This window comes from Sminthopsis crassicaudata, chromosome 4 (assembly GCF_048593235.1).
Source record: "Sminthopsis crassicaudata isolate SCR6 chromosome 4, ASM4859323v1, whole genome shotgun sequence".
Classification (NCBI taxonomy): domain Eukaryota; kingdom Metazoa; phylum Chordata; class Mammalia; order Dasyuromorphia; family Dasyuridae; genus Sminthopsis; species Sminthopsis crassicaudata.
The window spans coordinates 448,867,652-449,005,460 of record NC_133620.1 but is presented as its reverse complement, the minus strand read 5'-3'; the positions used below and the strand labels follow the sequence as shown (position 1 = coordinate 449,005,460).

Below are 137,809 nucleotides of genomic sequence, written 5' to 3'. Positions count from 1 at the left end.
AAAGATAAAATCAAAACAGTCCCTGTCCTCAAGGAACTTAGATTCTTATAGCGGATGCATGGATGGATGGATAGATGGATGCATGGATGCATGGATGGATGATAGATCTGCACAAGATATAAATAGATTAAACTCAAAAGTACGAAGGGGACTACCACTGAGAGGGTGATGGCAAGGAGTGCTGTGTAATATTTGAAAAGAGACAGGAAAGGTCTGGAACAGGCCTTGGGAGGGTGGGATGGGGAATCAGTTAGGAAAGGAAAAAAAGAATTGCCTTGGTGGAGTGGGGATCCCATGAGATTGGAGATCAAGTCAGCCCTGTGGTGTGTGATTTCTTCCATCTCCATTCAGAGACAAAGGGGAGGTGCCCAAATTTAGGAAGAGGTGAGCAGCAGCAGGACAACAAAGCAGGGTTCACAGAGGGACCAAAATTGTGAAGAGAGATTGACATAGCCAGTCGACAATTTATGGTCCATAGACTTGGATGCTCCCTCATATCTATCTTTCTAAATCTTTTAAGTCTGTCATTCAAAGAAAAGGTGACATTCATTTAAAAACAAAAGGACAAAGCTGTTGCATTTGGTAGCATAGAGGAAAATAATTCACAGCTGGTTTTCAAAAGTCTTTTATGTTTCCCCACAAGGAGCTTTTTCCCTCTAAGATTTTCTTGTTCTTTTAAGGGAACAGTTCAGAGAGATGACCCTTTCCTTGGACAGCCCAGTAGCTACACACGATGACTAGTTACCAGTTTTTATATAATGTGTACCATATTACTTCTACATTTTTTCTTGGCATAACAAAACAAAACAAAAAAACCTTTAAAGTTGGCCAAAAAATCCCCACAAAACTTCTTCACAACTGTCCTGTGGGATATAGGAAGTTCAGGTACCCTATTGACAGATGAATTGACAGAAGTTAAATGACTTGCCTAACTCTAAAATGGGAAAGAGGGAATATCATCTAAGCAATTGTTTGGCCTCCATCCATTGCAATCTTTGTAGGTTTTGAAATACTAATTCCCATTTACTAAAGAATGGTTATTTGGAGTTTCTGACAGCTGATTTAAAACTCAAATGATTTAATATGTACTTGTGCCAGGCACTATGTTAAGCTCTAAGACTTCATCTTAAAAATTTCTCTGTGCTAAGTAAGTAAGAGTAAAGATTGATATAAATGAAGATTCTGAGACAATTGATAATTGATTGAAAAGTATTTTATATTTAGACTCTCCTTTGAAGTTTTTGGTTTCTGACTTAAAAACACTTTTAACTCAGAAAGAAAAAATTAGTAAACTGTAGCAAGACTATTGCCATGTCCTCTTGGGTTAGAAGTACATTGGGAAAAGTGCAGCTGAAAGGAAATTCCATTTAAGAGGCAGCTGGGCAGGAGGTAAATATAGGACTACTTTGCTGCCTCTACTTCTAAACATAACACTTCTACAAAGTTGAAAAAATGGTCAACATTTATATTAATTTCTCTCTGCCTTCTACCCCACCTCATGCCAATTTTTTTTTTTAAGAGGGAAAAATGTAAGAGAACATGAAGGTTAAATGCAATAATAACAAAAAACAATTCTGGGTTTTATAATTTACTCAAAAAATAGAGTGTGCCAAAGAGAAAGGGAGAACACTCCTGGGAAACAGAAAATTGAGATTGAAAAAGAAGCCTCTTTCAGCTGAAATAAAAATAAATAGTACTAACTAGAAAATACAACAACACTCAAAAAGACCTTTGTTTATTGGAAAGCAAATGATTGTGCTTTCTACATGCATTTCTTAAGTTACTTTTATTATAAGCAGCCATTAATATATTGCAAGGCAATCTTAGAAAAGCATATGTTATTTTAGCCTTAGTGTTTTTGTACAACATCTAGAGAGTTCCTTTATTTTATAGCAGCCCAACATGTTGTTTTTCTGTTAAACATAAGACTAAACAACCAAGGAACAAAGTATTCTAATTTGTGAATGCTTTAAATGTTGCAGTGGAAACACTTAGAAAAGGTTGCAAGGAGAGCAGGAGAGAGTTGGGCTGGGTTCTGATTTGAGACTCTCAAAAGAGGAAGTTAAATGAGTGTTCTGTGCCCAGTACCTCCTATCACCTGCCAGAGGAAACTGGAAAAGAGGAAATGTCTCTTGTAAATCAGGAGTGAATGTCAAGGTGAAAACCTGGACAGGAAAAGGGAAATTGAAGTAATGGCTCCTGGAGATGATTTGGTTTTTGAAAGTTTCCTGAAGAAAAGAAAAGATAAAATGGTAAGTAGTCTAGCTAACTCTTTTATTAAATTGTTTTCTTTTTTATTGTTAACTTAGCAATCCTCAACAAACATTTCAGTATTCACAGAAAGAGAAAAAAGATCATAATTTTGTATTTATTTTTTAAATTTGATGTCTTCACCAAACTCCTAGCCAAAGAACCTTAATGTTATATTTTCCTTCAAAGCAATTTAATGATAACAGTAGTAAAAATGATAATGACAATATTTGTAGAGGGCTGAAACTCCAAAAAGGTATGCTTGAATCAGATAACTGAGCACTGAAGGCTAATTACCTATTTGATGTGAGACAATGGCTCTATATACATATTTAGATGAGATGGTGATGTGATGGCTCTCCTCACCATTGGTGCTTGCTGAATGTTTGGTGTTGAGATAATGGCAGACTAGGATTAGAAGGCAGGGGGTGGGGATGGGGGGGGGGAGGAGAAGCCAGAGTCACTTGGCAGGAGGAGAGAGGCTGGAGACTGCTGGACTCCAGAATCCAGGATAAGTCTTTGGCAAGCCGAGTAGCAGCTTACCTGCCTCCTTCACTTCTCCCCCTAAAGACTTTGATTTATCCTGGCTCTAGCTGACCCTGAAGCCCTCCAGGAGCTAGCCCGTACTTTACAAATATTAATAACTAGCATTTATGTAGTAATTTAAAGTTTGCAAACTGTACTACATATCTTTTTTTTTTAATCCTCACAACTAGTCTTGGGAGGTAGATGTTATTAACCCAATTTTACAGATGAGGAAACTGAGGCCAAGTCAAGTGTTTGACCAGGATCCAACAGCTAAGAAATGTCTGAGGCTGTAGTGAAACTCAAGTCTTTCTGACTTTGCTCACTGAACAACTGATAGAAAGGAAGAACAAGCTCTTTAACTTTTGTAACCCTAACATGTTCTGGCTCTTTAAAAGGGCATAAAATTTTACTAAAGAAGGCCTTTGGAATGTCACCAGCAATGTTGAATTGCTTCTTTGCCCACCACCCTATCAGTATTTGGTCTTAATCTATCTCTTTTATTTTTTCAAAATTTATGGAAATGATGTACTTTTTATTATTCTAATTTATTTCTTCAATGTACTCCTTTTTTAATATAACTGAGAATTATTTTGTGTTTTGGCTTTATTTGTCTTTGTTTTCATATACAAATGTTCATATATATTGATTTTTTAAAAATCATATCCATAGATGACTTTGGTCCATTCAGCACTTTATATATTGATTTTTACATATTAATATAGATATATAGATATATCGCTATATATACTCTATGTCAAGCTTTTATCTGACCTTTGTTTTCAAAATTTATTCTCATTCTGTGACTTTCCTTGTATTTCTATTGCTTTTCATGAAACAGATTTTAAAAACAAAATTATGTGTTTCATTAAATGTCCCCACTAGTTTCTTTGATTGCTTTGATCATCTCTCCATATAAGAGATGATAAGCATACTACATTTCAATCTAACTTTTTATTTTGTTTTGTTTTGTTTTTCATATTAACTCATTGATACTTGAGTTTTTTGGAAAAAATGAACTTTGAAATAAAATTAATTTTTTTAAAAATTGACTTTGTTAAAAGGGTTTAAGAGTTTGAAAAGTGCCAAAGGAGCAAAACATTGGAGTGAAAAGGGACTTACAGTGCTATTGAGACCAACTCCATCATTTTTCTGAGAAAATTGAGGTCCATGAAAGTAGTTAGCGTCAGAGGCCAGATATGAACCCAGATTCTCTGATTTCAGAGCCAGAACCCTTTATAATTCATCATGGTGGTGTTATGTCTAAACAGAATGTTTTAGTACTTTTTTTTTTTTTTTTCAAATTCCATATGTTTCGAAAGAGCATTTGATGTTACAATTTGTTAGTAACTCCGGATGAGGAAATTCCCTCTATAAAACAGATCAGAATCTTCTTAACACTTTAGTCAATAGATAATAAAACTAGAACTAGAAGGAACCTCATAGATCTTCTAGACCAGTCTCCTAATTTTTAAAAACATTTTATTCAAAAGCTATCCTCTAAAATAAAATATTTTTTTCTAAAATGAGAAAAAAGGAAGAAAACAAAAAACATTAAAACCAAGCAATTGCACTGAATATCCTGATGATATATGTAGTGTTTCATCCCTTAGGATTTCATCTACTATAAAGGAACAGGAAGAAATATCTTCTTATATCTTTTCTTTTGGAGCAAGTATGTTCTTGATAATAATGTCTTGCTGTTCAGGGTCAAAGAGAATGGACATTTTGGCCATGTTATTTGCATGATTCCACATGACTTTCCAGAATGGTTGTGCCAATTTACAGCCCCACGATGTCTTAGTATGCCTACATTTTCTTTTTTAATTAATTAATTAATTTAATTTTTACAAAAAATTTTATGCATAGGTAATTTTCCAGCATTGACAATTGCAAAACCTTCTGTTTCAACTTTTCCCCTCCTTCCCCCTACCCCTTCCCCCAGATGGCAGGTTGACCAATACATGTTAAATATATTAAAGTATAAGTTAAATACAATATATGTGTACATGTCCAAACAGTTATTTTGCTGTACAAAAAGAATCGGACTTTGAAATAGTGTACAATTAGCCTGTGAAGGAAATCCAAAATGCAGGCAGACAAAATTAGAGGGATTGGGAATTCTATGTAGTGGTTCATAGTCATCTCCCAGAGTTCTTTCACTGGGTGTAGCTGGTTCAGTTCATTACTGCTCTATTGGAACTGATTTGGTTCATCTCATTGTTGAAAATGGCCGCGTCCATCAGAATTGATCATCACATAGTATTGTTGAAATATACAACGATTCTCCTGGTCCTGCTCATTTCACTCAGCATCAGTTCATGTAAGTCTCTCCAAACCTCTCTGTATTCATCCTGTTGGTCATTTCTTAAAGAATAATAGTATTCCATAATATCCATATACCACAATTTATTCAGCCATTCTCCAATTGATGGACATCCACTCAGTTTCCAGATTCTGGCCACAACACAGAGGGCTGCCACAAACATTCCCTTTCCCTTCTTTAAGATCTCTTTGGGATATAAGCCCAGTAGTAGCACTGCTGAATCAAAGGGTATGCACAGTCTGATAACTTTTTGAGCATAGTTCCAAATCATTCTCAGAATGGCTGGATGTATTCACAATTCCACCAACAATGCATCAGTGTCCCAGTTTTCCCACATCCCCTCCAATATTCTGCATTATCTTTCCCTGTCATTCTAGCCAATCTGACAGGTGTGTAGTGGTATCTCAGAGTATGACTACATTTTCTTTTCTTTTTTTTTTTTTTTTAATTTTTATTTTATTTTATAATTATAACATTTTTTTGACAGTACATATGCATGGGTAATTTTTTACAACATTATCCCTTGCACTTACTTCTATTCAGATTTTTTTCCCTTCCTCCCCCAACATGACTACATTTTCAATATTGATTTTTAAGTTTTCCCCATCTTTTGTCATTGCCAGTTTGCTAAGTTTCAAGTAAAGCCTCAAATCCACCCCCCTCAGAAACTGAAGTCCAAAGAAGTTAACTTCAAGATCTCACAAATGAAGGGGCAGAAATTAGGTCAGAACCCAGGTCTTTCCACCCAGAGCCAATGACCTTTCTGTGGCACCATGCCATCTTAGAGAGTTGCCTGGGACAGTGAAAGAATAAGTCACTTAAGCCTGGGATCATACAGCCAGTATATGTCAGAGTAGGATCTTGAGGTGCTGGGGCTGGCTCTCTGTCAATATTACCCTGATACTTCTCAAGTAAATTCAACCAGTGATTGCTGAAATATTCCATATTATTTCAGTTTCCTATTATTTCCATATCTCTTAAGAGTCAGTTCTTTTTCCCAAAGAAGTTCTTTTGCTTTTAGACTATAACAAAATAAATGGGAAAAAAATTGAAATAAAAACTTGTGCCATACTAATGACCATGCTTGCCCCCAAAGAAGAGGTATGCTCTTTTGTAGAGTGGGGGACCTTGGAATATGTTTCATGTAATTTCAGACTTTTTATTGTGTTAATTTTTGTTGAACTGTTTCCTTCTGTTTTTAAATCTTCTGTTTCATGGGATGGCTTTCTCTCCCTCTTCCTTCTTCCTTTCTTACTCCTCCCCTTCTTTCTTCCTCTTTGTTACAAGGGATGAATCTCTGGAATGAGGAAGGATATATTTGGAAATTAAGGAAACTAAAAAGTTTTTTTTTTTTATTTTAAATAAGGTAAATAGGAGGAAGTAAAGAAAAATATTTTTTAAAAACAAGTTCTTCCTTTGAATTACCCTAGGCAATCATCTAAACCATGAAGCAATTTCTTACTCCAGAGAATCCTACAAAATCATGCAAGTTAAAGCATTTAGATTTCTGAGTCTATTTCAGGAACTTCAGTGAAACTACCCAGGCCATCAAGAGCACACACAATGTGCTCCTTTCCATTTATACAGTGGTGGAGTTGGCAAATATTCTCAGGCTAAGCAATGAGGCAAGACATAGAGTCCTTGGCCCCAAAAATACAGAGAACTAGAGAATTGAATGGGGTTTGAATGTGGATTTTCTGCTTGTTGAACTTTTCTAGATTAAGAAGGCTCCCCAAATACTTAAAGAACTTATGAGGGGCAGCTAGGTGGCGCAGTGGATAGAGCACCGGCCCTGAATTCAGGAGGACCAGAGTTCAAATGTGGGCTCAGACACTTAACACTTCCTGGCTGTGTGACCCTGGGCAAGTCACATAAGCCCAGCCTCAGGGAAAAAAAAAAGAACTTATGGCCAAATCAGCCCATACATGAATTCCCCTTGTCATATCAAAATGATACGTAATGAAAAGGAACAAATCATTCCTAAGTTCAAATGAAAAAAGTGTCCCAGAAGAAATGGAAGAAACAACTTATGATATAGACATTCACATGCAAATAAAAGTTAAATGAAGATGTTTCAGTTTTTTTAAAAATCAAGTAAAAAGATTTCTTTCTGAATATTAATTGACCCTTGTTTTCATGGGAATCCCCGACCAGCAGGAGAATGTTGCTGTTATCTGAAAAAAACTTCTGAAGCTTTCAAAGCTTCTTTGCAATTTTGGCTTCTAATTGCTCTTTTTAGATATGGTGCTTGGCAGCAGTGACCTGTTGTATCATGTAGGGGATTCTTTGCTTCCTTGTGGAGATGCAGTGAAATAGCAACCAACAAGTAGCTTGTGCAAATGGAGCAGTATTTTGGGTTCAGCATCCAAAGATAGTGTCCTGGTTCACAAAACAAAATGATAATAATAATGATATTTATATAATGCTTTAAGATTTACAGAATGCTCTTCTCCCAGTCATTCCATATGATAGAAAACTACAAGGGTTATTCTTTTCCACCTTATGAATGAAGAGTCTGAGGTCTTGAGAAGTTGCTATTTGCTGATTATCATAAGTATCAGACCCCAGGCCTCTCTTATAACCCCATTCCATTTTCACCAGGTGTTTTTAACCTGAAGTCCATGAACTTTTAATATTTTGACAAATATTTTAATATAACTGATTTCCTTTGTAATCCTCTCCATTTTATTTTATGCATTTAAAAAAAATTCCAGGAAGGGGCCTTTGGGCTTCATCTAGCGGGTCCATAGGGTTCAAAACACAAAAAAGGTGAAGAGAGAGCCACGCCGAAGAAGTTAAAGAGCCATATTCCCAGTCCCATAAGCATACTATTTCCTGAAAGGCACAAGGCCGTAATTGGATGGAACTTCTGTCTCAAATCAGAGGTCCATCATTGTATCAAAGAAATGCTTCTCTATTCATATATCACTTTATTCCCTTGGAAAGCCATATCTTGGATAAAAACCCTTACACATATATTTGCTTTTAATCTTTGTTATTATTAGACAAATCCCAGAAATGTCTTTGCCATTAAAATGTGGTATGTTGATAAACTGCCAAATAATGAAAGTATAATATTGAATACTTGGTGACCTATAATGATTTTTTAAATGATTTTTTAAAAAATACTTTTTCTTTTTTAGAAATTTTTGTGGGTGCAATATTGGTTCCGACTTCAGAATACTACCTTCTCTTTCTTTCTGAAGAAAGGTGGAGATCCAGTAGGTGTTTGCTTTATTTTTGCCCCCTACTCATTTTCTTCTCTGTTCATCAGAAAAGGTTGAGGACCTTTCTGAGCTGATGATATGTATTTTCAGGTTTACCTCCGAGGACAATACCACATGCATGCAGTAAGTAAATGGAACTTTATAAGAATGATAATCAACTGCCCCCAAAGCATGGGCTTGACTGATCTAAGAGAGGCCTTTCTTTGAGTACTACAAATTCTGGGTAGGTATCTGAAACATGGGTGTTGGTACCGACAGCACAAGTGACAGGTGAAGAGAATTCTAGGAAAATGGACCTTTCCATTCCTTCCATACTAGTTTATACAGTCATTCCCCTAGTTATTAGCTCTCAGAGTGGAAAAGATCATGCAGGTCACAAGACAGTAATGGAAGAAACAATTTTTCCCTATAGAATAGATTTGTGTATCTATATATTATCTTTCTATATCTATATCAATCAATTTTTCCAAAGGAGTGAGATCACTGTAAGCTGAAAACAGTCAAAGAAGCTTTGAAGCAGGTGGAAGTTAAGTTGGCTTTAGTAGCTAGGAAGAATGGTATTGACTCAGCCTTCTAGGATTCACATTTTTAAGCCCTCCTTTTGCTAAAAGTAAACTCTGAGTGTGAGTTAAAGGACTTGTTTTTTTAAGAATTGCCCTCCTAGGATGTTTTCATCATGCAGGTGACTCAGTGGTAGAGTTCTGGGCTGGAGTCAAAAAGACTTTTCTTCCTGAGTTTAAATCTGGCCCCAGATACCTACTAGCTGTATGATCCTGGGCAATTCACTTAATCCTATTGGCCTGTTTCCTCATCTGCCAAATAAGCTGGTCCTCTGGCCAATCATTCTAGTATCCTTACCAAGAAAACTCCAAATGGGCTCGTGAAGAGTCGGACATGACTGAATAACAACAGTGGTTATAAAAATACCATGCAATTGGGAATCTTATTAAAAGTAACAGAAAAGTTTCCTCAGTCAGTTCTTTACTTTATTCCCTAGATGCACAATCCTCTCTAATGCCTTTATATATTCTGCCTTCCAAGAGCAAAAAGGTAAAGGCAAGCTCATGAGGTGAAGTCTTGTTTTACAGAACAAGAGCATAATCGGTATCCATGGCACTTGGCAAGAAGGTCTCAGGTTTCTTTTCATTATCTGGTAAATGTATTTTTCTTACACTTGTTAAATCTAAACATATCCAAGAGGTTTTATAGAAATGAATTGACCTGAGTGTCAGAGAATAGAAGTCAACAGAACCAGCTTGGCTGTCGCCTATTTCTGATCTTGGATCAATCATTCAGTGCCCCAGTTTTCATACCTGTAAAGTTATAAGATATCATATAGAAGAGCATGCAAAACCAACTAGAAAATCATAATGGCATAATGGATAGAGCATTGGACCTAAAGTCAATCAATATGCATTTATTAAACGGCTACATGTACCAAGATTGTTCTAAAGACTGGGGATACAAAGAAAACCCCCCCCCAAAAAAATCCCTGATCTCAAGCTCACAGTCTAATGAGGGGGACAATGAACTGTTTACAAACAAGTTATAGAATAAATCAGAAAAATGTATGCACATATGCATATATATACACGTGAATTTATATAGCAATGTATGTATATGTGTGTATATGCATATATATATATACACCAGTGGTCGTCAAACTTTTTAAATAGGGGCCAGTTCCCTGTCCCGCAGACTGTGGGAGGGCCAGACTATAGTAAAAACAAAAGCTCACACTCTGTCTCCGCCCCTCAGCCCATTTGCCATAACCCGGCGGGCCGCATAAATGTCCTCAGCAGGCCGCATCTGGCCCACAGGCTGTAGTTTGAGAACCCTTGATGTACACACACAGAGGAAAGACTCCTTGTGAAGGATGGATTTTATCTGGTACTTGAAGAAAACTAGGTGAGAGTATTTCACAGAAAGGGGACAGTAAGTGAAAATGACTGGAGATGGAGTCTATTGTTCAAGGAATAGCAATAGCATCCTTGCATCATCAAGGATATGAGAAGGAATAAAGTGTAGGAAGACTGGAAAGGTAGGAGGGTGCCATGTTGCAAAAGGCTTTGAATGTTAAATGAAGTTTTATATTTGACACTGAAAGTATAGGGAGTCTTGGGAGTTTATTAACTAGAGGATATAATTGTCAGATCTGCCCCTTAGGAAGATTAATTTGACAGCTGAGTGGAGATAGACTTCAACAGGAAGGCCATCCTGGTCAGAGTTTTGATACTATCCCCAATGCTTCCTAACTGGGCAGGTTGCTTATTCTCTCTGTTTCAGTATCCTGATCTGTAAAATGAGAGGGTCATACTTCTAACATTCTCTTTAGCATTAAGTCCATGCTCATAGGCTCTAATGAGCCTATGAAAAGTAAAAAAGCATTCTGAAAACTGTGTGTACTAGTCATTATTTCCAGAATAAGATAAGCCTTTCCTTAGGTGCAAGCTGTGAGAGAATTTGGGACCCTGAGTGGTGATTACCTCTTTGAGATTACAATGAAAAATGGGAAGAAGAAAATTCTGGTAAGATGACTTCTATGAAGGCAATTCTAACCTGTGAGATTGGGGGGATTGGGATATTTTGTTTTAAATTCTGTCCTTCCTTCAGACACCTTTTTCTCAAGTGTCTAAATCCTTTTAAAAGGTTTGTAGTTGTCTGTAGATGCCAGGGGGGAACAGCCATGTATCAGACTGGAGTTACAGACTGCACTTTATTCAAGAGGGTAAAGGTCTCTAAATTGTGCTATCACTGATGAGCTCAAGCTCTTATACCCTAGAGAGAAAGGGAGAAGCCTCCACATTCAGTCTGCAGTCTAACATGATGGAGAGAGCCCAACATACCTAGTTTCTTGCCTAACCTGTGTGCTTGAAATTCAGCAAACATGTAGTAAGCATCTCCTGGCTATTACCCTTAAAGCCTTTTCAGGAACTTTATGGTAAAACTTTCTTGTTAATTATCAGTATCTTGAGATCAATTAGCAAAAACTTAAGTATTTTGCAAATACTTGTATTTCTAGTCACATAATGCAAAACTCAGGAAATGAAATGGCCTTTCCATTGGGAATCCACAAGATTATAGCAAGCCTAAAACACTTTCCAGCCCATTCTTATGCCCCTGATAAACTTTTTCTAAGCCTATATCTAGGGTTCCTTTAAGCCATGTCCCATGTTGGCTCTATTTGGGAGACTGGGAAAAACAAAGAGTGAAAAGATCAAGCAGGGATTAATTTTAACCTGCTTTGGAGTCAAACTCACTGAGATTTGGAAGCCAATCAGAAGTCCCTCATACTCACTGTTTTGGCAGGCTGCAGAGACCTCTAAACTCCGTACTATGTGGATTGAAACTTTATGGAAATCTATGCAGCTCATTGGGCCATACTGCAGAAGGTAAAGTAATGCAATATCATAAGGATAGAATAACTGGAAAAGAAGAGGGAGTATTGGGACCTACATTTGAAGGACAGAAAACATCAGTCTTTCTTTAGAAAAGTCTCTCCATTTATGCACTAAAGATCGCAATAATGGCCTTAGAGAAAGATCGGCCAAGGAGAATCTATAAGTCAAGGTTGCCAGGGTCTAGCCGGGAAATCTAAAATCTGTGCTTGCATCACCAGGGTATCCAGCTCAAATTAGCAGGATCCCTGGTCTTTGGGAGGAGCATGCAGGGCTAGAAATGTGAATCCCTTCTATAGACCTATGTTTAGCTTATCCTCCTAGTGGTGCTCTGGACAAGGTCCAAAATGATGATTAATGCTCTGGAGTTATTGAAACAGGCCCCTTGTAAACCTGAGAGTTTAAAGTCCTTGTCACAGGTTTGACTCTACTCTTTCTCCCCCAGAAGGTTTCGGTCTTGTCATTTCCCCACCTCCTCGAAGGAACAGTTTTTGTTTCTCCTGTTTCTGGGGCTTAAGAGCTAGAAGAAGGCGTATATTCACAGCTTTTCTTTGAGTTCTCAGGGAACACTCCCCCTCCTCCCACCATTCCCAGGTTGTTTCTCAGGTGAAGTAATTTTCATGAACTTGGTACATAGGAATGTGGGTATGTATACATTATCCAGCCCTTACCTCAGTCTGTGCCTGGCACAGCCTGAATGTTGAATAAGTGCTTTTTCATCCAAAAAAAAAAAAAAAAGTGCAATCAGAGTAAAGGCTGAGCTTATCTTCCAGGGCAGATTTTCATTTCAAGCAGAATGAAAGCTTCTATAATCAGCCATATATCAATGGTGACAGGCAAATGTGTGGATTTATAACTCAAGGCATACATGGACAGCCCCTTTGACTTTTTTTAAACTTCATTTTCTGATCCAGCATTCATTTTATTTGCTTTTATAGCATCTATTACATCCCCCATAATGCCTATTCTAAAATTTTTCCACTATTAAGTTTTCAATCCCTACTTTCCAGCTTTCCTGATAGAAGACAAAGTCAACTCCTACCCTAACAGTCCCAGATTGCCTCAACTTACATTGACTTACATTTCTACCTCAGAATTTCTTTGTATCTTTATCCAGCCCCTTTTCCATCCCTCTTATTTCAGAGAAAGACAATTTCCCTGCCTTTTTTTAAACTAACTCTTCCTACTTGGGTCTTGGGTCCATGCCTTCCTGATTCTTCTTCAGTCCCCTCAACTTTGTAGTAATAATCTTTAGACTCTGCTAACCTGTAAGAGTCATTGGGAAAGGGGAACTGTTTTCTGTAGGAGTGATCTTCCAAGGGCATCTAGAGAAGCATTACCTGAGACTGCACTTGGTGAGGAAGAGCTAAGCAAAAGCTTGTCATCTGCAGAGGAAGACTTGCCCTCCCCAGCAAGGACCATGAACAGCTTAATGCCAGAAGAGATCTTGGAAATGAGACCCTACCATGCTGTGCCAAGTAAGCTCTCTCCTTTGGGTATTCCCCAGTTTAAGTATCTGTGACAAGAGTCCAGGGAAGGGAATACTCCACTCCCAGCCCTCTCCAATAAGTCCTAGATATGAGTCATTTTTTATTTTAAATTTCCATCAGTGAATCATAAGGCTTAGAACAGTAGAGGATTGGGGAGGGGGGGAAGAGGCATGCAAATGTAGTACTCCCATGGGTCTTCTAGAGACTCATAGAGAGAAAAGCCTAAGCATCTTGGTGTGGTCTTGGGACCCAATTAAATGTTTCAAATTCCCATATTTGGACTTGTACCCCAGTGGCATTTAGGTGCTGTTAGCCGCCAGTTCTCACGGAGGGGCTTCTGATATAATTCTTGTTTGTTGGAGAATGAAGTAAAAAAAAATAAAAATGAAGAATCCACTGATCCTGAGATTCCCAAGCTAGAAGGCTGGGGAGATGCAAAAACAAAGTCGCAGAATTTGGAAATTGGAAGGGACCTTGATGCTTATTTTATCCAACCCATACACAAAAGGAATCCTTGTTATTCGAAGAGCTCCAAGGAGCGGCATCCCACTGTCTTTCATGGCAGCCCATTCCACTTGTGGACACTGTAACTGTTAGGAATGGCATGAGAGGCAATGTGGTTTAGTTATTGGGACCCTGATTTTAGAGCCAGAAAGATCTGCCTCAGACACTTACTAGGCCATTAGAGTATGAGCTTCCTGAGGGCAGGAACTGTCTTTTGCATCCCCAGAACTTAACACAGTGCCTGGCACATTGTAGATTCATAACATTTGGGCAGCTAGATGGTGATATAGTACATAGAGTGCCAAGGCTGGCATCAGGAAGAGCAGAGTTCAAGTTCAACCTCAAATACTCACTAGTTGTGTGATCTTGGACAAGTCACTTACCCCCTGCTTCAGTTTCCTTTTCTGTAAAATGAGGTAGAAAAGAAAATGATAAATTACTCCAGTACCTCTGCCAAGAAAACCCCAAATGGGGTTATGAAGAGTTGGACACAACTGAAAAACAACAAACCTCCCGATCTTTTTCAGAACAATGGTTATCTGACTATATCTTCCATCTAATTATGTTATTACATATGTTTTCCTTGACATATTATTATTTTATGGCATATTATAATCTAACCATATTACATTATATATTATCTTATGCTATTAGCATGTTACTTATATTAGAACAATTGATCTTTATTCATACATCTCTCATTTTGTTACATTATTACATATATTACTCATGACATTATTTTACTGTATATTATAATTAATTATATTATATCATTATTTTATGTTATTCTATGTATATTTTATATATTAGAACAACTGATCTTTATCCATACACCTCCCATTATAGTATATTACTATGTTACCTATATACATATTATTATGTTGTTACCTATCATTATTATTATCTTATACTTCTGAAACTGATTTTTTATGCCCAAGTATAAGATTTTGCATTTACTCCTATTGAATTTCATTTTATTGGGCTTAGCCCAATATTCTATTCTGTCCCAACTTCTCATTCATTGTATTAATTATTCATTCCATATTTCTGTCATTGGAACATTTGATGAGCATACCATCTATTTGTTTATTCAAGTCAAAGTAACCCAGAACCAGACACAGATGGCCAGAATGCCGCATAAGAACCTTGCTGCCATGTTGTTGTTAAACAATCATATGTGTCCCCAACATCCAACCAGTTCTGAATTCCTCTGATTGTATTTTCCTCTAACCCTTCTCTCTCCATCTTCTCAACATAATCTTTGCTGAAGTCCAGGCAAACTGTATCCACTGCATTTCCTTCATCTTCTAGTCAAGAAAACCCACCAGAAAAGTAAGAGTCTGATCTGAGCCAGACTGTTGTTGAGCCAGTCTAATTTTTTTGTAATTACTTCTCTCTCTAAATGTTTTCCATTTTTTAAACGTCCTATCGTAGAATTTCCCCAGGCATTCCCAAGCTTACTGGCCTATAGTCCTCTTCCCTTTTTTAAAAACCAGGGCTTTTGCCTTTTTCTAATACTGTGATCTCCTGCTTTCAAATAGCATTAACCATCCCATCTGCCAGATCTTCCTAGGATTGAAGAAAATGACTCATTGTGGCCAGAAGACTTGAATTCATCCAGAGAAGCTGGGTGCCTTTTACTAATTCCTTATTTATCTTGGCTATCAACTCCCTATTATTGATTTTTGTTCTGTCATTCCAGCTCAGAGGTCATTCTCCTTGACAGAATAAATGGAAGTAAAATAAAAATTCAACAGTTCTGCTTTCTCTCTTCTCTCTTTTGTCAGCTACTATCTTCCTACCCCTAACCCCAAGCAAAAGTCCCTCTTTGATTCTCCTTTTCTCCCAAGATTGCTAAACAAACAAAAACCATTTTTGTGTTTCTTAGCTTTCCTCACTGGCTTCAGTTCATCTGAATTTTAGCATTCCTGATACTGTATATGAAATACCATACATGCTCTTATTATTATTATCTTTTGTTAACTGGACTTTTACCTTCTGTACATTTTTTGGGAGATGAGGCAGTTGGGGGTAAGTGACTTTCCTAGGGTCATGCAGCTAGTAAGTGTCAAGTGTCTGGGGCCAGATTTGAAACTAGATTCTCCTGATTCCAGCTGCCCTTGTATCTTTACTTTTTTAAAAATCTGATTTCATTAAAATCCCATGTGTTTCTCCTCACTGGAATCATTCTCTTTTGTGTCTTCAGTATTTCATAAGCATCTCCCATCACTCTTGGACTGACTAGCATTTTAGTTCATTCTGTCTTATCTGTCTTTCCTCTGAATTCACTGAAATCTGCTTTCCTATAATCTAATGTGCATGTCAAACTCTGCTCCAATTTCCCACCTTTATGCTAAACTCTAGAAGTGAATGTTCACCTTCCTCCAGTGTTCTCACCATTTCTATTTTGGCAACAAGTTTCTCCCTGTTAGTGATAGTCAAATTCAAAATAGAATTTTCCCTTGCTGGTTCCTTCACCTTTGAAGGATGAAAATATCACTGAGGAGAGTCAAGGAGTTATTAGCTACTTTGCTGTGGGCAGAAAGAAAATTCCAGAAGATATCTAAATAATTAAAATCATTCATCATCCCTCTGTGTCAGGTTAGTGCCAAGTTTCAGCTTCTGAAACTTCTCATCTACTTCCTCTTTCTGTCTAGGTGGTCTGTAATATACTCCAACGGAAAAAAAATCACTTCTCCTTTTCTCTTTGTTGATCTTTGCCCCCATACTACTCTCTGTTATATCCAGGAACCACAGTCTGGTTCCTGAATATTCTCATTAACGACACTCTTCTCATATACAGTGTTCCCATCCATTTGATCTATCTTAAGTCATTTTAATAAGATATCCTCATCCAGAGTCTTGGGTTTTATGCCATCAACTCTCTGGGATGCCTGTGAAATCAAATTTATCTCCTTGCATTAGAAACTTTAGGTTCTTCCTGTTTGTACTCTAAGCTTTGGACATTGTGTATTGCCATTTTCAGGTACCAGTTTCTCAGCTTACTATATTAATTACCATATTATGTTTTTTCTCTTCTGCATTTCTTATGTTAATGAGTGATGGTAGCCAGCACACAGCTACTCAAATGCTTATTAATTGGACGAGAAAAACATAACCTGTGCTCCTGTGTTCTTCCGTTTCTTGTCCAAGACTTCATGATCATTGGCAGTGCTTTTTAGTGGAGTGTCATTTGTTTTCCATAGACACAAGAGTCACCAAAGTGCATAATTTTCATGTGTTCTGATAAGTCTTGAGAAGCTTATCTGTAATGTCTTGGATAGGCAACACAGAAAGAAAATAAACTTCTCTGTTGCTATTATCTGGCTGCCCAGTAGTTTGCAAGCCATTTCCTTCACTTTGAAATTAAACATCTGTTTAATTCCTGACTGAACTTTCTCTAGCCTGCCCTTTTCTGCTCCACCATCCATGGGTGAGAGGCTGGTTCTATCTAGTTGACGAATGCAAATCTCTGTCCCGTTTCCTCCATTCTCCATAATGGTTGAAATGATCAGATTTGGTTTGTGCTTAAAAAAAAAAAATTCCTTATGGGTAGGACCTCAACCCAAAAGAATGAGTTAAAACTTTTATAGCCAATTATCACTTCTTAATTACTTGATGGCTCCATTTCTTCTCAGTGTCAACAATTACATACACTTTCACATTCCCTCTGTTGTTGTTACTCAGTCTTTTTTTTTTTTTTTTTAAGCACTTAGCACAGTCTCTGGCACATTGTTATTGTTCTCCATGTCTGACCCTTCATAACCCCATTTGGGGTTTTCTTGGCAAAGATATTGGAGTGGTATGACATTTCCTTCTCCAGCTTATTTTACAGATGAGAAAACGGAAGCAAATTGGATAAGTATCTGAAGCCACATTTGTACTCAGAAAGATGAGTTTTCCTGAACTCAGGTCTATCACTTTATTTGCTGAGTCAGCTAGCTGCCTCTGTCCCCAGTACCAATTTATTTCCCTGTCGAGATAGAGTCCAAATAGTGCAATTACAGAATTTAGCCAGAATAACCAGTGTGGTACTGAGGAGTGGGATATCCCCTTCTCTCTCTGCAAGCTGGAAGGCAATGGACTCCTTGGGTTTTGAAATCCAGGTTCAGATCCTATCTCCTACATTTAGTTTATGTGACTTTGTCACTTAACTTCTCTGTGCCTCAGTTTCCTTATCTTAACCTTGGGGATAATAGCTGTAGTCTTTCCCTTAGAGAATTGCAAAGATCAAATGAAATAATGTAGGTAATGTTTAACCTATATTGGATTACTTGCTGTCTAAGAGAAGGGGAGAGAAGGGAGGGAGGGAGAAAAATTTGGAACACAAGATTTGGCAAGGGTGAATGTTGAAAAACAATATTATAAGAAAAGAAACTTTAAAAAGGAAAAATATATGTAAAACTCTTTGTAAAATGCTACCACATTTTTTCTCCAGCACCTAGGGACAGTGACTAGCACATGATAGGTGCTTGATAAATGTTTATTGAGTTAGAGAGGGGATGGGCTCATGAATGCTCTCATGCAGTTGAAAAGAAATATAATTTCTGCTCCACCAGATGCAGCCTTTGCTATTTATGATGTCCCAAGGTCCTGGAGGAACAACAGCCCAACTGAAAATAATCTGGGTAAATATCTGTATACTTAGGGGTTCCAAGATTGGAGTAGTGGGAGGAGGGAAGGAGGGTGAGTGTATGCAAAGTGAGAAGAGGATTCTTAGTCAAAAAGTATTTCTTGAGGAGCTGTATGTTGTCTTAAGAGTATATTAAGCAATTGGAATACACGTTACAAAGTATTTTTCCTCAAGATATAATCCAAAGTACATAGATTTTCCCATCCAGGATTGTTATACTAGAGACTAAGACTGTATAAAATCCTACCTGCCAGAACAGAGATTCAGAAGTTTCCAGGAGCCCCATTGCTTCTCGCTTTAAGTCTGACTCTCTCTGATCATGGTATTGAATTTGTTTTTCAAGGTGGAAGATACTAGCCTAATCCCCTGCCCAACGGCATTGCTGAAGAACCACTCCTAAGAATGGGACTGAACAATCTCAGCATCACCTAATTCTCCAGACTGGAAAGACCTCTGACTCAATTTCTGCACCACTTTCCTGCTCCCTCTCCTCCTGGAAGGTAGTCAGGAAAAGGATTTGGCCACTGCAGTAATAATCCTATCTCCTTAAATTTATGAGCTTCTAATTTTATTTCCTTACCTCCTTTCTGGACTTCTGAGAATTGTTGCCATTATTTCATCTCATTGTTATTGAAAAAAGAACACATTTTCATAGCAATGGCTTCATCTCAAAGGGCCTGCTCCACTCAGTAGTACCTCCCAACTCTAAGAAAAGGAACAGGATTCTCAATCTACCTGGGCTGGTAACAGGATCTCACCATGAGGGAGAGCGATCTCTCTCCCCAAGTAAGAGGCAAGGCAGAGTGAATCTGCATCAAATCTTCAGCCAGACCCCTAGACCTACTTTTAAAAATTCTGGCAAATAGAAAGCAGAGAGAGAACAAAAACTATCCTGATTGGTCAACAACTCGATTCATTTAGAAGTAAGCAAAAAAGCCAAATGAACTAATAGCTTCAGAAAAAGGTAGCAAGATGCAAAACAAATCCACAAAAATCAACAATATTTCTATTTAGTAATTTAAAATAACAAAAGGTGAAAGAGACCAAAATCCAGGGCAATATGTGTAGGAAAATGACTTGGTATTTAAAACTCCCAAAGCTTATGCTAATTCAAATGATTTAGAATAGACTAGAAGCTCCAAGAAGACAAGATTTCATACCATCCCAGCACCTATCATAGCTTTTCATGTACTGTAGGCCTTGGATAGACATTGGTTAACTGAATGTTGAGTGACTTTGTTTAGGGAAGATTTCTTTTTTTTTTTTTTTTTTTTTTTTTTTTTTAACGTGGAATAGTTTTAATAAAGAGTTTTATATACAGTACCTTATATATAGAACAGTGTGTTTGCAAATTTAAATAAATGTTTTGTTTTGTTTTTTGTTTTGTTTTTTTGTTTTGTTTTGTTTTTTGAGGCTGGGATTAAGTGACTTGCCCAGGGTCACACAGCTCGGAAGTGTCTGAGACCAAACTTGAACTTGGGTCCTCCTGAATTCAGGGCTGGTGCTCTATCCACTGCGCCACCTAGCTGCACCCCATAAATAAATCTTGAGTGTACAGTCGTGTGTACTCTTTTCAAAAGTAAATTCAAGTTGACTATCTATAGGTTCCAAAATGCATTTATACAGCTCACTAGAACTGATAAACAGTAGGGAGGCATAAAATGTTCAAGTGTCTTAATAGCATTAGTTAATTAATTAGTTAAACAGCCTCCCTTTAACAGAGCAGATAACATTGGCTTTGGATTTTTTTAGTTGTTTTTTTTTTTTTTTTTTTTTTTTTTTTTGCCTTAAAAATGTTTTTAAGGAAGAGGGACATGGATGACTTAGACACCATGTGATGATGACAAAGGAAAGTCATCTTTAGGGCAAGCATAGAATCCAAATGTGAATCAGTAAAGTGGGAGGTCAGGAATATAGGATAAAATGGAAAGGGGCCACAGTTAATAAAAGACCCTAAACTAAGTCTGTCTTCTCTTCAAAACCAACTTTTCCTCTTGACTGTCCTGTTTCTGTTAGTAATACTGTCAGTTCCTTAAGCTCAAAACCTCACTTACCCAAATTTGACATACTCTTTCCTTTGACCATCACATGCAATGAGTTGCCAAGCTCAATTGATTTTATACCATATGTTGGGCATTTGTCCCATTCCATTCTTAAAACCACCATCCCAGTTTAGGCCTTCCATTGCCTCTTGTCTAAGGTATGGGAATAGCTTCCTAATGGCTTATCTCCACTCTATATCCTTTTTAATCCATAATAGTACACCTTGAAGAGTCTGATCTTCTTAAAGCTCAGGGCTTATGAGATCAACCATTAACATCTTTCCATGGCCTGCCAAATGAAGTCTAAATTCCTTGACCTGACATCCAAGATTTCACATGCTCTAATTCCAACTAACTTTTCCCACCTTGCTTACCACTACTTCTCTCTTTATGTAGGATTATAAAAAAGCTTTTTAAAAGGTAGGGGGAGATCTTGCAGATCTTTTAGTACAGGAGTTCTTTTTTTTTTTCCCAGAATTTATTTTCTCTATACCTATGCTTATTTCAATTTATTTTTAAAATTAAAAAAAAATTTTTCAGTTCCAAATTCTCTCCTTTACTCTACCCACTTCTCCCACTTATTGAGAAAGCAAGAAATACAATACCCATTATGCATAAAAATCATGCAAAATATATTTCCAGATTATCTAATTGAAGGCAAAAAGGCAAGAAAAACAAGGAGGAAAAGACCTCATGCTTCAGTCTGCACTCAGAGACCATCGGTTCTCTCTCTGGAAGTAGATAACATTTTTTTGTCATGAATCCTTTGGAATTTTGAATCATTACATAGATCCGAGTAGCTAAGTCTTTCCCAGGTGATCATTGTTACAGTGTTGCTGTTAACTGTGTACAATGTTTTCTTACTTCTGCTCTTTTCACTTTGCATCAGTTCATATAAGTCATTCTGGATTGTTTTTTTTTCCTGAACCCATCCCCTTGTCATTTCTCATAGAACAAAAATATTCGATCACAAATTATTCATTCATTTCCCAAACGATAGACATACCCTCACTTTCTAATTCTTTGCTGCCACAAAAAGAGATGCTATAAATATTTTTGTACAGAATAAGCTAGAAGTTCAAAATCTTTTTTTTAATGGACCCAGTTGGCAGTTTGGTAGAATCTATGGATCCCTTCTCAAAATAAATGCTTTTCAAAACATAAAATAAAACCAAAGGAAATCAATTGTATTATAATTCAGCTATCAAAGCAAACAAAGTTCACAGACCTCAGATTAAGAACCCTTGATCTAGTTCGACTCTCTCCTATTACAAAAGAGGAGACTGGGTCACAAAGCAGTTAAATGATTTTCCCATAGTCACACAGATAGTGAGAGCAGAGTCAGAATTTGAATCCAGACCTGGCTCTCTTTCTATTGTATTGCTACAGGGCAGGATGGGTATCATTTCCATTGTATATTTCCCTACAGTGCCTTACCAATTAAGGTAGGCATTAACGAGTCTTCCATCGTTTCCCTGTGACTATTATCAAGAGGGTAAGGATAAAATCCACTCTGGCTGACTTTACATAAGTAGTTCCAGAAGTCTATTTTGCAGCATTCCTGGAAAACTCCCCCGTGACAGAATGAACACACTGCTTGCAAGGGCCTAGGGAGAGCCTTGGACTTATTTTTAGCTGGCATAGAAGATGTTCAGCAGTGTTTGGCAGCTGGCAGGCGGCTGCTACAGCTGTGTTTGTGTAAGCTGGGAGCTTCTGGAGCTGGGTAGGCCTTCCTGGGGAAGGAGAAGGTAAAGTATAAGTGATCGACAAGCCTATGCCTTTTAATTCATCAGCTGCCCCGGTGTTGGATCTTTGTCATGTTGGGAGTCACCAGCCCCAGCCTGTCTCTGTTCCTCTACTGCTACAGTTATTTCTGAGCATGTCCCAGAGGAAGCAGAGAAGGGCTGATGCTCTCTGAGGTTATTCAAGGTGAGGGAGGGAGCTGACGGAGTCCTTTTGGCGTTTGTTAAAGCAGTATTATTCCCCAGACTTTGGCACAGGTCTCTGTGGACAAAGTAAAAAGGTTGGAGAATTCGCTAAACGTTGCCACTCCAATAAATAAACACATAGAAGGCCAGTGCACCTGTTTGTGTAAGGAAACCATTCCAGTCATTACAGGGAGGGAAAAAAATTCTCAGAGGAGCTGGAGGGGATTGAATGTTAGACCTTTCTAGTCTAGAATCAGTTCTTTATGCCCTTTCACTCTATTTCCCAGACTTTCATGTTAAAAGCATGTTGGGTTTTTAAGAGGAAGAAGAAACAGAACTACATAAATCTTTCCCAGTGTTCTTCCCTGCAGGAGTTTACAGTAGCTGCCTCTTCTTGCTTTTCTATTGAGGGAACAGAGACTAGGCTTTTAAAGTGATTATCTCACTTTATAGGCTCCCCCAGGGAAAGTCAAAATCAAATCTTTTAAAAATAGATTTTTATTCATTTCTTTTATTTTTACATTTCCTAGATTTCCCCCTGTATTCTTCTCTCTCCCAGAGAGATGTCTTATGACAAAGAATTTCTTTAAACTGAAAAAAATAGGAAGAAGGGGAAAAAAATCAGAGGACTGAAAGAAGTATAAAGCTTTGTGCAGTATTCCACAACTGAAGACCCCATCATCCTCTGCAAAGTAATAGAGGGAGAGGTCTTCTTCCATTCTCTTTTTTGAAGTCAACCTTGGATTTTGTGGGGGTTTTAAATATTTTTGCAAACTTCACTTTTTATTATTGTGTAGTTGTTAGCCTTTCCATTTACATTTTTTTCAAAAAATGCATTTTATTGATATTGTTTTAAATCATCTACACTTCTTGTATTCCCCTGTTCCTCCTCCCAGAGAATCATGTCTTAGAACAAATAATACTTTTAAAAGAAAAAGGAAGAAGAGAAACAGTAAAAACTTATGAACAACCAGAAAAACAAACAAAGCTTATCAATATCTTGAAAAAAAATCTGAAAATATGCATCATTTTTGAATAATTTTTCTTTGATTATTTTTAATAGTATTTTCCCTAATACCTACAGAGATAGTTTTCAACATTTACCTTTTGCAAAACCTTGTGTTCCAAATTTTTCCCCCTCCTCCTCTCCTCAAGACAATAAAAAATCCAATAAGTTAAACATGTGCAATCCTTCTAAATGTATTTCCACATTTGTCATGCTGTAGAAGAAAAATCAGATCACAATTCACCTTTATTTCCAATAAAATAGGGATTTAGCTAAATAATTTCTAAAGTCCTGCTCAGTCCTGCAGGACAATTTTGAAATATTGTACATACTTTTAAAAATGTGTAATCCTAAAAAAAAAAAAAAAACCAGTGTGAAATAGAGATTCATAAATTCACACAGAATTCTGTTTTTCTGCTTTTTATATTTGGAAACACTTCTTTGGTTTTTAATTTCCGAGTAAGATTTTTTTTTAAAAATTCTTTTAACCTGTAACATAATCAATGAGAGCTAGTTAATGATGATTATGACAAGTCTCTGATATATTCAGGACAGGCAAGAGTTCCTTGGATTTTTGCCAGTTAGGAAGGGAACATCAGTACCCCCAATCAATCAATCAATTAATGCTGCCTAAGGGCCTTGTTTCAGCCACAGGGATGCTTTTAGAAGCTGGACTATCTTTGTCCCTTTGTAGGGTCTCTCTGTTCAGAGACATAATGCAACTCCAGGAGGCTATCGGGTAATTTGTCCCCACCAGAGGGCACTGTAGCTTAATGACTTCTAATGGTCAACCAGCAAACTTTGTGAGATAGAAGGGACCTCAGAAATTGCTAAATCCAATCCCCTCATTTTGTAGGGGAGAAAAGTATGGCCCAGAGAGTCTAATCACCTTTTTCTCCTTCAACATGTTGAGAACTAGTTCAAATTTTACCTCCTTAGACATCAGGTGCATGAGCTTGGGCAAATCATTTAACCATTCTCAGCCTCAGTTTCCTCATCTTTAAAATGGGAATAATAATAGCATTACCTCCCAGGATTTGTATGAGAATCAAATGAAATAACATTTTCAAAGTGCTAAAAACTTTAGGCATTATGTAAATGCTAGCTGTTGTTATTATTATTATCAATTACTTGTCAACCACATTCACAGCATTATTGAAGAGTCACAGCAGATAGAAAAAATTTGAAGACCACATCCGATGGTAGTATTTACTGAGACTATTTCTCGGTGACTTTTTGGTTCTTTCTTTGCTTTACATTTGAGATTTTCTGGCTTATCCTTCAAGGAAGCTGAATACTGAATCAGCACCAGTCTGGGAGAGCTGACTTCAGCCTGATACTGATGTTAATGTAGGCAGCTCTGGCTCCTTTATTGGATTTGTGAAACTGAAATATGGGGACCTTATAGAATAAGGGCCTATCAAAGCTTATAAAGGCTTAGAAAGGGTAAGATTCTTTGCGCAACTTCCTAGAAGGATTGCAGCTCTCTATTTATCTGTTTTTTAAATCAGAAAGTATCGATGAAACCCTCCAGAATTGCTTAGCAGTATTCCACTAGTAACATGACCTTGTCCTTCTTTCCCAAAGATGGAGGTTCATTGTCGTATCAAGATAGCTTTCACCTCAGGTTGTTTTTCTAGCATTATAGGGATGTCTTTATTCTTATGTTAACTCCTATTACATAGTTCTTTTATAATTTGCAAAAGGTTTGTTCTTGTGAGAGTAGGGAATACAGATCATATTCCCCTTTTACACATGAGAAAACTAACATACTGGAAGGTGAGGTTTTGTGGTATAGTGGAAAGATTTCTACATTCAGACTCAGGAGAGCATTCTGCCATTGCTCTGTGACTACAGACAAATAACTTAATTTGAGATTTCCTTATTTGTAAAATTCTGATACTTTGACTCACAGGTTTGCTGTGAAGATAAACCAATAAAGTATTATCAAGACCCTACTGTGTGTCAACTGCAAGTGTTATTATGCATCTACTATGTGCTAGGCACTGGAGTTACATCTAAAGAATGAAACAATCCCTACTCCCAATTAATTTGCAATCTGATAATGGAGATATGTTAAAATAAATAGAAAGTTAAAGAATACAAATATACTTGAAGTAGTTAAATGCTAGTAATTTGGGAGAAGAGACGTTAGAAGTTGGGGGGAATCAGGAAAGGCTTCAGGGAAAAGCTTCTTCTCAGGGAAGAGAGGAACTTTATGAGATGGATATAAAAAGAGAGAACACATTCCAGATCTGAGGGTTGTGAGATAAAATGTGATATCTGAGGAACAGAGAGAAGGCCACTTTGGTTGGACTGTACACAGTGGGAAGAGGAGCAATATCCAACAAGGCTACAAAGATAAGTTAGAGCCAGGCAGTATAGAACTTCAAAATCTAAACAAAGGGATTTCGATTTATCCTAGAGGCAATAGGGAGCCAGTGGAGTCAGTTGAGTATTAGAATCCCATGGTCAGATCTGCATCAGAGGAAAATTACTTTGGTAGCACTGTGTAGAAAGGACTAGAGTGATGAGACTTGAGGCAGAGAGATCAGTTAGGCAAAAAAGGATAAGACTCTGAACTAAGATGGCAGCTGTGTGAGTGAAGAGGAAGGATCAGATCAAAACATAAAATTAAACAAAGTTATGAAGGTAGAAAATGTAAGATATGGGAACTGTTTGGGTGTGTGAGGTGAGGGAGTCAGAGGAATCCAGAATAATGCAGAGTCTCCAACCCAGAGATGTTAGAAGGATGGTTACCTTCGATCAAAATGGAGAAGTTTAGAGAGAATGGTTTAGATGAACGATCGTGAGACCAGTTTTAGATATTTTGAGTTCATGATGTCTCTGGGATGGCTGCTGAAAAAGTCCAAGAGGCAGTTAGTTGATGATGTGGTCAAAGCTGAATAGCTAATTCTTCAAAACATCTGATAGGAATAATGGTTAAACTCATTGGGAATTGATGAGGTTCCAAAAGAGAGGATAGATAAGAACAATTAGTTGGCGCAGTGGATAGAGCACCAATTTGACCTCAGACACTTAACACTTTCTAGCTGTGTGACCCTGGGCAAGACACTTAGCCCCAATTGCCTGAGAGAGAGAGAGATCAACCAATAAACATTTGTTAAGTGGCTACTCTGCATTGAGCATTATGCTAAGTATATATATAAAAAGAGTCAAAAAATGATACCTCTCCTCAAGAAGTGTAAAATCTAATAGGGGAGACAACATGCAATTACATACAAAACAAGCTATATACAGGATGAGTAGGAAATAAGAGAAGGAAGGCAGTGAAATTAAGAAGGAATAGGGAAGGCTTCCTGTAGAAGGTGAGATTTTAGTTGGGACTAAAAGAAAGCCAAGGAGGTCAGGACTAAGAGCAGAAGAGGCAGGGTCCCAGGCATAGGGGGCAGCTAATATAACATTCACCTCCTTGAATTTATTTGTTTCCTCTGGATTTGTATCCCTAGCACTCCCACAGGCACCATGGCATAGTAGATTATGAGATAGCTTCAGAGTCTCCAGAATTTCAGTCCCACTTCAGACACAAATAAATTGCTTAGTTCATGGCCCTAAGGAACTCACTAGCTAAGTGCCAAGAAGGTACTGATCTACAGGGAAGTTCCAAGGGTTTCCTCAGAGGAAGCTCCAAACACAGATGAAATCTCCAGTCTAAACTGGAAGCATAGTACAAGGTTTTCGACATCGTAGGCATTCCCTAGATGTTTGGGGAATTGAGTTATTGCCCACAACTCCACCACAAGTAAATGAATGTCAGGGCTGGGACTTGAGCCTAGAACTTAAGACCCCCCAAAGCCAGGGTTCTTTACTTGAACAAATGCATCCCTCTAGGTTCATTTTCCAAATCCATAGAACACGAGAATTGGCCTAGGTGGACTCTGAGTCCCTTCGGGCTTTAAATGTGTGATTTGTGATCTTAGGAGATATTCAAATTATGGATAACCCACTCAAACTATTATAAGATACATTCAGGAAAGAGTAGATCAGAACCTCTCAGAAATGTGAAAATGAACTGACTTAATTTGGGAATGGCAATGAGGCATAGTGGAAATTACAGGTCCAATTAAAAAAAAAAATCTGAGAACGAGAGTGCTGATGAGGGGGAAGATGTAGACAATTAGGTCATTTTTTTCTTGACAAATGTCTTGGGGGAGAGGCGAGAGCAAATGATTGTTCAGAGGAATCACACCCAAGACAAGTTCCTTTCAATATCTTTTTCTGCACAAGGCAGTCCTCCACTCCAAGGTTAGAGAGACAGATTGTGTGTGTGTGTGTGTGTGTGTGTGTGTGTGTGTGTGTGTGTGTGTGTGCATGTACATATTCCTCCCACCCATCAATACAGACCTAAGACAGCTGCCAAACCCTCAAGGCTTCTCCAATGAAAAAAACAAGGATAAAGATTGAGCTCCAGCTAGCCACTTTCAAATAAAAGTTCATCTCTCTTCATCAGCCTTCCCCTTCCTAAATGTTGCTAGCGGATTGTCAGCCATCTGGCAAGCTTGCCAGATTCATTAGAATTTTCAGCATTTTCCCGTCTTAAAGCTTTTTCGTTTCCTTGGGAGGATAAGAAGAGAGAGAGAAAGATTGTTGGAACATTGCAGGACTTCCCTGAATCTGAGAAAGCCAGAAGCGGCCAGCCTGCATGCCCGCACTGAGCAGCCTGATCCTCACATATATATTTCTGCTCTGCTGTTCATGCTGCAGTTTGGAGAGAGAACAGACCAGGCAGGCATGTAGCCGCAGACCAGAGCTGCAGTGATTGGGGCTGGAAAGGAGCCTGGGAAAAGGGGGTAGATGGATTGCAAGAGCCAAGTGTCCTTCACGGAGAAGCGGCACACTGACCCCATCGCTGCTCGTTGGACTTGGACAGCTCCCTTCAGACTCACAAAAGGCTGAGTGGCTACAACTGTACCCAGCATCATGGGGAATGCGCACATTGCCAGGGATGGTATTAAGCAAAGTGAGACGAGTGTCAGCCTCCTGTGGCCGTTCTTCACGCAGACCCACGCAACGTTTCTAACCTTTCCTGGTGTTGGACAAGACCAGGGAATCGTGGAGTCAGCTTCAAGTCACCAGAGCTATTTCCCCTGCCTCAAGCCTTATTTTATCCAATCCAACTCAAATAGTAGATGAGGAAGGGAGAGGACAGGTAGATAAATAGACAGATGGATAGATACATAAAAATATGTGAATGGATGGATGTTTAGAAATTCAGGTGGATGGAGAGATCCATAGAAATATAGATGGATAAATAGTTGTATAGATAGATGCATGGAAATATATATAGATAGACAGCTATATAAAAATATAGACAGATGATGGAACAATAGATAGATCCATAAAATATAGATGGATAGATAGTTGTATGCATAGATGCACAGAAATCTATAGATAGACCGATGGCTAGACAGATATATAGGAATATAGACAGATGATGGAACAATAGATGGATAGGTAAATACATATGAATATAGATATCTGAGTAGATAAATAGACACATAGAAATATAGATATAGATGGATGCATATAAATGTAGATAGACATAAATAAAAATAGATGATGGATAGATAGATGATTGGATGGATGGATAAAGCATTTTATTAGTGCTCATTATGTGCCTAGGCACTAGGATATGAAAAGAGACCCCTCCTGTTCTCAAGAAGATTTCTCAGCATTAAATGCATCTTTTCCCCTTCCCTGAATCTGCCTGCCTCACAGCCCACCCAGCCCAAACTTTAATAACTCTGTCAATAAGTACTTATTAAGCACCTTGGGCACTATGCACTGAAGATATCAGAGGGAGATGGAGAACAAGTGAGAGTGAGGGAGAGAGAGAGAGAGAAAGAAAGAGAGAGAGAGAGAGAGAGAGAGAGAGAGAGAGAGAGACAGAGAGAGAGAGAGAGAGAGAGAGAGAGAGAGAGAGAGAGAGAGAGAGAGAGAGAAAGAGAAGAGAGAGAGAGAGAGAGAGAGAAAGAGAGAGAGAGAGAGAGAGAGAGAGAGAGAGAGAGAGAGAGAGAGAGAGAGAGAGAGAAGAGAAGGAAGGAAGGAAGGAGGAAGGAAGGGAAGGAGGAGGAAGGAAGATGGCTTCAAATATTTACACTCTACTGAGAAAAAATGCAATATTTACACAAATATATTGTTTAGTCATGTCCAACTCTTAACCCTAACCCTAATCCCCCCCTTTTTTTTTTTTTTGGCAAACATACCAGAGTACCATTCCTTCTCATTTTACTGATAAAGAAACTGAGGCAAATAGGATTAAGTGACTTGCCCAAGATCACACAGCTAATGAGCTAATGAGATAGATTTGAACTCAGGACCTTCTGACAATCTTCCCTGCAGCACTTAAGTGCCCTTGTGGATATGTAGACAGATGCTAAATAGCTATAAGTTGATGGAGCAGGTATTAGTAGGAAGATTTTTAAAGTCTTCATGTTGGTCTATGAGTTGAGCCTTAAATATTCCAAGAAGTTGAAAGGGAAGAGGGTGTGCCTTCCAGGCTTGAAGAACATTCAGTGCAGAGAAAGGAAATGTTTGTAGCTTAAATGGCTGTAATGTACTGTATTACATGTTAAATTCATTGTCTAATAGGGATAGAGTGCTGGGCTTGGAGCTAGCTGTGTGACCCTGGGAAAGCCACTTTACCCTGTTTATCTCAGTTTCTTCATCTGTCAGATGAGCAGGAAAAGGAAAATGACCAACCACTCCAGTATCTTTGCCAAGAAAGTCACAAAGAGTTGGACATGACCAAAAAACACTGAAACAATGTGTTGGGCACTGTGGTCAGCTCAATAAAAACAAAAATTAGTTCCTTTGGGGCAGCTAGGTAGTACAGTGGATAGAACACTGGCCCTGAAGTCAGACGGACCTGAGTTCAAAGGTGACCTCAGACATTAACTAGCTGTGTGACCCTGGGCTGTTTGCTTCCATTTCTTTATCTATAAAATGGAGATAAAATATTACCAAGGCTGTTGTGAGTATCAAATGAGATAATTTTTTTTTCCCCTGAGACCAGATTTGAACTCAGGTCCTCCTGAATTCAGGGCTGGTGCTCTATCCACTTCACCACCTAGCTGCCCCAAATGAGATAATTGAAAAGTGCTTTGCATGGTTCTTAGCTCTAAATAAGTATTATATGGAATTTTTATTTTTATTGTCACCATTATTATCCTCATCACAATTATCAACACTATCACTATTATCACCATCATCATCACCACCATCACCTTCATCATCACTATTACCATCACCATCACCATCATTATCACCATCATCATCATCTACGATGAGATCAGGAAGAGTGCTGAACTTACAGGCCCAGGACCTGAGTTCCAATTCAGTCCTGCCACTTAATTCTTGTGTGACCTCCTATAAAGCAGTTAATGTCCTTAGAACTCAGTTTCCTTATCTCCAAAGTGATGAGGTTGGCCTTCCCAACTTCTTGAATTGTGGATCACAGCCCCATATAGGGGTCTCACAAAATTATGATTTTTTTTATCAATAAATGTTTGATCTGTAGACCTATTTTATACGTACCCAGGTCATGTGAAAATTTCTCAGGTGATAAGGGGTCACAAGTGGAAAAAGTTTAAGAAGCTTTGGACTAATGACGTCTCGGGTCACTTCCAGCTCTGGGCCTGAGAACTCGCTTCAGTCTGCTCTCCCACACTGGGCGTTTCCAATAGAACTGCACCCAAAGTCCCCATTGCTTTCTCCTACCTGCCTCTGTCCATCTTGGACTGAAGAGGGACTGGCAGGTAGTCAGAGGACTCAGTTCACTAGCTAGAAGGAGAAGCAATAGCGCACGAAGTACATCCTTGGCCCCTGGAAAACAGAAAGCTAGACCTCCATCCCAGGTGGGTTGTGATGGCTAGGCTCTCTCATCTGCCGCGATGATGGCGCTGGTCCCAGGGTGGTGATGTCTGGCCCCCAGTTCTTCTAGGCTTCTCTTTTCACTTAATCATGGTGCCTTCTGCATGAATAATACAGAGAGCTTCCCTTCCCTTCCGGTAAGTAGGGCCACGTCTGGGCAGGCAGCATGACAGATGGTATTTACAATGCACGCAGGAGACGTTCTCACTGCTTGGCTGCCACCAGAGATGCAGGAAACAGATGCAAGCCTCCTCTCACAGAGGGGCTACTTCTTCTGCATTGCTTGCAGCTGCTATCCAGTCCAATAGACAATTATTAAGTGTTTGTTCTATGCAGGGCACAAGGAATGCAAAGTGAGATGAGAGAGAGACTTTTCTTCAAAGGACTCACCACTCAAGGAGGAGGAAAAAGAAGTATGTACACAGATAAGTGATATAGGGCAGGAGTCCATAGCCTTGTTTCATCTGGTGGGTCCTTCTACAGACCCCTTCTCAGAATAAAGTCTCTTAAATGCTCAAAACAAACAAAGCATCACAAGGGAAACCAGTCCTATTGAAATATAGTTATCAATATCTTAATTTAAGAAATGATGAGCTAATTGATTTTAGACAAATGTGGGAAAATATATGAAATAATAAAGAATGAAATGAGCAGAACCAGGAAAACAATGTATACAGTAATGACAATATTGTTCAGAGAATAACTGCAAATGACTAAGTTATTCTGAGTATAATAAATACTCAAATCAACTACAAGGGACCCATGAAGGAAGGTGCTGTCCACCTCCAGAGAAAGAACCAATAAATAGAAATGTGCATAGTATTGTTTTGCATACATATGTATATATATATATATATATTCATATATGTGTATATGTTTATGGGTATGTGCGTGGGGAGGGGAAGAAGAAAAAGATGATGTGTGTGTGTGTGTGTGTGTGTGTATGTGTGTGTATAAAATAGTGACCTCTAATTCAGAATGAAGGGAGGGAGAGCAATAGTTCAGAGCTTAAAATGGAACCCCAAAATTAATTTAATTTAATTTAAAAATAAACCAAGAAATAAAAAATTTAAGGATTCCCCCAAAATCTATCTATGCATTTCTTAAGGGTTCATGAACCTCTTGTTAAGAACCCTTTTACTAAAAAGCATATATTCTATCCATAAGGAAGATTCCCAAAAAGTGCAGTGAAAAGTTTGAGGAAGAAAATAATATTTTTTAATCTTTGGATCAGAGAATGGGATAACAGAAAAGTTGTCATGGAGAAAGGGACACCTGATTGGATCAAAGCTTGGGAGAGCTCATCCTCTGCATTCACTTCCAGACATGCTCCAGAGTTTGGTGCATCTGAGATTTTATTGAAGTGGGTATTCCTTCTAGTGGAGTAGAGTAAAATCCATCCATATATGTCTCTTGTCCATTGGTGATGTTCACTTGTTCTCAGTCATGTCCCCATTTGGAGTTTTCTTGGCAAAGATACTGGAGTGGTTTGCCATTTCTTTCTCTAGCTTATTTGACAGATAAGGAAACTGAGGCAAATAGAGTTCGCATACCTAGTAAATGTCTGACATCAAATTTGAACTCTGGTCCTCCTGATTATAGAGCTGGCACTTAATCCATTGCTCCAGATAGCTGTCAATACTCTTGTCCATGTCTGCCCATAAATAACAGGTATAAACGGAGGTGGTGAACACTAAGTGTTGGAGTTAGGATTTAAATTCAAGTCTTTCTGATTCTAGCACTCTTGTTCATCATAGAGCCTCTTCTGAAATCATCCTTTTAATAAAGAGCTTGGCATCCTTCTAGCCTCATTGGAAGATTATTGGTGTAAAGAAGATTTAGAAGTGTCAAATGAAAAAAACTGCATCATTATATGTGTGTTATTTTAAAAGGGTGAGGTGCACTTATAGTTTCAGTTTTCCCTTGCTCTTGTTTCCCAGGGAGGGAGATTGGGAGAAAATAACAACCAAAAAAAAAAAAAAAAAAACCAAAAACAAAACCCGAGATAATAAGATGATAAATGAGAATGTTCTTTGAAATAAAGATATCGTAGTTTACATCAATATAAGGAAGAGTTCCATCTCCATTCAGTGGAACTGCTGGCTTTTCCTATTGAAGGTTGGGGATGATGAATTTGTTTGTAGTTTATAGTCAGAGCTAATCATGGAGGCAATGTGGCATGGAGGACAGAGCCTACCACTAGCACTTATTGACTGTGTGATCTTGGATCAATCATCTCCTTCATCTGCAAAATGGCGGACAAGAAGGCCTTTGGTGCCTACCTTCCAGGGTCATTGTGAATATTAAATGAGGCTATACATGGAAAGTGTCAGTTATTATTCCTATATCTGGGGGACATGGTTCAGGGCTTCGTTATGATATAATTTTGGTAGGTTTGTGATCAGGATCTGTGACTTTATTGGTTTAAGAAACTTCCTGGTGAGCAACACTTCCTTTCCCCCCAACCTTGATTCATTCAGATCAGCCCCTAATCTCCAATTTAAGGTTTTAGGAAGATGCCTGGGGCCCTGAGAGGTTAACTGACTCTCTTGGGATCACAAAGTCAGTAATGTCCCAGGCAGGATTTGCTCCCACGGCTTTCTGAGTCCAATGATGGGCCCTGTATCCGTGACATGTCACGGTTGCCTTTTTTATGGCAATAGGGAAGTACTTTAAAATAAGGTGATGCTCTAAAGAGAAAGAGTGTGGTATAATGGATGGAGAACCAATTTTGGACTCAAAGTCCTGGATTCAAGAGCTGCCTCTGATACCGATCCTTCCCTTCCTTTTACTTCCCAGTGTCCTAGAAACTCTCCGAGATTAATTCTCACCTGGGAGTTTCCAATACCAAAGAAACCATAGATACAGTCCCTCTTGTTGTTGTTGACTCTTCATGATCTCCTTTAGGGTTTTCTTGGCAAAGATATTAGAGTATTTTGCCATTTCCTTCTCCAGCTCATTTTACAGATGAGGAAACTGAGGCAAAGGGAGTTCAGTGGTTTGCCCAGCTTTTAAGTGTCTGAGGCAAGATTTGAAATCACAAAGTCTTCCTGACTTTAGGCTCCACACTCTATCCATTGCACCACCTAGCTGCCACAATCCCTATATCTTTACTGTAAATAAGAAGGAAGAACAGAAGCATTATTAAGAATCTGCTATGTGTGCCAAGCACTGGGTTTAGAATCAAGAAGATTCATCTTCCTAAATTCAAATTTGGCCTCCAATACCTACAAGCCATGTGACCCTGGGCAAATCACTTAACTCTGCCTCAGTTTCTTCTTCTGTAAAATGGGCTGGAAAAGGAAATAGCAAATCACTTTAGTAGCTCTGCTAAGAAAAACCCAAATGGAACCATGAAGAGTCATTCAGGACTGAAATGACTTAACAACAAATGTGTCAGGCACAGTGCTAAGCGATTTATTTCTAAAAATTCATTTACCCCTCACAATAATTCTGGACATGATACTAGTTATCTCTAACATACACTTGAGGCAGACGGAGGTAAATCGACTTGACCAGAATTGCACAATAGTGTCTGGGGATTTCTGTCTTTGCCTTTCAGCTTTGACTGGATCACTGCATGCTGAGACTAGGGGTCTCTGAGCTCCTGTTTCTGATCCTATGAGCCTTCAATGTCCTAGGATGCACAAGAGCCCCCCAAACCCCAAGGAGAGAAAGAGAGAGCAGGTACTGGAGGAGACTCTTTGGGGGGAATTTGTAGAAGGAAAGGACCTCAATTCATCCACAGGATACACTGGAGAGTTTTCCTGTTACTTTAGATGTATAACAGCTGGCTAAGCATGGCCATGTGAGCTTTCTAGACTTTGCCTTTCAGATCTCAACTTTGGACCATTGGTACTTCTCTTTGTAAATCTGAATCATTGCATGGACCTTTATACTTCTCACTAATGATTAAAGTCACTTATGAGAATTTTCACCCCTGGGGTGAGAAAAGAAGAGAAGAAAGAACAGGGAGGTGGAGGAGGAAGGAACACCTAAAAGTTATTTTCTGTTTGATCTCCTAGATGATAATAAGGGGGAAAAATGCTACATGGGGTTTCCAAAGGTGGCTGGAATCCTGTGGTTTTCTCCACCTCCAGTTACATCTGCTGTTCTAACACGTACACTTCAAACACAACTGGGGGATTCCTGGAAGAAAAAGAATTCAACTTGGATCTCAGTCAAAAAGCACTTCTGTCTTCATCCTAAGGCTGACAAGGGGCCAGAGGAAGCTTCAGGGGTTAGCTGCCAGTTCCAGCTTGGATTGGCGCTACAGGTGTGGAGAAGGAAATGGGAAGCTGTGAGGTGGGGCTTGTGGGGAGAGAGCTGGCAAGACAGGAAAGGAAAGCTCAGGAAGCTGGTACAAAGGATCAGAAACAGAAAACAAGTAAGTTGGGTTTGGAGGGGAAGAGCTGGCACTACTGGGTGAAGGTTAGGGATAAGAACTCCGAGCATTTCAACAGCATAAAGCGATGTTCCATTGATCTCAGTAGAAGTGAGAGCTACTAAATTGTACTAAACTGGTTTTGAGTTAGGAAAACCTGCGTTCAAATTTGAACTCAGATACTTACTAGCTTTGTAAGTTTCTTAACCCTCTTTGCCTCAGTTTCCTTATCTGTAAAATGAGCTGGAGAAGGAAATAACAAAGCACACAGAAAACTCCAAATGGGTCACAAAAAGTCAGATGTGACTGGAAATAAACAACAAAACAGTACACAAAGATTCCTATAAGCTTAGAAAGACACAATATTAACATTCTCTCTGTTCTAGTGTATTTTTTTTTTTGGTTAAACATTTCCAATAACATTTTTAACTGGTTTGACTGCACTTGGGAGTGTTATAGGTCACATTTGGCCTACAGGCAGCACATTTTAAAGAATTCCCTGTGGAGGAACTCCCTTTATCAGGGCAGATTGGCACTTTTTCTTCAAGTCTTAAGGTGACTTGCCCAGGATCACACTGTCAGAATCTATTAGACTCAAAGAATCATCACCTTTCCAGGGATATATATTACTCTCCCTCCCAGACTCAAAGCTTCAGCCAAATTGACTTTCTTGCAGTTTCACACACAATATATTCCGTCTCCTCTTCCTGTGTTTTTGAACAAGCAGGGCTCCATGCCTGGAACGGTCTCCTTCTTTACTCAAGTCCTTTCTTCCAAAGCTCTGGCCCGCCGTGAGACCTTTCCAGATGCCTCAGTTGCCAGTATCTTCCTGTTCCCCTCCCCATTAACTTGTCTGGATTTTTATATATGCACATGTAATCTTCCTCCAGTAGAATGTAAACTCCATTGGAGTATCTCTTGTGCCCAATAAAGTGCTTATTAGCTGTCTGTTGCACAACTCATTGATCCCTCAATTTCAAGACCTAATTGTGGTAGTGGGTTTTAGATGCTTCCTAGAATGGTCTTGATGCTGGTGAATGGCTCTTCTTCCTTGGACAACAGGACAGAAATTGGTTTATCTTAAAGCAAGCGTTCCAGCAAGTTGTTAGTAGGGATGTGAGGGGCCATCTCCAGTCATCCTGATCCATATCTTGCCACTGGACCCCACATGGTCCTGGAGGAGAGAGTGGTACGGGTGACCGCCCAGCCCTCCCTCATTTTAATCCAATTCACTTGCAAGTCATGGTACCATCTTTCCGATGCCATGATTCACTTTGAAAATTAAGGACAAACAATAGTAAGGATGTATTAATGGGAAGAGACAGGGACCATTTTCTTTCTCTGAATGTTCTATAATACTGAGAGGGCATTCTCTCCAGTGACAAAAGCCACAATTCCATTTCTCTGGACACTTGTAAGGAAAGATGGTTGAATAAGTTCAGGCCTAATGGTTGGAAGAAGAGATATGGTATCGTAGAAAGAGTCACTGACCTTGCACACTTAACTGTCACCTTCAACACATCTATGAGCTTCAGTTTCCTTAATTATAAAAATGAAAACCAGACAGATTCCTATCTAAGGTTCTTTCCAGCTCTGCCTCAGAGAACCCCTAACTTCCTTTAAAGGTTCTAATCAAGTATCTTCTTCGTCAAGGATCAGTCTTGACCCCATCCCTCAGGTATTTGGGCACCTCTCTGACCCCAGAATTACTTTATATATTCTACACTTATCTATGTTCGTATTGCAAAATTTTGGAGATACTGTTTCCCAGAACTAAGGCCCAGCAAACGATGTAACAATGATCCTTAGTGCCCTGGATGATCTCACCTTCCCGGCAAAGTATTGCTTTCACTAGCACCAGGTATCACTGAGGGATGCGCGAACATCCATCATACTCTGACCTGTTCACAATCTCTGTTCCTTATACTTCTGTTCCCATCAGAGCTCTGGTTCTGTGCCCAAACATGACCCTCAAGACTTAAGAAAATCAATTTAGGAACTGTTCCCATAAGACCCATGGGGACAGTAACTCAAGACCTAAAAATGATTATTTCATGGACCAGCCCAGTATGTATATAAACTCTGTCTTTCCCCTACAAAGATAAGCCCTCCTTCTTAGGAGAAAATGCTTCCATTTGCAAACAGCATTTTTCTCATTCTGAAATTAATTAAACTTCTTTTTGTGTTCTTACTGTCCTGTCTCTGCCCTGCTTTGTGTGGCTCCAACCACCCACAGATTAGAGGCTGGTTCTAGTCCAGTTGACACACTTATGTTCTTTGAGGACAGGCGTTGTGATTTTATTTTTTATATGTGCTCCCAGCACCTCACTTGTTCCATGATACATAGTAGGTGCTTAATAAATGCTTAATGACTGAAGTAATGAAATTTCTTTTAAGTTCCTAGCGTTCACAGGGGGAACAGACTGAAGCTAAAGAAACATTTGCCTAGTTTTTCAACTTTTGGAAGGTATTTGGATCAGGACTTGACAATTTAAAGGGAGCTACACAAAGCTTGGATATTCTCTCGACCCTGGGCCAATATTCAAGCAATATTCAGTAGGAATTCTGTGTATAAGACCCTGGCATCATAGGGACCTACCAAGCACGCTCCATAAAAGTTGTCCTACATCGGGAGTCAAGCTCTTTCTTTTTTTTTTTTCCCCCAGCATCTTTGCCTTCTCCCATCTTTTTCCTCCCTGGCCCATTTCTCAAGGTGAGACTCTAAATGTGTCTTGAGCTCTTGCACATGTGGGTCATGCAAATGGATAGGAAAGAGAGTCTGTTGATTCACAGCCCTCCGGCTTGTTTGCTTAGCTCCTTCTAGAGTTTAAATTGTTTTTCTACCCTAAAGATTCAGTATCTCCTGGATCCTTCATCACCATGTTCCCCCCTCCCAACAATTTGCAAATTCACACCCTGTGTAGACATTTTTTTATTTACATGGAAATGTTGCCAAGATTTTGACTTGTTAGTAGAAAAGGGATGTCAAGGATGGGGGAAGGGAAGGGGAGACAAGAATAGTTTAAATGATGACACTTTCTGAAACTGAGATCAGTTTTGGTGGCTGCAATAAGCTTACTTAATTAGAACATAGTTAATTTTCTTTTCCTTATTTTTAAGGGAAAGTCATTTTGCCAGAGTGAGATGCTTTCAGGTTTTATATTAGAGGGGTGTGTGTGTGTGTGTGTGTATCTGTTTTATGAAGATGGGAACATTAATTGCAATTCTCAGTATTGGAAAACAGCCCTTGCTTGGGAAAGAGAGGAAGGTGGATGAGTGGGTGGAGGTAAGAGGCAGCCAGCTCTGGAGAAGGAATGGAAGAAACATTCTGGTGCAGCCCTGGACTAGAGAAGGACTTTTCCAGTAACTGATAGATTGAATGGCTCCCTCAGAGGCGAATTGCTTAGGGTTCTGGAAAGAGCCTCTAACTAAGGCTTCACTTTTAAGAAGGGCCAAAGACCCTGGGAAATGCTTAGAAACATTGGTATTTTGGTGATTAATCTACTTTAGGAAGTTCTCCAGCCCTATGGGTGGGTTCCTGGTGGGCTCTAAGCTTCTCCTCCTGAATAATTCCAAGAGTCTGGCTGTGTCCTTCAGCTTGTGTTCTTCCCTTTGCTCACTATCGAAGTCAATCAATCAATTAATAAACAAGAATTAATTACCATCTCCTATCTCTGTGCCTCTGCCCCTGACTGTCCCTCATGTATGGAATGCTTTCCCTCCTTCCCTCTTAGGATTCCTAATTTCCTTGGAGGCTCAGACCTAATACTACATTCTACATGGTCTGCACTCATTACTTCCCATGTCTGAGTCTTTGCCTTGATTCTCTGGAATACTCTTCCTTCTTCCTCTTGTATTCCCATATTGCCTTTAAGATCCAGTTCAATTCCCCAAAGGCTTTCTTCTCCCAGTTGCCTCGTCTTCCCCCTTGAAATCACCTTCCATCTATTCTGTACCTATCTGGCATGTTTCTAAGTATTTACATGTTTCTGTCCCCATTAGAATGTGAGCTCCTAGAATCCTGCTACTATTTTTGCCTTTTTTTTTTTACATTTCTTAGCATAGTGCCTCACATATACATAATAAATCCTTGTTCACTAGGACAGACTGACAGTATATGCTGAAGATACCAAGACAAATGAGAAACAATCCCCAAATGTGAAAGACCCTCAAGGAGCCTCAGATGTTGGCCAGGCAGATGTTACTATTTCAATATCCTCTCTACTTGTCCCCTTCAGCACCTTCTAAAGCTGTGGTCTTTTTCATGGAGCTTTATGGGGTTGAATATATACTGCTTTCTGAGCCTACTTTATTGAAGGCAAGGGTATCTTTGAAGATCCAAGTGCTTGAAGTTAGGGTAGGATCATGCGATCGTAGACCTGGATCTCTGAGGTCATTTAGTACAACTTCATCCTTTTATAAAGAAGAAAAGTGAATCTAAGCAATGTGAAATAATATGCCCCAAGTCATACAGGGAAGCTTCAGAAGTTGGATTTGAACCCAGGTCCTCTGAGGATAGTGGAGTTTGTTAGTGAATAAAAAGAGAAACCCTGAAGAAATTCCCTTATAAGACACTTGCTATGGTTAAGACTCGGGTGTCTCTTCTACCTTTTCCCACTTCTCACTCTCTCCACTGAATTTCACTTCTCATTCCAATTTCTCCTTGCCTCCATTCTTCCTACTTATTTTCCCTTTCCTCAGTTCTGCCTCAGAAAATACAATTACTTAAATCCTTTGCAATTCAAAGTTAGCTCCTCTAAGTGATTTCCATCCCTCTTCCCACTCCCTTTCTTTTCTACTGGAAGGATTCCTTTTCTGGAGATTCTCAAGGATTCACAAGCAAAATGGGGGGAGAGTGGAGACAGTGATGGCAGAGACTTTGGGAGTCACATTGTGGTAGAGTGAGTGGCTAGAACCCTGAACTGGGGAATCAGGAACACCTTCCTTTCCAGTCCTTCTCTAACAATGATTAGTCTTGTATTCTGGAGTGAGTGAATTAACTTCTCCAAGTCTCAGTTTCCTTGTTTGTGAAATGTGGGTAATGACAGCACCAACCTCACCAGGATTCATTGAGCTTCTGATTAAATAATGTATGTAAAGGGATTTGTAAAACCGGAACATTATATATAACTATCAGCTGAGGTAATACATAACAAGCAATGAAAAATAATAATTTGAAGGAGGGATTTCATTGGTGGAGAAAACTCTATCGATGCATACGAGCAACTGTTCTGCAACTTCTTGATTCAGAGATTCTTGACTTGGAGTCCGTCAATTTAAATCTAATAGGATTCTTTTGTAGTCCTGTACATTTTATTTTAAGTATTGAAAACATGATTGTGTGAAGGGATCCACAGGCTTCATCAGAGGCTCCCAAGGCCACAGAAACAAGGTTAAGCACTCCTTATTAGAGCATCTCCCAGGGTCACTGAGCGCTTGGGCGGCTGAAGTGGCTCGTTTGAGTGAGTCAGAATTAGGGCCCAGGACTTCTAGAGTGTTGCCCCGCGGCGTGGTACCCATGAACATCCCTCGTAACGTCGTTACGGTTATGACTGTGATTAAAGTGAGCAGGGGGCCTTCCGCCTGTCTGGCCCGGGACTTCTGCGTTTCGGCCCGGGCCCTCCCCAGCGGTGCTCTGGCCTGGACTGGGGCAGCTTTCTTTCCCCTCCACTGTGGGGCTTCCCAAGCTACCGGGCACTTGCACCTGCGCTAACCAGCGCTCTCCCTGGCCTGCCTCGGGCACGGCCAACTTGGCCCAGAAGCTCGGAGGAGGGGGAGGGGGAAGGAGGGGGCTGCTCGGCCCCGCCCCCGCCCCGCCTCCGCCCCAGGAGGGGGAGGAGACAGACGCTGGGACTCGGAGCGGGGCGGCTGGCAGCGCAGCGGGGCCAGAGCGCTGGAGAAGCCGCCGCCGCCGCCGCGAGGGGTCCGGGGCTGGGCGGCCCAGGGGCGCCCCGGCGGCGGAGCTGAGCCGAGCCGGGCGGGCCAGCCCGGGACGGGACGAGGGCTGGGGGAGGGAGGGAGTCCGGAAGGAGAGCGCGGGCAGGACCGGGGGCGGGAGCCAGAGCGGCACCGGGAGAAGTTTGCCCCGCGCCCGCGGCGGCTCCCCGGGGCCATGGGGGCTGGAGCCCGCGGCGGCGGCCACAGAGGCGGAGGCGGCGGCGGCGGCGGAGGCGGCGGCGGCGGCGGCGGCAGCGGAGGCGGCTGGACGCGCTCGGGCTCTCGCTCCCTCGGCCGCCGCGGCGGCGGCTCGGCTGCGTTGGCAGCGCTGGCTGCGCCCTGCGCGCACGGAGCCCCCCGGAGCGGCGCCGGGGCCACCGCGGAAAGTTAACTCGCGGGACGCTCTCGGCCATGGGCGAGCACCCCAGCCCGGCCCCCGCCGTGGCCGCCTGCGCCGAGGCGGAGCGCATCGAGGAGCTGGAGCCCGAGCCCGAGCCCGAGGAGCCGCTGCCCATGGCCCCCGAGGACGTAAGTGCAACTTTCGGCGGCGGGGGGCTGGCCCGGGCTCGCTTCTCCCGCCGCCCTCGGGAGCCCAGAAGCGGGAGCACTCTCCTCCCCTTCTCTTCTCCTCCTTCTCCCCCTTCTTTCTCCTCCTCCTCCTCCTCTCCCCACAACCAGAAGGTTGTAACTTGGGCTTCAAGGTGAAGCGGAAGCCCCCGGGATCCCGGTGGGCGCCCAAGGGCAGAAGTGTTGGGACGGGGGCCTGCGGAGGGAAGGCTCCCGCTCCGATCCGGCGCCGGGGAGCTGGCCACACTTAGTGCTGAAGCTGCCGGATCCTTCGGGCCAGCTTCCCGTCCGTCGCGGAGCGGACACTGTTTCCTCAAGTTTCAACTCGCCTTCCCTTCCCCGGGGAACCCCGGGCTCTCCATCCCCGCTCCGGTGCCTCCCGCCGCGCCCCGCTCCCTTTTGCTGGGAGGCACTAGGCTTGGAACCCGGGCGTCCCGGATCCCCTTCCTCAGCAGAGCCCCCTCCCCGCAGATGGTGCAGTGCCCGGGACACACAGTTTTCCCGCAGAGGCAGAGACGTCACCGGGAGTGAGTCCCCCTCCCCTACTCGCCCCGCAACTCATGACCTACGAGGCACTTTGAATCCCCAGAAGCTCCGAGCCTCTGCAGACTCCTCCTCCACGGCCCCTTGAGAGAGCTCACCCTCTTGGAGACTCCCCTCTCTCTCATGCACAGTCCCCATGGATACAGTTGGGGGGGGCGGCGAAGAAAATAAGCTTCTGGCCACCTTTCTTGCTCAAGCAAGAGGAAACATCGGGGTTCAAACTTAGACCTACTGCTGGAGCCCCGGGAGCGCTTAGGGGGACGAAATTGTGATTCCAGAGCTAATGGCCACTAGATTCTGGGGACTGAGGACTGTGATTGGGGTGTGGGGGAGGGGCTGCCTCAGAAGTGCCCCATTCCCCGGGCTTTCCCGGGCTGGCCGCCCGGTGGGGATGCAGCTCCTCTCTGTCCATGGTGGACTTTATTTAGTCTAGCCCCCATTCTGTCTCTGTCCTTGGCATGGACCAGATCTCTGCTGTTATGGGAAGGGAGCCACCAGCGTGGCCCAGAACTGGGGAGATCTGATGGCTGGAGAGAGTTTCTTAATGACTTTATCAGGGAACTGCAGAGGATTCCCCAGGAATACAGATTAGAAAGCAACCTCTGCCCACGGGCCCCAGGGGCTGTGCCCGACTGAGTGGCACGTGAATACAGGCGGGAGACCTGTTGACCTTTGTGCTGACCCCGAAGACCCATCTGGATGCCCCATAAATCTGAGGCAGATTATCCTTGGGTTGTCCCTTTGGCTTGGACGGTTGAGCAGAAGCCTTCCTCCCACCCCCTCACTCCCACTCACCCCAACGCCCCAGGCTCAGTGTGAATACTTCATTCTAAATGCTTACTTACAGCTTTTGTTAAATACTCACTGGTTGATCTAAAGCCTAGGTTTGCTTCTAGTCTTTGCGAGAGCTTGTATTCTCTAAAGGCTGGCTACATGGGAAAGAGGGACGTGAGCCATGCTGGGGACCATCTTGGCAAATGTGTGTCTAATAGAGTTAGGGTCACTGTATCCTTAGTTAATGTGACTCATGCTGGGCTAATCTCTCCCCGCCCCCTTCACCATAAGATTGAGGTGTTCCCTCTTTCCCTCCACAAGAGTGATCCCCTTTTGCCCTAAAAAAAATAGGAGTCTCTGCCCTTTCTCCTCGGTGTTTAGTGCAGGGGATGTTGCGTGGGGAGAAATGGGTTGGGGAGGACTAGGGCTGCCCAGCTCACTGGCTCTCCTCTGCTATCTCCTTGCCAATTCTGCAGCCTGGAGAGCAATCTAATGCAGAAGAAGCTGGGAGGCCAGATCAGCTGCATTTCTAATGTTCCAGATGCCCTAATGCTGAGCTTTTTTTTTCTTTCTTTTCTCCTTTTCCTCCTCTTCCTCCTCCTCTTCCTCTCCTCTCCTGCACGGCTTCCCTCTCTGTCAGCACTGGAAAGTCCTGTTTGATCAGGTATGTGAGCAGTTAATTCAGTCCCCCCTCCTTTCGTTAGCTTCCCCCTCTCCCCAGGATTATCAATCTTCCTGCTGCGTGGGTTTCCCAGGCTTGGCTGCTCACGAAGGTGATGACGTCGGCCTGTGGGTGTGGCTTGGCGTGTTTCTGATCTCCTGACATCAAAAGGAGCCCTGCTCTCCTCTTTGGCTGGGTCTCTCCCCTGGGGACAGTGGCCTTTCCTTTAAGCCATTCCTTACTCCCACCCCAGAAGCCATTGAAAACTTAGAAGCGGATCCGATTTAACCCAACGCCAAATGATTACAGATGATTGATCAGTCTGGGGAATCCTATGCACTCCAGTGGGTTGGAGTTGTGGGGAGTGCTGGGACAACAATCCCATGGGTGGGTTAGCCACTATCCCAGCATTATCGCTCATCTCCCAGGGTGACTCAGAGCATTCCATTTAAGGATTGATTCACTTATTTCACTCAAGGCTGGGGGGGAGGAATGGGGGGGGGGGCTGTATCCAAAATTGGGGAATGGGGTAATCTGCAGTTTTTAAGATTGCAATGAAGGGGGGGGCGGTCCGTGTGTATGTGGAAATCTTGGGTTAGAGCTTTTTAAGCCCTGAAATAGAGCTCTGACCTTCAGGAAGGAAACCACTCTGTCCTTGGACAGCATCTTTTAAAACCCCTCCCTTTGAGGAGACCACATAATGGATAGGTACCCAGAAGGCAGCAGGCCAGTCCAGGTTGGGCATTTTTTAAAAACAGAGGAGGTATAAGCAGGGGTCAGGAAATCGACTGTTCAAATTACAGCAGAGGGTCCATGTGGGGGATTCAGAGAATAGAAACAAGGTAGATACAAGGTAATTTGAGGGGCTCTTTTGCCCCTGGTAGAAAAAGGGAGATGGGGCCAGATTTTGAAAGAGAGAGAGAGAGAGAGGATTAGAAGATCATATAATAGAGCTGGAAGAAGGGGCCTTAAAGATCATAAAGTGCAACTTCTTTATAGATGAGAAAACTGAGGCACAGAGATTAAGGGACTTATTTAGGGTCATGTCTCTAAATCCAGTAAGTCATATTGCTCTCCTCACCTCCAACTCTGAGAATCCTTAGTCTTCTTCAGAACTCAGCTCCAAAAGGCACCTCTCATTTGAGATCTATACAGCTTGTTTCCTCTCTCAGCTGCTAGGGGATCCCCCCAAATTATCTTGCCTCTGCTTTGTATCTATTTTGCTATGTCCTTCTGTCTATGTGGTATTTTCCCTGACAGACTGTAAGCATCTTGAGGGCAATGGTTGCTTTGTTTTGATCTTTGTATCTCCAGGACCTAGAATATAACCTGGTGAAAAGCAGGAGCTTAATAAATGCTTGTTGTTTGATGGAGGAGTGAAAGATAACTTTTTGGCTTTGAGCTATGAAAGCAGGTGGGGGAGAAGGGAAGGAACATACATGGAGGGGGAAAAGAAAGAGTTCAGTTTTAGACATTCTAAGTTTGAAGCCAAATCCCAGTGGAGATATCCAAAAATTTTGAGTCTGAAGGACTGGAGCTGAAGAATTTGGGAGTCATTGTCCTTCCACTGAGGTCTCCTAGGGACAACACAGTAGGGTGGGCCATGGCTTCTCAAGGATATGAGTGTAGTTTGTACAAGCTTTCATACATGCTTAATTTAGAATCTGAACAAAGTCTATTCTCTCTCTGCTCTCTCTGTGTGTGTGTCTCTTCTTCCTCCTTTCTTCCTCCCTCGCTTCCCCCCCTCCCCTCTGTTTCTCTATCTCTTTTCTGTTCTCTTGCTCCTTCTCCTCCTCTCTTCCCCCTTCTTCCCTCTCTTTTGTTTATATCATTAGTTCTATTAGATTGTGTGTATTTACATTTTCATATAGACTATTTCTATTGATTTTGAAAAACTATTAAGAGAGGCATTGAGGGATATCTAGAGGACAAATGTGGTCATGGCTATCAGGGATCCTAGATGATCCTTGTTCCTCAAGCCGGAAGGGAACACTGGAGGTCTTTTTTTTTTACCACCACCACCTCCAGCCCTCCCTTCCCTGAAATTATACCATTCTAGACAAACAGGAATTGAGTCTCTTTTTAAAGACCTCCAGAAAATGAACCACTATAACCTCTCTTAGTTAATCCTTACTTAGGATATTTGGTTTTATATCTGATCTCCATCCCACTTCATTTTGTAAATTCCTAATGATTCATTTCAAAAGATTCTAAGATCACAGATATAGAACTTCAATTCACCCCTTTAATAGATGAGGAAACTGAGGAACTGAAAGATTAAGCAAAGTCACACAGGAAACATATGAGGTGGAATTTGAACTCCTCTAACTCTGAATGCAGTATTATTTCTCCTATACCACGTTGCCCATAACATTTTCTTTTGTTCTGTCTTATTCTCCATGCAGAGATGGTTGTGCTTTCCCCTCCTTTGATGGGGTTGGGAGTGGTGGGACTTGACATTCACTCTGCATTTTGAGTTTCCTTTCTTCTTACACAGTGAGATAACTAGACCATCCTTGGAGCCAAGTCCCCCGAGTTCAAATCTTGCTCCTGACACTTAATGGCTATGTGAACCTGGGCAACTCACCTAACTTCTCTGAGTTTGTCATTTTTCTGATCTGTAAACTGAGAGTATTGGACTACATAATTTCTAAAGCTCCTTCAGTTTTAAATCTGTGATCTTCTGGCTTTACCATAGGACCAGTGGAAAGGCAAGTACTTTTATAAAGAGCTGTTCACCTTGGAAGAATACCATGTTATACTGGGAACATATTTGACAGAATTTCATTTGATCCTTTTTTTCTTCCTTTGGCTCTGATTAGTAATTAGGTAAAGTGGTTGGTTCATCTTGTGTGGACACTTTTGGCAGAGGGATTAAGTGAATTTCATCCCCATATTGTGGCAGCTAATTGGTGTAATGCCCAAGAGTCTGGAAGAATTGAGTTCAAATTCAGTATCAGACACTTAACTAGCGGTGTATTTACTTTAGTTTCTTCAACTGTAAAATGAGGATAATAATAGCGCTAAGGTTGTTGTGAAGATCAAATGAGAAAATATTTGAAAAGCATTTAGCACAGTGTCTATTTGTTAGACAAATAGTAGGTGCTTAATAAATGCTTACACCATCCTTCTAATTATAATGAACATATAAAATTCTTTCCAAGTCTTATAATGATTTACACATGTGTGTTATTATAGCTCTTTGTAGAGCTTAAATTACCCCCAATACTCATATTCCTTGCTACTATCATATCATGACTTTGCACAGAGAGGCAGAGATGAGAATGTTTGGCCAATGAAACAGCATTTGAGTTCTAGTTCTCAGAGCTCTTCACATACAGTACAGACATAGCTGGGTGCAACTCCAAAGAGGCGAGGAGAAAGTGGGTTTAATAGGAAATTCATAAGTGACCTTGGGCAAAGTCACGTCAACTCTCCAAGCCTTTGTAACTTCATCTGTCAAATGGGAGAGTTAAACCTGCTGGTCTCTAAGCTCCCTTCTAGATTTAAAGGATTCTTGGATCTTAATGATTCCCTTGGTTTCATTTTCCTCATCTGTGAAATAAGGGGCTTGGACTAGTTCTGAAGTCCCTTCCTGTTCTAAATCTGATCTTCCAGACTATATTTACATTTTGGACCTCCCTTTTTTTAATTTGTAAAGTGAGGAGGTTGGGTTCTTTAACCTTTAAAGTTCCCTAGGTCTAAATCATTGACCTACTTGCCATTAGTGGCACAAACTTGGAATTCTGTTTCTGGAGATGGAGATAGATTTGAGTCTATGGATCTGTATTCTCTTATCATCTCCCTTGTTCCCAATGACTTAAATTTGAGAGATACTTGACCCAGGAAACAAGAAAGCAATTGGCCCACTTGGAGATCAATCCCATGACCTTTGGTTTGTTAGCCTAGTGGAATGATCAAACATATCCAGTAAGCTACAGATGCTTCTGAGGGTATTGGGGTAGAGAATATATGGATGTCCAACTCCTCAAAAGATTGTCATAATGGTCTCTTTTCTAGCCTGCATTGTTGGGGAGCTTCCAGGGGAAGTTGTCCTGCCTCTGACCATTAGGACTTGGGTAGCCTTGGACAAATGGCTTCATTTTCTTGAACCTCAGTTTTCTCCATTAAAATGAAGGAATTAGATTAGACGGATTCGAATCTCTTCTAACTCTAGAAATCTGATCTGTTGACCTTGCCCTGAGAACCCATTCTCCAGGATTCATAGCTTTGTCATACAGCAGTACACATCTGAGATAGTTGATGTCTTAAGCAGCTTTGAGTAAAAAAAAAAAAAAAAAAAATACTTTTAAGATGTTGGCCCTGGTACAGCTACAGCTGTCAGAGCTGCCTTTTCCTAAACCAGAGAGGCTCCCATAAGGAAAGATACTTCTTTCTTCCCATCTGATTTTCCTCCATTGGTCCCACCCCCCTTAATTCCCCCATATGGGGACCCTCCACATCCCCTGACCCTAAAGCCTCATCTCATTTGCAGTTCTCCAGCAAGCTGGCTCAAGGAGACTGGGAAAAGGGGAACAGACAAGAGAGCTGAATAGATTATACAGGCACAGAGGGAAAAACACCTGCCCCTGAGGCTGTGTCATCTGCTGCTGCTCCAAGACCCTATGTCCCTGGAACATGCGATTAATGAGCTGAGAGAGGGGCTCCCCGAGAAGGACAAAGGGAAGAGGTTTAAAAGAACTTAGAGACCTCATCCCCTATCTTTCCTTTCTCTCCCCCTCCCCACCAGCTCTTTATGTTAAAAAAAAAAATTTAAGGTATTCTAAACTTGATAAACACCAATGAAAATTAATATTTTTTCATATATCAGAGAACAGAAAAAGAGGATTGTATATGAAGGTGAGAATCTAATTATACACAGCCTGTTGGGTTTTTGTTTTTTATTTTGATATACTCACTTCGGCATAGAAGTTGCAAAGCTCTCCTGAATGTTTGTTATACTTTCCAAACCTTAATTAGTCAATGGAGATTTCTTCTATATATTTTCTTTATATGTTTCATTGATGCTCTTTTCTTTTTTGCTGACATTACTATTGTTAGGAAGTCCTATTAAGGAATCCTAAGTGGTAGAGTAGATAGATTAAGTGCTGGACCCAGAATTAGAAAGACATGAATTCAAATATTGTCCCAATTATCTGACCCTGGGAAAAGTCATGTAACCTCCCTAATAAAACCTTTGTGTTAGTTTCCTCATCTGTGAAATGGGCTAGACTTATTATTATGAGTTTCAAATGAGAAAATATTTATAAAACACTGTACAAATCTTTCAGAGCTATATAAATACCATTGTTATTATCACTAGTCTCCTCAATCATAAAACTTTACACCCCCTCAAAAAAAAAAAACCTCCTTTCTTTATAGCAATTTAGTTTAGTCAGACAAAACACATAACATAAATTGACTACATCTGAAATGCATGTTTCATTCTTTACCTCTAGTCCATCACTTAAAGAAGTAGAAAATTTACTTCATCAATGTTCCTCTGAATGTTGATTAACCATTGCATTAATTGTATTGCAAATAATTAATTAGTCAGTTTATCAATATTTATTAAGCATCTATTATGGGCTAGGCACTATGCTAAGAGTCAAGAACCAGCAGTAGAGCCAGCCCTCCATTCACATCAATGCTTTGGTGTGCTTGTTCTCCATAGCTTCCAACAATTATGATTTTCTTTTTCCTTATTTTTTTATTTGGAAAGTTGTTTTAATTTTCATTTCCTTCATTAGTGATTTGAAGCATTTTTTCATATTGATGTTGAAAGTTGCTTTTTTTTTTGAGAACTGCTTATTTACTTCTTACCATTTATCTGTTGTGAATTACTCTCATTTTTAATATTTCAGTCATTTCCCACTATATTTTGGATATCAGTCTTTTATCAGAAAAACTTGTAAAGATTTTCTCTAACAAGTTTCCTTTTAATTCTAGTTGCATTGATTTTGTTTGTGTAAAAGCTTTCTATTTTTATGTACCCAGATTGTCCATTATTAATTTCTCTATCTCTTGATTGGTCAAGAAATCTTCCTCTTTCCTAGCTATGAATGATTTCTATTTTTCTGTTTCACGAATCTACTTATCATGTGACCTTTTAGGTCAGGATATATATCCATTTAGAGCTTATTCTGGCATTATGGTGTGAAATTTTGATCTAATTCTAATTTCTCTCAGACTTCTTTTCAATTTTCCCAAAAGCTGAAGTTTTGAGATGCTTCTGTGTTTATTTTTGTCTTACTGATCAACTTTTTAATTTTTTAAACTAGTGTCAAATAGTTTGATGATTATTGTTTTACAGTATGATTTGAGACTGACACTGCTAGAACCTTTGACTTGCCACTTTTACATTGTTTCCCTTGAGATTTTTGATCTTTTGTTCCTCAAATGAATTTTGTTAAGGGCTTTTTTTCTGGTTCTTTAAAATGATCTCTTGGTAGTTTGATATGCCACTAAACAAGTCACTTTAGTAACTGTTTTGTTATTTAGTTACTATTATATTATGCAATTTAGTACAAAATATTGTGTTATTTAGTTTCTATTGTCATTTGTATTATATTGACATGTCCCAACCATGAACAACTAGTAAGTTCAATTTTTAAGCTTTTCTATATTTCCATAGTAATGCTCATATAAGTCCTATGTGTGTGTTGGTAAGTGGATTCCCAAATATTTTATACATTCTGCAGTTATTTAGAATTGAATTTCTCTTTTACCTGAAGTTCAGAATACATGAGGTTGCTTCTGTCCAGAACAAAGCCAACCTCACTGATCCTATCTTAATTTTAAATTAAAAAAAAAATTTAAAGACCTTTTTTTTCCTAGCTAGAAGAGCCAAATTTGGAATAGATTCCAGATGGTATGTTTCTTTGTGGCTTGCCCAAATGAAGCAGTTTCTATCATGAAAAGAATGCTGGATTTAAGACCTGAGTTCAAATGCTGATTCTACTTTCCTCTTTCATGACTTACCCTTTTAACTCTGGACATCCTTTGGAATGCCCAGATAACCTCTGATATCCTTTCCAGTTTTCAATCTATAAAACTGCAGCTGGGTTAGAAGTCCTCTGTGATGGGATAAGGAAGCATCTTATGTGTACACTCAAATGGATGGCTCTTCCCCAGGAATTGAGATTTTAACTAAAAATTGGTTTTCCTGTCTAAGATTCTTCTATCTTTCTAGGATATTGCTGTATTCTTTGTACCTAAAGCTTAAAGGAAATAGGAACTTCCCTTTCTACTTGAACTTTCTTGAGAGAAAGGAGAGGTGTGAATTAAATAAAATTCTCTGGAGGAAGCATTGCCTGAGGGGTCAGAGCTTGAAACTTTCTCCCCTCCCTATGCTTATTAAACTGGTTTGACTGCATTAATCAGTCTCCACATGTCCTAGAATCATAGAATTTTCGAGTTATAAAGAACTTTTTAGTCCTCTAAGTCAAACCTTCTTCCCACCTCAGTTTTATTGAGGCTCAAAGAGAAAAAAATGACTTGATGAAGGTCACACAGATAATTATTGGTACAAAGACTCAAACACAGTTCTCTGAACTCTTGGTCTGGTAGAAAGAGCATGGGATTTGAAGTCAAAGAATCTGGCATCAAATCTCACCTCTACTATTGAACTGTCTGTATAATCTTGGAAAAGACCATTTTACTTTCTTGGATCTCAGTTTCCTATCTGTAAAATGGGGGAGGATTAAATTTGATGTCAGTAATATCCTTTTTTATTCTAGAGTCAACCTCCTATGAACCCCAATCCCTCTGTCCTCTCACTGTGGGATTTAAATGGCATAGTAGACAGCACTGGATTTAGACCTTTGAAGTTCTATGTTCAAATCCTACCTAAAACACAATAGCTCTGTTATCCTGGACAGAGCTATGTCAATTTCCTCATCCATCAAATGGGGAAATTTTTAGCACTTACTTCACAGAGTTTTTGTGAGGATCTAATGAAATATTAATTGTAAAGTTTTTAAGCACAGTGTCTAGCACATAATAAGTGCTTATATAAATGCTAGCTATCATCATCATCATCATCATTACAATTGTACTTTTAATCCATAAAGTGCTCTATAAATGTTAACTATTACCATTCTTATTTATCTGTCTGTGCCTTGCTGGAAAGGGACAAGCCAGAGAAAGCAGGAGAATGAAAGGCATTCCTACTTAATAGGCCATTGGGCTTTGAGAGACAGTTGAGTTTTCATCCAGTTTCCAGATGAACTCTCTGGTTCATGGTTTAGTGGGAAGAACCACTGTGTCTGCTTGCCTCAGAATCTTAGCCAGGATTACTCACTAGCTGGGGAAAGGTGGGTAAATCATTTCCACTTTAAAGACCTCAGCTCTTCCTTCTTTTTTGTGGAGGGGGGAACACTTAACAAAGGAAGAAATTTATTTTACTCTAAACAGCAAGGATGTGCAATAAGGATATGGCCTCTCTCAGCTTCATCTGGAAACATGATTGGACAATCAGTCATCAAAATACAGAGACTCTAGTAGTCTTATTAAAGGTACCTATTAAATCTAAGAGATGGATACTATAGAAGATTGGGACCTCTTATGACCCAGACCAGGAAGCTGGGGCTAATCAGGTTGTAGGAAAGGAAGCTACCTTAGAGTCAGGGAAGCTGCAGAAGGAAACTACTGATCCTAACATAGAAGGATGGGTACACACTTAGTCCATTAGGCCCTTATATTCAAATCCTCCCTAGGTTAATAGGATCTACATAAACTTGTATATGCTAGTATAGGATTCAAAACTGCAATTAACCTCTGTCACAAAGTCCAAGTAAGACTTTCGTAGAGAAAGAAGTCCTTTTATCTATTTTATTGGTGTGTGGAAGGAAGAAACCCCAAATTCTGGAAGGCTACAATATGAGATTTGACAAATATAGTTTTGGCAACAGAATGTGTTTCCTTTCTAATGACCAATAAGAACAGAGAGATGTTAATCTTTAATTACTCAAATTATTAGCAGTAAGTGTCCATTAGGATGCTACCCTCTGTCAGGTATTATAACAGGAACTAGGGAAAACAGAGATAAAAGCAAGACAATTCCTGCCCGCAAGGAACTTAAATTTTACCAGTTGCACACTACTTGGTGACTGACTAATTTGAGATGACTTGATATTTTAGACAACATGTTATTTCTCTAGATTTCTCTACATGGGATCTCTTTGGGAACTTTCAAAATTTGCGTGGGCTTTTTACTTTCATTGTGATTCAAGACTGAGATTTACAGGTCATAGATATGGTACTGAGGAAGAAATCCCCTTCTTTAAAATGATGGAACTGAATTCATTAATTTTGAAGGTTCCTTCCAGCTCTGACACTTCATGAGGCTGAATATGGCATTGTTGAGCTGATCCATTAACTAGTGGTGTATTTGTGTGTTTATATCTATGTTTGCACATTTCAGAAGTAGACATGTTTCACCCAGAGATCACCTGAATTGGGGAGAGATCAGACTTCTGAGACCATCTTACCAGGACTGAGATGGACCTTTGAGGCCATCTTAGGATCACATATAGGACTCGGATGGACTTCTTAGGCCATTTTAAGATCACACATCTAGGACTGGGACAGATCTCCAAGGCCATCTTAGGATCATATATCTAGTTCTAGGGTGGACCTTCAAGGATATTTTAGGATCATTTGTCTAGGATTGGGCTGGATCTCCGAGGTCATCTTAGGATCACATATCTACAATTGTGATGGACCTCCAAGGCCATCTTAGGATCATACATCTAGTTCTGGGGTGGACCTTCAAGGATATTTTAGGATCATTTGTCTAGGAGTGTGATGAACCTCTGAGACCATCTAGACCATCCTCTCATTTTTTCAGGTGAAGAAGCTCTAGTCTAGGGAAGTGGCTTACCCAAGTTTACCCAAGTAATAAGTATCAGAGGCAGAATTTGAATCCTCTGATTCTTATTCAATTTTCCTTCTATTGCATGAGATAATTATCTTAAATTCAGAAGAGCTATCAAGTGGAAGCAGGATTAGGTTTGTTCTGCATAGCCCCAAAAGCGCAACTAGAACCTATGGGTGCAACTTCTAAAATATCCAATTTAGGTCTGAAGGGAAAGCTTGTCAGTAATGAGAGGTGTCCCAAATCAGAATGGGACACTTAGGGAGATGGTGGGCTCCCTGTCACCAGAAATTTTTGGAAAGCTATAGAAGAAAACAATTTCAGATTTGGTTAGATTAAATGGCTTCGAGCAAAACAAATTCACTCATTGGCCTTTTCCAAAAAAGAGATGTCTCTGCCCCTTGTGTCCATCACCTCTCTGTCAGGAAGAGAACTGATCTGATTTATCATTACTCCTCAGGGGTTATACCAACTCTTTCATTTTTCAGAGGAAGAAACTGAGGTCTAGAGAGGTAAGTGGTTTGTTCAAGGTCACTGAGACAGGATTTGAACCCAGGATTTCTGACTTCAAATGGAGATTTTTCTACTGAATGAACTTGCTTCCATAAAATTTTGTGTGGCATTATAAAAATCACTTAACCTCCCTGAGGTTCAGTTTCCTCATCTCCCTCCTTGTCTCTTACTATCCTCTGCATCATTGAAATCTTCTCCTCCTCCAAAATGTTGCCTATGTCCCACTTTCCATATGAAGGCTTTTCTGATCTCTATCAACTGCTAAGTATTCTCCCTTTCCTTGTTAACTTTTTGCAGTTGTTTTTCAGTCATGTCCAATTCATGACCTCATTTGGGGTTTTCTTAGTAAAGACACTGGGAGTAGTTTGCCATTTCCTTCTCCAGCTCATTTGATAGATGAGGAAACTGAGGCAGACGGGGTGACATGACCTGCCCAGGGTCATACAACTAGTAAGTGGCTAAGGCCAGATTTGAACTCAGGAAAATCAATCTTCCTGACTATGCCCTACACTCTATCCACTATGGCGCCACCTAGCTGTCTCTATTTAACTATTACTATTTATCCTCCTTTTATGTATCTGTTTTCTTCCCCAAATAGAATATAAGCGCCTTAAGGGCAGGGACTTTAATTTTTGTCTTTGCATCCCCTGCACTTGGCATAGAGCCAAGTACTTAGAAGACACAACAAGCTTGTTAATTGATTGGTCTGTAAAATAGAGAGGAGGAAAAGAAAAGACTAAATGGTCTCAGGAGTCCTTTCTAAAGTTAGGTCTATGGTCACTTTTTTTCTGTGGCTCAGTGAATAGAATAATACATCTAGATTCAGGCAGACCTAAGTTCAAATAAAGCCTCAGATACTAGCTACATGACCCTGGGAAAGTCATAACCTCCTTGGTTTCCTCCTTGTAAAATGAGGTTATAATATTACCTACCTTCTAGTAGAAGCTCAAATGAGATAATATTTATAAAGCACTTTGCAAACCTTAAATTACTATTTAAATACTATCTGTAATTATTATTATTAGGCTAACCCTTTTGTAGTTTGCATATAGTCTAAACTGATTAAGTTTTAGTAGTAAAAAGCATCTTGGAAAAATAGGGTAGTGTGATTTATGGAGCTCTTTCCCTATTCCCACTTGCAATCGAAAAGTACTGGAGTAGTGTTGCTACCCTCCCATCTTCCTCCTCTCCTGCAGCTGCTGACCAAAACTTTATTTATGAGAGGCTGTAAATGTCTATGAATAGTGAGAGGGGGGCTTGGGTGGATGGGTTGGGTCAGTTCTGTAGAGCAATAACCCCTGGGCAGACTCATGAATTCCATTCAGCTCAGATTCCTGATTAAGAAGGCAGATAGAAGAGTCTAGTCAATCATCCAGCTCCTACCCTTTCCCTGCATTCCCCGGAAAAGAGACATGTTATTCTTTTGTACTTTTTTCCTCTTGGAGTACATACTGCTCTGATAATGATAATAGCTAGCATTTGTACAGTGCAAAGAATCTTATATATGTTTTTACATTTGAGCCATACTAGACCTTGCCAAGTAGATGCTAAAGTCACCCCCCCATTTTACAGATGAGAAAATTGAGGCTAGGAGAGTTGTTGTTGTTGGTTTTTTAATCAATTTATATAGTAAGTGACTGGGGTAGGATTTGAACTCAGGTCTTCCTCAGGCATATTTAACTTTCTATTATGCCATTCAACTACTTGATGGATGAAAAGGATCATTACTGAGGCCTGGAGAAGTAAAATTTGAGAGAAGCTAGAGGGTGTTATTTAAAGATTATTTAAAGTTTCTTGAAACCAAATGGAACTTCTTTCTGCTGTGTCTTAGGCATTTGAGTCTTTCTCTATCCTTTTTATTGGAGTTTGGGAATAATAAGAATGACTGTGGGAAAATGATTTGGAAACAAAAACATAGAAACGATAAGAAAATTAGGAGGCTATCACATGACAAAAAATGTATGTTGAATTTATCTATGTACAATTTTGCTCCTCATTCTTCCTCCCCTAGTAGAACATAAGCTCCTTCAGGAAAGGGACAGGATTGTAGATTTGTAAATTTAAAACAGGAAAGGACCTCTGAGCTAATCTCAAAGGAATATAAAGAATATTAAAAATATACACTTCTTTTAAGTTTTGATTTTTAAAATTATTTATTTTATCTTTTGTTTTTACATCACTTGCATTTTCCAGTAGAAATTCTTCTACTCCCAGAGATCCAACCTTTATAACAAGAGAAAAATAATCAATACAGCAAAACTAACCCATATATGAAACTGAGGTGACATGATGAGATGTTCCTTACCTACTCTATACCATCTTTGCAAACAAGGAAGAGTGGTACCTTTTTACAACTCTTCTTTAGGGCCAAGATGAGTCATTATAATCGTGTTTAGTTTTATGGCCTTGATTTTTCTTCCATTTACATTGTAGCAGTCATTATTGCTTTACTTGTTTGATTTGTCTCAGTTTGTATCTGTCTTCCTATTCTTCTCTGAATTTTGTTTCCTAAGGAGCAGTAATATTCCCTGATATTCATGTACCATTGTGTCCCTATTTGATGGACATCGGCTTTGTTTCCAGTTCCTTTCTACTACATTTTTGTATTTGTGGAAGCTTTTTTTAAATCACTCACTTCCTTGAGACATACACCTGAACTGTTCTAATTTTACAGAAAAGGCAAAGAGACAAGTGATAATTGAGATTACATAAGTAACGTCTGACAATGAGATTCGAACCCGGCTCTTTTAGCTCCGAATCTATCATTCTTTCCCTTGAATTTGACATAGGTTCGTTTATTTTGAATTGGAAGGGAATTTAGAGATCAGTGAGTCTAACTCCATCTTTCATAGATGAGGAAACTGAGTCCCAGATTTTAAAAGTGATTTGCCATGGGTCACAATGGTAGTAAGTGCCAGAAGTCGGATTTGCTTCAGGTAGAGAATCAGTTTGGGAGATGGGGCTCTAGGGACAGAATCTGGATGCTCTGCTAACTGCCTGGGTTGGACAGGCTAAATTCTGTACTGACATTTCCTAAAACTGCCAGGAGACATCTCCAAACTTCGCTTCATCCTGTCTGGAGGGAGGTATACAATTTACCCTATTTATATACAAAGTTTGAGTGCCTGGTTCCCACCCAGATGGATTTGGAGCTGTCCTGTCCTCAGTGCTGACTCACTCTCAGGATCTCTTGGGCTTCTCACAGTTTGTTAGATTGTGCTTTCCCAGACCTTAAATTGGAAGGGACCCTCAGAATTCATATAATTCATCTCCCTCATTTGATAGGTGAGGAAGTCAAAAGCCCAAAAAGTGAAAGTTCCTGGACAAGATTTGAACACAGCTCATTTGACTCTAAATCAAAGGTTTCACCCACCGCACCATCTGACATCACATCATGCCATGTGTCAGATAGGGAAACTGAGGCACAAAAATATATAAACCCCAGTTTCTCTAGCTCTCTTTTTCTGGACCCCCTTTCCCCATCTTGGGGAATTGGGAAAAGACACCAGGCAATCTGTAGCTATTTGGGGTATTAGAGTGTCAGGGAAAAGGTTTGAGGAAGGGGAGATAGATGTCTGAGAGCCTGGTGATGAGGAGGGGAGGAGCTGGGGGGGATTAGGGGGCCCGAGGGCGGGGGTGCTGGCTGGATTAAAAATTCCCGCTGAGCCGCTTGAGGCTCTTTTCAAGGCTGTGGCAGGTGGGTGGGAGGAGGGGACTTGTGGGGGCTTCTCCTTTAGTGCCACACTTTGTGTCAATGGGCTCCCCATTGGGCCCATTTAGCCTCCCTCTGCTCTCCCCAGCCCTTTCAGACTGCATCTTTAACTTGGCCTTATGCCTCATTTGGAGCCCCAGCCACCCTGGGTGCTATTCAGAACCCTACAGCCTTGAGGCTACTCCCTTAACTCTCAGGTCCAATTCATCTCTCCCAGCTGGGCCCCTCTAGCCTCATTCATTGCTCACATTCCTCCAGCAACGCAGCCCTGGACGGCCACACTGCCCCCCACCTTCCCTTTAGATTCAGACCACCCCCAGGCTGCTCAGTACTTACTTTCCCCATTCCCTAATTTAGATATACCTCCCTTCTTTTAGTGGAGGGGTTCCTGACCTCTTTTGTGTCCTGCATCCCTTTGGCAATGTGGTGAATCAGCCTATAGACTCTTTCTCCTACAACCCTAGGAAGGTATATTAAAAATATTCTTTAATATATAAAATAAAATACATAGCATTACAAAGAAAACCAATCATATTGAAATAGTTACAAATTTTTTTTAAGTTCTTGAACCTCAGGTTAAGACTCTTTCTCTTTTAGAATGTTTTAGGACCTCCCATCCAGTCAGATCAGCTCTTAGATAAATCCAGGACCCCCTGAAATGGTAGGGGGAGGAGTGGGACTTTTAATTGTATAATCAAAACAATGGAGGATTGTCTTTTGTTTTTAGGGCTAGCTTGCTCTGAGAGTGCCTAATGAGGGTCCCAGCCCAAACATTTTCATGCTGAGTTTGAGAAGTAGGAAGCCATGGGGCACTTAGAGGCACTAAGACGCTGAAGGAATGGCCCTGTATGTCATAGCGGATCTCAGACAAAAGCCATCCCAATTAATAATTACAGAAACAAGTCATTATAGCCAACTGACAATAGTCAGCAGAACATTAAACAAATAAGTGCAATTGTAGTCACTCAAAAAACATTTATTAAATGCCTACTAAATGCCTACTAAGTACTTCAGATACAAAGAAAAGCAAAGGAGCTTTCAAGGAGCTATGCAAACAACTCAGTTTACTCATTTGTCAGATGATCTGGAGAAGGAAATGGCAAATTATTTTAGTATCTTTACCAAGAAAACCACAAGTGGAAGGTCACAGTGAATCAGTTCTAAGGGACCAAACGACAACAAATATAAACAAAATATAGCCACGATAAATTGGAGATGATCAACAGCAGAGGGAAGGGTTAGGCTTCCTGCAAAGGATGGGATTTTAGCTGGAACTAACGTAGAAGTGGTGCCTTCAGTGGTAATAGAGAAGTTAGGAAGAAAGGGCATTTATTTGGAGAGAAGGATAACGAGTTCTCTTTTGGATATATTGAGTTTCAGATGTCTACAGGACAACCAGGTTGTGATGCTCAGTGGGTAGTTGGAGATTTGAAAGTGGAAGCCAGACAGAAAAGTTAGAGCTGGATGAGTAGATTTGAGAATCATAAGCATAGCGATGATAATTGACTCTGTGAGCAGTGCTGAGATTGCCAAGTGAGATACTAGAAGAAGAGAAGAGAACCCTCTGGGTCCCACACTTAGTAGACATTCCAGGGCGAAGATCCTGAGGAGAATCATATGGGGAGGAGGAGAGCCAGGAGAGAAGGGAATCCTAAAAACCTAAGGAGTAGAGAGAGTGTCAGAGAGATTAACATTAAGAAAAATGTCATTATTTTGGACAAATAAGAGATCAATGGAACTTCAGAGAGATGGTTGAATATTGAAGATAGAAGCCACACTGAAGAGAGTTAAGAAGAGTGTGAGGGGGCAGTTAGGTGGCACAATGGATAGAGCACCAGTCCTGAAGTCAGGAGGACCTGAGTTCAAATCTGGTCTCAGACACTTAATACTTCCTAGCTGTGTGACCCTGGGCAAGTCACTTAACCCCAATTGCCTCAGGGGAAGAGAGAGAGAGAGAGAGAGACAGAGACAGAGACAGAGAGAGAGACAGAGACAGAGAGACAGAGAGAGAAAGAGACAGAGAGAGACAGAGACAGAGACAGAGAGAGAGAGAGATACAGAGAGAGAGAGAGAGAGAGAGAGAGAGAGAGAGAGAGAGACAGAGAGACAGAGAGAGAGACAGAGAGAGACAGAGAGAGAGAGAGAGAGAGAGAGAGAGAGAGAGAGAGAGAGAGAGAGAGAGAGAGAGAGAGAGAGGGAGGAAATGGAAGAACCTATTGTAGACAGCCTTGTAAATGAATTTAGTCACAAAAGAGAGAAGAGATAGGAGATGATAGCAGGGATACCTGGATCAGGTTAGGACTTTTTTTGAGGATGAACATGTTTGTTGGCAGTGGGGACAATAAGTAAGAGGTTACAGGAGAGATTATTTCTATCTGAATCTCATCAGAGAAGAATGAGATCATAATGATACACCTGGCATTTGAAAAGCACTTTACAGATGTGTCATTTGAACCCCACAACAACCCTAGGAAAGTGTTTTTATTATCCCCATTTTACAGATGAGGAAACTGAGGCAATGAGTTGAATGATTTGTTCAGGGTTCTCCACTCATTATGAGTTAGAAACAAGACTCAGTCCCAGTTCTTCCAGGTTGCCCTTCTCCTACTTCCCATTATGCTTCCCATTTAATAGATGCAAAAGATGAGTCCCAGAGATGTTACATAATTTGTCCATGGTCGGGGCAAGCCTTTTGGTTTTGATTTATTCATTTGATTTGAAGCTTCATTAAATTTTCATTTGGTGGGGGTCACAGATGGTGGGGGTATAAATAGTCTTTTTCCTGCCCTAATACCCACCCTCTTCTCTTCCCTCTGCATGTGAATGATTTTTCTTTTTTTTGTTTTTAGAAATTTTCCTCTATCCTCATAAAACCTCTCTCAGTCTGTGCCCCAATTCTTCTTCTGAATACTATTTTTGCCCCTGTCTTACCTACTGTTGGGGCTGATGGGTCAAGTGATGCTGGCCCAGCTGTGTCTGGGAAGCTCCTATTGCAGCTCCTTCCCTTCACCCCTAGTGTGTGCTCAGCTGTCCCTGACATCTTGTTAGTAGGGGTGCCAGTCTCCCCTCCGTTTGGCCCGTCTGGCCCCAATTTGAAGGGGCAAGATTTTGGCAGAGAGAAAGATGCCTCGGACTCACTCCAATTTGTTTTCTAGCTCATCCACTCCCCACTAGGACTCTTGTTATGTGCCTGTGGGAGGCTAAGGGTAAGAGGCAGAGGGCAAGCACGGTCACAGAGACAATGGGGGAATACCCAGGGGATGGAGGAGAGCAGGTGGTTCTTTGTCTGGAGATGGAATGAGGGCAGATGGGCCCTCTCTGTGAGCTCACCCTCCCCTCCCCACTCCCACCCCCAGCCAGAGAACTGGTCTCCCAAAGGATGGGGGGATGATGTCAAATTCCTGCAGGACCTATTGGGAACATGCTGGCGGTGACTTGGCTACAGCAAATGTTGTCCACTCCACTCTTTCTCTGGAAAGAATAGATAGGTTCTATTAGATAGATAGATAGATAGATAGATAGATAGATAGATAGATAGATAGATAGATATAATATAGATATATAGGTTCTATATCTAAAGATAAAGGATAGATTCAGGGGATTCTGGGGCGGCAGGGAAAAGAGAAGGTCTCTGGTAAGATAGTGTAATCTCCTGGGGCTATTTAGCATCTTAGATGTTGAAAGGGACTTTAGACACCATGTGCTCCAATCCCTTCGTTGTAAAGATGGGGAAACTGAGATAGAGAGGTAATGAGGCAGTAAATGGAAGCTAGTTTCTCTGATTCCAAATCTAGCTCTCTTTACACAATACCTTTGCTGTCTCGGTCCCAGGGAGAGAGGGCAGGATGGAGCTCTTCCACTCTAACCCATACTAGGGTCCCTGATGGCCTCCTCTTAAAAACTTCCAGTAATGATGGGACCTCACTACCTCCCAAGGTAGTCTATTCTCTTTGTCAGCAACTTTCCTAATTAGGAAGTTTCTTCCAGCCATCTAGCTGACAGCTGCCTCTCTGCAGATTTAGGAATCCTGCCTGGATTCCTGACTCTTCCCCTCTGTGGGTGAGAGAAGCGACTGCCTTGTCATCAAATTACATGAAGCACCCACCCGCCAGGCAGACTGTGGAGCTCGCTGGATCAGCTCCCAGGGGACTCATCACCCCATTCCTGCCCCTGGCTCGGCCTGCTAATGATGCTCAGCCGGGAGTTCCCAGCCTCCCCAACCCTGCTCATCTAGGCCAGGTGGGCCTCTCCTATGTCTTGGATTTGTCCATTCCCCAGCCTTCCTGGGCCAGGTCCCCCGTGAGCCCAGAACCAGATCAGAAGAGCCCTTTGTTTGCTGCACTGCAGGATGGTAGCGAGCTAGGTGTGGGCTGTAGCCGCTTCTGGGCAGACACGTGTCTGTGTCTAACTGAAGACCAAGTTGCAAATCCAGCCAAGAGACCAATGCGCACATTCTGGGAGGATCATCTCTGTCCCATATTCCTAAAATCAGGAAGACAGAACAGAGACCTTGTGCATGATGGGATGATGGTGCAGTGAACAGAGCACTGGATTTGGAGACCCAGATCCCACTCCTTCTTAGCTTGACGCCCCTTTTCTTTGTGGAGGGAGGGGTTGGACCAGACTATATTATACAATCACTTTTACCTTAGAAGTTCAGCAATTCTAGTATCTTATGACTTGGGACAAAGCAGTAATTTGCAGATGGACCAGAGAGATGGTCCTGCGGTTGCTTGGCTAAAGACAGAGGGCAAACGGCCTAATGGGAAACGAATGGAGAAATAATAGTTCTTATAATAGCATTTATATAGGTTTGAAAAATGTTTTACAAATTTGAGCCTCACATCAACCTATGAGGTAGATGCTCCAATTATCGCCATTTTACAGATGAGGGAACTGAGTCTGCTAATGTCTTCCATATATTTTGCGTACATCTTGCATCTGCTAAATTTATTGTTTCCGTCAGATTTCTCTCTCCACTCCCAGCCCCCATTAGAAGGTAAGATTCTTGAGGGATTGGATTTTTGCCTTTCTCTGTACCCTCAAGTGCTTGGTATGTTCCTGGCAAACATAAAGTGCTTGATAAATGCCTACTAGATGCATACATCTTGCTTCTATCAGGCTTAATGTTTCCAGGGTTCTCTCCCAACAACCAGCCCCCAGTAGAAGGTAAGCTTCTTCAGGGCAGGGATTGAACTTTTGCCTTTCTCTGTACCCTCAACCATTTGGTATGGTTCCTGGCAAACAGAAAGTGCTTAATAAATGTCTATTGAATGCTACCTAGATAGAGATTTGATGGCTCAGAGTGCTGATAAAGATTTTTATTCTCATATTATACACACATAGCTGTGTATGTACACATGCATGCAACATACATTCATATGTCCACAAATATACACATATACATATACATATATGTCTCTGTGTACATAAATACGCGTGTATGTAGATATAGCTATATAAATCCCATAGCCAATGTGAGAATTTGTTTTGCTTGATTTTATGTTTGTAATGGGTTATGTTTTTCTTACTTTTTCAATGAGAGGGATGAGGGTAGAAGAAGGAGGGAAACCATTCAGATCTGAAAATAAAATTAAACCTAAAAAAAGACAACTTTCTAAAAAGTCCTAATAAAGATATGAGTTTTTGTTAGCATGACTTGAACCTGAGGGAGGTGAAAATATTTGCCAGGGGTCTTACATTTAGGAAGTATGGGAGATTGAGTCTCATCCCAGTCCTGAACTATAGCCATGAGGGGCTAGCCAGGTGCCCCAGAGGAGACCCAAGGGATGTTAGAAAAGGAAACCAGACTTGGGTTAGATCTGAAGGGGATCCGTGATTTCTCTCCTTCCTTCCACAGTTCGACCCTGGGAACACCGGCTACATCAGCACAGGCAAGTTCCGGAGCCTCCTAGAAAGCCACGGGTCCGAGCTGGACCCGCATAAGAAGGAGGTGCTCCTAGCCCTTGCCGACAGCCATTCGGATGGACACATCTGCTACCAGGATTTCGTCAACCTGGTGAGCAAGCCAGCCCAGGTTCTCTCCCTCTGGGCCCCCCTGTGTCTTCAGCTTGGAGCCCCACCTGCTCCCTGGTCAAAGACTTCTATCCTGACTATACTCAATGGTGATGGCGTATGTTGGCTTTGTGAGGGAGGGAGGGGGTGAGGTATCATCAGTGTCACAAGACAGAAGGCACCTCGTATATAATTCAGTGCTCTCCTTTACTTTGGGGTTATGTCCAGTCTGATTTGGGAAGGAAGAACTGCCTGTCTTTGGAGAACGGTTATTATCATGGGTCCCCAGGGAGGCGGAGGCACAGTGGTCAAGCTGACCTAAGGGGAGCTGAGATTGGGCAGGCAGAATTTCACCAGGGGGATATATAATGGAGAAGATCCCAAATAAGGCAGCCAATTGGGTCAAACTCCAAGCAGCCACTACATGGAGATACCTGTAAGCCACATATTGACTTAGCAAAACCATGTTTATATTATTTATGTTTTATCACTTTCTTATTTATTTTGGCAAATGTCTCCCAGTTACATTTTAATCTGGTTCAAGCTGCTTTGGGAGTGTTGTGGGGGGAGTGTTGCCACCGTTGGTCTAAAGCCCAGCTTCTCAAACTGTGGCTCATGACCCCATATGGGGTTGAGTAACAGAATGTGGGGATTGAAAAATTATGATTTCCTGTCAGTAAATGTTTGATTTGTAGACCCATTTTCTGTATCTATATATGGGGGTTTGCCCTGGTCTAGAGGACTGACTATTAGGTTGGTGAGCAAGAGGAAGCCAGCCTCCTCCTTCTAGCTGTACCACTCACTGAGTATGGGAGTGCTGCTTTCTGAAGTCTTCCCTCTGAATTTTGGTTTCCTTGTCTATAAAATGGAAGTGAGAATTCCAGCTCAAACAAACAAGAAAAAACAAGAAAGAGGGTCCTTGAGCTCCACAGAAGGAATTACTGTACAACTAAGTTGGACCACATAAAATATATCTCCATAATCTAAATGCTTTGTTGAAATAATGTTTTTATGTGATAATATACACATTTAATATAATTTTATCTAGTATATAAAATTATATATTTATAACATAATTCTATTTGTGATAATATATACATTTAATATAATTTTATCTAATATATAAAGTTATATATATAACATAATTCTATATGTGATAATATACAAATATATAACAATATATAACATAAATAATATTTATAATATTTATTTATTGCAAATAAAGTTTATTGAAAGGATATCTATGTGCAAAAGCAAATTCCATTTGTAAGAGGAAAAGAGAACAAAATAAGGGTTTTATTAAATGTCTGTCATGTGCCAGACCTTGTGTTAAGCTCTTTACAAATATTATCCAACTTGATCCTCATAACAATTCTGGGAGAGAGGTGCTATGATCACCACCATTTTACAGAGGAGGAAACTGAGGCAGACAGAAGGTATGTGACTTGCCTGGAGTTACACAGGTAGTAAAAGTATGAGCCTGGGGTGTTCTATCACCTAGCTGCCTTTGAGGAGACATCATTGTGTTGTAGTGAATAGACAGCTAGGGTTCGAGTTTCGTTTCCGACAGATTCTGACTGTGTGACCCAAATTAGCTAACCTCTGAGAGCCCTGGGCCACTCCTTGGGAATTCTAAGTGAAGAACAGGTACTGAAGGAAATTTTCTCACCAGAGTCTCCTACATGAAGAAAAATCACAGATCTAGGCCCTCAAGCTTTATACATGTTAGAAGTAATGTCATTCTCATGTGTCCTGATATCAAATAATTTCATCTATGTGATATATTTTCTTCAGAATGATTAATATGGTCACATGGGATAGTAAAAGAACAGATAAGATGGGAATCAGGAAAACTGGAATCTTGTTTTGCCTTTTCCACTTAAGTAATCTACTTTGACAACAAGCAGCAAACATTTGATAAGCACCTACTATGTGCTAAGTGCTGGGGTTAGAAAGAAAAGAAAATTAAAAAAAAAAAAAGCCTGCCCTCAAAGAGCTTACATTCTAATTGGAGAGATGATATGTAAATAATTAAGTACGTTCTAGATTTATAAAGTTGATGGAAATTAATTTGAGATGGGAGACACTTGCAGGAGTAAGGCCCGGGAAAGAACTTCTGCAAAAGGTGTGAACTGAGTTTTAGAGGGAACCAGGGAGACAAAAATCAGGAAGAAAAGTTTTCCAGGTATGGGGGACAATCAGTACAAAGGCTTGGAGGTGGGAGATAGAGGAACAGCAACAAGTGTGTCAGGATGGCTCAGACATGGAATGGGGCAAAGAAAATGAGAAGACTAGAAAGTGAGGAAAGGGGCAGTCTCTGAAGAGCTTTAAATGCCACATAGAGAACTTTGTATTTGATCCTGGAGGTAATAGGGAGCCACTGAAAGTTATTAAGTAGGAGGGGATAAGGTCATCACAGCTATGCAAGTCACATTCCATCTGGATCTTAGTTTTCTCAGCTCTAAAATGGAGGGTGTTGGACTGGACAATTTCCAGGGGCTCTTCCCATTCTCACTAAACTTGGCTAATAGGATGACATTGCCTTTGGGCTACAAATAGGCAGAAACACACAAAGGTCTTTGAGGTGCAGAAGGACCAGCGTCCCTGCTCAGTCGAGCCTGAACCCGAGCTTGGCTTGGCTTGTATATAGGAAGCTTCCTTTCTCTTAGGAGAATCTCCTGGAACATCTGAGAAACATGGAAGACAAATTGAGTTTAATGAGTAGAGCCAAAGTGTGATCCATAGGGAGGTTGTTCAAGGGTTTCCCATGAACCAGTTAGAGCCTGAGCCTAAGGAGATCAAGGTTGGTCCTGGTAGATCCCAGTCAGCTTCCCTCTGTTCCCCAGCCAGGACTTAAAACTTCCCACTCCGGGCTATCTGGATGGTCCAAGTGAATAAGCCCATCCAGGCTTCCTTCCCTACGGGGTGTCAGTAATGGCAGATCTACCTACAAAGGGCTACACTCCATCAGTGCCGGGGGTCCTGCTGCTGCTTCAGAATTGGGCATTTCTTGGTGGGAAATAAAGCTCACTAAAGAAAGGCTGGTCCCTGAGAAGGGAAGGGGCAATCTTAGCCTTGTGACTGGGCTAAATGGTGGAATCCATCCCTGCTTCAGACCTATCAGCATTGTGTGGTTCTAAGTGTCCCATTTGAGGCTGTGCGTGTGTGTGTGAGTGTGTGTGTGTGTGTGTGTGTGTGACTTTCTGTCTGATATTTGGGAAGAGGAGAAGATAGTCTTTCTGTATGTCGCAGATTTGAGGGGAGAGGAAAGTGAGAGAAAATGTGTGTGAAGAGAAAGTCTGTGATATTGGGGAGAGGAGAGAAAAGGGGTATGTGTGTGTGAATCTATTTACAGATACTAGGGGGAGGAAAGAGAAAATGTGTGTGTGTTTCTATTTGCAGATATTGAGGAAGAGGAAGGAGAAAGTGTGTGTATGTTTCTGTATGACTATGACATTTGGAGAAAAAAGAGAAACATGTGAATGTTTTTCTGTATATCTGCAGTTTGGGGGTAAAGGGAAGAAAGTGTGTATGAAGAGAGACTAGTGAGTCTGTGATATTTGGAGAGAGGAGAGAAAAGGGGTGTGTGTGTGTGTGTGTGTGTGTGTGTTTTTCTGTTTTCAGACATCAGGAGAGAGAAAAGAGAGATGCGGTTGGGTATTCAGGTAAAGGGTTAAAAAGGATGAGTCCCATCTCAAGAGTTGGAGAGAAATACATACACTTGAAACCACTGAAAAAGACGCATTTCAGAGTAATCTGTGAATTGGAGCAAATGAATGGAGTGAAAATGAAATGCTAAAAGGCCCAAGAATAGAGGAGCCACAGAGATTCAGAAGAGTCGTTCAGGGAAGGTTTCCTGGGCTGGACTGGGCTGTCTTTTTTGGCAATTTGCCTCAGACTACTTCTGCCTGCTGGGCGCTCTCTCCTTTGCCCACTGGGCCTCCTGCAACTTTGGTTCTCTGGAGATCCTGATGTGATATGATTCGTAATCAGGGATCATTGCTGGAAAAATGTTGTAATGGAAAAAAATAAGGGCATTTTGGGGGGCAGGAGCAACTCTGGATCCCCCAAAACCCTACCTGTTTTTCCTCCATGACATTCAGCCCTCTTATTTAATCCTCAGCCAAAGCCATTGTCTTCTTTACACATGATTGAATAATAATAACAACAGTCCACTTTCCTGTAGCTCTTCACAGTTTACAAAGCACTTAATGTACCACTTGTCCTAGTCTTGCATGTATTGCTCCCCTCTAGCATAATTGCATGCAGGTGTCTGGGGCTGGGCTTCCGTAGGTGAATTGGGCTATTTGAAGCTCGGAACAGTCTGATAATCCCCCGACGGCTGCTCTGGTCATAGCTGAAGAGCTGTGCTGATCACACTATAAAGACCAAAAGGAGTGGCCATATGGGACTATGGGAAAGGCACCAAGATGGTGGACACGTTCCTCACTGTCCATCTCCCACCTCTCTTTGGCTAGAAACCAAGTTCATTGAGAGACTGGGCAAATCAGACTTACCCAGGTCAAGTTTTGAAGTCAGGTCCTCCTGATTCCAGGGCCGGCTGAGCCACTTAGATGCTCCAATAAACACTTAATAATTATCCTTCGTATGCTAGGTACTGTGCTAAGTGTTGGGGCTGCAAAGAGGCGAAAATCAGTCTCTGCTCTCCAGAAGCTCACAGTCTAAGAGGGAGACAGCAAGCAAAGGACTGTGTACAAACAAGGCTAAATCGGTGATAATTAACAGAGGGAAGGCACTAGAATTAAGAGGGAATGAAGATATTGAGTAAGAGGAGAGAGAAAAAGTTATGTGTGTGTTTCTGTATGTCCGTGATGTTTGGGGAGAGGAAAAATATCTGGGCGATGTCTTTCTGTATGTCTGCAGATTTGGGGGAGGGAGGAAAAGAGAAAGCATGGATGAAGAGAGAAAATCTGTCTGTGATCGGTAACATTTGCCTGTTGGAGGTGGGATTCGGTTGGGATTTGAAGGAAGCCGGGAGGTAGAGATGAAAGGGGAGTTTCCAGGCCCAGGTGCTGGCCAGGAGATGGAGCGGTCTCTGGGACTGGGGCTGATGCATTAGGGGAGGGAAGAGCCAGCAGCCCTGCTGTGTTGTTCAGAGCCGAACTGAGGATGTGGTTAGTGTGGTCTCAGGCAGGGGTTAAGTACAGCCTGAAGAGGTGAGCCTGAGTCTTGCCTGGCTCAGCTTGAAAGTCTAATAAAATGCCTTCCTTAGTTAGATCAAGTAATGTATTGAAAACAAGCTCAGCTGGGAGGCCATGGAGTCCGGTGGGGAGGAGTCAGTGCACTTGGCTTCAGAACCCAGTTCTGCCATTTACCTTTCCGGTTCTTTGGATCAAGTCCTTAATTTCCCCAGGTCTCAGTTTCCTCATCTATAAAATGAGAGGGTGAGACTAGGATCATCGGCATAGCATAGGAAGGGACCTTGGAATCTCTGTAGGATGACCCCCATTTTATAGATAAGAAACTGAGGCCCTGAGAAGTTAAGTGATTTTTGTCCAAGGTCACACAGAGCATCAAGGTCAAAATTCAAACCCAGATCCTTTGCTTCCAGAAATAGTGCTCATTCCACTCCACCATGTTGCCCCCTTAGATGACTTTTCAATCTTCCTTCTAATTCTCAATTTATAATCCTGTATTCTGAAGTTGGAGATTGAATGCCAGGACACACAGGAATTTAACTTTCCTCTGGGTCAAGTATACGTACCTTTTAAAATCATTAATCACAGGGGCAGCGAGGTAGCCCAGTAGATAGAGCACCAGCACCAAATCTGGTCTCAGAGAGGTAACACTTCCTAGCTGTGTGACCCTGGGCAAGTCACTTAACCCCAATAGCCTCAGGGGGGGGAAATCATTTATCATAGATTGTAAACCATGGGGACCTTAAAGGACATCTAATCAGGCTTCCTCATTCTAGGGATAAAGGATACTATGTTAAGTGATACAAGCAATATTTAAACCCAGCTTTTCCGACTTTAAATCCCCTGTGTCACACTGCCATTCCATAGCTCCAGTAGTGTTTGATTTATCTTTGCCCGATCTCGGTCTCTTATTCTGGGGACTTCCTTGCTTGAGATTCTGTCGCTTGGGTAATAAAATAGCCATCTCATGCCCGAGAGGCTCCAGCACCCGTCTCCCCTTATCCTTTCCCAGTTATCTCTCTCCTGTCTGCCTTAGTTCCTTCTGTCACCTCCTTCAGGAACATTGAAAATGTCTCTTGCCCTACAACTCCTAAGGGAAAAATATCACCATTATTCATGAATTTGGGCATTTCTGTTCAAACCTTTAAAACATCCAGGGAATATGTTTTTTCTAGGAATGGCATCTCTGAGAGTGGTGTGAGTGGGGAAGTGATGAGATCCTGGATCACATTCAGTCTGCTTTCTTCCTTTTTCCATTGCCCAGCTTGTTTATACTCTTTACCCTCACGAGGAAATGGCTATATTTGACTCCCGTCCCTTCCCCAGGCAGGATGGCTTCAGGAGGAGGGAATTCCCTATTTGAGATTTAATTTCTGTGCTTTTCTCCACAGATGAGCAACAAACGGTCCAACAGCTTTCGCCAGGCCATCCTACAAGGTAACCGGCGCCTGTGCAGCAAGGCACTGCTGGAGGAAAAAGGACTGAGTCTCTCCCAGCGGCTGATCCGCCATGTTGCCTATGAGACCCTACCTCGTGAAATTGATCGCAAGTGGTACTATGACAGCTACACCTGCTGCCCCCCGCCCTGGTTTATGATCGCCATCACTCTCCTGGAGGCATGTGGTACTTCCTGGGGAGATGGGAGGTGGGTGAGGTGGAGGGAAGTCCCAGAGTCCTTCCCCACTAGGTGAGACAAAACGGGGGTAGTGGAGAGGGCAGACGAGAAGCCGACAATATGAGAGAAAAAAAAAAAAGTTGGGGGGTGAAGAACAAATTTCTGTTTGTGGTTTCAGGAAAAATCCTATTACAACAAAAACTACTGCAGAGCTTTCATGGAACAAAATGATTTTCCAGTCCTCAGTTGATGAATGGTTCTCTTACATCACTACAATAAAGTCCAAGAATAAGGAAAAGTTTTAGGCAGCCCACTGGAGTCCATTGTACTGGAATTGGGCTGATTTTTATATTCTGAGTCAAATTCTTCCTGTGGTTCTTCAGATGAGTGCCATTAGGTTCATCTCTTTGCCCCTCTGAGCCTCAGTTTCTCCTTTTATACGATAAGAACAATGCTGCTTCCCCTTTCCCTGCCTTACAGGGCTTTTATGCTGTAAGATGAAATTTTAAACATAGAAATTATTTAGATATAGAAGCATTAGATATCAATCAGTCATTCCACATGCACTTATGAAACATCTTCTATGTGGTAGGCACTGTACCTAGGGTTTTCATAGAGAAAAAATGGAAAATGATTCCTGCCTTCAAAGAGTTTACATTTTATACATTGATTGATATATATATATATACATACACACATGTGAATGTTTGTATATGTATTATGTACACACACACACGCACATATAATCTAAAGGCTAGGCCATTGGCTAATGCGTGAAAAGTATTGGCCTTGGGGTCAAGGAAACTAAACTAAGTCCTGCTTCCAGCATTTACCAGCCATCTGACTGTGGGCAAGAGTCACTTAATCTCTGTGCCTCAGTTTCCTCCCTTGTAAAATAAGCATAATAATGCCTTTAGAACCTGTCTCACAGGGCTTCTATGAGCTCCAAATGAGACGTTGTACTTTGTAAACCTTAAATATCAAAGTCAGCATGATGGGATTTTTTTTTTAGGTTTTTTTTGGTTTTGTGCTAGGCTTTTGATATCATTGGTATTTTGGCAGCTAAGTGACAAAGTGGATAGGGTACTTCCTAGCTAAATAACCCTGGGCAAATCATTTAGCCTTTCTCAGCCTCAGTTTCCTCCGCTGTAAAATGAAGCTAATAGGATCTATTTTTAAGGTTGTTGTAAAGATCAAATGAGATAATATTTGTAAAGCTCTTGGGACAGAGTAAGTGCTAGCTATGGGGAATTCTGATAAGGAAGCTCCCTCTGCCATTGTAAAAGAATCCTCGTGCTATAATTTATCATCCCAAAGAATTATTTGGCTTACTGATAAATTACCCAGGTTGGACTTGCTGGTCTACCAGTCAGAACCCTTAGGGAGAAGCCAGACTCTTTAAGCAATAGTTTTTCTATTCAGGTGACCAGGGAGTCTTGTCAACACCACCTGAGCCTTAAGTCATTGAACCCTGGGTGCCATTAACAAGGCTTTTTGAAACATCTACTATATATCAGACACTGTGCTAAGCTCTGGGGAATTTAAATACAAGCTGAAAGATATTCATATTCATATTCAATATCCCCTATTCAAGGAGCATTCGCATGGATAATAAAGTTCACATATAGCCCTTTAAAGTTTGTCAGATGCTTTCCATATGCTATCTCATTTGATCTTCCATGTACATGCACAGGTATACTATTATCATCCCCATTTTACAGATGAGGAAACTGAGGTAGAGAAAGACTTGCCCATGGTCAGTCTGAGGCAGGATCTGAACTTGTCTCTGTGACTCCAACTCCAGCATTTGACTTTGCATTGCTTAGCAGTCTCAGTAGTTGGCATATGTCAGAAATAGATTTGAACTCAGATCTGTCCTGATACTGAAATCTATATTCCAACCACCATTCCATGCTGCCCGCTATGGAGGTAAATTATTAGAATAAATTTATATGATTTCTACCATGTTTAACATATATTGAACTATTTGCCCTCTAGGGGAGAGGGTGAGGAAAGGGGGAGAATTGGAACATGAGGTTTTGCAAGGGTTAATGTAGAAGAATTATCCATGCAGATGTTTTGAAAAATAATAATAATAAAAATAAATATGCACACAAAATCTATACAAAATCTCTATAAAATATGTATGATGTGACATTTCAATATTTAATGGTACACATCTGGTTCTCACATATTTTTAATAGTCTCCTGTTAGTCCATTTTAAGTGTGCACCATCTGAATAGATGTCTCCTAATTTAGGATAGAATTTCAGAATATTTGAAATGAGGAAAGTAGAAAAGGAAGCATCTCCCCTTCCCATGTGCCCCACTCCCATTCCTAGCTAGCTGCCTTTTCCCTGGTGTCTGGGACATCTCTCCCCTTGTTCCAGCTCTTCCATCAGATTTACAGATTTAACTATCTCACATGTTTCTGTGAAGTTTCTATCTAATTAAATAGTAGTATTATAGCAAGCATCTCTGGTTCTTTCATTTTCATCACATTACAGAAGGCCTTATCCTTTGGTCTGATCTTGTTTGATTTGTTGCTGTGATTTTGGTTTTATTTGCTGTGGCAATTTTCAAATCTCATTTGAATCTTTCGAGTTCCTGGGAGATAGACACGGCACTATTATGCCCATTTTTCAGATGGGTAAACTGAGGCTCAGGGAAGACACGTGGCTTGCCTTAGGTTTTGTGGGTACGTAAAGGCAGATCCGACTCCCAGTCTGATGCTCTTCCTGCTGTTCCCTTGAACTGATGCTTAAAATCTTATGTAAATCTATTTATTAACTTCTACTTGAGGGCTTCTAATGATGATGATGAGTTTCCTTTAGAAGCTGTGTTTCCTGTCAGCTCATCAGCAGCCTGTTTGGTTGGTTAATGCTTCAGTGGATAGATTGGTTCCCTGGAGTTCTTAGAGAAGGACTGACTTACTTACACCCCCTCCTCCCCCAGTGCTTGAGGCTATAGCTTGGCCCAGCCTGCACAAGAACAGTGATATAGTGACATCCAGTTTAACCCCATCATGTGGCAACATCAGTTCTGTGGAATGCTCTAGGTCAGGGGTGGGGGTTTGGGAAGAGGTTCAGAAACCGTTGCCACAAAACCTGTAAAGACCATTCATTGTACTTATTTATCTCTAGATCTAGTCACCAATATTTTAAACACAAGTGTAATGAGCTTGGTTATCTGGCCACTCATCGTGTAGTAGATTGTGGGGGAGAGGGGAGACAAGGGGTAGACAATCTGACAACAGTAACTGAAACAAGGCAGTGAGGGAAGCAAATGGAGAAAATTCAAAATTAGACGCCAGTTTTGGAAAAACCTCAGTCTGGGAATAAGTCATTCCTTGATGATAATAGAAGGCACTTCCCTCACAGCAACTTTGTGAGATTGGTAGTTAAATGTTTTTCTATTCGTTTTACAGAAGGGAAAACTGATTCTGAGAGAGGTTAGGGCTTTATCCAGGATTACATAGCTTGTAAATATTAGAGTCAGGATTTGAACCTATTCTGACCTTAAGTCCAAGATACTTTCTAGTATCCAGTTTCTAGTCTTTATGTAGAATGCCAAGTTGTCTGTGTAGACAATTGAGGTATATAACAGTAATTTAAAGTCCATGAGCCCCAAAATGCCAGTCTAGCAAATAGGGATGGGGAGTAGTAAATAAAAAGAAATATAACTACTATAACTATTACTACCACCACCACAACTATTACTACTTCTACTACTACTACCACCACCACCACCACCACTACTACTACTGCTCTACTACTACTACTACTAGTAGTACACACTAACTACTACTTCTTGATAAGAGGGAAAGCATGAGTGCATTTACTCTATTCCAGGCACTATGCTAAGTGCTTTTACAAATATGTTATTTAATCCTCACAAAAGCTCTGTAAAGTAAATGCGACTATTGCCCCCATTTTACAGTTGAGGAAACTGAGGCAAACATAGATTAAGTGACTTGGCCAGGATCACACAGCTAATAAATATCTGTGGTTCAATTTTAACTCAGGTCTTCCTGATTACAGGCCCACTGTTCTTTCCCTCATACCACCTAGCTACTGCTGTCACCATTTTCCTGCTACCCACCACCACCACCAACACTATCATCACTATCACATCACTATTTAGCATTTATATGTTATAAGATTTGTAAAGTGTTTTACATGATATATCCACAACCCTGAATTTGATCCTCACAACAACTCCCCGAGGTAGGTTTACTATTATTATTATCCCCATTTGACAGAGGCAGCTAAATTGTACAGGGGATAAGTGAGTGCTGGACCCAAGTCAGAAATACCTAATTTCAAATCCAGCTTCTGACACTTATTAGCTACACACTCCTCACTAGTCACTTGACTTGTCAACCTCATTTTCTCCATGTGTAAAATAGAGTTTAATAATAACACTTTTCTCTCAGGAATATTGTGAGGGTCAAAGGAGATAATATTCATTAAGTATATTGCAAATTTTAAAGTACTGGGTAAATGCTAGCTATCGTTACTGCATGAGTTTATGGAGAAAAAGTACAAAGGAAATAAGTACAAATGAATAGAACATAACTGAGTCCAAGGGAATTGGAAGGAAGGACGCTAGCAGTTGATGGATCAGGATCAGGATCTTCAATTCATGGAGAAGGTAATGCTGGAACTGAAGGAAGAGAGGGATTCTGTGAGGCAAAAGTGAGGAGGGAATGAATTGCAAGCATAGGGATGACCATAAATTACAAGTAAAGTTGGAGGAAAAAGAGTCCTGAAGTACAGAGAGAGGCTTACTACTGGGCTGAGTACCTCTTCTTTATTCCCCTCACATTTGTAAATAAGGAACTACATAAACCTTAAAATACTATTTAAATGTCAGCCAAGAAGCATAATAATGAATAAAATTGTAGCCTAGCATTAGGCAGTTTCTTTAGGATTTTCCCAATACCTGAGCCATAACGAGCAGCAGGAAAATTAATTTTTAAATAAGATTCACAAGAGCATTGATTTAGAGCTGGAAGAGACCTTCTATATTATCTAGTCAATCCCTGTCATTTTACCCACAAGGAAACAAAAAACCCAGAGAGCTAAGACAAATTCAGCTGAGTGGGAGGGAAGGATTAGTTACTATAGTGACTTCTATGACATTGAAAGAATGCATATGTTAAGTTTTTCTCTAAATTTAGGTGCCCTGGGACAGAGCCCTGATCACCTCACCCTAGTTACAGCCCTAGTCAGCAGCCTGTTTCCCGGGTGATAGAAATGGTTGTAATTCACCTAGGAACTCGGAGTGTTTATCAGGAGGAGTTAGATTCCCAGGCATTTCCAGCCTCAGTAACCAAGACTCCCCGTTTCTTGGCTTTTGTCCAGATCGCCTTTTTTCTCTACAACGGGGTGGCCTTGGATCAGTTTGTGCTGCAGGTCACCCACCCCCACTACCTGAAGAATGCTTTGGTTTATCACCCCCAGCTCCGAGCCCAGGCCTGGCGCTATCTGACCTACATCTTCATGCATGCGGGGTAAGTCTCTCTCTTCTGGCTTCTCTCCCCGAGTCAGGATCATTCATAAAATAACACATGAAATTAAAGAGTTTATATGGCACAAGTGGGAGAGATGGGAAGGAAAATGGCGGACTGAAATCAGGATTCATTCATACTCTACCTCTGACACTTGTGACATACCACAACCACTCTGAGGCAACCCTAAGACTTGTTTATTCATGAGACTTTCTTATAAGAAATATTTTTAATTAATTAATTAATTTTATTTTATTTTTAATTAATTAATTTTTTATTTTTAATTTATTTATAAGAAAGATGTTTTTATAAAAATGTTCCAGAGAAGAACCTAAATATAGTATTTTCTTCCTTTAAAAAAATGGTTATTTAATTATTTTATTTTTGTGGGTGGAGATTAAATTTTTAATACACAATCTTTAAAAGTAGTAGAAAATAAGAATATATCCATGATGATGAGATGACTAGACCATAGCCAAAGGACATGTCCCTGGTAGCAACCCAGAATTCCTAGGAGGGATTCTGACAGGATCTTTTCCCCTTTATTGAATTTCTTGCATTGACTGGATTATCTTGATACATGTTCAGTACAGAGTTACTGTATACCTCTAGCAGCCCAAACAATAAATGGGAACTCCCAAGGTTATTTTGTAGCAACTTTTCTGAAGCAGGCTAGCTAGCTCCTTGTTCTGAGTCCTACTGTATAAAAGTTCCCTTTTTCTCCTTGTAAATTGAGAGTTCCACTAGGAAACTTAGCCTGCCTTATGGCATCAGATATAATATCATATCATATGATATCATAATAAAATCTTTACCTCTTCATTTGGACATGGTCTAAGCCTAAAAATTCTAAGATACTTCATGATACTACTCTGGAACCCCAATATTTTTGGAGTCTCCCTGAAAAATAACAGTAGATTTGGAGCTGGAAAGGACCTTAGAATCTTGCAGTCCAACTTTTTCAGAGAGGATCAAGTGCTTTGTCCAAAGTCACATTAGTTGTGGTAGTTATTCTCAGTCATTTTCAGTCACGTCTGACTCTTTGTGGCCCCATTTAGGGTTTTCTTGGCAGAGATACTGGAGAGGTTTGCCATTTCCTCCTCCGGCTCATTTGACAGATGAGGAAACTGAGACAAACAAGGTTAAGTGAATTGCCCAAGATCACATTGAATCCAAGTCCTCTGATTTCAGGAAAGCGCTGTTTCTATTATACCAGGTCAGAAATGACCAAGCTGGGCATGTCAGCTCAGGCCCTTTGGTTCCAGAATCAGTGATGTTAATTATCACTATCTGAGGCAGTGCAGTGAAAAGAATGCTAGAGGGCCCAAGCACCAAATGATTCTGCCTGTGTGAAATTGGGCAAGTCTATTCTTCTCTGGGGTCCTTTTTCCTCATCTGTAAAAAGGAGGTTGGACTAGCTGTCCCCTGAGACCATTTCTAGCTCTGATCTCAAAATGTAAATTGAATTTATGAGGGCCACAGGTCACAGAGTCAAGGAGAGATTGGGTGGGATTGATGGCATGATAGCACCCCTCATTTTCTTCCACTCTATGGATTGTTTCCAGGGTCACAGCCATGGAAGGTAGGTATGGGTCATCTCCCTGATTTCAATCAATATTTTTTATTCCTGTTGGAACTTTCACAGCTTGGGTGTTCTTTTCTGGGAGAGACACAATCAGTCAGGCCCTTGCATTATTTCCATGACAAAGGCCAACTTGCTAGCTATGTGGTCACCCAGGGATGGCGAGGAGACTTCACTGAGCAGCCCAGACATTTCCTGAACTCCAGGTCACCCTTCAGGGTCCAGGAGTTCAGGACCCCAGATCTCCCCTCCACTGACATCAAAAGGTCAAACAATCTAGTTTTTCCCCCAATCTTTCCCACTGAATTTTGAGGGGAAAATGACCTGTTGACCCATTGCTCTCTAAAGTGGTCTCACCCTTGGGAAGGGAAGGAGGCAAGCCTAGTGTTTGGTTCCCAGAGCTCCATTGTTCCTTCCCCTGCTCTGAAAGAGCCAGACTAGCCTGGCGGGCTGCACCGAGGCTGAGAGACCCTTTGTGCCTTTCACTTCCTGCTGAGCCTTTAAAATGGTAATTGTCTCAGTCCCTAATTTACTCCCCTGCCAGGCTGGGGAAGGGAGGGTACTTGGGCCCTGGCGGGCCATCCAGGTGGTTGCCAAAATCCAAATCACAGGGAATTGAGAAGTCTCAGCAGAGGGCAGGTGGAGAGACCGTTAATCTTCTCTTCTCCCCCTCTCCCCACTCCAGCTTTTGATATTCTCCTTGTGAGAAGTGGGGGTGCTCAGGCTCATTAATTCCCCTGACCATTCAGCCTATCCTTGAGGCAGCTGGACACTGATAAATCAATCGGATTCTGTCACTGGAAAGAATGACCAGCTGAGAGGGGCTGACGCCAATTAGGTTTTATGGAGCTTTTCCAAAGACTGGGGCAGAAAGAGGCCAGCTTTGATAGGAGTTACCCCTAAGAATAGCCTCCGCCGTCTGCCGCTGGATCCGTTTGCATCCACCCTCCACCCCACTTCCTCACCCCAATGATCCTGGTCTCACATCTTGTTCTTCTGGCCTTCATCCCCACTGGAGACGCTCCCCAAAATGAGATGTTACAATGATCGGGGCTCTGAGGTGGCCAGTGGGAAAGTATGTTGGAGGCAGAGGTATGGGTTCAAATCCCGACTGCTGCTTACAAACAAATCCTTACCTCTGGTAGCTCTGTTGCCTGATCTGCAAAATGGAAGCGACCTGAGTGAATGACCTCTTCCATCCCTCCCCACTCTAAATCTATGATCTTTTCCATAATTGTTCACTTTAAGTAGAGCAGGGGAGAGTGTATACTTTGGTGCAAGACCTCATCTGTGGCTGCCCACAGTAGATAATCCATGTGTTTGAGTGACAGAGCTGCCCTGATGGGTGAAACAGGTGGCAGAGTATTCTTTATCCAGAACAGAACTGTCACTTAGTAGAATCAACAATGGAGACCTGGCCCAGAGCTAACAACTGAACCTTAGAAAGAGAGGGAATAAGCATTTATTTAGCACCTACTATATGCCAAATGCTGTGCTAAAAGCTTTTCTAAATATTGTCTCATTTGATCCTCCCAACAACCTTGGGAGGTAGGTGCTATTATTAAATACAATTTATGGTTGAGAAAACTGAGGCAGACAGAGATTAAGTGACTTCCCCATGGTCCCCCAGCTGGGTCTTTGAACTGAGCCTCCAAGGAAGCTACTCTCCACATTCCCTTTAGCAGCCGGGAGCTGAGTGACATCCCCTTCTGGGGATCCTCTCCTATCCCTCTCGTCATCCTCCTCCCATCCGGCTCTTCTCCTATAGAGAAGGGGAGGATACAGATAAGAAGGCAAAAAGGGTGAGGAAATCTTGCACAGCAGACTGGGCACTTGTCTGCTGTCCCAAGCCACGAGACAGTTTCCAGTAAGCTCCTTCCTTCTCCCCAGAGAATGGAAGCTATTCCTCTTAGTCTCCCCTCAGTCTCCTACATTCCCATACTGGATGGAGAGAGGGGCCCTTTTCCAAAATTTCAAAGACTGACTGTCTCATGGAGCTCTTCTCTCTCTCTGGTACAGGATAGAACACCTAGGTCTCAACGTGGTCCTGCAGCTCCTGGTGGGTGTCCCCTTGGAGATGGTACACGGAGCTGCCCGCATCGGGTTTGTCTATGTGGCCGGCGTTGTGGCAGGTAGGTGCAGACTGAGCTGGCCACCTCAAAACTGTCTGGAAAAACTCCCATGCTGCCGAGTCATATGCACAATAGGGGAGGGTCTCTGGGTCACTGATATATATTTGCTCCCTTTTGAAAAGGAATTCACATAAAGTCAGTTACATACCCTTATGGACTATTTGACGTATGTACCATTGATCATCAGGTAAATCCTACTCTGATGTATCCAAAATGAAGATGTTAGAGAGGGAAGGATGTAGAGGGTCATGAGAGAGGAGGAGTGCTTCAGGGACCACGGATTTGGAGATGGAAGACGCCTTAGCAATAATCTTGTCCAATCCTTCCATTTACATGTGAGGAAACGGGTCCAGAGAGGTTGCCACCTGTCCCTCCTCCATGCACTGCGGCTTCCCATCCCTGTCATTTGATCTAAGTAACTGCTGCACCCTTAGCCCTCCCAGGCCTGTGCATCTGCCTTCTAACTGAAACTTTCATCTGTGTATTATTTTCCCCAATTAGAGTGTGAGCTCCTTGGGAAGAAGGATTGTCTCCCCTTCTCTCTTTGTATCTCTGGGTCTTGACACGTAATAAGTGCTGCCTAAGTGCTTTCTCATTCATTCATCCATTCACTCAGTACTCATTCATTTCAAGGTCACGCCAATTTTGAAGCCTTTGAGGCAAGATTTGAATCATAGCACTGGAATTATGAAAGACTTTATTCCTAATACAAAGCTTAATAAATGCTTTAGCTGCTTGTCTATTTATCCAGACCAACCTCTTAATCTTACAGATTGGGAAACTGGGCCCAGTTAAGTGTGATAGCCAGAATATATATAAGTGATAGAGAGACTTGAATCCAAGTTCTCTGACTACAGAGTCCTAAGACTTTGGGATGGGGGAAAGAGGGAAGGAGGGATCTTCCTTCAAAAACAAAGAAAAATCAGAAATCTGCCTAAGACATCTCTTATGTTCAGCTGGTTCTTTGTGGGGGCCACCTGGCCTGAAGTAGAACAAGCTGACATCACAATTTAAAGGATCTCTTACATTATTCAATGACTTCAATTGAACAAGTATTTATTAAGCTCCTGATATATGTCGGGCATGGGCTAGACATAAGTAAAAAAATAGAATAGCTTTTAACTTCGAGGAATTTTGAAAGAAATCACATGTATTCAAATAAATAAAGGAAAACTCTATATCAAATGGATTAGAAGTTGTTGTTTAGATCCAACAACCAAGAAATGCCTCTTGTAGGAGAAGACCATTAGGTTGAAGAAGAAAACTAAGGATTTCTAGAGGTAGCGATGTGAGGAAAAAGAAAAAGTATTCCTGGCATGATGCACAACCTGTGCAAAAATGTAGAGACTGGAAATGGAACATCATGTATGTTCATCGTATCCATATTCTCCATCATGTATGGAGAATATCCAGTAGCCCAGTTTGTCTGGAGAAGAGAAGTCTTCTCCTTCAAGGGCCAAACAGAAACTGCTCCAGAATCAAAGCAGCTATTGTTGTTATTCTTTGTTCTTTGTTCTCTAAGAGGACCGTGACTTCAGAGAGGTGACGTCATGCAAGTGAATTAGATATAAGCGAGGGTGAGTGTGCAAAGTCCCCAGTCTCACTTTCTTCTCCAATGCCATCTGGGTCCAGTGGCCAGATATAGATCAGGAGACAGCCCTGGATGCAGTGGGAGACCTTCCAAACAAAAGGGATATAGTCTCCAGGCTGCCTCCCACACTGTCCAGTGAGAAGCCATGAAAGTGAAGAAATGGACAGATTTCCGCAGGGAAATAAGCCAAGACCTAGCTGTATGGGCTTTGGAAGAAATCTCATCACATTATGGATTTCATTGGTGGCATTTTTATAAGGTTTTCCAAGCGCCTGCTGTGTGTTAGTGAGGTCTTAATCTTTTCCCAGTAGCAATAAAATCGCAATCAAAAGCACAGAACTCCATCCAGCCTTGCAAATAGACTACGGGGGGCGGGACCAAGGGGTGCTCCAGAAGGAAGGAAGGTGATGATGATGTCCACCCACACAAAATTACTTTCCATCCTTCAACTTCCTTTATTTCAGTGAGATTTCTCTAGTCATTTACTTCTTTGAGTGTTCTGCAATAAAGGGGCAGGACTGCTACCTTGGACAGCACCCACCTGAGAAACCCCCTAAGATCTAAATTGTTGTGATACCCATACTCAGAAAGGAAATTACGTGCCCATTTTTCAGAACAGGGAACTGAGAGACCCAGAGGTTCCACGACAAAGGAATAGAAAATACATCTGACAAATCTGTAGCTGATATTAAGTTAGGTGAGATAGCAAATATTAGTGAGATAAGATAATGACCTAGGATAGTTGGGGGGAGAAAAAATGAGATTATGAAAAAATAGGGTGAAATCATCATCTTATTGGAATGAAGGCTGGGTCACACATTCACCAATTAAACAAATAAAAACTGAGGAAGGATTGCCTAGGTCCTTTAGGTCCCTGCCAGAGTTTCTTGCACACTTTCCATTTTCAGCCACTTGGGAAAACGAAGGGATTTTTTTATCCCCAAAGATTATCACCTTGGGACATAGCCTGCCTCCATTCTTCTCAAGGGTTCATCCTTCCCACAGCAATTGCACAGGCAGTTTCAATGCACACATTATTTTTACTCCCCTGCAGGGGACAATTCAGGTAAATTACAAGCAAAAAGTCTCTCATATTGCTCCATTGTCTTTGACACAGGCTTAAAATGCTACTCTATTGCTTCCAGATCTTCCTGACAATGTTTCCTTTGTCCCTAAACGTGAGGGTCACTAACTTTTTCTTCCTTCCCATCCAAGACTGAACTATTTCCTTTAGTCCTGTCTTGTTCCAAAAAAAAAAAAAAGAGTTCTTTGGGGATCTGTTAGACAGTTAAGTGACATAGTATTGGACTCAATCAGGAAGATCTGTATTCAAATCCGACTTTAGACGATTGCTTGCTGTGTGACTTTGGGCAAATCAGTAGGTTTCCTCTTTTATCAAATGATGGGATGAGATTCATTGCCATCTATGTTTCCTTCTAGCTCAAAGTCTGAACTTTTTCAAAATTATACAATAGGGCTGGGAAGCAGGAACTCTGTTCTCCTGGCTTCTGTTGGACTCATTAAGTACCATGGTCAGGGTAGGATTGAGAATTATAGTTATCTCAGGAAATGCAGAAATAAGTTTGTGTGGCCCTGGCTAGTGGACCTCTTAGTTAAGTGAATTGCTATTAGTAAACACTGCCTGGACAAGCCTAGTTTATCTAAGGCCCTTCATCCCTTTCTGTTGAGTCGAGGCAGATTGTGGTTGGTGGGTTGGAGGTGGGAGAGAAAGGATGGAGGAATTGAGACTTGTCCCATCTACTCTCTGAGGAAGGTTATTTGGGCCACAGAAGGAAGCCATACTTGGAAGTTGGGACTTCTGCCCAAGCTGTAGCAACATAAGCACCCATCTCATCCTTTCCCAAGCTCCAGTTAGCTTACTGGTATATCTCTGCACTGCAGTGATTACGCCACCCAACCCCAATCCATTGTCATGCACACTCTGGTGCTTGGTTTTATTTTATTTATTTCCCCTAATTTATGGCTGACCCTGCTTTGTGAAATTAACTGACAATAGATCAATACCTAATTAAAACTGGAGGAGAGCTGATGGAAATGGATTTGGGGTGTTCTAATTTGTTGTCATTGTTTTTTCTTTGTGATCATTGGATCTACCTTACCCCTGGTTCCATAATGGTGGTCTTTTTTTTTAAATTAATTTTATAATTATAACTTTTTTTTGACAGTACATATGTACAGATAATTTTTTTTTTACATTATCCCTTGTACTCCCTTCTGTTCCGAATTTTTCCCCTCCTTCCCTCCACCCCCTCCCCTAGATGGCAGGCATTCCCATACATATTAAATATCTTATAGTATATGCTTGGTACAATATATATGTGCAGAACCGAATTTTGTTGTTGTTGTTGTTGCAAAGGAAGAATTGTATTCTGAAGGTAAAAATAATCTGGGAAGAAAAACAAACAAACAAAAAAATGCTCACAGTTTACACTCATTTCCCAGTGTTCCTTTTCTGGGTGTAACTGATTCTGTCCATCATTGATCAATTGGAATTGGATTAGCTCTTCTCTATGTTGAAGACATCCACTTCCATCAGAATATATCCTCATACAGTATCATTGTTGAAGTGTATAATGATCTCCTAGTTCTGCTCGTTTCACTCAGCATCAGTTGATGTAAGTCTCTCCAAGCCTCTCTGTATTCCTCCTGTTGGTCATTTCTTACATAACAATAATATTCCATAACATTCATATACCATAATTTACCCAACCATTCTCCAATTGATGATCATCCATTCATCTTCCAGTTTCTAGCCACTACAAAAAGAGCTGCCACAAACATTTTGGCACACACAGGTCCCTTTACCTTTTTTAGTATTTCCTTGGGATATAAGCCCAGTAGTAGTATGGCTGGGTCAAAGGGTATGCACTTTTTGATAATTTTTTGGGCATAATTCCAGATTGCTCTCCAGAATGGTTGGATTCTTTCACAACTCTACCAACAATGCATCAGTGTCCCAGTTTTCCCACAGCCCCTCCAACATTCATCATTATTTGTTCCTGTCAGCCAATCTGACAGGTGTGTAGTGGTATCTCAGAGTTGTCTTAATTTGCATTTCTCTGATCAATAGTGATTTGGAACACTCTTTCATATGAGTGGAAATAGTTTTAATTTCAAAGGAGTTCATATCCTTTGACCATTTTTCAATTGGAGAATGGCTTGATTTCTTATAAATTAAAGTCAATTCTCTGTATATTTTGGAGATGAGGTCTTTATCAGAACCTTTAACTGTAAAAATGTTTTCTCAATTTGTTACTTCCCTTCTAATCTTGTTTGCATTTGGTTTTGTTTGTGCAAAACCTTTTTAATTTGATGTAATCAAAATGTTCTATTTTGTGATCAATAATGGTCTCTAGTTCTCCCTTGGACACAAACTCCTTCCTCCTCCACAAGTCTGAGAGGTAAACTATCCCATGTTCCTCCAATTTATTTATGATTTCGTTCTTTATGCCTAAATCTTGGACCCATTTTGATCTAATCTTAGTATGTGGTGTTAAATGTGGGTCCATGCCTAGTTTCTGCCATACTAATTTCCAGTTTTCCCAGCAGTTTTTGTCAAATAATGACTTCTTATCCCAAAAGTTGGGATCTTTGGGTTTGTCAAACATTAGATTGCTATTTTTATTCATTATCTTGCCCTGTGAACCTAATCTATTCCACTGATCAACTAGTCTATTTCTTAGCCAATACCAAATGGTTTTGGTGACTGTTGATTTATAATATAGTTCTAGATCAGGTACAGTTAGACCACATTCATTTAATTTTTTTTCATTACTTCCCTTGAAATTCTCGATCTTTTGTTGTTCCATATGAATTCTGTTGTTATTTTTTCTAGGTCATTAAAATAGTTTACCTGATTGGTATAGCACTAAATAAATAGATTAGTTTAGGGAGTATTGTTATCTTAATTATATTCGCTGGGCTTTTCCAAGAGCACTGACTGTCTTTCTAATTATTTAAATGTGACTTTATTTTTGTGGCAAGTATTTCGTAATTTTGCTCATATAATTCCTGACTTTCCTTTGATATTCCCAAATATTTTATACTATCGACAGTTAATTTGAATGGAATTTCTCTTTGTATCTCTTGCTGTTGGATTGTGTTGGTAATGTATAAAAATGCTGAGGATTTATGTGGATTTATTTTGTATCCTGCAACTTTCCTAAAGTTCTGAATTATTTCTAATAGCTTTTTAGCAGAGTCTTTGGGGTTCTCTAAGTATACCATCATGTCATCTGCAAAGAGTGATAGTTTGATTTCCTCATTTCCTACTCTAATTCCTTGAATCTCTTTCTCAGCTCTTATTGCTGAGGCTAGCATTTCTAGTACTATATTGAATAGTAATGGTGATAGTGGGCAACCTTGTTTCACTCCTGCTCTTACAGGGAAAAGTTCCAGTTTATCACCATTACATATGATGTTTACTGATGGTTTCAAATATATGCTCCTTATTATTTTAAGGAATAGTCCATTTATTCCTATACTCTCAAGCGTTTTTAGTAGGAATGGGTGTTGGATTTTATCAAATGCTTTTTCTGCATCTATTGAGATGATCATATGGTTCTTATTAATTTGATTATTAATATGGTCAATTATACTAATAGTTTTCTTAATATTAAACCAGCCCTGCATTCCTGGTATAAATCCTACTTGATCATAGTGTATTATCCTGGGGATGATTTTCTGAAGTCTTTTTGCTAATATCTTATTTAAGATTTTAGCATCAATATTCATTAAGGAGATTGGTCTATAGTTTTTTTTTCTCAGTTTTCAATCTACGTGGTTTAGGTATCAGTACCATGTCTGTGTCATAAAAGGAATTTGATAGGACTCCTTCAATCCCTATTTTTTCAAATAGTTTATATAGCATTGGAGTTAGTTGGTCTTTAAATGTTTGGTAGAATTCACATGTAACATAATGGTGGTCTTAAAAGTTCGGGAGTGAGATAGCTGTAGTGCCTGAGGATTTTGTTACGGCCCTTAGTATTTCTGGGAGTCTTTGAAAGGATGAAAGTGCATCCTTCCCATTCACAGGTGTTCAAGTTTTGTAGGATCGTAGGTTTAGAACTGGAGATAAAGAGGTCATCCAGCCCAGTCTCATCATTTTTAAGGTGAGGAAACTGAGGCTGAAAGAATAAATACTTAGGATCATGGAGTTATAGATTTACAGCTGGAAGGAACCTTAGAAGTCATTATTTCCCACCTCTTCATAAAAAGAAAATGAAGAAACTGAGGTCCAAAGAAGTTAAGCCCAAGGTCATACAGCTCTCGAACCAGACAAAGGATTTGAACTTGTTGTACTGCCCTATTCAGCCTTTCCAACTTTCACATAATTCAAGGAAATCCATAGCATCAGAGGCATCTTTTAGTAAAGGCGACCCTGGAATCTGCTCAGAGACTCAGTGCTCCAGAGCTTCTCTTCCAGGTGCTGGACTCAGTTTCCACATCCTGCAAAGAAACCCAGAAAGGGATGGAAGCAGGAGAGTTATGGTCAGATCCTCATCTCTTAGCCTTGGTGCCCAGGAAGAATCCTAGTCAGAAGTATTGTTGGGCATCTTTGAACCTTGGAAGAGGAGCTTTCTGATCTTTCTGTAAGTCCTCAATGGACTTAGTAAATTCTAACTGGAGAACCAGTGTTGGACTTGAAGTCTAAAGACCTGGGTTCAAATTCTGCTTCAGATACTTGGAAACTGTGTGACTTAAACAACTCCTTTAATATCTCAGAGCCTCACCTGTAAAATGGGGTTAATAACTCTGGAAGCTACTTCTTAGGAGCATTGTGAAGAAAGTGTTTTGCAAACTTTAAAAAGGGTACCATATAAATGTAAGGTAAAGGCAAGTCATTTAGCCACTTTTGCCTCAGTTTCCTTATCTGGAAAATGAGCTGGAGAAGGAAATCACAAACCACTCCAGTATCTCTGCCCAGAAAATCCCAAATGTGATCATGAAGACTTGGACACAACTGAACTGAATTAGCAACATGATTACTAGTAGCAATTGGAGTCTCAGACCAAGATTCCCAATTAGTACCCTACCTTTTGTTTCCTTCCTTAAAAGCTGCCAAATTCTTGTGACTTTTAAATTTGCAGATTGGCTTTTTAGATAGAGCCAAAACATGTTTGTTAAGCCCTATAATAACACACTAAAAAATCAGTGAGACTCGGGGTGCTCAAAGATGCTAAGGATGCATTTAGGCTGGATATGGGGGAGCCTGGCATTTAAGAGGTGCTTTAATTTGCAAAGCAGCTCACTGGACAAGAGCTGAGGACAAGAAACAAAAGATATTTTTTCCAATTATTTCTTATAACTCTTCAGAGATGGGAAAGCTAGCTATTGCTGTTCTTCCTTTCCAGAATCCCACAGTCCTGCTGGGCAGGAAATTGTCCCTGATATCTTGCCTAAATCCATCCCTGGCATCTCAGAGAGCCCCAAGCCCCACTGGTGATTTTCTTGTGCATTATTTATTATCAGGCTCAATAAATATGCTTTAGCTCTATCTAAAAAGCCAATCTCCAAATTTAAAGGCCACAAGAATTCTTCAGCTTTTATGGAAAGAAAAACAAAAGGTGACATGTTATAGGGAACTGAGAAATCTTGATCTTGAGACTCAAATTATTACTAGAAATCATCATGTTGTGTTTGTTTAGTTGGGTCCAATTTTTCATGACCTCATTTGGGGTTTTCTTGATAAAGATACTGGAATGATTTGCCATTTCCTTCTCCAGCTTATTTGATAGATGAGGAAACTGAGGCAAACAGGATTAAGTGATTTGCCCAGAGTCACGCAACTAGTAGAGATTATGTTGTGCTTTTTCAGTTGAGTCAGATTCTTCATCATCCCATTTGGGGTTTTTTGGGCAAATATCCTGGAATGGTTTTCTGCTTCCTTCTCCAGCCCATTTTTTTTACAGAAAAGGAAACTGAGGCAAACAGAGTTAAGTGACTTGCTCAGAGTCATACAACTAGTAAGTGTCTGAAGCCAGAGTCAAACTTAGTTTTCACAGAGCCACTTCCCTGAGCCATTCATAAGTTATCTTGTATTTTTTTAGATTTGCAAAATCTAAATAATATTGGGTAACTCCCATATTATATCCCCATTTTCCAGATGAGGAAATAGGTTCTGGGATATTAAGAGACTTATTCAGGACTGCACAGTTATCAGCTATCTTTCTATAGATTGTCTCATTTGATCCTGATAAACACCCAAGAGGGAGGTGCTACTATTATCCCCACATTATTTATGAGTAAATTAAAACATAGGGAGCCTAAATAACTTGCTCAGTCACACCATTAGTAATGGTGCTAAGCAAAATTTGAACTCCGACTTCATGCTTTGACGTCCAGTCCCCTATCCACCAGATGACTACACCCTATGGACAGCCTAGTATCACACAGCCAATTTATGTCAGAGGCCAAACTTGAATCCAGATCTTGCCTTAAAACTGGCTCTCCAGACTTTATGCCATGTTGCCTCCTATGTAAGTGTGATAATCCTCATTTTACTGAGAAAACTGAGGCTGAGAGGTGAAGTCTCTTGCCTATGATTACTGGGGCTGGGATTCAAATCCAAGTCTCTTTTTGCTCCAAGTTCAAGTTCCTTCCACTACACCTTTCTAGGATCCTCCTGGATCAGTGACCTAATAAAGATCATAGATAGTAAGTATTAATACTTTAAGGTTTACAAAGAGTGTAACAAATATTCTCAACAACTCTGAGCAGCAGGTGCTTTTATTATGTCTGATGCCAGACCTGAGTTCAAATCCAGTCTTAGACACTTATTAGCCGCGTGACCCTGGGCAAGTCACTTAATTCAGTTTGCCTCAGTTTCCTCATCTGTCAAACTGAAGAAGGAAATGGCCAACCACTCCAGTATCTTTGCTCAGAAAACCCTCAAAAGGACTCATGAAGAGTTGGACATGACTGAAAAATGATTAAAAAAAAAAAAAAAAAACAGAGATTGAGTGGGTAAGTGATTTGCTCAGGATCATGCAACCTGATAAGTGTCTGAGGCCAGATTCAAACTTCCTGACACTAAATCCATCCAGGAAGCCACTTAGCCGCCCGGTGTCTTGCTTGGCTTCCGTGAGCTCATTCCCACCTACTCCACTCAGGCCTGAAAAGACTCTAGCCAAGAAGGCTGGGCTTCTGCCACCCTTTTCTCTCTGTCTCCATTATCTACTAAGGAAAAGGCTATTGAGCCTGAGGGCATTTTTCCTGTGGAAATTTCTGCACACTCACCAAGTCATAGCTAGCCAGTCAACCTCTCATCATCCCTGAACCTCCTCTGAGCCCCTGCGCTGTCCCTCCCAGCTATTTTTAGCCTCCTGTGCCCTTCCCGGGAAGCCCTGGCCATTGATCACACTTAACAGGGAGAGGACGATAAATTAGCTGGCTCTCTCTGGAGCTTCTTCCCACCCAGGCCCAAAGCTTGCCTTCCTTGGACCGGTTTTCTCTCCTCCAGAAATGGTCCAGGTCTCTGTCTTTACTGCTTTCTTTTCAAGGACATTTCCCCCCAAAACCCCACTTAGAAGATGTCTGTTAGCGGTCATTTAACTCTGGTCTGCTGGAGCAGGTTTGGGAAGGAGGGAGAGAAGAGAGGGATGTAGCAGCGAGAGTTAGAGCTTTCAGGCTCTTGAAGAGGAAAAATGGGGGTGGGGCATGAAGAGAACTAGAGGAGAATGGAAGAAAAGGGGTCAGCCAATTGTATAAAATTGCTCCAAATGGGGCAGCTAGTTGGTGTAGTGGATAGAGCATCAGCCCTAAAGGCAAGAGGACCTGAGTTCAAATTTGACCTCAGACACTTAACATTTCCTTGCTGTGTGATTGGGCACTTAACCCCAATTGTCTTAGGGGAGGGGGGATTGCTCCAAATGCAAGAAGGAAGGGGAAAAAAATTACAAATATTTCATTTGATCTTCACAAGAATTCTGGGAATTAGATGATGTTTTTAACTCCATTTTACAGGTGGGGAAACTGACTGAGGGAGGCTACATGGCTTGACCAGAATGATATAGTATCTGGATCTGAACTCAGGTCAAATGTTGTAATCATTAGGATGGTCTCTAGCTGCCTTATAATAAAGGTGTACTCCCATTTCACAGATCCTAGGACTAGAGGATCATAGATTTTAGAATACCTTGTAAAAATCCTCTCATTTTACAGAAAAGGAAATGGAGGCTCAGAGGTTTGCCTACAGTCACACAGACAGCAAATTGAACCTAGGTCTTCTTGACTCTATTAATTACACCACACTGCCTCCTCAAAGATGGGTAATCTGAGACATAGGAGAGACAGTTGTGGGGTGGCTAGAATCCTGGAATCCAGAGACATGGATTCAAATCCTACCTTAGCTGCGTAATAACTGGCAAGTAACTTAACCTCAGTTTTTCCACCTGGAGAATGGGGATTTGCACTATCTACCCATTCCACAGCAGTGTGGTGGGGAGAATATTTTGCAAACTGAAAGTACCATAGAAATCTGATTTATTATTTTTGTTATTACGCAACATTTAAACTTGATCTCCTGCCCTGCTTTTGTGTGAGAGCCCCATTTTAAAAAGGAGGAAGAACTTTCCTTTGTCTGAGTCCCTTAAACACAGAAATTATAGTTTCCTAGAAGTTTTCCAGGCTATGGCAGGGGGGTGCTCTCATTCAAATGGGGATTTTTTTGTTCTTTTCTATGTGTACCCTTGGTGCTTAGTCCAGTGCCTGGCACATCCGGATAGGGAATGGCCTATGATGTCACTGACATAAGAAACTCCCAGATGAGGGAATTCTTTCACCAATGCTAATTTGGCCCCTTTTTCAAAACCCAGAATGCTAGAGATTTATCTGGGACACTGCCTTGCCCAGGGTCAGAAAGCCAGGATGTGTCAGAGGCAGCTGTGAAGCCAGTTCTTCCCAGCCCTGAGGCCAGCTCGATGTACTCTGCCGCATCTGGCTCCACTATACCTAGGAAGTGCTAACATATGCTTGTTGGCTGATAATGAAGTTTCAGGGCATCTGACTCTGGTCCCGTCTCCTAGTCACACGCAGCAGCCCAGTCTTTGCAGCGGAAGGGACCTTGCTGTTGCTCAGTAATTCAGTCGTGGCCGACTCTTCGTGATGCCCCGGACCATAGCACGTCATTGCTGTCCATGGAGTTCTGGGGCAATGATGCAGACTGATTTGCCGTTTCTTTCTCTAGGCAATCCCTGCCAACCCCACCCTCCCCAATGAGAGAATCAAGGCCCAAAGGGAAGAAGTCATGTGTCCAAGACCTAGTAGTAGTGTATAACTAAAACTCATACCCAGTTCTGACCATTGGATCATAGATAGAGAACTGGAAGAGGCCTTAAAAGCCATTTAGTTCAACCCCTTCACTCTTCAGATGAGGAAACTGAGACCCAGGGAGGTTACAAGGGACTTCTGCAAGATCACCCAAGTGTCAGAAGTGGGACTTTTTACTTCCACACCCGGCCAAAGGGAACAGGGGGGGGGGGTCATCTATGAAATGGCAACTAACACTGCCCTTGGAAGGAAGAGGCAAAGTCTACAAGAGTTGGAGAAGAGGATCGGGATCTGGGATCTTGGAGGTCATGCCTTCGTTTTGCAGAGAAGATCTTTCCCAAGTAGCACAGGAAAATGGCACAGAAGAATATGAAATTTGTTCCTCTGACTTGTCATCCATTCTTCCTTCTACTGTACTCCACAATGTCTCATAAGGAATCAGGCAGTAAATGAGGAAACACTGGCCCCTCTGAGTTGTATTCTTGGGGTCTACATTTCTTGGTTGGAGTTCAAGGCCTGGTGTTCTCACACACTTGATTGTTCATTTCCTTATTTTATTTGGGATTTCCTTGGCAAAGATACTGCAGTAGTTGGTCATTTCCTTCTCCAGCCCATTTTACAGACGAGGAAACTGAGCAAATAGGATGAAGTGACCTATTCAGGGTCACACAGTTAGTCAGTGTGTAGTTGGATTTGAATTCAGATCTTCTGGACTTCGGGTCCAGGACTCCATCCTCTTTGGCCCCTAACTGGGTGTTTCTCAGAGAACTAGGAATGTTTATCCTGGAGAGTATGGGAAGAGATGATCCCTTTCTTTAAGTATTGAGGGACGTGTGTGTGTGTGTGTGTGTGTGTGTGTGTGTGTGCATGTGGGGAACAGATTAGACTTGTGCTTTTTGGCCACTGAGGAAAAAACAAGGACTGATGGGCAGAAGGAGATGTGGCAAATTAAGACTTGCTGTCCAACGATTAAAGTAGAATTGGCTTCCTGGAGAAGTGGTGGGTTTCCTCCCTCTGGAGGATTTAAGTAATGGCAAGATGGGATGACCCCTTGTTAGGAATATTATGATACAGATTCTTTTTTGGTTGAGGGTTGGCTTAGCCGACCTCTGGGGTCCTTTTCAACTCAGAAATTCTGCGATTCACTGAAGTTGGGGAGTGCCGTGAGATGGAAAAATGTGCAGGGATTCAATGAATCATTTAGCAGCTTGATGCAAATCCAGGTAGAGCCCTAAAGCTTTTTCCCTTTCCCCCCTGAGCTTGCCCAGAAGATTCAAAGTCACTGAAGTCATCCCGTCAAATAAGTTCATAAGCAAAAGTGGAATTTCGGTGCTAGTGATACGTGGTTTGGTGGAAGAAGTCTAAGTCTCCAACGTCTTTTCTACAACAGGTTCTTTGGCAGTGTCTGTGGCTGACATGACCGCCCCGGTTGTTGGCTCCTCCGGAGGGGTCTATGCGCTTGTCTCTGCCCACCTGGCCAACATTGTGATGGTGAGTGCTCTGCTACCCTACTTTCTGCCTGCCTGTGCCCACCTTCCCTAGGATTCTCAACTGAATAAATTCTTTATTGGGGTTCACCAAAATTTTGGGGTACCCAGGCGTGGGGTTACAGTGTCATCTCTGAAAGAATTTAGGCTCAGAGTGTCTCCAAATCAAGCAAAGGTCATGTAAGGTAAGGGGTGTCGCATCCTGTGGGTTTCCTCTTAAGGAAGAGAGGCATCCCAGCGGAATGTAAGGTATGGGATTATAGAAGAAAGGGAAGGAAGAAAAAACAGGAGAATCAGGCAAAATAGGGAAATTGGACAATCTCAGATACGTTTGGACAAGCGTAGATAAGAGGGGCATGGGAAAAATCCCATGTTTGGCTATATCTCAGGTAGGATGTACATGGAAAAAAGCCCTTTTGTTCCAGTGAGCAGATATTGGCGCTGGGATAACAGCTGCTAAGGTTCCATCATTATTCTTTTTTTTTCCTTTAAAAATATTTCTTTTTAAAACCATTTTAGACTTGATGAACAAACACTCACAGCCATCCACACACACATACCCCACACATATACACCGACTATTTCCATCATCTGTTATTCTTTGTGTTTGTACTAGGATGGTAGCCCTTATTTCCCCCATATCCAATCCAGTAGCCACTGAATGCCAACCCATAGAGGAACCTAACTTGTGTGAAGTCCACAATTCTCATTCATTCATTCTCTCTCTGTCTTCTGTGTGTGTCTCTTTCTGTGTGTGTCTGTCTCCCTCCTTTTTCAGTCTGTCTTTCTGCTTCTATCTCTATCTCCCTGTGTGTCCCTTTCTGTGTGTGTGTGTGTCTGTCTCTGTCTATCTCTGTGTTTCTGTCTTTCTTTTTCCTTTTTCGTTATGTCTGCCTCTGTTTTTCTTCCTGTCTCTCTCTGTCTCTTTCTCTATGTGTGTGTTTCTCTGTCTCTGCATTTTTGTCTCTTTGTCTGTCTCTGTCTCTTTCTCCCTATCTCTGTCTTTCTCTGTCTGTCTCTCTTTCCTTTTTCATTATGTCTCTCTCTGTTTTTCTTTTTCTCTGTCTCTCTCTGTATCTCTTTCTGTGTGTATGTGTTTCTCTGTCTCTGTCTCTGTGTTTCTGTCTCTCTGTCTCTGTCTCTCTTTCCTTTTTCCTTATGTCTGTCTGTCTTTCTGCCCCTGCCTCTCTCTGTCTCCGTGTATTTACCAATGTCATTGGCCAGACTTGTTTATTACCCCATGTCACTCACTAAGCCCAGGGGCTCTGGGAGCTTTCTCAACATTTCCCCAGGTTTCTTGCCCTCATTATTCTCATCTCTCTCCTGCCTTCCACCCCCCTAAATTTCTGGCTCATTTAATATCCAACCAAGTCCCTTTTGTACAATGGCCTCCTCCCTTATCCCCCATCCCACCCTCCAAAAAAAAAAAAGAAAGAAAGGAGGAGGAGCCAGACTGCACTTGTTCCTTAGATGACTTCAGGGCCTCTGTGTCCCTCTGCTTAGCTCCACACTCTATGGAACAAATAAATACAGGGCAGTCTTCGAAAATCTTCACAGTACAGTGTGAATTACAATGGGATTGTCCTCTTCTTTTTCCCAGTCCAAGTTTTCATCAGATTTCCCTCCTGTTTCCTTTGCCCCCTCCTCTACTTCCTCCTCCTCCTCCCCATCCTCTTCCTCCTTCCCTAGACCCATCTTTCCTTCCCCAAACCACACACATTCCTTTCAGTAATCAAAGGAAATGCCTACATCCTGTGGGGAGCATGTGAGCATGCGTGTGGGAATGAAAGAACGGAGACTAAAAGGACACTTGGATAATTAAAAACAAACAAGTCAGAGGAAGCCGTCCCTTCCCTCTCTCTCCGCCCATTCCCGACACCCATCCCCCAGTGGGAAACTGTGATTCAGGGAGGGACACCAGCTGAGCCTGGTGAATCTCTAAGAGCTCCCAGCTCCCAGCTTGCAGGAGTATTCCCTGGGGAGAGGAGGGAGGGAAGCGGAGGCTCTCTGCCTTATGGTCTTCTTGGGCTAATGAGCTGAATATCTCCATCCAGTGAGGTCTGGCAGAGGCACCCATCCGAAGCCAAGAGATTTCCCTGAGCTTATTCTGCTCCTCCCCACAGTGAGACACTGGGGGCTGGCCCTCTCAGAAAGTTGTCTGTGCCCCACTGAGACAAAACAACTCATTTCCTGACCCAGCTAGTTGGTTTTCCCCTTGTTGGCAGCCACTTTTGCTTTTTCCTATGCCCACGTTAGCTCTCTGTTGAGCAGGGAGCTAGACATTGAGTCATTTTCAACCCAAGCAACTGAGAATTTGTTTTCAGTTCATCCTGTGTGAATTTTTTTTTTTAATGTGTAATCTTTACAAACTCCAACTGGTAGTCACACAGGGAAGAACAATGAGAAAAATTTACCCATCACACTTAGAGAAACATCATCATTGTGTTTACATTTCTGTTCCCAAGGCTGATTGTTTAAGTAAGAGAGCCTGTCTTGAAATGAATGTGTTGATTTATTGTAGAATGTCCAGCTTTAGAGCTCTATAAGATCCAAGACCATCCAGTCCAACTCTGTCACTTTTCAGATGAAAAGATGGAAGCCCAGCAAGATTAAATGATTTTCCTAAGGTCACTGTAAATAGATTTACATTTTAGAAGCCTTGGAAATTTATACCAGGAAACCAGATTCAGGAGTTATTTCATTTCCCAAGGGTCAATGTACTGGGTTCTTTATTTAAAATAAAAAATTAGCTTCAAAACTATCAGAGGAAAACAGAAACATGATTGATTGGTTCCCTGATTATTCTTTGGACAGCTAGATGGCGACATTGTGGATAGAGTGCCAGTTGGAGTCAAGAAGACTCATCTTCATGAGTTCAAATATGACCTCGGACACTTACTATTTGTGTGAACCTGGGCAGGTCACTTCACGCCATTTGTCTCAGTTTCCTCATCTGTCAAATGAGCTGGAGAAGGAAATGGCAAAGCACTCCAGTATCTCTGTCAAGAAAATCCAAATAGAGTCACAGAGTCAGACACTATTGAAAAATGAAAAACAGATTATTTTTTCTGTCACATGTTAATTCCAATTCTTAGCCATTTATATTATATATGTGTGTAGGTTTGACATGTTCTATATGTGCACATTCCACAGATGGGCAACATTTGATGTAATAAATATAATACAAAATTATATGTTGTCTGAATTGTTATAAACTGGATGAAACGCTAGATTTGAAGTCATGCCATTAGCTACCTGTGTAATCTCGAATAAGTCATTCAACTCCTCTGAGCCTCAGTTCCCTTATTTGTTGAATGAGAAGCCTGGACTAGATAAGTCCTAATGGTCATGTTCAATTATGAATCTAAATTCTGTGAACCTGTGTTTTAAAATTAAATCAAAAAAGCATATAGAAGTTTATGGCCTAAAAGAAATGAAGAGGTGATTCATAAATTCTAAAGTTTAAGGGAACATCAAAGGCCATCTAGAATAACTCTCACATTTTACAAGGGAGGAAGCTGAAGCCCACAAAACTTCCATGGATTTCCCAATGTCACATTGTTTATTCAAATGTTTTTCAGTCGTGTCTGACTCTTCATGACTCCTTTTGAGGTTTTCTTGGCAGAGATGGCAGAGTTGTTTCCCATTTCCTTCTCCAGACCATTTGACATATATGGAAACTGAGGCAGAGTTTAAGGCCTTGGCCAGAGTCACACAGCTAATAAGTGCTTGAGGTCAGATTTGAACTCAGGAAGATGAGTCTTCCTAATGCCAGGCTGGTGTTCTAGCGTCTGCTCCACCTAGAAAGTAGCAAAGCTCTGAATCTTTTTTTTTTTAATATAAAAAGTCTTTTTATAATACAAATAATTTCACCTTAATTTGTGTTAGCAAGTTTGGATTTTTATTCATTCTCTAGAATTTCTCAAGATGAGATGTTCTTATAAATGTAACAGGAAACCACTTAAAATTAGAATGCCAACTTGCCTTGGAATATAAATTTTCCACTTGGGTCTATGTAGCTGAGATCTTGATGGTCGGGAGACAGTAATGTCCGTGTTCATGATTAATGACTCCATTGTTGTGCAATTGTCTGGTAGTGAGATGGGCTGGCGTACAGTGTAGTGAGCTCCATATCCATGGAAGTATTCAAGCAAAAATTTGCACAACCATCTGTCAAGGATGTTGTAGAAGCAAGGTTGACACAGTGATAGTTACTTTCTCGCTTGACTGGAACCTGAGAGAGAATTGAATTAAAAGGTTTCAAAGGGTTTTTTAAAAAATTTCTCAAGGGCCCCAAGGCTTTTTGAACATTTATAGAGGTAGCATTCAGAATATGAGTGTGATTTTTTTCCCCTCACATGTTGTTTCGCTGTGCTAATTTTATTGGCAAAAATAATGGTCCTAGAAAATGAGACAGCTGGAAGAAAAAGGGTGACATTATACTTTCACCCCCTGACTGCTATTGGGATTAGCTGATGGCCTATAAAATATTTGCTTTGGGGTTGAAATGGGGTGGGGAGAGAGAAACCAAAGCCAAAGAGAAAAAGGCCAAGATGATGAGTTATATTTGCTCACAAATTGTGAACATACATTGGAGAAGATGGGGGGAGGGACTGGAAGCTGGAAGCTGGTTCTGGCTCTGGCACTGCCATTAACTCACTGTGTCCCTGTCTCTGAGCCCCACCCTCTCACCTGTGAAAATGAAGGCTTTGAACCTCACCATGACTCCTATAATCTCTTCCAATCCTAAAAATTCTATTTCCGTGGATCAAATAGATAATATAGTCCTAGGACCAAAGGAGATCCCAGGGATCATCATGTATGTAATGTACATAAGTGTGTGAACATAAAGACACAAACACGCATTTCTCTATAGATGTGTACACATGTATATTGTACAACATACATGCATATGCACATGAGAGAGATACAGAGACAGAGGGAGAGAGAAAGAAAAAGAGAGACAGAGAGAAAGGAAGAGAGAGATGGGGCAAGGGAAAGAGGGAGAGAGGAGAAGAGAGAGATACAGAGACAGAGGGAGAGAGAAAGTAAAAGAGAGAGACAGAGAGAAAAAAAGAAAGAGAGATGGGGAGGAAGGGAGAGAGAGAGAAAGAGAAGAGAGAGAGAGAGAGAGAGAGAGAGAGAGAGAGAGAGAGAGAGAGAGAGAGAGAGAGAGAGAGAGAGAGAGAGAGAGAGAGAATGACAATGTGTGTCAAACTTCCAGTCTTGGAGTATTTTGTTAAAAGCTACCACTGTGAAATGAGATGTCACTCCTATAAATAGTATCTATAGTCCTATATCTTACATAGGGGAGACTGGTGAGGTCACATGCTTCATGCCATTTGAGGGTTGGAACTGGGGCCAAAGCTTCTTGGGAAACAGATACATGTGGTTCCATAGACTTGAGGACAGAGACACGGGTTTAGAGAGAAACAGCAGACACTTAGGGGAAGCTGGCTTATGAACCTATTTCTGATTTCTAGCCTTCCTCCCTAGAGACTACAACATGTAGCCCTTCAAGAGATCAGACCCTTTTTTGGTTCTGAGAGAAGATCCCATTTCTCTCCCAGCTAAAAAAAGACCATTTACTCTTATATATTTTTAGTATATTCTAATTTGTATAATTTTTGTGACTTCTCTTTGCTATCCATTAGCCTTGGCTATACCTTTAGATAACCCATGTGGATATACATCTTACAGAGGGCACACAGATATTATACCTGTATATGAAGATTCAAGAACCTTAGGGGAAAAGTTATTGGAAAGCAGTTGGGAACGGGTGGGATATAGCAGAAATAGGGGTCTTCTAAGTGAGAATATCTGATGAATTCTTGACTTGCCTGCCTGACAATTTCATTACACAGAAGGCTTCTATCCTTCTTGTCCTAGCTGTGTTTCACCCTGCTCGCCTTTACACATTCAAATGGGCTAACTTTTTTTTCTTCTGGTTCTGTGCTAGCTCTACATGGCTTCTTGATGTTCTCAGACTTAGTTCTCCATGTTGAAAACTCCCTCCCTCCTCATCCTTGCCAATTAAAATCTTTCTCTTTACCTTCACCTCAAGGTTCACTGCTTCCATGAAAACTTCCACGATTTCCACAGTTGAAGTGTTCTCTCCACTCAGATATTCTTTTACATCTTTTGGAATCTCTTCTTTGCTTTTATCTCACTCTATCTCACTTTATGAGCGGCTGCTGTCACTGTGAATAGAGCTCTGGCCCTGGAATCAGGAAAACCTGAATCCAAATCCATCCTCAGACACTAACTAGCTCTGTGACGCTGGCAAGTCACTTAAGCCTATTGCAAAAATGAGCTGGAGCAAGAAATTGCAAATAATTTCAGTTTCCTTGTCAAGAAAACCCCAAACGAGGTCATGAAAAGTCAGACATGATTGAAATGACTTAACAGCAACAACCCATGGCATGTTCACTTATACACATGTTATGGATCCTCTATTAGATTTTAAGTTCCTTGAGACTGAGCACCATGTTTTTCATCCTTGTCCTAAAAGCTGGTCCAGTTTCTTACTCATAGTAAACAGTAGATTTGTAGAATCTAAGAGGAGAGATGGACCTTTATACTTTAATAATAATAGCTAGTGTTTATACATTTTAAAGTTTGCAAAGAGCTTTCTAAATATTATTGCATTTGATTCTAACAACCCTGAGAGAGACACTATTATTATATTGTTTCATAGATGAGAAAACTGATATAAATAAAGGCTAAGTGGCTTGGTTAGGGCCAAACAGCACAGATAGGGTCTTGAGATGAGACTTCACCTCAGCACTTCCTGCCTTCCACTATAGCACTCCATCCATTATTCCATCCAGAGCAGGGATCCTTTTGATACCATCTGTGATTGTCTCCACTCGAAGAGCTCCAGTGAAGGGGAATTCACTAAATCCAGAGGCAATCCATTTCACTTGGGGATGTTTCTAATTCTTAGGAAGCTTCCTTATATTAAGCTCAAGTCTGCCTCTCTACAACTTCTCCTTTCTCCTAGATCTGTCCTTGGTACCAAGCAGAACAAACGTGATTGCTCTTCCATGGGACAACCTATCACATACTAGAAAATGAGTATCATGTCTCCTCTAAATCTTCTCATTGTTAATCAACTCAAGTTTCCTCAAACAGTCCTCATCTGGGATGGTTTTCAGGACCCTCTCCATCTTGATTGTCCTCTGATGGATGAGCTTCTATTTCATAAATGTCTTTCCTAAAAATATGATGTTTATAATATTTCTACCCAGAGACAGAGAGGGGAGGAAGGGAGAGAGAGAGAGAGAGAGAGAGAGAGAGAGAGAGAGAGAGAGAGAGAGAGAGAGAGAGAGAGAGAGAGAGAGAGAGAGAGTTTGACCAAACTCATAGGCACTATCAGCTATCTCCTTCTGGATATTATGCCTCTCTTAACTAACCATGGAGATGTTAGTTTGTTGACTGCCATATTGTGCTATCGACTCAGATTAAAACTACTAAGACATCCAGATCTTTTTCACATTTGTCATTTAGTCGTGTCTTTCCTATCCTGCACTTTTAACTCAAGTACCCTCTCTATTGAACTTCACCATAATAGGGTTAGTCCATCATTTTCACATGTTGAAATCTTTTTGGATCTTGCATGGTTCATCATGTTAGCCAGGTATCCCTCCCAACTTTGTGTTATGCATAAATCTTCCAAGCATGTAATGCCCACATTTCTCTCCAATGTGGTCTAACTAGACAGTACATTAGTACTATCAGCTATCTCCCTTCCTCTAGATGCTATGCTTTTCTTAACACAACCTAGCAGAATATTAATTTTCTGACTGATGTGTTGTGCTGTTGACTCTCATTGAGTCCACTAAGATTATTGTCTATACCATATCTAAATCATTGATTAAATTATCAAATGGCACAGGGCCATGGACTGACCTCCAGCCACCGCAGTAGAGAACTTCCTACAAGTTGCTTTCAATCCATTAATAGTTGACTTCTCTTTGGATTCAGCTAGTCTGGATATCTAGCTGAACCAGTATCAAGATAATTTTTCTCCTTCTTACAAGAAAAACCTTTGTCAAACTCCTTGCTGAAAGCATTTCCTTGCTCCATCTGCTCTTTCCTCTCAAATGGGGAAATGAATTTCGTCTGGCCTAACCTGTGCTTATCTAAAGTGTTTGGATTGAATGACATTCAGTAGTTTTCTTTGAACTATTTGAAGGGCCATCATGTGGAAGTACTGATCTTGTTCTGCTTCTACCCAGAAGCACTGGGTAGAAATTGCAGAGAGATCATGTGAGAATGTTAGGAGAAACTTTCTAACCTTTAAAGCAATCTAAAAGTGGAGTAGGCTGCCTTGGAAGGTAGTGAGCTCCCCCTCATCAGAGGTCTTTGAGCACAGCTTGAATGACCACTGGTCAAGTCCACTGTAGAGAGGAATCTTTTTCAGTTTGAAAGTGCACTAGACGGTCTCTGAGGTCCTTTCTGTGAAATGCCTTGGTTATACAAAGTAACAGGAAGGCAATGCTCATCTTCATATGAGGAAAGGACTTAGTAACAAATGTAGCTTCCCAACAACCCAATAGGCTGAAGTGGTGAAGGAGTGAGGTCCCCATCACTGAGCATTTCCACAGAGCCTTGATGGCCACCTGTTGGGGAAACCTCAGAAAGGACTCCAGAAAGGAGTTGGACTTAATCAACCTTCCAATTCCCTTTTAGTTTTTGTGTTAATGGGTACCCAATCTAGGACAGACTAGAAGTTACACCCTTAGAAAATCAACAGAAATAGAATTCAACAGAAAAACCTTACTCTTTTTTTTTTTAATTGTTGTTGCTGATCTCTCATGAGGTTTCTCTTTGGGACCCAAAGCAGCCAGTGACACTCCCCAGCCATCTGCTTCTTAGAAGTTACTGCATCCCTATTTCGGGATTAGATTTCGTATTCTAAAGAGAATTTGTGTGTCTTACATCTCACATTTTGAAAAGAACGGTTTGCTGGTCAGTGACAAATAATGGAAAAGGGGAGGTACAAGGAGACGCCTAAAGATTTCTCTTTTTACCAATTTGCCCTTCACAGGCTGTTCACTAGAAAGCAAACCTTTTACACAGTAGAATTCATTGTGTGTTCCCTGGCACAGATACTCGTCGCTGAACTGGGCTCCTTGTGGGAAATGCCTTGATTTAACTCATTCTCCCCCAAAAGGGAACTTGAAAATAACCACTGAACTGCTTTTGAGGCAGGCAGCAAACAATCCCTCCATGCTTTGTGCCATTGATGTGCCACTGAAAAGCTTTCAAGCAATTTGAGTTTCCAAAAAGTGAATCCTTAAATGCACTTGGAGGAGGAGGATGTTGGAGGTAAGATAGCAGTTACTTTACAAAACTCTGCTAGGGATTCTTAGGTTACATTAAATCAATCAATAAGCACTTATTAAGCACCATTCACTATACTAGATGCTGGGATGGAAAGACAAAGAATGAAATAATCCCTCCTCTGTAGGAGCTTACAACTAATAGAGAATTAGTTTCGAAAAGAAACAACACTGCTTTCCATCCTCTTGGGAAGAAAGCATTTATCTGCTTTGCAGGAACTGGCTTTATAGCTCAGTTCTTTTAAAAAATTTTATTCTTAACAAATACCAAATAATATGGGCATTAAGATATGCATAATAGAATGAGAGAGGATTATAACATGAAACTGCAGGCCTCTACTATAGACACCTTGCTTTTCTTTTTTAAATATGTGATCGGATTCATTTATCTAGTTTAATTCTTTTTAATTGTTTTCCATGAACAAAGATTCACTTTATCACTCACACTCCTCTTATTGAAAACAAAAATAGAAAAACAAAACTCTTATAACAAATACACATAACCAATTAAAACAAATTTCATCATGTCCAAAAAGTTTGTCTCTTCCTGTGTATTTAGTCAAGGGGGATAACCTGTTTCACCAAATGGTCCTCTGAAATTATGGGTTAGAGTCTTTTAAATCTCAATGATTAATTTTTAAAATATTATTTAATCATATAAATTATTCTCCTGCTCCCTTTATACAGATCTTCTCAGGTTTTTCTGATTCCATCCCCTTCATCATTTCTTATAGCAAAAGAGTACATTCCTATGCTATATGCAGTTCAGTTCTTAAGGTAAGGTTCTTGGTAAAGAATTAATTTCTGTTTCTTTCCTTTTCCCCCCAGAACTGGTCAGGAATGGAATGTCAGTTCAAGCTACTGAGGATGGCCGTGGCCTTGATTTGTAGTAAGTGTCCATTTGCTTCATCCCTTCAAGTTTGCAAAACGTTTTATACCCAATACCTCATTTGAGCAACTCTGTGAAGTAGATAAAGGACTCCAATTTTTAATCCCCATTTTACAGATAAAGAAATTGAGGTATGAAATGACTTGTTCAGGGTTATACATTTAGTAATCCTTAGAGGTGGGGTTCAAATTCAGTTCTTTTCTGACTCTAAATCATGTAAGTGATTTCCCACTATCCCCTATATAGAAAGGCAGGGAAAGGGGCATGACCATAGCAGTCCATCCTGGATTGGATGGGGTCTGACAGCGTGTGGGGACAGGCTCATTTTGCTTGTTTGAAAGGGAAATTGGGATAAGGAAGAAGGTCAACAAGAAGGCTCTCAACCTTCACCCCCTGCAGCATATTTCCAATCTACCTTAGGAATTAAATTGGAGGGGCAGCTAGGGGACACAGTGGATAGAGCACCAGCCTTGAATTTAGGAGGACCCGAGTTCAAATCTGGTCTCAGACACTTAACACTTCCTAGCTGTGTGACCCTGGGCAAGTCACTTAACCCCAGCCTCAGGGGAAAAAAAAGAAAGAAAAAATAAAAGAAAAAGGAATTAAATTAGAATACTTACTCAAGTCTGCACAGAAATTCTGAAGCATTTATTAAGTACCCACTGTGTGCACTGTACTATGTGCTAAGCACTAGACATGACTTTTGGGGGTGGGATGAACTAGGGATCAAACCTATGATCTCCTAAGTATGACTTCAGAAAGACTTACATTCAAGCACTGTTTCTGACATAGGATGACTTGCCCAATGAGCCTGCACAGGTCACTTAAACTTTTCAGTGTCCCTAAGCCCTAAAACCAGTGATTCTGTGATTCTAAGAACTATTCATCATTAGTCAATGCTTTAGACCTTCTCTTACTTATTTTTTTAAGTAAAACTTTTTATTTTCAAAACATATGCATAGTTTTCAGTATTCACCCTGCAAAACTTTGTAGTTCAATTTTTTTCTCCCTCCCTTTCCCTCACTTCCTCCCCTAGAGAGCAAGCAATCCACTATATGTTAAACATATGCAATTCTTCCCTACATATCTCCATGATTATCATGCTGCACAAGGAAAATCAGATCAAAAAGGGAAAAAAATAAAAAAACAAAATTTGACCTTCTTTTAACCTCAGTTTCCCTATATGTATAATGAGGAGAGTTGGAGGAGATGTCTTCTAAGTTCTTCCCCCAATAAAAGACTACCCACAAAGCATTTTTGCTTTTTGCAAGGCAATTAGGGTTAAGTGACTTGCCCAGGATCACACAGCTAGTAGTAAGTATTAAGTGTTTGGAGACTGGATTTAAACCCAGATCCTCCTGCCTCCAGGGCTGGTGCTCTATCCACTGCACCTCTATCTAGCTTCCCCAGATACCCATGGAGCTTTTAATGAGATATGGATAGAAGTCCTAGCTCAGGGCTGAGACTCCAGACTCTTGTGGAAAACTAGAGAGCTGGGACCACTTTGCACATTTATAGCCAGATAAGAAACCTGTTTCCCTAAGGGTACCAGATTAAAAAATTATGCATACTGATGCCTTTTCTTTTTCCCTTGAGAGAAAGGAAAGCCCTGGTTTCCCAGAGTATGCTAGGAAATGGGCAGCTTGAGCAGAACACGGCTGAAATTTATTGTTGTTGTTTTGCCATCTAGGGGTAACAGCCAGAGTTACAGGATAAGGGACAAATTGAAAAATCCGTGAGAGCAGTAGGCTCAAGCTGGAGCAGAAACAAGGGCCATTAATCTATACATAAGGATCCCTCTGGGCTGTATATTGGCTTCATTTTAAAATTTAATGTTATCTATGTTTTATTATTTTTTATTATTTTGCTAAATCTTTCCCAATTAGATTTTAGTCTGGTTCAGGACACATGAGTATAGCTGCTGCCTCTTTGACCCCTCCAAACTAAATTCCCTACTGGCCTGGGTCTATGTCCAACTCTGGAAGGGAAGTAGAGATTAAATAAACCATCATCACCAACATTTTACACATCATAAGAATTTTTTCTAAGTCAAAAGTGTCAGAAATAAAGATTATAAATTAGGAAGTAAATGTTCGTTTCAGAGATGGGAAAACTGAGAACTAGGTAGATGAAGGTACTCATCACGGTAACCTATTGAATAACTTAACCTCAGGGGTATGAGATCTAGAGTCCAGTTCTCCTGACCAGTGGGAATGGGATGAATTTGGAGACAAAAGAACCCGCCTAAGACCAGTCGTATGACCTTGTCTTTGCCTCAGTTTTTGTATCTGCAAAATGGGACCCCTTTGGATTTCTTCCAATTTTAATTCTACAATTCTGACTATCTTGATGTTGGTCAAGTCACTTATATTTCCTCAGTTTCCAGACCTGTAAAATGAGCGAGGTAGATTTGGGGTCCCTTCCAGCTTTCTTCTTCCACGACCTCTCCCTGTCCTGTGACCCACCTGGTCCTTTCTCTGTCTCTCCCCCCCTTTGCAGTGAGCATGGAGTTTGGCAGGGCCGTCTGGCTGCGCTTTCACCCATCGGCATATCCTCCCTGCCCACATCCCAGCTTTGTGGCCCACCTGGGCGGGGTGGCAGTGGGCATCACGCTGGGAGTGGTGGTCCTGAGGAACTATGAGCAGAGGCTCCAGGACCAATCCCTGTGGTGGATCTTCGTGGCCATGTATGCAGTCTTTGTGTTGTTCGCGGTCTTCTGGAATGTTTTTGCCTATGGCTTATTGGACCTCCGGCTGCCCCCTCCTCCATGAAGAGCCCCCCTGGGTGGAGGCAGAGAAGCTGGAGGCAGTGAAGCTGATGGAGATCAAACTCTGGAGCATTTTACTTTCCATTTATTTTTCATCGACAGCTTGGTTTAGAGAAGGAAGGAAGAAATGAGATGGCTAGCCGAAGACATTCACTGGAAGGCTACTATAAAGATGGAGAAAGCTAGATCTTTCCAGAACAAGTCTGGGGGTGGGCATTCTGGGTGCTACCGGGTGGCCTGGGCTTGTTCCAGGTTAATTCACACCCTCCCTAACTTAAAACTGAGCAGTCCCCCCCCCTCCACCAAAGTGGGATCAGGAATGATGAGCAGGGGTCTAGCTCTTGCAATGACATAGCTGGCTCAGTGCCTAGTGCTGCTAAAACCTGGAGGGGACAGCAAAAAAAGGACATTTCTTCTGTAAAGCAGCTGGACCAGAGGTGAATGAAGAGTCAGTATGAGAGGAGGTCTTCCGCCTTCCTACAGTGGACTTGCATTCAGGAAGACCTGGATTCTAACCCAGCCTTGCATATATATTATGTGACCCTGAGCAAGTCATTTACTTTCCTTGGGCCTCAGTTTTCTGTCCTAAAATGAGGGCATTGGACTCAGTGGTTTCCAAGGTCCCTTCTAGCTCTAATTCTATATTCCTATAATCTTGTGGGCATAATTGGCAGAGGTGGGATTCAACAGTCAAAGTAGGAGGGTGTGCCCTTATGATGTGTGTGTTATTTTCCTCCAAAGTTTCAATTCAGGAGAAAGAAGAAAGGAGACCTAGCCCAGGATGAGTTGGAGTGTCAATCCAGCCTTCCCTCTACCCACAGATGAGCCTGTTCCTGTCCCAAGATAGGCCCAACTGGGAAGTAAATCCAGGGTACCTTGGATGCTGCTTGGTACCAATCCTTCCAACACACAATCTCATACTCTGCTCTGGTCACACTCCAGCCCCTAATCCTTGAGTTTGTTTGGTTTCCCCCTTTTAGACATTTGGCCATGAGGTCCTGGCTCCCTTCTCACCTAAACTTTATTCCTAGGGTCTTTTCCTTACTCTGCCCACTTCCACCAACACCTTATACCTCCCCCTCCATCTATGAACACATGAGTTTGTGTGAGATGTTGCCTATCGGGGTCAGAGTAGGTGATAACTGTTGGGCTTATCCTTTTAACCAAACTTCAACGTTCTTTTAGGGACCTCCCCATTGCATTCTTCTCCCTCCCCTGTGGTGGCCATGCTAGATAAGTGAACCAGAGCAGAAACAATGACTCCCCAGCCTTCATTGGGAATCCTCTGAGCTGTGGGAAGAGTAGAGGGAAAAGGGACACTTCAAGATGAAGAGCATCCAGCATGGTAAGAGTTTTGAGTCTGTGCTATAGAGCACAAGGAAATCTTGAGTTCAAATCCACCCTCAAACATTTAGCAGTGTGACCCTGGGCAAGTCACTTCATCCTGTTTGCCCCAGTTTCCTTATCTGTTAAAAGGAACTGAAGAAGGGAATGACAACCCGCTTCATCACCCTTGCCAAAAAATCCCCGACAAGCTCACAAAGAGTTGGACATGACTGAAATAACAAAGCAAAACTGAAGGAATTGGAGATGTTTAGCCTGGAGAGGATGTCATAACTTTCTCCATGTACTGGAAGGGCTGTCACCTGGAAGGGGTCCATTACATTCCATTTTTCTCCCAAACGCAGATTAGGGACAATGAGGGAAGTTATAAAGAGGGGAATTTAAGATTGAAGCCAGGAAAAATTTCCTGTTTGAATTGTTCAAAAAATGGAACATCCACCAAGAAGACTTCAAGCATGGTTCTGGCTAAGAATGGGTCCACATCCATTTGGAGGGACATGTTACTAGGTTGGCCATAGCATCTCCTCACAAAGTAGTGCTTAACTAGGGCACAAGGGAGGGAGTGTCCTTTCAGGAACACTTGGGAGTATTCAGTAGTCTTAGGAAACCAAGACTCCCTATGAAGGAGTTAGGAGTGAAGAGCCTGCCACCAGAGGGTAAGGTAGAAAGGAGTTCTGGATATCTGTTGAATGCTGCAGACACATGCTAGCATCTCATACTGACTGTTCCACTTGTTGGAGTTGGCCAGACAGGCAAGAGAGCTTCTGAACAGCCCGACCCTGAGGAGTCGAGTGATTTGCTGCTTCAGAATGGCAGGCAGCTGGGTCTAGGGAGAAGCTTTCAATTGGTCATATGTCCAAAAGAATCCCTGAAGATGGCAGAGTAGCAATTACCTTTCAGCTGTAGTTGGACTCTCTGAAAAAGCATCCCCATGATAGTGGGTTTAAGGTAGTCATCCAGGAACTCAAGTTAGTGCTTTTCCTGGGAATAAATCTGTAGTCTATACCACTGCTTCCAGAGAGTATCCCCGCCCCCTTCCTAGGAAGCTTCTGTCCAGGACCAAAGTGCAGTTCTTCAGCTTCCTTTCCACTCTAGAGTCCCAATAAACAGAGCAGCTCTAGTCTGCTCCAGACCCCACACCAAAGTGTCACCTGAGCTGTGCCAAGGACAAACGGAGTGCTACTCACTCACCTTTTTGCAGCAACCAGAGGCTGGGCTTCCAGATCTTTTTGCTGGGCTGACTGACCTTAGATGCGTATATGAACACAGACCCTTATCTCATTCACCAGAGGTACTTTGGTTTTGCCCTAGCTGATGCTCTCCTGCTTTGGGAAATAAGTACTTGAGTTACCAGGTAATGGTAGAGGAGGGTTGGGCTGGGTGGCTCAGTAGCAGCTTCTTATTGCTAAGGAGAATGATTGAAAAGGGAAGGGGGTGCTCCAGAGCTCTCGTCTCTATTCTGTCTCATCCTCCATTCCATCTAAGGTAAGGCTTTCTCAAGGCAAGGGGCAGAAGCCGACAGAGCCACCAGATGGGTTCTGCCAGAATTTTCTCTGCATTTGGGGGTTCCATGCTTAGTCAATCCTGCAAGTTCCCAAACCCCGAAGCCGTGGGTAGGAGGGGAGAAGTCTGCCCACTTGCCCTCCTGAGTGAGGAGATGGTGATGAGATGAAGTTCTTGGGGGCTGGTCCACTGTACTCTAAACTTTAGCCCTGGTCTCATTCTAAAACGGGGACCAGTGTGGAATACACCCCCACACCAATGTGTCACCTCTGCTCTTCCAGAAATGAGGAAATATGGGCCCCGGTGACTCGGTTATTACCTTCCTCAGATGTCCAATTCCACCCTCCTCGCCCTCTCTGGTGCCCACAATTGGCTGCTCTTTGCTTTCTGGAGAAGAGTATTCTCACATAATCCCCTCCCTACCAAGTTGCCCTTTTAATGAATTATTAAATAATGACACTTGGAAGTTGTCACAGATGGGCAGAAGTCTGATCCCCCATCCTGCCTTCTCAGACCTCAGTAAACTGAGCACAGTAAACTCAGTAAACAGGGAAGGCTTGGAAATTTCTGCAAAAATGAAGGGGATAATTGCTTGTATTCTGCCTCCAAGATGTCCCAGGATCACAAAAACACCGACCACTCTTAGTTTCAGGGCCACAGGCAGATGGGTTTGCACCTCTCACCTTTTTCCTCCTGTCACCAGGGCACCCCTAAAACTCACTCCATTCCTTGACTCCAACAATTCGTGTCTTAATTTTTTCTCTCTTCCTTTCCTTTCCCAGTACAGTTACTCCAGCTAGTCTGACACTGAAACCGGGAGCTTGGAATGGGGAAATTGGGTGGGGAAGTACAGAAACTGGTTTACACCTTCAGTCTAGACTAGAACAAGGCCTGGGGGGAGATGGGCTGGTGATTTATTAATTGGAATCCAAAGGATGGAAAATACAGAAACGACAATGAGATTACTAACTAGGTAATCGCAGCACTTGGAAGAGGGGGGAAAGATCCTTCAAAGGAGAAATGTATTTTATATGATGCTATTAATCATTGAAATTTTAAATAAGGAAAACTCCTTAAGGAGGCTCTTCTGCAATGGCAGCAAACCACCATCAGCTGAGGGCACTTCTGCTGCTGAGGTGAGGACCTGCAGCTGGCTTTCCATAAGAACTGTTAATATCTAGAGACAAATGAAGGTCATCACTCACCCAACCCAATAGTCTCCTTTCAGTTCCCAAATTAATTTGCAAATAATATTGATTCCTGAGGCCTGTGGATTTTTTTCTATTTTGGATATCATCAATGCTACTTCCCATGGTAACTAGAGCATCGATAACATTTCTGCCTTAAATAAAAGTGCCCAAAAGATGATTCCCTTCTCCTCCAAGGGCTAGAGAAAGTTGATAGTTGAGAAGTAGCCCGAGCTGCAATGTTTGTTTCTAAATATTTTTGTATTGTGTACATTCTGTATATTTTTGTTGTAACAGATATTATTTGAGCACAGAATCCATTAAAGATTCTTTTGGGTAAACCCATTGGTTATGGGAGGTGCCTCCATGAACTGGAACCTAGCTTTTCCTTCAGTCTAGGAAAAATTGAAAGGATTGTAGGTGTGTGACTTACAAATGATCAGTGGCTGGAAGGAGCCACAGGTGCTGAATTGTGGTCCCCATCAAGGAAAAAACACCTAGGGTTCTCCTAGATCAAGGATCCTTAACTTTTTCGGTGGATCTATCTCTCTGGCAGTCGGATGAAACCTGTGGAGTTATTCTCAGAAGAATGTTTTAAATGAGTAAAATAAAATATACAGGATTACAAAGGAAACTAGCTATACTGAAATATTTTTTTTTAAATAAGCTACAGAGGAGGCTGAGAGTCTTTGCTCTAGATTAAGGTTTTCATATCCATACTAATAATCCAGTTTCTCAGGCATCAGACACCTGGTTTCAAATCCTGGCTTTGACCGTTGCAACCTGTATTATCTATATTATCTCTGAGAACCTCAGTTTCCTCATCTGTGAAGTTGGAAATGAGCTACAGATGTTTGGGAATGGAGGATACAAGGGCCATGATAGGTCTACAGTAAAACAAAATAGAAAAGTCAGATGAAGATCCCTCAGAAAATGAGGAGCACAAACAAAAGTTCAGACCCATGACCTGGGGCCTGTTGGAGGTGAAAGTGCTCAAATTCACAGAAGTACCATCTTTGCAGATAATTGTTTAAAAAGGGAGGACAGACTCTTAAAGGGATTTCTTTTTTCTAGATTAAAGGTCTTTAACCTTTTTTGTCCCATGGACCCTTTTGGAAATTGGGTGAAACCTATGGATTGCTTCTCAGAAGAATGTTTTTAAAGGCATAAAATAAAAACAAAATAAATCAATTATATTGAAATAGTTAGCAAAGTATATTTTAAAAACAAGCCCAGAATCCCCAAGTTTAGAACCCTTGCTAAATTCTCAGCTAAGAGACATTTACTTTGCCTTTTCCCCCCCTCTGCTCCCACAAATCCAGGCTGGGAAATTGTTTCATGCTATAAATCTCAGGGCTTTGTTTTGTAATGTCTCCGAGGGTTTCCCAGAATTATTCCGGGAGGAGAGCCCGGGCCTAAGGTCCAGGATGACAGTTCTCTTTTGAGAGTGTCCAAGGCTTGTTAGAAGGAAAAGGAGGGGGAGGGCAGGGAAAAGGGAATGGGAAGGAGGCCAAGTTCATCACTGTCTCCCATTCAGTCCTCCTATGATTTAGTGAAGAGTGAAAAGGCTCACGCCCAGCAACACTGGAAAAGAGACTGGGGAGGATAATAATAGCTAACATTTATAGAGCATGTTAAGGTTTGCAAAGTTTGAGCTTTGAAAGGACCCTGCAAAGTAGATGCTGTTATCATCCCCATTTCAAAGATGAGGAAACTGAGGCAGAGAAAGGCTATACAGCTTGCCCAGAGGTCCACAAGGTCTAAGGCAGGGTATGCAAGTCCAGCATTTTGCCTCAGTTTGGTGAAGGATTTATGTTCTGGGGGTAGTCACTGCCCTTCTCCCATTATTCCTTCCCCAGTTCCTCGTTCCTCCCTTCCCTTTCTCCTATGAGAGAGGGGTTGGATTCAATTACTTCCTCTGATACAGCTTGAAGGGGTCTCAGAAGATATTTGGAATAAGTTCTCCCTTCCTCTATTTTATGGCTGGGGAGACCAAGTCCCAGGGAAAGTGGAACAAGTTCCTGAAGGTCCTGAAGGTGGTGAGCATCGGCGGCAGGGATTCATGGAAAGCTCTTATGCTTTCTCATGGGATCCAGAGTGAATAAAGAGTTCAGATGGTCATTTGACCATTAAATTACAGGAAGGTCACACGTTAGAGCTGGGAGGAGCATAAAATATCATTAAATCCAAACTCATTCTACAGATGAAGAAACTGAGACCCATGGAAAGAAACTAACTCTCTCAAGGCCACAAAATGAGGTAAGTTGAGTTGGAATTTGAATCCTGGTCCTCTGTTTCTTAAATTCAGTGCTCTGGTGACTTCACATCTTTTCTCATCAACTAAATGCCCCCACCCAAATGAGCCAAGTAGTTACTCCGAAAGGTCACACAATTATTTAACTCCTTGGGATGACATTCCCAAAGAAATATTGGGAATTCTTTCCTAAGAATTGCCTCTAGAACTTGAGCCACATTTTAAGCAGTTATTCTCAAGGACAGTAAATCTCTGATTATTTACTGGCTGGATCTGATTTTTAGGAATATCTAAAAGTCCCTTGCAGGCAGGTCTGGGGAAATGAAGTGGGAAATCACCAATTAGCTGTGACCCTAACATCACAAGTCTGCCTTTGGTTTGGAAATTGGCCCAGGGGACAATTCCCACAGAGGAATTCTAAATGTATTCCAAGCCATGGTAACACTGTTGGAACAAGTGTATAGACACCCAAGGGGTCTTCTTGGAAAGATAATGCTTAATTGCAGATATGCTTTATACTTTTTTCTAATAAAAAAAAATTAGGTCTTATGCTCACATAGAGAGCATGAACCTTGGATGTTTACTTAAGAGCAAAGAATGCTGAGTTTGGAGTGAGAGGACCTAGGTTCAACAACCCGCTCTATTTTATGATGTTCAACAAACTACTTAATCCTTCTTGGTCTCAGTTTCCTCATCTGCAATGTGAAAGTAGATGTGAATGTGAAATATAGATGTATTATATAGATATAAGATATAGGTATAAATGTGAAAATAGATCAGTTAACTTTTAAGGGTCTTTATAGCTCAAATTCCATCACACGATCCTCCTCTCTCCTAATTTAAAACTTTCCTTAGCTATTGGTTTCTAGGGACTGCTTATAAATCTCCCCTATCCTTCAAAAAATAAAATATTTCATTTGATCGCACCATCCCCTGTCGAGTTCTATGTCTCTCCTCCTTTTCACAACCATATTCCTGGACAAAGCAGCGTCCATATTGGTTTCTTCACTATGTCACTTCCCAACCCCTCCTAATGTGGCTTCCCACCTTGTCACTCAACTGCTCTCTCCAAGTTTACCAGATGCCCGATTGCCTTTTCTCAGTCCTAATTCTCTCTGTAGAATGTGACCCTCTTTTCTCTTACACTCTCCTTCCTGAGGTTTCTATGACATTCCCAGCTAGCTCTCCTCCTACCTCTTTGAATGCTTTCTGTCCCTTTTACTCAATTATTCTGACTTCTGTGTGAGCATAAAACCAGGTGCCTTCTTTTCTGTCTACTCTCTCTTATTAAGCCCCTACGCTGTGCTAAGCAATATCAGTTCGGTGGAGTCAACTGCCACCTCCCTGCAGATGACTCCCTAATGTGTATATTCAGCCTTAATCTGTCTCCTGAATTCTCCACTTTTATCACCAGCTATTTAATCTCGATCTCTAAATGAATGTCCCCCGAGGATGTCCACCTCAACATGTCCACAACAGAAATTATCTGTCTCCCTAAAATTTCCTCTTTACTAAAATTGTCTTTCTTAACCTCATCACCCAGATTCAAAACTTTCATGTCATTTCTGGCTCCTCTCTCCCTCAATCCTCCCAAAATAGTGGTTAAGTCTGGTCAATTTTGCCTCCATCTTCCTCACTCCATCCCCTTCTCTGTACAGACTGAGCCACCATCGCCATTCAAGCCTTCATTACTTGTCACTAAGAGACTAACATAAGTCTCTTATTCAGCTCTCTGCTCAATCTCCCCTCCCCAATCAAACCTCCCTGAAGACACTATTACTCCTAACAAATAGATCTGACTTCTGCCCTTCCCCTACTCAAGGAGCTCCAATGGCCTACCCTAGCTTGTAAGATAAAATACAGCCGCCTGTCTGGCTCTTAATGCTCTCCAAAATCTGGCTTCAGCCTTCCTTGCCAAGCTTATGGCTCACACGGTTACTGTGCAGATCAAGGCAGCTAATGTCTGTAAAGTGCCTAGCACGGTGCTTGGAACATAGGAGGCATTTTAGTCGATGACAACAGGCAACATTCTAGGCCTTTCATCCTGTTTTCTGGAGAAAGATGTTGGCGAGAAAAGCTGTATTTAGGCATTTGTACCACTTGGTTTTATCCTGCCTAGGAAGTATTATTTCAGAAGGTAATTATGTAACAGGGTGGGGACCATTTTATCCTCCCAGTCAAAAAATCCCTTTAAAGAAAATGGAATTTTCACTAATCAATAAGACTAAAGCCCGAGGAAATGTCATCTTGAGAACTGAAATGTTTCTCCCGGTCACTTAATTCAAGGTGTTTTTATTCCTGCAAAAGTCAGGCATCATTTGGTGGGTAAAATGATTGAAGCAGGGGAAGGAGGATGGAGGAAGAGGAAATGAAGCAACTTGGGATTTTAAGTGTGGTGGGTCTAACTTTCTCGATGGAGAATAAGGAAAATGTCCTTATCTGTCCCACGCTATGTGTGCCAACAAAAAGAGAAAGTTCAGAACTGCTATTCAGAAGGTAACCTTTATTTTAAAGGCAATAAAAATCTCCCATGAATGAAATGGATGTCATTTTTGAAAATCCATGTAATTTTTAAAAATACAATAACAAAAAGCTAAGTTTTGCTGGGGGAGACAGGGTTGGACCTAGAATTGTATTGTTCCAAATAACTCAGCATAAGGTAATCACAATCTTCCCACACACATACACCAAAAAAAAGAAAAAAAATTCTTCAATATATAGCACAGTAAAGCACACATAGCAGGCGCTTAATAAATGTTTCCTAGATGAATTTCTGGTCTTAGAGGGTAAAAAGTAGGAAACACTGTCATTCATTCTGAAGAGGCAGATCACTGTTTTAACTCTGCACTTAATAGGAATTTATGGAAATTTAAAATGATTCTTCAGTCTTTCATGACTCTTCTACATCCCCAGGGCAGGAAAAATGTAAGATTTATGTTTCCTCTTACAAGCTTATAGAATCTCCTCTGAGCCTAGGGAAAGAGGAATCGGCATAAAGGCAGGAGTCTGGGTAGAGCCTTTCAAATCCTCTATTCTATGACTGAGAGAACTAAATAATAATGATCAAAAGGGTTTTATTTAAATAGCTATACACAAGGAAAACCACTGCTACATCTGTGTAACTGTAATCTGTTCCAGTGGAAAGAAGATATCCAAATCTTTTGAGAGCAGACTTTCCATTGATTTGGTGCAAAACAATTTGAGGACAAGAATGAAAATACAGAAATCAAAAATCAATGTCCAAGTCCGAATGTAATGAAGAATCTCTGTTGAGTGTCTGAAGTTACATGTTGCCAGCAGAATGTCTTGGCTTCTCTTTTTCCCATCCATAATCACTCAAAGGTCAAACAACCAACCAGCCAACTAAGTAAACTATTCAAGCATTTTCAGCTTTATGAAAAAAAAAAAGTCTATTCTCCATAGTCTGTTTGGTTCATTTTTGTGGCTGTCCTAAAAACCAGCTAATGTTTTCCCTTCACATTGGTATATCTACTCTACAAGGTCATTTTACAATTTGTTACAAATTCAAGTTTTATTTGCACATCAGCACCAGGGCTGACCATATCGTCACTGCCATTATCCAACAGAATACATCAGGCACCCACAGAGTGCAAAGCTTTTAAGACATGGGCTACGGTCTAGCCCTGTCTTTGGAATGCTTTTGTGAAGCTAGTCTGCCCCAAGTTTAGAACTGTATCTTCTCCAAGCAGCTACAAAATGCTAAATCCTGTGGTGATTGAGAATGAATCATGATTTTCTGCTAGGGGAAATGTCTTAATAGTGTTTTAAACAGAAGAATGGACTAAAGAGAAAGATTACAGAATCTCTGTGAGCCTACAAAAATAGGATTGCCCACATAAAGGCAGGGAATGAGAGACATCAGATAGCCCCTGGTGGTCCCTTTCAACCCCAAGATTCTATGATTGATGAGGCTAAAAGCTGACAAAGAGAATAACTATGTTCTTGCACATTTTTATCCCTAAGATTCAAAGGAAAATGTTCTCACTGATTTTTACATGATTTAAACTATCAAAAGACTGCAAGGTAGAATTAGTCTGATATCACCTAATGCTTTTGGAGAGCATAACCCACTGTGACAAAGACAAATTGGTTCCCATCAATCACAAGAAGATGACAGAACAATACAAGACTGTAGCAATTTCAGAGTAGATAAAAACAAATGATCAACAAGTCTGGGCCACAGCTGCTTCTTTCATGAATTCTTCAAGGGCCAGGATCACGTTTTTGGCTTCTGGCATTTCTTCATGCTCCACTTTTACTATTTTCAGTAGGATGTCTCCACTGCCACAGTTCTTCAGAAATAAGTAACACTTAAACAAGGCATAATGATTCATTTCTGCCTGGCGAATAAATCTCTTCAGGTTGTTTGTGTCTTGGATAGCCTAGAAAAAACATTAGATGAGTTGAAGGTATGTTGTTTTCATCTTTGTAGAGGGTCGGGAATTAATAACAAGGTCTAAATAATGCTTAAGAATCATCTGAAATGCAACGAGCTAGGAAATATGATAAAAATGGAAGAAACTCATTGCTGGACAGGTTATGTGAAGAAAGGCACATTAAGTTGCCATCGGTCAATTGATTCAACCATCCAGAAAGCAGTTAAGACTTAAGAAAAGTTCATACATGTATATACAGGATATAGGTTTATATTTTATATATATATAATGATATAGGAGACACATTTATAGGCACAGAATAAGAGATCGTACTACTGGAACTACATCCCAAGGAAGTTTTTGACAGTAAAGAAAAGACCCATTGTATAAAAGGAATTATAACAACCTTGTTTATGATCATGACAATTTTGAAACAAAACATGGGTCTGATGACTGAGGAATGACTGAACAAATCACAATAAATAGAAATAATGTAAAAGTACTACACTATGAGAAAAGTTGAATATGAAGTATTTAAAGAATTTAAAGAATTTCTAAGAAGTAGTGCACGAACAAAGCAAAAAAAAAAGTACAGTGATTGCAATACTCCAAAGTTAACTTAGAGCCTAAATACATCAGTCAATGTTAGTGCCATATTACCACAATTCAATTTGTAGCCCTCCTTTCTGCTAACAACTGAAGTTCAAATTGCTTTCTCTAGAAGTGTATTTTGTAAAGTGATTTTTCTGGCTATTTGTTGGGAAATATCTCTTGTTATATTGAAACAAAATGTATCCTTCAGTTTGTTTTTTAAATGAAATTTAAGAAACGAATCTTTTGTGGAACATAACATATATTGTCAGACTACACTTCCTCAATTGCTAAAACTACTTTTTTTTCCTCTCAGTTTTCTTTTTTTAAAAAAATTCTGTCACATAGGATGATCCCTAGGGAGAAGAAAGAAGAGCAATATTTTTTAAATGACATAAGAACAAAACAAAAAAATAGCAAAATTTTTTAGAAAAATATACTTAAACAATATAACAAGAGATATTTCCCAACAAACAAAAGTCGAATATGAAGAATTTAAAGAAACAGAAAGATTTCTAAGGTACACACACATAGGACAAATAACTTGGGTGAGTGCTCTGAACAACAGTCTTTGAGGCAAACCTAAGCTTGGCATTAGAACAAGCCTGTTGGAGCTCTGCTCTCTGCCTCTGCAGATAAGTCTTAGGGCCCTGCCTGAGACATGGGGAGGGCAACCAACTTTTCCAGGGACATAGCTGGTGAGTATCAGGCAGGATTCAAACCTTGGTCTCCCTGTCTCCAAGCTCAGCAGTCCATGCACCAAGCTACATTGCTTCCAATATTTTCACAAAAATATCAATCTCTCTCTCTTAGTGCAAAACTGTTTCCACTTGGAAAATGAACACTAATACATTGTTGGTGAAGTGAATTGATCTACCCATTATGGAGAACAATTTGGATCTATGCCCAAACGGTTGTAAAACTGTGCATACTCTTTGATCCAGCAGTGCCATTTCAGGGTTTCCATGCCCCAAAAAATCATAAAAAAGGGAAAAGATCCACATGTTCAAAGTTGTTTATAGCAACCCTTTCTGTAGTAACAAGGAACTGAAAGCTGAGTGGATACCCATTGGTTGGGGAATGCTGAATAAGTTATGGTATATGAATGTTAATGAATATTATTGTTCTATAAGAAACGATCAGTAGGATAATTTCAAAGAGGCTTGGGAACAATTACAGGAACTGATGCTGAGTGAAGTGAGCAGAACCAGGAGATCATTGTACACGGGGACAAGACTGTGTGATGATCAACTCTAATGGACATGACTCTTTTCAACAATGAGATGATTCAGGCCAAATCCAATAGACTTGTGATGGAGAGAGCCATCCAGAGAGAGGCCTTTGGGGACTGAATATGAATCACAACAAAGTATTTTCACCTTTTTTGTTGTTGTTTGTTGCTTGCTTTTTGTTTTTTGTTTCCCTCACTTTTTTTCTTTTTGATCTGATTTTTCTTGTGCAGCATGATATATGTGGAAATATGTATAGAAAAAAAAATTAGAATTGGGCAAGTGGAACCTAATGACTCAATGAGATATCAAGAAACAATTAAACAAAGTAAAAAAAAATTTAAATTAAAAAAATTTTTTTTCCTTGAAATTGCCACCACATTCAACTCAGTAAGCAAGAAATTACATCATTCAATATCTCCTGTGCACTAAACATTTGAAAATGGATGATAAACATTTCTACAGAAGACTTACACCATCAAGAGAGAACCAGATCAACAATAAGTTACCTTCAGTTTGAAGTTCTCTAGGATTTGTCGGAAAAGAAATGGATTGCCACCTTCTGCAGCATTCAGAAACGCCTGCATCCAGTCCTCACAAAACTTGTTGCTTCCTATAAAACAGAGAACAGTGAAAAACAATAATATCTGAAGTTTGCAGAGCACTGAAAGATTTGCTCAACTTAAATCACCTTAGTGTCCTGACCATCCTTGGATAGAAGTACCACAGGTATGGTTATTATCACGGCAGATAGGAAAACTGAGGCTCAGAGAAGCTCACATGGCTTGCCCAGGACCCCTCAATCAGAAGGAAACTCAATGTTCACCTTATTTAACCCCTACTTTATAGATGACGAAACTGAGGTCCTCACATCACATATGTAGTAAACCTTAGAAGCATAATTTGAACCCAAATCTTCTTGATACTATAGTATTTGAACTCAGATCTTCTTGGCTCCCAATGCTTCTACTTCACTCTGTTGCTTCCTTATGCAGACACACACTACAAAGGGTGTTATGTTCCCTGTAATAGTAAGATATTAACCACCATTTTCCACTATAAATTTCTCATACCCTACTCCTTTAAGTAATTTACTATTACTGTCAGAGGTGTGAAACAATTAAAAAAAATTTTTTTAATAGATTTTTAAAAAATTCTTTGTTACAAAGCATAATTCACTAAGTAGGGGAATGAGGGACAGCATCTATCTGGAAATAAAGATGCTCTAAAAACAAAAAATATTAATACTTTTTTTTAAAAACAAGAGCCTAAAAAATGGAAGATAGAAGGTAAAGCTTTGCATGATCTGTTCTTACCCTACAGCACGAACATTCAATTTCCAAAATAAACCACCAAATGAGGCTTGAGCACGTCCATCTCACCTGCATTCGAAAACTGCGGCTGGGATCCACTACAGTTTATAATCACTGACTTGTGTGGCTCTTCAGTCATAGCCATGCATAAGGATGTCATCGTCCCTTCATGAATAAGTCCTTGGAGACTTGCCACACTCAGAAACCTGCCACAAAAGAGTGCTTTTTTCCAAGTGTCACTGACTCTCCCTATCTCACCCAGGTCAGAGCTGACTCTTCACAAGTCTGAACCCACCAAAGCTTAACCTGCTTTGTTTTTCCAACCTGGGCCAATGTAAGTAGCCTAATGATACCGACCCCTCCCCAGGGGCTCACCAAATTGGTGCAGATTTCACTATAAACACTTCTTTAGCCCCACTGGAGCTTAACCCGCCCAAATACTCCATCAGCCCTAGCCTCCGAAGCATTAGAAACTACAGGTGTGTACCATCATAATTAACCATGCATTAGTTTTAAAGGGTCTCAGGAAAAATGAGTATTTTTTAAAGTAAAGGTCAACAACTATGAAGCAAACTGCTAAGAAAAGTGATAGATTCAAGGTGCACAATGAGATGTACCATATTTTCAGACATGGCAATGTGCAAATTTGTTTTATTTAGCTATACTATATGGGTCACAAGGGTTTTTTGGGGGGTAAATGGGAGAAGTGGGGGGTAGTTGTGAGAAGTGGGAAGTAGTGATAAGGTTGCAAAAAAAAAAAAAAAAAGGATAAAGAAATGAAAGAAAAGAGAAAATGAAGTATTTTTTTTTAAAGTACACAGATGAAAGGTCCAGGGGAAAAAAGCATACAGACAAGGACAGTTTTGAAAGTTACATATTGAATTTATAAGCAAATTATATTCAATAGATATTTGCAGTTCCATGGACAATAAAAACAAAATATGTAGATGACACTCAAAATAAATAAATATAGAATTTTTTTTTTAATTTAAAGCAATTTGTGGGGGAAAAAAAAAGTAGTTTTTATAAAGCTTTTAGCAATTTTTACCCATTAATGTCTCTCTTTGTTTTTTCATCTGATTCTTGAACTTCAACAGGAGTGTAACTCAAAGCCTTTGAGAGAGAAATTCACTGTCAACAAGTATTTAATTTAATCAGTCATTTAGAGATCATTTAGCCCATTTAGCCTCAATTTGTAGAGGAAGACACCAAAGTCTGGATGTGACTGGATGACCTGTCCAATATCATGACAGGTCAAAAGCTACAGAACTGATATCTGAAACACCATCTCTGGATTCCAAATCCTGTGTTCCACTGTACTCTCCAAGGTGCTGAACAACAGTACCTGTCTTAAGGACTTGGTCTTTTCAACTGTTACCCAGTAAAGATTAAGGTTCCTTATTTATCCAAGTCTTTTGTCAATCTCACACAATTATCTGGATGACAAATCCAGTTAATTATTCAGATGATTTCAAATACACCTCATTGTGGGGGCAGCTAGGTGGCGTAGTGGATAGAGCACCAGGAGGACCCGAGTTCAAACCTGATCTAAGACACTTAATACTTCCTAGCTGTGTGACCCTGGGCAAGTCACTTAACCCCAACCTCAAAAAAAAAAAAAAAAAGAAAAAGAAATACAAATACACCTTATTGCTAATGTCAGAATATCTAGTTTCCATCTGAATGCTGGATATCATTGAAGGAGGCAGCAGTTGTGTTAGAGTAACCCAACACTGGAGTTGAAGGAACAGAGTTCAAATCTTACCTCTGACACATACTCCCTGTGTGATCTTAGGCAACTCACCCCGTCACAGTAACTTTATGTATAAAATTAAGTAGTCAATCTAGATGAATTCTGAAGTCTCTTCTGGCTCTAAAAAAAAAATCTATGATCCTCTGAACTCAAAAGGATACTTTTCTCCTCTCCTGCTGCTTAGGGAATTAATTCTGTTTATAAGTCTTCCTTAAAAGTACTTAGGAGATTATTATTGTGAAATTATTTAGTCTATGAAGATACATCAATTGGCAACTGACAGTGACTGAATAACTGAACTTCAAGTTTCCAAGTGAATTGTTGATGGTTACATTTGGGACAAATGGAAAGTAAATGTAAACAATGTCTGTAAACCTTTCACAGACCTTGTCAACCAGCTGCCAATAAATGAAATGTATGTATTGATACTTACAGCATGCAGGAGAAAGGTAAGCTTCTCTTGAAAGAGATGCACGACTCTCTGGATTGGGCACACTGCCGCCTCAAACCAATTGCTAAGATAGGATTTGGTGCAGGCCTCCGAGCTAACTTCCTATATATACACAGAATAAAATGCTATCATTGAACATTTTGACAAAAATGTAATACTGTCTGTCTCAACATCATTGACTGCCATAGATCCCATTTTATCTAAGATATAATATTGTCTCAACATTGTTGACAATAATAAGAGCTGCTGGATAAATACTTTTGAATGATGACATTTATCCTTCCCAGAAGAGTAAGTTTTAGTAAGAAATTTTGCTTGCAAAATGAGTATTGAGTGAAGATGACGTTCAGAAGTGACTAACAAACTGAGCTATTATGGTACTACAAAGGTTTTGGTTACAAATTGGTTTTCTCTATCTGACCCAGACTATTCATAGGCCAGTTACACTGTGATTGACACAGGAGCTTTGACTGGTTCTATTTTCTAATCTGGGCCCATCTGTCCCTCTTAGACAACCTGATGGACCCTATTCCCAGAAGCTTCACCATATTGATACCATGATTAGAGCAGACACCGATTGGGTTTAGCCCACAATAGCTCAGAACTTCTAAGCTCAAGAGATCTACCAGTTTCAACCTCCCCAGTAACCAGGTATGTGCTACTACTGTGCCTGGCTTTTAATCATGTTAAATATACTTTAAAAAAAAAAAAAAAAAAAAGTTGTACAGAACAAAGGTTTGTAATTTCATATGCAATCCTACTTTTCTGTTATTGCTTGTACAATGATTATTAATGTTCATTAAGTTCCTAATTTTTAAAAAATTTTAATCGAGAAAAAGGACTAAAAAAAGCCTAAAACAAAAATTCCCATAAATATTTTTTATTTAAAGGAATGAAATTTAAGGTGTTTCTTGTCATTTTTTCATCTGAGATAGCCATCATTCAAAGGGAAAGATGGGATGGTTGTACAAACCAAGAGGTATATTCCCAATGTTGACATCCTGGTACTGTTCTCACATTCCCCTCAGAGACCTTTATCCATGAAAGATCACTTTTCTAATCAGGTCACTTGAGCAACTGACCCATATTATTGTATTACAAGTTATCCTTCCCCCATCCCTCTCCAGAAAAGTTTATAACCCAGTCTGCCCCATGGAATAGCTCATACAGTCAAAGAGGTGCTAGTAGCCAAAGCAGTAAAACTGCTTCAAAAAAGGTTTAAATCCATTAGTGGAACAGAGCCATAGAAGGGTGCTTAGGGAAGCACTGGGATTCAGGAAATACATTTCCAGTTTCTGTGATGGACCCCAGAGCAATCCCCTCCTTCTGCAGAGTGATGTCTGAATTGATGGGCAAGGCTGCATGAGCGGCAGAGCAATGCACTGGGCAGCTGAGATCCCTGTTTCCACCTGCTCAGTGGGCATCATTCACATGTCATCTCATTGCATGAGCTGAATCACCAACATTTAGTTGGGAGGGAAAGCTGCAGAGCCATAAAGTGGAACACACAGGGCTGGTGGATTTGCTTTGCCTCAGTAGTGAACTCCCTGTCTGCCTTAGAGCAACATATATTGAGGATTCTTGGTGGCCACCTGGAAATGTTCTGCAAATAGAGCAGAACCATGACATTCAACAGTATTAATCTCCCATGCTTAAAAAGATGAAGTCAGGCTTTTTACCTTGCCATCCACATTTGTCTTCAGGCCTTGGATGTATCTGTCCAACTCAAGTCTGAAAGTATGATCTTAAGGAACAATAATAATAAATAACAGAAGTGACAGCTAGCATTTATATGGCACTTTAAGGTCTGCAAAACACTTTGCAATATCTCATTTTATCCTTATAACAATCCCAGGCCATTTGTGCTACTATTATTACTATTTTATAGATGAGGAAACTAAGGCAGTCAGAGGTTAAGTGCCTTGCCCAGGATCCCATAGCTAGTCTCTGAGCCTGGATTTTAACTCAGGCCTTCCTGGCTCTAGGTGTGCACTGTTCAGTCACTGTACCACCTAGCTGCTTAGTGATTATAATAATAATAATAAATAAATAATAATAATAAGAGATAAACCAAGATGCTGTTCTGGCTTTCAAAATAAAATATAAAACCTCTCAATTTACAAACACTATGAATTAAAACAACCTCCAAAAGTGGCCTTTGGGAAATGACAGAGGCCTGGTGGCTGCAGGGCCCACTGGATTCCAGTCCTCCCCCAGCATCTCCTGTACTGGACTAGGATAAGCGAGCCCACTTAAACTTTTGTTGCTGTCCTTGGCTCCCTCAGCCGAAGGTGACAGTGGAGGTACTGAGCTCATACATCAAACTTTCCTCACCTGGGAATTCTCTCTACTACTGAAATCACAAGTTCTTATTACTATCTCTATGGGCAGTAACACCCCTTGAATGACTCAGAGAAAGGAAGACACTCAATGAAAAAAGGAATTTAAGTCAAAGGATTTGCACAGAAAGTTTTAAAAAGAAGAAAAGCAAATTGTTGATAATCACTTTTAAAAACACTCAGCCTTACTAACGATCATCTTTGAAGTATCCTTCATAGCCAACAAGTGGACAAAAACAAATAAAAACCAAATATAATTCTGGAGGGATTGTGAAGAAATGGGTCCACTAATTCATTGCTGGTAGAATTGCAAGTTTGTGAAATCTCTTGGGAAAGCACTTTAACAGGTAGTAAAAATTACAAAAATCACCATAAACTCTGACCCCATAATTTCACTGTCGAAAATTTATCCGGAGAGTTTTATCAATTGCAAAAATAAGGAATAATCTATTCAAAGATTTTCATCAGCAATTTTATATCTAATTGTAAAAAACAAACAAAAAAAAATGGAAATAACCTAAATGTCTAACCATAGGGAAATGGTTAACTTATGCTATGATCATGCAAAGAAATATTGTAAGGTAATGAGAATGGACATGTACAAGAAATACAAAGAAATCTAAAAAGTCCATAATAAAAAAAAATGAAAAAATAAGAACAAGAGGAATAGAATACACACTAACTACAATTATAAAAGGAAAAGTGAATTAATCTTTCATAGGCAATTTACACAATAACTATAGTAATTGTAAAGAAAATCAATTCAATATTCTAATCAATTTAGCTACCAATCATGACTTCAGAGGAATAACTATAAAGAGGATTGCCTCTTGGCAAAAAGTGGTGGGTTACAGATACAAAATGAAAGATACATTTTCAGACACTGTTAATACATTGATCTGTTTTGCTTAATTTTACTTATTTGTTATAAAGGAGAGTGGATTAAAAGTGATAGTGATGTTTTCTTTTAAATCAACATTAAATATTAATTAAAAATTAAACATTTTTAAAAAGTAATTAAACACAAATTGCCAAAGAATGCTATTGGAAATTTAAGAGGAAAGGCCCAAAAGTGTTATAATATTGTATGCGTTGAATTTAATTAATTTATATATATGTAAAAAGGTCACAAAAAAGTTTAGAGGTTAATATTGATGTTTGCTTTCAATAAAATATTTAATGAACTAATCAACAAGCATTTTAAAGTACCTAAATGGCCAGAAATTGTGCTGTAAATTTTTTTAAATTAATAAAGCATCTGGAGGATGACTTCCTTTTCCTCACCTATATCCCCTCCCCAGCCCACCAGCGCTTCCTAAATCCTCAGTGGTTCAGGGCAAAGGAAGCTTTCATTCTCTACTCTCTCCCTAAGGCTACTTAATATATACTTTTCCATTCCATTAATTAATAATGTAAATTTTTAAAAATAAAATGAATGAAAGCTCATGGTAATGATATTGTGAAACTCTGAGGACGAAAAATCAATGGAAATCCATCTTCTGTTTTACTCTTCTGACTTGGCCTTCCTGCCATTTTCGGAGACAAAGAAAAGGATATAGCTCAAGTCCTTTTTCGGACCCTCCTAAGAAACACACTATATACTCAGGAGTGTCAGGTGCAGACTCTGCAGTCGCTGTTTCTAGAAGCGGTTTGGCTTGCTGGAAAAGGCAATAATAGCAACCAACCCGGGAATCTGGAAGACTGGGGGGAAGGGTGGCAAGAGGGGGTAAAAAAAAGTCAAAGGCTGGTGACTCATCCTGTGGCCAACATGCATCTCCTTTAGCAGACTGCCAGCTTCATCTGTTATCTGCACTGGGAATCTGCCCACCTCCTTATCATGTCTTAAGTTAAATACTTGAAAGGGAAAGGTTAAGTGGATTGCTAGTATTAACTTAATTAACTAATTAAGGGGGGATGAATCAAGAGTCACAGTTTTCTTGCTGTGATCAAGATGGGTCTAGACATAGAGTCAGCCAAGTACTTGTCAGCCAGGGAGAGCAGGCCTGGAGGGAACTGCTTATCCCCTCCATCAGGCCCGGTCCTTACCTCAGCTCCACTGATGTAACATTACCCAACCCTTCAAAGACAGCTCCTTTGGACAGACGCTTAGCGATGGCGCTCCGGAGCTCTGGCTCTGCTTCCGACGGCAAATTAGTGTCTACCAAGGAAAGGCTTTTAAAAGAAACAAACAAAATGAAAGCATATGTGTGTATGTGTATGCATGTCTGTATGTGTGTGTATACATTTGCTTCACATAAATTAACGTATTTGTTCCTTGCCAAGGGAGTTTGGGATTTGCAATGACAAGCAGCCGAACGTCCGAGGAAGCTAGGAGGCTTTTCAGGGAGCGGATGTGAAGGCCTCAGAGTTGGGAAGGGTCACGAGTCATCAAATCCAAGCCTGTGATTTACACAGAGGCTAAGGGAGCTGCCTCAGTCATCCAGCTAGGACGTATCTGAGGCAACGTTCGAAGCCAGGATAGTGACTACTCTATCCGTACTGTCTGTCTCTCTGCCAGAGATTCTTACAGTTCTTATGCAGCACGGACCTTTTGGCAGCAATCCAGGAAAGCCAAATAGGCCCCTTCTCTAGAAAATGTTTTAAGTGCTTAAAATATACAGGACGAAAAAAAGAAGCCAATCATAATGAAATTTCGTTATCAAAATATTCTTTAAAAATCTGCAGACTCTAGGTTAAAGACCCTGCTCTATGCTGTTTACTTGGTGCCATGGGGGTTAATTGGGTGACCACACCAACTACCTTCCGCATCACCATTCATGAAGCTAGTTTCAAACATTTGGTCAACTGAGTTTTCTGTAGGAAATAAAAACCAAAAATCTCAAATTTGAGTCCAGATGAAATTCAATTAATCAATCATTGCTTAAGCACCCACTGGGGCACACCAAGTTCTAAGGTGGAAGTTCAACAGATACAACTCTACTCCAATGGGGAAGAGGAAGGGAAAGGTCATTTCCAGAGCTAACTCTAAGAGAATCCCTGGCAAAATGCTGGGGGCAATCTGAGGAGGGAGGCATCCCTTTCTGCTGGGCTTCTTGGGAAGCAGGCCTAGAAGGGCGAGTGGTAGGGGAGCCCTCTTAAGACACTGAAGTGAGCTGAGGTACCACCTCACACCTCCCAGACTGGCTAAGATGACAAGAAAAGATAAAGGTAAACGTTGGAGGGGCTGTGGGAAAACTGGGGCACTGATGCATTGTTGGAGGAGTTGTGAATGAAGCCACCCATGAAAGCAATTTGGAACTTGGCCCAAAGGGCTATCAAACTGTGACCTTTGATCCTTTGATCCATCAGTGTCTCTACTGGGCCTGTATCCCAAAGAGATCATAAAAGAGGGAAAAGGACCCATGTGTGCAGATGTTTGTAGCAGCCCTTTTCTTCATGGCAAGGAACTAGAAACTGTCCATCAGTTAAGGAATGGCTTAATAAGTTATGAGATAAGAAGAAATGGAATATTATTGTTCTATGAGAAATGATGAGTGTACACGGCAACCAGATTATAGGATGATCAATTCTGATGGATGTGGCTCTTTTCAACAATGAGATGATTCAAGGCAATTCCAATAGACTTGTGATGGAAAGAACCATATGCATCTAGGGAGAGAACTACGGGAGTGGATCACAACATAGTATTTTCACTTTTTTGTTGCTGTTTATTTGCCTGTTTTTTTCCCTCATTTTTCCCCCTTTTGATCTGATCAAATGTGGCAGTAGTTTTAGAAGAATTACACATGTATAACCTATAATAGATTACTTGCTGTCTAGGAGAGAGGGGAGGTGGGAGGGAGGAAGAAAAATTTGCAAGGGTAGATGTTGAAAACTATCTTTGCTTGTATTTTGAAAAATAAAAAGCTATTTTTTTTAAACACAGAGATGAGAAAGACCAGGGCAAGAACATATTACAAGATTTGTCCAGTTTACTTAAGAGGTAGAGTAGATGCAATAGAGAGAGCAGAGGCTGAAAAGATGAATGGAGACTCAAGGGCAGGGGCCCTTGACTGAAGGATTGTTCAGTTATCAACAATCACTTATTAAGCACTTATCATGTGCCAGGCTCTGTGCTCAATGCTGCATCCCTGGGGAGGAACATCTCACGGGCTCGGAAATCATGTGTCTTCGGGTAGGAGAAAGGGAGTCACTCCGGATCCCCGAGCCCAAGAAGTGCCCGACCCGAGGGGGCATTAAAGCTCACTGTGCAGGGAAGGACGGCAGAGAACAGGCAGGAGGAGGAGGCTCTGGGTGGGAGGCTATCGCAGAGGCTCAGGGACGCTTTGGGAACGCAAAGGATCAGCAGGTGCTGGAGCAGAGACTCGGCAGGCTGTGACGAATGAGGGAGGGAACTCCAAAGTGTCTCTGAAGTTCTGAGTTGGGTGACAGTGAGGATGGAGGTACCAAAGGCAAAAATGGAGGAGGGCAGGTCTGGGGAAGATGAGTCCTGGAGTGGGACATGACATCAAGGGGGAGAAAGGCAGCTGGAAAGATGGGCCTGGAGCTCTGGGAGAGGCTGGGGGAGAACAGGATTTGGGAATCTCTGGCCTGGCAGTGATACCCATGAAAGGGAAAAGGCTCAAGGAGAGAGCTCGCAGGGAAAGCCCTTCTCGAGGACAAAGGAAGAGAAAAGAGACAGAGAAGGGACAGGCAGGGAGAAGACCATGAGGGTGCAATGTTCCAGAAGCCAAGGGAAGGGGTCCCGGGGGGGCTGGAGGGGAGTCATGGCAAATGCCTCAGAGGGAAGCAGGAGAAGAATACAAGAGGGAAGAAAAGGTTCCTGCTGACCTTGGGGAGAGCTATTTCTGGAGCCCAGCAGGGACAGAAGCCAGATTACAATGGCCCACAAAGAGACTACGTCATGGAGGAGTGACAGCAGCGGCATTCGCGGAACGCAAAAGAGCAACAATCTGAAGGGGAGAGAGATCCAGCACGAAATTCAGAACTGGCAATCTGTGAATGTGTCCGTGGTCTATAGCCGGGCTGGGGAGTAGGTAAAGATGCAAAAAGAATGGAGCAAAGTCACAGAGGCGAGGGCTGCAGCAAGCCCAGACAGGGTGGGCAGAGACCGTGGGGGTGCAGGGGAGGTAAGTTCTGGAAGGGCCCAGCCCGGCCCTCACACCAAGTCAGAGAAAGAACTTCCTCCACTCGGATCCTGAGGCTCGCTGCGATCCCCGCACCCGAAGAGCTCCACTCTCAGCTCTGGTCGTACGCAGGTGGTGAGGGGACGTGGGGGACACCGAGCCAGCCATGGTGTGTGATGCTCCCCAGGCCTTTCGCAGGGCTGTGTGACCTTGGGCTTATCCCCCCCCCCCCAGCTGCACATAAAACACGGGGCTGGGCTTCTTCCAGAACCTCTGAGCCTCAGGTCACTCATCTGTGAAAACAAGGAGCCTAGACAAGAGGCTCTTACAAGTGTACCACAAACTCCAGAATGACGGCCCAGGCTCACACGGAGTAGAGGGTGAAAAGCAAAATTATAAAACGAAATTTGGAACAGTTCTGACAGGGAGGGAGCGGACCTGCAAACTCACTGATACAGGGGACTGTCAGGCAATAAAAAGTCCCTCTACCACCAGGTGACATTCTGTAACTTATCTTTCGCTGTCTGGAGCAGAATTGTCAAACACAAGGCTCCAGGGCCTCATCCAACGTGGCCCGATGGGTATGAAGCAGATAAAAATGTAATTAGGAAACACTTCACAAATAAAAATACAACAAAAGGAGTTAATGTTAAATTAGGTTTCTAAGTTACTACTTGGCCTATAGCAATTTTTATATACGGTTTAGTGGCCCCCATTTCTGACGCGTTTGACGTCTCCGGCCTTGGGATCAAAGGGCCCAGGATGAGTCCTCGCCAGGCCCTCCTGGCTCCAAAGCCAGCTTCCACCCTCCGGGCCTCGCACTAATTACCTCTTGTAGCAATGTTCACAGAGCCCTTAAATGCAATCACTGAAATCCCACATGCGATCCCAGAAACCAAGAGAGAACAAATTCTTGTCCACTTACTGGTGCCGCAAACATGCGGACCTCCCTTTGGACTGTGGCCTTTCTTTGTATTCCTATTGCTCAGTACAATACCTGGTCCATAGCAGACATTTAAGGAGCGGTTACTGATGTGTCTGAAAATAGAGGTCTGGGTTCTTAGGGAGAGTAGGTTTACAGGTGACAGAGGAATTACTCAGTGGAGAAATCAGGATCTCTGTTTCTACAGGTCAAAACTGCACTAGAGACAGGAAAATAAGTGCTGGCTGTACCTGAAGTCCGTGGCAGACGGCGTCTCCGAGGTCAGGCTCCCCGGACTTCCGTCATCACTGTCCCCGCGTTGCGTCGGTGACCTGCAAACCACGGGATGGGCGTGGTCATTCATCCCAGAAAACTCACTACTGCGGGATTCACAGAGGAAGGGGGAGGGCGGGGAAGCTGTTAAATATCAGCAGAGAAAGCCAATGATAGAAGCCCTCCTTTTTGTACTGATGGGAACTCCGAGTGAAAGCGTGACCACAGGCAACACACCCTTGGAGTCGGACGGAAGTGTGAGGACCGTCTGATCCCCCCTGCAGAAGGCCAGTGGGCCCATCCTGGCTCACCATGGCTAACACGCAGAGGGCCCCCCCCATCTCCCTCATAACTGCAAAGGCAATCGGGCAAGAATCAGGATAATCATGGAGAACGCATGTGAGCAAGCCTTTTAAAGATACTATTTACTCCTTAGGGAGCTAAGCATATACTTGAGGTAAATATCTTACTTAGCATGATCATTTCTGCTCTTCACTCCTCTGTTTCAACTAGTACCTTGGTATTGACAAAACAGCAAGCAGCTTTTTACAGTTCTGTTGATGTTGATGAGCAACATATCTAGGCCATTTACAACTCTTTACTGTTGCTAAGTATCTTGGGGGCCGCTAGGGGGCGCAGTGGATGAAGCACCAGCCCAGAAGTCAGAAGGACCCGAGTTCAAATGCAGCCTCAGACACTTAACACTTCCTGGCTGTGTGACCCCGGGCAAGTCCCTTACCCCTATTGCCTTGGGGGGGAGGGGAGATAAGTATGTATGGTTGGGATGGATAATGACGTGTACCAACCATGAAGCTAGCTAATGGGACCCCAGCCTAAAAGATATCGCGCTGGAGCTGGCCTCCAACACCACCCCTCAGGTAACCCTGGTAAAGAGCTTAGTTAGCTGCAGTGCGCAGGAGCTCTCTCACCTGACAGGAAGTCTAACCTGCAAACCCACAGGCGGGGGGGGGGGGGGGGGGGGGGGGGGGGGCGCGGGGCGGGGGGAGGATGAAATATATTCAGAAATGAATGAGAAGAACAAACAAACAAAACTACATCAAACAATAATAGAACCTTAGCCCCGAGGTCTAGGGATAGGGCCAGAGAAAGGGAAACTGAGAGAACGGGAGACAGGAAAGGGGCAATGGCAGAGATCGGGAAGAGTGGGCAAAGAATACTGGGGTCTAAGGAGAGGAAAGGGCAGGTGACAGAAGGCTGGGGCAAGGATGGAGGAAATAACCTGGACCCCGCCGGCAGATTCAGAAACCCTGAGGGAGAAGACGATGGATGACAGGGAGACGTGGGAAGCTGAGGAGAATGAGAGGACGGGAGGAGCAATGAGCCAGGAAAGTTTTACCTTCCTTGTATCCTCAGGGATCTCAGCCCAATACATCCTTCCATCCAGACCAAGGCCACAAGCCCTATTATCCCCCTGCGTCCCCCCTCTCTCATCCCGTCTACTCTCCTCCTACTCAAGCAATAACAATCAAATCAAGACACCACCGCTGCCCCCCACTCCCCCTCAGGCATCATTATACAGATATATATATGTGTACACATTACACAAATACATACTACACATAAGTGTGCACATTTTTAATACGTTTATAGGTACATGTATGTTTCAGCACAAATGTATCCGTGTGGAGCGTGCCTGAGTCCGCCCCCGTTTTCAGGGATGCTGCCAGACTATGTATGTCTGCGCATGCAGTGTGAGTTACAGCCAGGACGCAGGTCTGTGCGGGCGTGCCTCGTGCACGTGTAGCCAGGGGTGTACACGTGCTGTGATGCAGCGGGTGCGGAGTCAGGTTAACGCATGCGCGCGATGCCCTGGAGGTGGGTCTGCATGAGGGTATGTGCGTCATAGTAATAATTATAGCTGCAAGAGCTATAAGGATTTATAGATTTCCACAAGCATTACGTCATCTGAACCCCCAACAGCCCTGAGAGGTGGGTGCTATGATTATGCCCATTTTACAGAGGAGGGAACTGAGGTACAGACGGGAATGGGTAGTTTAATCAGCTCTGTACTTCCTGACACCCGCACCGCCGCGCCCTCTGCCCTGCCCCGTGCGTAGGTGTGTGCGCGTTCCCTTCGGGAGCGTGCGCGTGCACCGGCTGAGCGGGGGAGGGGCGGGCCTGAGCCCTGCACCGGGGCCGCACCTGCTTCCGTGGTAGGCGTAGAGGCAGAAATGGCTGCTGGGGGGCTGCCCGGGCTTCCGGTTCTCCGCGCTCCCGCTCCCGCCGCCGCCGCCGGCGCCCTCCTCGCTGCTCTCCAGCTCCTTGTCGTCCCCGTCCAGGGATTCCTGCAGGGAGGGCAGCATGTCCGCGCGCCGGGGCCGGGCCGGGCCGAGCGGAGCCGAGCTGAGCCGAGCCTCAGGCCCGCGCCTGCGCGTAGGGAATGGGGGAGGAGCGCCCTGCGCGGTGTCCCGCCCTGGTGCTCCCCCTGGTGCCGGGCGGTCGCTTTGAAAGAACTCCGTCGTGCCCTCTCCCCCATGATTCCGTTCCGTGGACGCGAATGTCCGGGTGAACGCGAGAAGCCAATCAAGAATCACGTTGTTTTCTCATTTGTCAGAAATGGACCATTTCAATGGATCCATAGAGACCAATTGGCTTCCCAGGTCCAGACTGTCTGTGAGCGGAGGCTGCCTGATCCCTTCCCGGGCATTGAATGCTATAAATAAATCTTATTTTAATTCAGTCGGCTTTGATGCTGGAAGGACTTTGTTATTGGTGAGCACCATCCCCCAAACAGAACCAGCTCGCGAGTTCCCATCCTAGGAACACTGAGGCAGGGGCAACAGTGTAAAGCGTGTTTGCGCTTCCCTCCCGCAGGCCTTGCGCAGAGGCCGTCTGGCTCTTCGGAGCTCCTTCGGGTGCCGGCCTTCCCCGCCCTTCCCGCAAAACCTAAGAATGGGGTCACGTGCCCTCCAGCATCCCTTGGGTGGGAGCTTGCTTCGCGGTCCTGGGCCAACCACTTAAATCTCCCAGAAGTCTCCATTCACAAAGCGGAGGTGGTAATTGCTGTGACATAGAAATCAAATTAGATAATACATGAGTAATGGGGTCATCATTACTGGATTGGGTCGGTCCCATGGCACGTTAATGACGCTGGGACTCTTGCGGATGAGCATGATCTGGATTCTGCGATCTCTTATGGGTCCCTTGGTCTACTTCATCCGGGGACAGGAAGGGGGAGACGGGGAGGGGTGATTATGTTCTAGCTGCTTCCAGTGCACGTGTGCTCGGAGGGCCAAGCGCAACTAGATCCCCCTGGTCTGTCCCTAGGTTCCTCAGGTGAGCGAAGAGGAATAGTGAAACTGAACAGGAAAACCGAGCCATTCAGTGGAGTTTAGTCAATCTCTGTGTCTTTGTCTCTTTCCCTCTCTCTTTCTCCCCCCCACACCCCTTTTCTCTCTGAGTCCCTGTCCCTGTCTGTTTGTCTGTCTCAATGTCTCTCTTGGTCTCTCACTCTCTGTCTCTGTCTCTTTTTCTTTGTTTCTGTCTCTTGTCTCTCTCTCCCCCTCCCCCACGCCCCTTTTCTCTCTGAGTCCCTGTCCCTGTCTGTCTCTATGTCTCTCGGTCTCTCACTCTGTCTCTCTTTTTTTCTTTGTCTCTGTCTCTTGTCTCTCTCTTCCCCCCTCCCCCACACCCCGTTTCTCTCTGAGTCCCTGTCCCTGTCTGTCTGACTATGTCTCTCTCGGTCTCTCACTCTGTCTCTCTTTTTTTCTTTGTCTGTCTCTGTCTCTTGTCTCTCTCTTTCTCCCCCTCCCCCACGCCCCTTTTCTCTCTGAGTCCCTGTCCCTGTCTGTCTCTATGTCTCTCTCGGTCTCTCACTCTGTCTCTGTCTCTTGTCTCTCTCTTCCCCCCCTCCCCCACACCCCGTTTCTCTCTGAGTCCCTGTCCCTGTCTGTCTGACTATGTCTCTCTCGGTCTCTCACTCTGTCTCTCTTTTTTTCTTTGTCTGTCTCTGTCTCTTGTCTCTCTCTTCCCCCCCCTCCCCCACACCCCGTTTCTCTCTGAGTCCCTGTCCCTGTCTGTCTGACTATGTCTCTCTCGGTCTCTCACTCTGTCTCTCTTTTTTTCTTTGTCTGTCTCTGTCTCTTGTCTCTCTCTTCCCCCCCCCCTCCCCCACACCCCGTTTCTCTCTGAGTCCCTGTCCCTGTCTGTCTGACTATGTCTCTCTCGGTCTCTCACTCTGTCTCTCTTTTTTTCTTTGTCTGTCTCTGTCTCTTGTCTCTCTCTTCCCCCCCCCTCCCCCACACCCCGTTTCTCTCTGAGTCCCTGTCCCTGTCTGTCTGACTATGTCTTTCTCGGTCTCTCACTCTGTCTCTCTTTTTTTCTTTGTCTGTCTCTGTCTCTTGTCTCTCTCTTTCTCCCCCTCCCCCACGCCCCTTTTCTCTCGAGTCCCTGTCTCTGCCTCTCCCTCCCACTCCTTTGCTCCTCCTCTCCTGGCCCCTCCCACCAGCACCTCCACTAATTACTAAGGACGTAATCCCTCACCTGATTCTCGGGGTAGAGATAAGGAGAGCTCCTAGTTCCCTCCTCAGTAACCGTGGTGCTTGGGAGTACTTTACAGGCAATGAGAACATATGATTCTTGTCTAATAGAGCCTGAGATCGGATTCCCCACCAGCAGAAAGCAGTGGTCTTAGGGGATAGAGGTCGGGAATTCCTGGTCCAAGAACAGATTATGCAACAAACGGGGATGTCCACAACAATACTGAATATAGTGTGGGAAGAGATCTAGACTTATGAGTGGCACAAATAGTGCAGGTAAGAGGTCAAAGTATCAGGCACACAAGTCTTTCTTGATATTTTGCTTTCACCTCTGTCCTTCTTTGTCTAAATAATTTATAAATCCACTAAAACTCTGCCCCGACTTGGGCTTCCTTAGCCCTTTAATACCACTACTGTGAAACTACTGATCTAAGTAACAGCTTTTCTTTTTTTTTTATTAATTTTATAATTATATTTTTTGACAGTATAGATGCATGGGTAATTTTTTTTTAACATCCCTTGTCTTCATTTTTCCAGATTTTCCCCTATTTCCCTCCACTCTCTCCCCCCAATGACAGGCAATCCCATACATTTTACATGTGTTACAATGTAACCTAGATACAATATATGTGTGTAAATCCCATTTTCTTGTTGCACATTAAGTATTAGATTCCGAAGGTATAAATAACCTGGGTAGATAGACAGTAGTGCTAACAATTTACATTCACTTCCCAGTGTTCCTTCTCTGGGTGTAGTTGTTTCTGTCCATCATTGATCAGCTGGAACTGAATTAGATCTTCTCTATGTTGAAGATATCCTAAGTAACAACTTTTCATTTGAAAAAAAATTTAGTTTTAACATGTTTCTTGATGCCTTTTGTTTTTAATGAGGGAAAGGAAAGGGGGAAACCCCATTTCTCGGCCCATAGATAATCCCATGAGGTACAGTGTCCCTTGTAAATGAATTTACAGGCCTGAAAACCTAGATTGATAAATAAAAGGTTTATTGTAGGAATTTGGAAGTAAAGCTCAGTGAGAAAGATGATAGGGCCAGAGGTGGCCACTGGGCGGGCAGGAACCCCTACATGGCTGGAAGGATACCATGTGTTGGCCAGGAGGGCTTCTGCCAAGAGGACGTTCCAGCTCACCTCTTTTATACCCAAAAGATGATGGGCGGTACCCCTAAGTTCTCGGCGGGCTTTTCAGTTAGCTCAGATCACCTGAGGGTTGGGGGAAGCTGAGCTGACCATGAGGGCTGGGCACAGATATTCAAAGGGTGCCTTTGACCAGGATTTGTGAATCAAGGTCAGTCATGGGTTGGGCAATTAGAAAGGAATCTTAAAGGGACCTCAACCCTCATCAGTTCCCCCTTTAAACAGGTGAGATTTAAATTCATTTAAGAAAAATGAAAATTTGGGGCAGTATCCTTCATTTAAGGAAAGGTTGAAAATTTTCTCCAAAGTTCTTCAGAGTAGCGGGGTCCTCTCATCTTGTTCCCCCCTCAAACCATCACCTCCAGATGCATGTGGGAAAAGGGGTGTCAATCTCCTCTTTAACTGCTTTCAGCTGACAAGGGTCGTAGAGATTTGGGGTTTCATGCCAGGAGGTGAGGCGTGAGGTGTGGGGGATGGCAGCAGGGCATCAAGGAGGTGTCCCGGTCAGTCATCCCCAGTCAGTGTTCTGAAATGGCTGAAAGGCCAGCTGAGAATCCAAAGTGTGAAGCCTAGAGAAAACAGATCTCGGGAACAGATTAAAAGTGGGGTGTCATCCAGGGTGGAGATGGGGACATTCAGGAGAATGGGGCCTTTAGCAAGAAATGCATCAGATCTCTTCTGTGGGCTGCTTGTCTGATGGCCCATCTAATTATCAAAGAGAAAAAGGAGAAAATGCTGAGAGAAAAAGATCATTTGTAGCCTAGCTCTTTCACCCTTAATTTCCAGGAAAGCTAATTTCTCCTGGGGTTGGGATTAACTGGTGTGGACCAGAAGCCAGGGGAGGCAAGAGGCCTCTAGTAGATTTAATGAACCACTACTCTTCTGTAAGGCGGTCTAGGGATGGGCATATCCCCAGTTCTCAGAGCTGCAGATCAAGA

The 137,809-nt window shown here is 41.5% G+C and overlaps 2 protein-coding genes across 4 annotated transcripts; one reads left to right on the top strand and one right to left on the bottom strand.

Moving 5' to 3' along the window:
* Positions 1-41,838: 41,838 nt before the first annotated feature.
* Positions 41,839-111,244, top strand: RHBDL3 (rhomboid like 3). Of its 3 annotated transcripts, XM_074263604.1 has the most exons (9): positions 41,839-42,071; positions 44,068-44,091; positions 64,051-64,209; positions 70,756-70,980; positions 76,346-76,494; positions 80,093-80,205; positions 93,477-93,577; positions 103,749-103,809; positions 106,309-111,244. In XM_074263604.1, the coding sequence occupies exons 1-9, from the start codon at positions 41,955-41,957 to the stop codon at positions 106,578-106,580; spliced, it is 1,221 nt and encodes a 406-aa protein (XP_074119705.1). In that variant the 5' UTR covers positions 41,839-41,954; the 3' UTR covers positions 106,581-111,244. The 3 variants fall into 3 exon arrangements, with proteins under 3 accessions (XP_074119705.1, XP_074119702.1, XP_074119704.1); XM_074263601.1 differs by lacking the exon at positions 44,068-44,091 and having other exon boundaries at positions 41,863-42,071; XM_074263603.1 differs by lacking the exons at positions 44,068-44,091; positions 64,051-64,209 and having other exon boundaries at positions 41,865-42,071.
* A 4,103-nt stretch (positions 111,245-115,347) lies between these two features.
* C4H17orf75 (chromosome 4 C17orf75 homolog) lies at positions 115,348-133,616 on the bottom strand. The gene is made up of 10 exons (XM_074263600.1): positions 133,383-133,616; positions 131,198-131,278; positions 126,984-127,109; positions 126,495-126,638; positions 124,278-124,335; positions 122,581-122,700; positions 121,443-121,507; positions 120,464-120,600; positions 119,591-119,694; positions 115,348-117,267 (listed from the first exon to the last, which is right to left on the bottom strand). The coding sequence occupies exons 1-10, from the start codon at positions 133,541-133,543 to the stop codon at positions 117,049-117,051; spliced, it is 1,215 nt and encodes a 404-aa protein (XP_074119701.1). The 5' UTR covers positions 133,544-133,616; the 3' UTR covers positions 115,348-117,048.
* Positions 133,617-137,809: the final 4,193 nt, after the last annotated feature.

What these genes read in the sequence shown, in the direction of transcription:
- C4H17orf75 (XM_074263600.1), bottom strand. Translation starts at nt 133,543, where the DNA reads ATGCTGCCCTCCCTGCAGGAATCCCTGGACGGGGACGACAAGGAGCTG. An exon ending in TACGCCTACCACGGAAGCAG is followed by an intron (nt 131,279 to 133,382) that starts GTGCGGCCCCGG and finishes CGTGGTTTGCAG; the next exon opens with GTCACCGACGCAACGCGGGG. An exon ending in GTTACATCAGTGGAGCTGAG is followed by an intron (nt 126,639 to 126,983) that starts GTAAGGACCGGG and finishes CCTTCCCCCCAG; the next exon opens with TCTTCCAGATTCCCGGGTTG.
- RHBDL3 (XM_074263604.1), top strand. Translation starts at nt 41,955, where the DNA reads ATGGGCGAGCACCCCAGCCCGGCCCCCGCCGTGGCCGCCTGCGCCGAG. An exon ending in ACCAGGATTTCGTCAACCTG is followed by an intron (nt 64,210 to 70,755) that starts GTGAGCAAGCCA and finishes TTTTCTCCACAG; the next exon opens with ATGAGCAACAAACGGTCCAA. An exon ending in TACATCTTCATGCATGCGGG is followed by an intron (nt 76,495 to 80,092) that starts GTAAGTCTCTCT and finishes TCTCTGGTACAG; the next exon opens with GATAGAACACCTAGGTCTCA.